The sequence below is a fragment of the Dermacentor albipictus genome, unplaced genomic scaffold (assembly GCF_038994185.2).
Source record: "Dermacentor albipictus isolate Rhodes 1998 colony unplaced genomic scaffold, USDA_Dalb.pri_finalv2 scaffold_13, whole genome shotgun sequence".
In the NCBI taxonomy this organism is placed as follows: domain Eukaryota; kingdom Metazoa; phylum Arthropoda; class Arachnida; order Ixodida; family Ixodidae; genus Dermacentor; species Dermacentor albipictus.
The window spans coordinates 4,966,621-5,085,735 of record NW_027225567.1 but is presented as its reverse complement, the minus strand read 5'-3'; the positions used below and the strand labels follow the sequence as shown (position 1 = coordinate 5,085,735).

The 119,115-nt window shown below is 45.1% G+C and overlaps 1 protein-coding gene across 5 annotated transcripts; it reads right to left on the bottom strand.

Annotated features, from left to right (window-relative positions):
* Window positions 1-36,922: 36,922 nt before the first annotated feature.
* On the bottom strand, window positions 36,923-112,016 carry LOC135912966 (condensin complex subunit 1-like). Of its 5 annotated transcripts, none has more exons than XM_065445587.1 (33): window positions 111,946-112,016; window positions 108,586-108,721; window positions 108,413-108,488; window positions 108,269-108,327; window positions 108,000-108,187; window positions 104,536-104,672; window positions 100,135-100,256; window positions 99,064-99,187; window positions 96,943-97,090; window positions 89,268-89,390; window positions 86,884-87,093; window positions 85,724-85,802; window positions 82,444-82,591; window positions 81,373-81,504; window positions 81,117-81,199; window positions 80,638-80,774; window positions 75,289-75,542; window positions 73,882-73,966; window positions 73,475-73,611; window positions 59,937-60,069; window positions 58,512-58,587; window positions 55,541-55,714; window positions 52,838-53,115; window positions 52,277-52,382; window positions 51,493-51,616; window positions 50,469-50,624; window positions 49,660-49,837; window positions 48,346-48,440; window positions 47,209-47,289; window positions 46,354-46,505; window positions 46,232-46,269; window positions 40,937-41,027; window positions 36,923-37,427 (listed from the first exon to the last, which is right to left on the bottom strand). In XM_065445587.1, exons 2-33 carry the CDS (start codon window positions 108,704-108,706, stop codon window positions 37,240-37,242), a joined length of 4,233 nt encoding a protein of 1,410 aa, XP_065301659.1. In that variant the 5' UTR covers window positions 108,707-108,721; window positions 111,946-112,016; the 3' UTR covers window positions 36,923-37,239. The 5 variants fall into 5 exon arrangements, with proteins under 5 accessions (XP_065301659.1, XP_065301658.1, XP_065301662.1 ...); XM_065445586.1 differs by having other exon boundaries at window positions 108,586-108,718; window positions 111,946-111,974; XM_065445590.1 differs by having other exon boundaries at window positions 82,444-82,588; window positions 108,586-108,718; window positions 111,946-111,974.
* Window positions 112,017-119,115: the final 7,099 nt, after the last annotated feature.

Genomic DNA, 119,115 nt, shown 5'->3' with positions numbered 1-119,115 from the left:
CAAAGACACTTTGTTTTAAGAATCGGTTAGGGACGAGCTCGATTAGGATCGCCTCGATGCGACTGTTTTTTGGTGGGACGTCGTGAACGATGTGCGCGAGCTTTCTACTAACGAGCGTGGCGATGCCTCTCCTGGTGTCCCCTTCTCTTTTTGAGACGGTGCAGTAACCTGAGAGCGTGAGGGTTTCGCATAGGGTTTCCTGTAATAGTATTACGTGCGGTCTTTGGGGTTGAATTTTGAGGTACTGTTGCAGCGAGGATTTGCGTTTCGCGTAGCTAGCGCAATTCCACTGCCAAATTTCTAAAGTATCCCATGTCGTGTTAGCCATGATGGTTTTGTGAGGAATTTATTGGCGCCGAAGGCTGCGTAGTCGTGTCCATTTGTTGTGGCTGGCTAGCTTTGTTTTTAATTTTTATGGCGACTTTGTTTTCGACAACCTCTACACGATTTGCTAGGGTACGAATACTTTGTAGGTTCTCTCGCGTGAGGCGCAGAATTTCATCTAGGGTGTCTTGCGGTACATTACACTCTTCTTCCGTCTCTGGGAGCGGAGGTGGTTTGCGTTTCGCTGTGCTTACTTTTACATTTGTCTCCTGGGGTGGTGCCTGTTTGGGAGATTTAAGGTTTTGAATCTCCTGTTTCGCGTCATTAAGCTGTGCTGTAAGCACTTGTATGGTCGCTCGGAGACCCGCTAGTTCCTGTCGTAGGGCTGTGACTATCTCGCTCTCATGCTCGGGCAATGAAGACCGCGTTACCTGTTTCATAGATGAGGCGTCCTGTTGCTGCTGCTGGTGGTGTTTCCCTCGCACTCGGTCGGCCCACGTCAGTTCGGTGTGGCCGGATGTAGGGCGCCCCCTGGAGCGGGAGCGGCTGTTGCGTCGTCCCCTGGAGCGGGAGCGGCTGCTGCGGAGGGCGCTGCGGCGCTCGGGTGTCGGCGTGACTGAGCGACTCCTTGTGGTCGCTACGGGAATTCCCGAGGTGGCGCTCGAATCGCGGTGACTGGCGCCGCTCGGTCCTCGGGAGCGGTTGCGGCCGCGTTGGTTGCGTCTGCGGCGGCGTCTCTGTCGCACGATGTAAGGAACTTGAAACTTGCGTTTGCAGTCCTTGTCGGCGGTGGGGTGTGGTCCACCACACAGAGTGCAGTGAGGAGTACACTGGTGATCTTCTGGTGGTGTTTTGAGGCCACACTTACGGCACCACGTGGTGCTGGGGTTAGGACAGACATCTGCGCGGTGACCGATGTTGCCACAGTTGTAGCAAATTTCGGTGTGCCTGCGAAAGAGCGTGCATCGAACAATGCTTGCTCCGCAGTAGATGTAACTTGGTACTCGCATTCCTTGGAAAAGGATTGTCACGGCTGTGGTGTTCTTGATTCTCTTCACCTCCAAGGCGTTGGGGTTGCGCTTCGTGACGATCAGTTCTCGGAGTTGGGAGTCGTTGAGCTCGAGGTCAATGCCTCGGACTACGCCTTTGCAGGTATCATCGGGTGGGGCCGGGTATACCGCGACCCGATACGTAGAGTCTTTCATGCGAATCTGTTGCACCGTGGCGTATGCTCTTGCGTTACGTTCGCTGGGGGTGCAGATGATGAAGATATTCTGAGTAACGTTGGGGCATATGGAGTCTTCCGTGAGGTCTTGAGGAGCCAGGGCTGCCGCCATTGCCAGGGCTTGCTCAACCTGCACTGGTGTGGATTTGGCCACGTTGAGACCGTCTCGGGGCCTTACGATGATACGGAACGTGTCCCTCGGTAGCTGAGGGAGTCTCGAGGTGGCGACGAGGCGCTGGTATGCGCTGTTCGGTCCGGCGGTGCGATCGCCGTCCCTTCGTCTGCCACGTGTACATGACGAACTTGCTCCTTGGGGTTGACTGGCCTTGCCCTTGCGCGGTTTGCGGTTATATGCCGCGATCCAGCCCGGGTCATTCGCGTCTTCCGGCGATATCGTCTCACCGGGGACGATTTCCATGTCGGTAGTGAGTGACTTGCGTTGGTCGCCCTAGGCCTACCTGCCTTTGCACGCCGAGGTTGAAAATTCCAACGCAGAAAATGTTGAGAAAGGGTCCACCCACCGAAATAAATCCGGTATCCACGGAATCCGTGTAACTTGCTGCCTTCGTTGGTGCGCAATTCACTTCGATTTGGGCTGAATAACCTCGTGAAATCATTGATGATATCGGGAGCCGATGTTTGCTTGTCCGCACTAGTCGGCGCCCCACTACCTTCCCCCTGTGTAACAATTAATTTTTTTATTTCAGTGGAGGCTAGCACAGTGCACCACTTTCAATAGAGGCCGAGTACCATCCAAAACTGTGCAGCCAGTACTATACAGAGTGCTTCAGCCAATTTCAGGCAGAGTTTAAAAAATGGCCAGGCTTAGCTTGGTTAAGCCAAGAATGCGTTGCATATTGCGCGGTCTTCTTTTTTGAGGGCGAGGTATTGCTTGGCGGCACTCGATTTACGCGTCACGCGCCGGCGCAGCGCCCCTAGCGGGAGGAGCGGGAGTCAGGTGGTGGCTGCGGCCACGCGTGACCGCGCGAGTTAGGGCCCAGCTTTTCCTCCGGCTGTCGTGACGTCACGTCACGTGGTTGCGCTCAAGGTCACTGGTGGCTGCCCGGCCGCGCCCAAGGGCTGAACTGAGTGATTGCAATATGCAACGCATAAAATATGCCGATACACTCTAAGACGACGCGACCTAATGCATGTTGCTCACTTTTGCGTGTAATGTGTCCCGCTATTTTTTGTATATTGCTTAATTAAATAATTAGTCACGATAAATTAACGACCTTCTGAAGCAACGACATTAGGCAAAAAATTCTAATTAGGAAGATGTCGAGCGCTTTGAAAAACATGCGATTAAGCAGTTTCTAATTTTCTATCTATTAGGTATTAGTGTTTTTCAGCTTACTGCGGATGCCCGCAAAATGCAAAACAAAAATACTACGTGACATAGCGGCTTGCACGCCGTTAATGCAGCGCTCCCAAACTGTCCGCGTACAAAGGAACATAGCATCTAGTAGGGTGCGCTGCCGCTTAACAGACGACAGGTCAGTGACGAAGGCGTTGGCTGTGCGATTTACGCCAGCGATGTGCTTCCCTCGCGGTGGTTCGTGATAGCGACAAGCAGACGCAGCGGCCGCACACCCACCTAAATGCTATGTTCGTTTGTGCGCGGAACGCTTGAGTGCAGTGCAATCACGACGAGCAAGCGGGCATGTCACGTGGTGCTTCTTTTTGTATTTCGCGGCAATCCGCACTGTAGGCTGGAAAACACTAAGGGCCAAAGAATTAAATGCTCCTTTCCTTCGAGCGCTTCCTAACCTTACGTGAGGCCTCCTTACGAGGGACCGATGGAGGAAGCAAGCGTACTCTGAAAGCTCCCTTCACCCGTCCTCACGTAAGGAGTGCTTCCCGCATGCCTGGAGTCGAGGTTATCTCTTAAAATCTTTACGCGAACACCATTATTCTATTAAAAATGTTGTATCGTCGCACAATCTTTAAATTGAAGAGCTAATGTAGAGAAGCGTGGACGCTTTCTTCTAGTTTTGTTTACTGAAGTTAAAAAAAGTAGCGCATTACAGTGCGAAACTTGATGTGCTCCATCAACTCTGGTACGCCGGTGTCGTGCAACCCCTAGCAACGCTTTGATGCCGCACGCGTGACTGAAACGAACATGCCTGGCAAGACGTACCGTGCTCACGCTTCTCCGAAGGTGGGCGACAGCGCGCATGCGCAAGCAAACGTCACATGGTTAAGCAGTGAGGTGAAGCGCTCGTTCAGGGCCAGGAGCGGCGAAAGGACGCCTGAAGGTAGCTTTGGAGCTACCTTATACTGAGGAAGCACCAAGGAAGCCTTCACCGAGGGCCTCTTAGTAAGGAAGCTTTCAGAGTGACATAAGGTAGCCTCACCGCAATGAAGGTTTCCTTAATGAGGTGAGACTAGCCAGCGGACTCCGAAAGGGACCAGGAAATGCGGCGTTCGTGTTGTCCGCTTCTCACCTCTTGTGTCCGTGTCTGAACGAAATTGCCCCTTAATTTGCATTATGAATCCTAACCAACTAGCTCAGCTTCCTGTCATTCTAAAAATCCTTTCTCTATGCTACAGGCTTCTTGAGCGCTGTAACCGAGCTAGCCCTGGCCCCTGGCTAACCGAGACATGCTCAGCGCTGTCGCGGAGATCAGTTGACGTAGTATCTGCCAGTCGCATAGTTCGGCAGCTCGGAGCGGTCTCTTTTTTTAACCCATAAGGGACCGGTTTCTTTTTTTTTTCTTGCTATCTTGAAATAAATTAAATATATTAGCTTACCTTTATACTAATAATTCACATGCAAGAATTTATTACTCTTGCCTAATTCGTTTTCTAAATATAGCCCCTGACCATATGGTCACGCTGGGCCCTTACGTTACAGCAAAATACGCGAAGGTAAAAAGCATTTATTTCAAGCCATGAAGCATCACAAAAACATACATAGCGAATAGTTTAGCACTTATTTAGTGTGATTTAGTTTAATAATGGAATACACATGCCGACGCCATACTTTGTGCATTGTGTGTGCTCCGCGCTGTTGCAATTATCTCATGCACACCTCCACCTCTTGCCTTTAGGTATTGTTGCAACAAAGTGGGCCGCTTGGTCATACCGTGTACCATTCAGGACATCACCACTCTTTAGGATTCTGCGTTGACCAGGTCCTCTAGGCTTATTGTCCCATCGGATCAGATAGATTTGCGCAATTTGCCTGCGGAATTCCACCTGCGTGACGTTGAACCCTGTGCTACGAATTAGCGCCCAAGTGTTGCTCATAGATACATTACAAAGTCAAGTGAAAATCGGCCACCAACACTTTTTTGCCACGGATTGCAACCCTGTAGGCGCCTACATTTGCATCCATCTGGTCCGTACCTCCTATAAAACTTGTACTGAGCAACAGTGTTTGGACGGGCCACCTTGATTCGCTTCTTCTCAACACGAGAGAACCTGTCTGCAGATGACATTCGCTCTACCCCGTGAATGGTGCTTACGATCATTACTACAGAATTGTCCATCCAGCCGACAGCAATTATCCTATTGTCGCTCAGCACGGCATCTTCGGGCCCGCGAGGTTGGCACTTGACAAATTCTGGTCAAGCGATAGGGCACTATTTGGGAACACTGTTCTGTTTCACTCGGCCCGTGCCTTCGTAGCCCTGTGCCTTGAGATGCCTGAGCAGCTTAATGCTGGTGAAAAAATTTTCAGAATAGACAAAGAAAGTAAGGTCGCGTGTCTCTGCTGCGAGTTCTTCCACCATTTGAAGAAGTGGCGCCGCTGCTCTTCCGAAGTCTTTTTTCATATTTTTCAGATGTTCCGGGATTTCCCCTGCTTGCCTTGATACACTTTGAAGTTTGCAAGGTTGCAAAGTGGCATTTAGGCACCATACTTTATACTCGAAGCGGATAGGCTTTCCGCGCTTCAGCACCGTCTCATAGCTGCCACCTGCTTAGATTGTCACTGACCCCACCTGAGTCTTCATCGGCTGAGTCTTCATCCGAATAGGTGCTAGCCTCTGGCGGCTCGATATAAATCCCTGACACGATGTCATCTTCCTCTACCACTATCTTCGCTATTTTTTCGAACATCAACCTATTCAGACAATTAAAAAATAACCACTGCGAGAACGCACCACCAGACGTGCAAAAGATGAGAATGCAGTTAAAAAAATAAAACGTTAGGTAGCCTAAAAGCCCAGCGTGACCATATGGCAACGCACAAGATAGCACGTTCGTTCAGGGATAAATCAAACTTGAATCTTTCACAAATTCTTATCGAAGGTCACATATTCAAAGAGTAATACTCTCCGTAAGGATATCCGACTATTGCTTAAACAATTAGTAAAAAAAAACACACTTACCCCTTGGAGCGATGCATGGCAACGCTACTCGCAGAGCAACACTTATTCCCGCATTTGCGAGGGGCTCCCACAAAACGACTGACAGCTGCTGCCGCTTGGTATTCATAAAGGGAACTCTAATCTGTCAAACGGCTCATCAAAGGCGATTTTGGTGCCCCTTTGTCAATCTTAATTAATTCAAATCCACTGGGAAGACTAACGTGACCATATGGTCTCGCTGGTCTTTAATGGGTTAACATCGACTTACCGAAAATACTCAGAGAGAACCGCAAGAAATTCTGGGAAGTAATAAACACCCCTCAAGCTCGTGCCAAAACTCTTGCTGACGATTCTGAAGATATCATGACTGATACCGACTGCGCCATTTCATTCAACAATGCCTTCGCCTCAGTTTTTACTAAAGATACCAGTTCTCCCCTACCATTAATGTCTAGTAACATAGTATCTCCGATGCCGGCCATCACGTACTCCGTAGATGGTATCTCCAAAGTAATTGATGACGTCAAACTCTCTTCATCCACCGGTATCGATGGTATTAACTCGAAACTGTTAAAAAATACTAAGTACATCTCAGCTGCATGTTTGCGTCTCTTATTTTCTCAGTCACTTTCAACAGGTTGCATCCCTCCCCACGAAACACAGAACCTCTTAAAAACTTCTCGAAACGGCTATAGACGGCTTGGTCTATGATAAGACTGAAAAGAGAATTTCTTCTAGACATTACCTCAGCACTTGGAATATGCTAGTACCCAGACAACACCAAATGTCCTAAGGACGTCCCAAGCAAGTACTGAAGTCCCAAGTCCAAAAAAGGAAGTAATATGGATGTCCCATGGACTTAAGCAAACGGATGTCCAATAAACGTCCCAGAATAGTACATGAGTGGGATTGGTACATATGTGCATATTTCATGAATATTTTATCTGCCATCCCAGTACACGTACGCGCTCAAATTAAACTTGCGTAACCCCGCACACATAATATGCATTACGGAGGCGAGAACACAAAACACGTTGGCCGTTGGTCCCACATTTATGTATACATTAACCTTGCGCACTAAACCGGTTCAACTCCGATGGCGCATGAATGTAGCTCAACGTACACATTATTGGGGATTGAAACCATCCGTGCGACAGACCTGCCTACTTATTTCCTACTTGATAAATTCTCGGAGAAGCGGCGAGCAGTTTCGGCAGTTTCGGTTTCAGTTATTTTTGAATTTATCTTTTACTCCATAATTAATTTCAAATAGGCACGGAAAACACAATAAAACAAAAGCATTATTATTAGTACTTAAAATACCGAATAGCTTTTTTTTTTACTTTTGCCCTTATTATATGTTGATTATATACGGCAGGGCCGCTATGGCTGCTCTGTTTCCATGGTTTCGCATTTTCTCCCGTGGGCTCCGTGTTCGCATAGGTCCTACATAGTTTCGGGGTTTCGCGCGCTTTCTCAAATAGTTTTTATAGTTGGGCTCGTGGAGCAAGCCTGCGTTTCAATCGAAGGTAAGTGTTGTCATTTGCTAACTGTTTCTGATCAGTCTGGCCTGCGGACATACGTGTGATGGCCTTGTTTTTCACCTCTTTTAGAGCTTACGGTTGGAGGGAAGCGCGCCATGGAAAACGAAGACGAAAGTAAGTTATCGTCGCATCTTTCATTCCTCCATGGGGCTCTTGCATTGCCCAGGGGGCGCTGCGAAAAAGGTGCTAAAAAGCGCCCTCCGCGCTAAAATGGGTCGTACCAAGCTCGGTCGTCTGCTTCGGAAAGCACGTTTACACTATGGACCCGCCACTTTCGGTTGTGTTGTTTCACGGCCTGCAGCGAATATCGGGCGCCGAAGATTTTTTCAGGGGTGGCACGCTGCGTAAAGGCAAGAAATTATGCAGTGCCGAATACGTGTACGCCGTTCAAGAATTGGGCGGCGAAGTTTTAGCACCGTGTCAATCGCAAGTGAAGCGAGTCGCGTACGAAGTGGAACTTCTGGTAAGGTTTCCACGCTAGCTGCTAGATTCAGGCGCACAAACGCGAGGAAATGCTTGCTATAAATGAATCCACAGCGGCGATAGGCAGACATCATGTGTACGGAACTGCTCGAGCACACGACGGTACGCGCCGCGATGTACGAACTGCTCGAATGCGCGATCGTACGCGCCGCGACGGCAGCGGTCTTTCGACATGCCGCGAAACGGCGGGCCTCCTGCAATCTTTGTTGACTGCATGCCGCTAAACAAGTAGTTATGCCTGCGTTGTAGTAGCGGCCATCTCTCCTTTTTAGTAACTGGTAATAACTGATGCAATTCATATGAGCTCGCACGTACGTGTGAATCGCGCTGCAGTGCGAGCTCGTACGCCGCTCGCTTGATGTAGGTTTTAATGACAGCGCTCGAACATCGATGTGCTGCAATCAATACTGCCTTGCTGCGTTGCCTCAACGTGCTGGCTTGAGATCAAGGATGAGCGCATTTAACTCTCTTAACCTGTGCTGCTCGTAGTGGAGTAGTGAAATGTCATGGAATGAGCCCGACCATTTGTGCTCATTTGCACACACCTGGTCACTTCACCACTTCGCATCGGTCGAATTGTTAATTGTCGCTGTGGCCGGGTCTCGAATCGTGAATTACCAGTCATGCCTGCTGCTATGTCGGTCTGCTGTCGGGACTGTAGGTGCAAAAGACCGAACATTAGAACGCAGATAATCAAACAAGCTTCAAGACAGGCGAAGCAGTCAGCATGGCGCGAAGTTTCGCTTACTCAGCGCGACGAACTGCAGCTATGCAGCGCGCCCGACGCTCCACTTCGTGAGGCCTTGAAGGAAAACGGCAGAATATGATGTTTGGATTCAGGCCTTCTTGTTCATGGCAGCCCACGACGCAGACGTAATGACGGTGACGCCTTCTCGAGGCTGGGCTAGGTCTCTCCGGATCGGTGCCACCGATTTCGTCTGCTCCCAGCATTGCGTCCCACGGCACACGGAGAGCCCGTTTTCGTTAATCTATAGGCTGCGGCGAGCTCGCAGCGTGGTCGGCATGGTCTGCAAGAAGTGACGAGCCTTTTCGCACTCGCAACAGGGCAGAAAAAAGTGCGAATCGACGCAAAACTCGGCCTAGAAACGTGCTTCGCCACAGCCAGGGCTCAATACGACCCAAGCTGGTACGACCCAGATGTCGTTTCCCGCGCCGCCACCAGGCGCCGCTACTATACCTCAAACTCCAGCGCAAGACGCCCATGTTCGTAGCGTTAGTCTGCCGCTCTTAAAGTGCAGTCCAGTGCTATACTCTCAATGTCACTCGCGTAAACAACACTCGCACATCAATTTACTGGCGATTGAGAATCTGAACAACGAAGAATACAAGCGAGCAGTAACGTCAGCATGGCTTCCATGTCTAGAGCGACTGCCTACCGTCGCGTCAGCCAAGCTGTGCAGGCCGATGTGCGCGTAATATTGGCAGCTGCTGGCGAACATATTAACGCAAGGAATCTTCCTGCTGGTGTCGCTGCCACCTCCTTTCGGCCAGTGGAAGTTCGCGAATCCCATCCGAACCTTTCGCTCGGCCAAGTTGCGAGGGGCAGCTATTCTGGCGGTGCGCAGGATTTTTGCAATGTGGACTAGTCTGGTGACAGCATACATAGCAATCGCAGTTTTCCCGTGGATTAAAACACGTTGGCGGGCTAGTTGGTTAGAATCCATGGTAGAGTGGTATAAGCGCGACTGTACGACGACGTAGGAAGAAACAGACAGACACAGCGCTTCACTTTCAACTATAGATGTTATTTTCGCAGACATTGATAAATATATACCGCACGAGCGGAAACAAACGTAACAGCAAAAAAAAAGAACATTCAGTGGTGAATTTCGATAAACCGTGCACGTGTGCAAGGCATGTGGAAAATATGTACTGTAGTGGTCACAGAGATAAACCGAGGAATCGTATCTCCTTTTCAGATAGCGATACCGAAGGCTTGCTTACGCACTTTTCCTCTAATTTTACAATCTCGCAGGCCTCCACAATCTCCCTCGTCATCCTGCTATGAGCGCTATACAGAATGGAAGTACTTTCAGACATGGGCTTGCAGGTATAATTTCGGCAGTGAATACCCAAATGACCCGAGATTACCCTAGTGACGTTATATCGATGCTCTTTTAATCTCTCATTGATGCATCTGCCGGTTTGACAACATACCTTCTTCCGCATGAAAGTGGAATGGTATAGACAACGTTATGAGTACAGGTTACAAATTGTTTGCGATGTTGAGTAGAACATGCGTGCCTTTTGTTATTCAGGTCAACACAGAGAATAACAAAAGGCACGCATGCTCTACTGCCAGGATAGTCGTCCACCCAAAATTGTTTTGTCATTTATACTGTGGTAGCAATTAAACCGGTATCATACTCAAAAGTTAATTAAACCATTTTGTACACCTTTGCTTGGGGACCCCTGGTCGCACCATATCGAGTCTTCAGCCAGGCACACCTAAACTTGCTCTTCCTTTTACTTAGCTGTTCTATTTGAGTTCTGATCAACAAACAGTTTGTTGCCTGTGAATTTTATGGCTCTTGAGGATGTGAAACTTTACGACTTGCTTAGTGCACCTTTTTGTAGATCTTTCATACCATGCCTTACTTTGAACGTCGGCTCGACGATCTGAGTCTGCAGGCTCAGGCCTTCACTTTATGCGCACTGTGGAGAATTGTGCTCATCTTCAACTTCACCTACAGCTCCTGACTTAGGAACTAGTTATATTGACCTAACTTTCCATATACACATCCAGCATGAGGATGAAATCCATTTTCTGAACTGGCAGTAATGGCAGTACCTGCTTAAGACTGTCAGATTGCTGGAAGCTTCATCCCCAGGCTCAGCAAATTACAGTACCATATTACATTTCCTTCAATGTTTCCAAACTGGCCTTTTAAGACACCGCTCCAACATAAAAATTTCCCTCTGCAAAGTTGTTATCAAACTGGTGCACAATATTTGTAATGCAACTTTACAGGACTATGTAAAGCTAATTATTCTCCTGCAGCTACTTAATTGTCTCACCAGCCGTGAAATAATGCCTCTGTGTTCGCACATGGCGTTTTCTTTCTTTTTATGTGTATTTTGCGTTGAGGTGAAGCATAACCAGTGGCCTCTTTCTGCTTCAGCTGCACTGTACAGACCACCATCTATGCCATTATAGAGAAGGCAGGTAGAAGCACAAGTGCCTGGTATGTCTTTACATATGTGATTGCAGTTTAATGTTGGTTTGTACCACACTTGTGCACTGGAGTACTGCATATTATGATTAAGATGCAATGTACAGATCTTAGAAGAAAAGGTATGTTCCGTAAGTGTCCACTCTGTGGACACCTACAGAATACCCCCCTGCCTCACCATCCCAGCTTCTGCACCTTTTGTAAAAAATTTAAGATTACTTACAGGCTACTCAGGCTTTTTTGAACGAATATCAGCGTAAGACATAACAAGACATGACAAATGCTTTGTGTGTCATGCATGCAGTTTATTGGCACATTAAATGTTTTCTGGTCTCAGCTAGTATATTTAAATTTTTGTCTGCTTGTGCATTCTGCTATCAAAGAGAGTGTAAGCCATGCTGTCTTTGTTGTTTCAGATGCTTTGCACAGGTCTGTAGCTACTCACGCTGAAGCTCCAAGGTTACACGGACTTGCAAACTCAAGGTTAGTCACATCTGTGATATACATCTTTGTGCAGCTGTGATTCACTGTCCCTAGTATTAGTTTTTGTACATTTATTACGCTATGGTCATGTGGAGCATAACCTATGGTCTGTTCTACATTCAGGTTCAGCCTACAGGCCAGTATCCACATCTCTTGCTGAAGCTACAAGGCCACGAACAAATCCACATGTGCTCGGTGTGTAATTCATATGCAATGTTATGTTCTTTATGCAGGTGGAGTTTAAGCCATGGTGTTTTTGTTTTAGGTGCTTTGCACAGGTCAGAAGCTGCTGGCTCATTCACGGAATTGCAAACTCGGGGTATGTCATTTATGGGATATGCATCATCATGTTGCTGTCTTTCATTTTTTCCACTTTATTATTTTTTGTACATTTATTAGCTACGGTCAAATGCCTGTGGTCTGTTTTGTGTTCAGGCTCATCATACACACCAGTATCCACACCCCTTGCTGGAGCTAAGGCCACACACGGAACCACATGTCCTAGGTGTGTCATTCCGATGTCGCATTGCTATGTTTGTTATGGTGCTGTAGTTCTTAATAGTTCTTTTAATGCATTTAGGATTCTTTGCCTACTTCAGGCATTTTGAGCCTATCTATCTAACTATCCTCTTACGTCTTTGTTTCAGGTGGTTTACGCAGGCCTGCTTCGACACATGCTGAAGTTGCCAGCTTCACAGAGTTGCAACCTCTTGGTATGTCCCGCATGCAATATAAATCTTTATGCTGGCTTTGTTCAGTGATTATAATTTTTTTGACATTTAATGCACTGCAGTCAGGCAGAGCATAACCTGTGGTGTCGTTTATGTTCAGATTCATCGTACAGGCCGGTATCCACATATCCGACTGGAGCTACAAGGTCACACTCAGATCCACAAGTGCTTGGTATGTCATCTACCTTCTATTAATCGTTATAGTTAATAGGGTTCAGTGATGGGTTTTAGTGTTGCTAAGGCGAAATTTTCAGTATTTTATCTGGGAAGACTGATTTGTCTTGCTTTCTCATTTAATATTTACTTGAGACAAGTTATTTTTTGTATTCTATATGTACCATTCGCATTCGTGATAGTCCATTAGTACTAACTGATATTGTTGTTCATTGTAACATATTGGAAACAGAAGGTGATGCCCTTAGCCCTAAATCAGCTTTGTTCTTTAGTTATCTTGCAGCTTCATGACAGAAAAATGGCAGAACCCATCTCATTATGACTGTCGATGTAATGTGATTAGCATTCAAGCAATATAGCAGCACACCACATTGCTGAAGCCACATTCATTTAAAAAATCTATGGTGGCCATTCTGAGACTATCGTTGCTTTGGCTATAGGCGACATATGGTGTCTCCGGTAACAGCTCACTTTCTTATAGCACTCGCTTGGCGAGGTTGCCCGTGAGCATGACGGCATAACGAAGACTGTGTGACGAAGATGTAATGATAAAGTATGACGTCTGTGGAACAACGAAGGTATTATGACGACAACGCCATGGCGACAAGGAGATGGCAATTTTGAAACGATGACTATGGTATAATCATGACAATGTGACGACTGCAGCATGAGGACAATGGGATGATGCAAGTGCATGGCGACGACAATAAGGTGACATGTTAGAAGTGATGACAATGGAAAACAATGCGATGACAATGGTGTGCTGATAACCATGGGATTACGATGGTGTAGTGATGATGGCACAGTGAGAGTCGGATGATGTTAGACTGAAGAAGGTGGAACGACCATTACGGCTTCACGACGGCAGTATGACAATGGAGTGTCCAATCATTCAGTCATGGAGATAGCCAACTTTTTTATCGGTCAAGGCAACTGACCGTGGGCTGACACTAAAAGTTTTAATTCTGGCTTTTTACATGCCTCTAGCAAGATTTGATTATGAGCCAGGCACACCGTAATGGGGGGCTCGAGAATAATTTGGACCACCTGGGATTCTTCAGCATGCACCCAGTGCATGGCACATGAGCATGTTTGCATTCTACCCCCATCAGAATGTGCATGCGACAGCCAGGAATTGAACCTGCGAGCTCAAGCTTATAATAGCACAACACCATAGCCTCTAAGCCACTGCAGCAAGAAGTCAGCTGACACATGAAAGCCCTTTGCAATGCACAGTGATCCATAGTTTCCTTGATCGAAAAAGAAATTGGCTATCTCCGTGACGAAGAGATTAGATGCTTGTTTCGTTTTCATTAAGGACACATGTCTGGTTTCTAGGTGCTTTTTTTAGTACCTTCTTTTTGATTTTCTAAACCGTATATATTGCGGTTGCAGACTAGCAGCCAGTGCTTAGTCCTATTCTCTCTTTCTCGTCCCGTTCGTCACTCTCCTTTTCTATCATGAAGCCATACTAACAAGCACAGGTTCAGAATTTCTCGCAGTATTGCTGGCTGTCCAGTCATTTATGTATCTACATTTTATTTTTAAGCTTGCATTCACATGTTCCCTGTTGACTGCTGTAGTGTAAATGATAAGCAGCAAGTTCTTAGAGCTCCATCTCTTAAGCTTGTGTAATTGAACAGCATGTTTCTTTCCCTTGTGCTATGTACCTGTGTAAATTGAAATGAAAACAGCAAAGTGCATAGCTTCTACACAGTTTGCCTCTCCTAGCTTTCGCTTCACGATAGTGGTGTGAGAATGAGTATTCATTAGCCAACGCTATGGCGCAGCTATGCAGCATGTAAGAAAAGCTTTTGTATGTTGCCGCTGGCACACTACCTTTTCTCAATGTCATCATGATGGAGTGACACTGCCATGAGTCAGCGGTGCAGTTTATCGCTTCTTCCTCCTTTAGGAGCGCGCCCCATCATTCGAGCTATGACGGTTGCTAGCGTGGATGCCGTGACTTATAAAGCACTTGTCCGTGGTGTGGCTGCAGCGTTGCACAAACCGTAAATCCTAACTCACACTGATATCACAAGGCCAGTGCTAGGTGACGAAAACTATAAAGAAGGCATGTGTTCTGCTGTTTATGTTCCAATTATGACTGATAGTACGTTTAGCAGTGCTCATCACTGTTTCTTTTTTCCAATTGTTGCCACATCAACTACCATATGTACACAAAAATAGGTTGACTACTGACATACTTGACCCCTATATAATAAACTCACAGAAAAAATTTAAAAATATGATTTGAATATAGGTAGACCTATATCTTTCTAGAAAAATGAAACACTTTGACCATGACACACCTTTATTTACCGCTCGGCTACTAAATCTCGTTAGTTGATGCCACAAGCTGTAACCTCGTCTGAACTGGCAGAGATGACAACCTCGCTAGATGCTTCGCAGGCATCTTTGGCATCCCAAATGCATTCGTGCACCGTTGAGCGCATTAAATATGCAGCATTCTTTAAAGCCAGTCTTAATAACCTCCAGACTGGCCTTACGGCAGGCGTAATGGTGGAACTCAGCTTGGTAATCTGGCTAGCTGTGTTCACAAATATGGTCGATAGCTAATTTTGGGTAACAGTTTCCAAAAAAAAGGTCTACCTATATTCGAATAAATGCGGTAATATTTCATCTTGCAAATAGCGCTGAAATGAAAATTTATATAATACTAATGCCATTAATTTTTTTTTCTTTTTTTGGTACCCTTCATGGAAAGGGTCTCACAGATACTTAATGGTATTAAGCAGACCCAGCAGGCCCATTCACAATACCTTAATGAGCTGCTCAGCAATGCCAACAGTGCACCTTCACAACCTTGTGACGGCCCTTATTTGCTTTTTCGGATGCGACAGACATGCTCGACTTTGACAAAAAGCTTGAGACAGACAGACAAGCTCTACATCAGATGGTAAGTTCTCTGCTTCGTCTATTCTTGTAATTTTGCCAATTTTATGGCTGTAAGCACGTCTTAATTAGTACTCCACTTCCTAATCATGTTGCTTGATGGCCTAGGCTCAGTGTGAAATTGCCTGTCTTGTAACTACAGTGGGCTGTAGTTGCAAGACAGAAATTGATACTGATGTTACTTATAACACTAAGTCTCATTCATGACATGCTGTAGGATTTTACTATAACTGTCTATGACAATTTTAAAGACTATGAGTAAAAGTAAAAGGCAGTTAGCACTTTTCTATTACCAAGAAATCATTTAGGTTGCAAAACTTTCAGTGTTAACTGAATCCCAATTTATCTTTATAGCTGTATTTTTTCTTGTTTCTTTTTAACTGAAGAAGCACTTGGTTGTCCAAGGAGGGGACTCAACAAAATAGAAAACGACATGCATTCTGCAGTCCCTCCTTAGCAGGAACGCGGCAATAAGCTTCAGTTGGTTTGGAACGAAGGGGAAAAAGAAATTCCCCGAGCTAAATCTGTGCAAGCTAATGTGTGGTGAATTAGGTGTAGCAAGTTTGATATCACTTACTTCTTTTTAAATCTCGTGTCAAGCAGTATACTCACTGTATTGAGGCTGCTTTGACAGACTTGATCCCTTATTTCCTAACTAGATGGATTTTCCATGGCAAGATATATATAATGTACGACATTGTAACAGCTTATGACTTATACACCTATTATTCACGCTTTGCTAAGTTTACTGCTAATATTTAGTTTTGTCTCTTTAGTAGAGTATATACTGGTCCAAGTTTTGTGCGGTGTGCAAAACTTATAGGAAGAATAATTTTGCTCATGCATGCAGGCACATTGACTAATGACATCAGACACCCAGATGCCACCCTAAAGGATCTCGAGAGGGCTGCCATGACTTGGTTCCGCCATGCTGCCGAGCGATTTGCTGCTCAACAAATGTAATTTTTTAAATTTCGCTGTCAAATATGATCATGCGGAAGTCATATTTGTTTCCCTAGTGTTTCATTCTTTTTTGTTTTGTTTTTAATGTTACCGTTTGCCAAATTCAGAGCCATCATTTTTCTTAATGTTTTGTTTTCTGTGCCTACCTGAAATTTTTGTTTCCTGAAACTTAATTTCTTTATTGGTGCATACAGCTTACACTGCCTGCTTAACTCTCTTCTAGCAGTGTAGGATTAAGAGTTAAGAGAGCAGAACAAGACTAATTAAATGCATCATTGGCGTAACTTGGAACACTGTTGTACAATGTTTGAAAAGTGCACCGCAATGTACACAAAAGCACCTTAGCAAGTAAATACAACTTTGAATTCTGCTCTACTAGATGAGAGTTAAGCAGGCTGTGCACACCAGTAACGAAATTAGGTTCCAGGTAATCAAAATTTCTTTTGGGCACAGGAAACAACACAGCAAAAGCTTATTTTAAACTTTCTATTAATAGGTCCGGTGAAGAGAATGTGACTTAATTATATATGTGTTCATCTTATTTATGGGAAGCGTGCAATAAAAATTAACATTTCAGTTCAACTGGCGTGAAATACTGCCTGACTTATAGTGCATTGTCTAACATGAAATTAGCGTCGTGTATTTACAACAAAAATCCAAAAATACTAAATGTTTTAACAATTAATTTTTTTCTGTCAGAGCATTTCTAAACTTCAGCCATCTTCAGTGTACTCCAAGATTCGCTGCCTTATCACATTATTTTTTCTATTATTTAATTCTGTTCTAGAACTGTTAAAGCATGATGGCCTTCAAACGTTTGTCATTTGCTCTTCTACCTTTTTCTCATCCTAAAAAAACATCTTAAAGCTCTTGTTTCAGGCTTGGAATTTAAACACGGAGGGCAATATCCATTGTTGTCCATTTTATGCTGGGAACTTGCACACACCCATTGCTGTGTAGCTGGATACGTGTGCTTCTGCCCCCTCAGCAATGTTTCCAGTGTTCTCACGATTTGGTAAACATAAAACAAAGAGGAAAACAACAGAACCACTCAAAGCCCTAAACCTGCAGACTTGGGAAAAGGCAGGAAAACGAGTGAATTACATCTCGGGAAGAATACATTGAAGGTGACTGAAGTGAAAAAATGTTCGAAAAAAATGTACAACTTTCAAAAAGACAATTCTTTGTATATATAGGTACCTGCCTTTTAAATGTTGCATGCCCTGGTAATTTTTAGGAACAGCGGATTATGTAACATCCAAATGTGATCCCTGAATGTCCCGGAAAGCACATCTAATGGACATCCTGTGGATATTCAAATATGATCCCAGAATGTCCCGGAAAGGACACATAATGGAGGATCCTATGGAAGTCGTTTTTTGTCTCATTTGGGAGGATTTGGGGATTTGTATGGGACATCTCACACCTCCTAAGCAGGACATCCCAGGGATATCCAAAGGACATCAGTGTGTTGTCTGGGTATATATTCTATCTGCGGCAAAACCCACTACTGGTGTCACTAGAGTTTATTTTGGTAAACACATTCAGAATGTCTAACTCAAGAACATTTCTAGATCTTTTCGCCTAAAAGTGCATAAAATGCCAAACGACGTGTTAAAAGTGCGATTACTGTCGGCAGTCGGCGTTAGCGAATAAAAGACGCCACAGACAAATCGAACTCGTTGGAAGCAACATAATAAGTTGGCTCAGGCACGTACCCAGGATTTTTTTTCGGGGGGGGCCCAACCCAAGGTCATCGTTTCTATGCAAACGAAGGGGGGGGGGGTAATTTTACTAGTACAAACGTAAATAATGCCCACCGTTTGCCATAACGGCGCGTAAACTCGCAAAATATAAATGAAATAAGGTGTATGTCACAGGTGCGCCTGTGAGATACACGCCTTCTTTACTTGGCAAACAAGGACTCGGGCAGGAGAGAAGCGCAGGAACCACACTGCCAAGAAGACGTAAAGAAGCGAAAGGGTGAAATAAAGATTTTTAGTAGCGTTTTTTGAATTAGCTTGGAAATTATTATGGAGAAAGGTATATTTGAAGAACGACAACAGTTCTTTTGTATCCCTTGTTTACTGCTCTGCCAAGTGCCAAAACCGACTCGTATTGCTATTTGGGAAGTTGCTTAACGATGCGTGGTCGCCAGTCTCGTACAACCACGTAGAGCGGAGGACGCTGCGGTTCTAGACGTTCTGTGCCCATGTGCCCACCGCGGAGGACTAAAGGGCAAGATATAGTCCGGCGTAACGTGCGCGCGCGGCCACGCGCGTCGCGGTTAAGCGACGTCGGTGAAAAGCGCGCACTCTACAGTCCGGCGTCACGGCGTAGCCGGCGTGCTTAGGCGCGCTTGGCGAGCACAACGCCGCCGGCGCGGACATAGAGCGTGTTCTATTTCACGCGGCTGCCGCTAGACCAGAATGCACTGCGCGCTGCAGCGGCAGCGAGCAGAAGGCAGAATGGCGGCCTGCGGTGCGCGTACTGACAGTGCGGCTGTGGTTTTTTGAACATCCGTGTGGGATGACAGCGCGAGTGAGGACGCCTGCTTGAAGCGATTTGCAACCTTCCATGTGTATACGATGTGAAACGCATGGACCACCGCGACACAGAGCGCAAGAACAACGCGTGGGAAGCTATACGAAAGCAGTGTGGTCTCGCCACAGGTAAGCTGCATTTCGCAGCTCCTGTACTAGCTGGTGGTAGTCGCCAAGTTGAGGGCGCTTGTCGAATAGCTTTCGCATGTACATACATGGTCCGCTTCCGTTTTTGACGTAGCCGAAGTACTAGCAATATGAGTGCGATGTTCTGGCTGTCAGGCACGGCGGCCGCATTTCGATGGGGGCGAAATGCGAAAAACACCCGTGTGCTTAGATTTAGGTACACGTTAAAGAAGCCCAAGTCAGAAAGAAAGTGGTTTTCGCACGTAAAACCTTATGTTGTTTTTTTTCTGGCTGTCAGGACAAGTTAACGCCATCCCGCAAAAGTTTTCATTTTAGCGCACAAACAGCGCGCGGAACGAGAAGCGCGCGCGCTACCCGAACGACGCGCATGCGCCATGTAAACAGCTGTTCGCCGCGGCGAAGTTGCGCTCCCGGACGCACAGATGGCGCCAGCCTCGAGCTCTGCGCGCACGCCGAACTCTAGAGGAAGCAAATTTCTTGCACCCCTGGCGTCGCTAGCGCAGCGTATCCGACTTCGCCTGCCGCTGCCTGGCGCGCCGAGAACGCCGGACTATATCTTGGCCTTAAAAAAACACCCACATGAGCACAGCAGAGAAGTGCCTACGTCGGGCAGCTCGACTGATAACTAGAAGCGTCATTGAAAGCACACGGAATCATTCTCAACTTCCGGCGGCGTTCTCTCTGCTTCCTGTTCAAACAAAAATATTTTGATCCATAAATATTTTCACGAACAACGGTCACATTTTTTATTTCTTGCTTTTGTTTCCTGTTTGGCAGTTGCCTCAGCCCTCTCCCTTAGTAAATCGATTAATCCCTCAACTCCTTGCGATTTTTGTTCCCCGTTGCGAATTTTGCACGAAAAGTGCTGTACAATTAGGGACAAACCAGACGAGGAAACGGATGAAATTTATTTTGCTTATGGGTTTAACTGTTATTGCAGGGCTCGATGATGGACTCAGTTTCGCATCAGTTTATTTTCCAGCTTATCTAACCCATACCACGGTTGTATGATTCCGAGGACATGCCAGCGTCGCGGCGAGCCGTCACTCGTGGAAAAAACAAGCAAAAAGAAAAGTTAAACGCAACTAGCGTTTTCTCCTGCCGCAACTCGTTCGACGAGCATACTGACCAGCTGGCTACGAACTGAATCCCTATCCTGGTCTCTGGATCAGTCTAAACAATTAAGGTTCAAATGACGAAGGAACAGTGGTGCACGTGACCATTGCAATAGACGGTGACAACTGGACGCATGTTAAGCTAATCGTCTGGCCGCCAAACGGACAAGAAAACGCCTTCACACGCCAGTAGATAGAACAGAGCCCGGACCGCCGCTGAAGTCTTGAAGCTTGGGCCGGCAGCCCACCAGCTTCGCTTCTCAGGCCGGCGCTCTTGACGTCTTCAGGTTCGGACCCGCAGCCCGACAGCCTCGCTTCATCCACTCCGCACACCGACCTTCTCCTCAAAAAAATTTTTTGTCTTTTTCTCTTCTCTTCCCTTGTCAAGAACCCGTGCGTCTTCGTGATTTACTGTTGGCCGTCTCACCCCTATTCTTTCTCTTTCTTTAGAGTTACTGGCCCTCCACCGCACCAGACACTCGCACATTAGTCGTTGTAAGTGATATAGGGGTATACTTATAGCCTGTGCAAAATTCCACCAATTTTTTTTTTTTGTGGAACCAACAAGAAAGAACTGCCACAGACGAAGTTTTATACTCGGAAATCGTTTAATGCAATATCGTCGTGTATAGACAGCTGCAAATTAAAAAAGAAGGAAGCACTGAACTAATTACAAAAAACTTTGACTAGGAATAACAAAAGACAGATCTTACTGCCCTACTTCACAGACGATCGTAACAAAATTCTTTAATGGAGCAAACACGAAGTTTCAAAGAGCAATAAACTGAAGATTGCACAGCAGAGAAACAAAATACAGTGATTCAATATTGTGCGACATAGTATTCACCATCTTTACCACATTGACTAGTTACACAGACTAAGGCGGTACGAAGAATACGCACCGGGAGAGCCACACACACATATATAGAGTTAAAACTGCAACAAAATATTACGTATTGCACACACAACAGTAAACATTCCCGTCACTAAAGGGACAATTTACTAATATTGAAAAATCTATACACTGTTATAAATAAGCATTATCAGCACTACACCTTTAGGTTAGTGCAATTTTATAAATCAGAAGAAAAGCGCTATATGCGACAGTAATGTTTTTTTTTTCTGCCTGTCGTATTTTTGGTGGGGGTTAGAGCAATCAAATCCTTTTCAAGCTGTGACAATTCGCCGTGGTTTCTTCATAAACGTAGAAATAATTTCGTCGACGCTAACTGGCGCCGATGAATTGACATGAGGGCTAACCCGTTAAGGCGGTCCTGGGCGGTTCAGTTTCGTAGGTATGTCTTAACCCTCTTTAATGTCGAAAAACTGCGTTCTGCAGCGGCGGTTGTCACAGGCAGCGTAGCCAAAACCTTGAGCAATGTGTGAACGTTGGGAAATAGGCTTTCGTCGCATTTCAGTAACGCGTCAGTGGCATAGCGCGGCGTCTCCTCTACTCGTGTTGCTTCCCACTTCTCTTTCCACATTTCCCACTCTCCCTTTAGCGAAGGGATGTGCGTTGTCTGCATGTCGTGCATGTAAAATTGGAATGCCGGCTGCACGGACTCAAAGCTTCCTTTAGAGGCGTGTTTTGGTAGAACAAACTGCAAACTACCCAAAGTTGCCCTGTGGCTTGCAAACCGGCGCTCGAGGGAAGCGTCCATGTAGGGAATAAACAACGCTCGCCTATAGTATTCCTCGGTTGAAGTTGAAGAGTAGTTAGCCCGATGTTTCTGCGTGCCAACTACATGCGGCATTTCACAGTTTAGGCCAAAATCAGCCGCTGTCTTTTGACATGCGGAAAATATATTGCGAAACTCCACCTCAGAATTGACAGCCATTCCTCCTAGCTTACTCAGCACAAGGTCTACGTAGTCGAGAGCGACGTTCATGTCAACAGAGGTGCTCTGCATGTAAGTACTCAGACAAATGATGTGTTAAGCTTAAGAAGGTGTCACAAACTGTAAGACATATGAGGAAGTTAAAGGAGCATACCCGATAGTGGAGAGCAGACGCGGTGGAAGCGCTTGTTGTGTGGGACGCTTCCATGAGCTCTTCTAGCGCGGCGACTATTTGGGGCAGTGCCTCACTAAACAATGAGACCGCCTCGTGGCGTTCCACCCACCTAGTTTCACAATACCGTTGTAAGCGGCAGAAGGATTTCGATGCGCCTTCAAGGAACCTTTTTAGGACCGCAGTTCTTTTAGGCGATGCCCTAAAGAAAGCGCAAACGTCTTTAATCGTGCCGAAGGCACGTTGAATGTCCTTAACATTCGAGGCGTCGCTCAGACAGAGATTGAGGAAGTGCGATGAGCAGTGCGTGTACAGAGCAGTTGGAAACTCTTTGCAAATAATCGCCTGTACACCACGGAATGCTCCACTCATCACTGCCGCGCCATCGTAACCTTGGCCTCTCATGTGTTTCAGCTCCAGACCTAGTCTAACAAGCTCACTTTTCAGTGTGTGAGCTAAGCTAGATGCACTGACATCTTCCACAGCTACAAAGGACAAGAAATCCTCTCGAATCCAGAAAGTGCTGGAGTCAACGTATCGGACGCACAATGAAAATTGTTCTGTTTGCGATATGTCCGACGTTTCGTCTGCTAGCACGGCAAGACACCCTGCCTTTTTGACTTCTCTGACTATTTTGTCTTGTATTAGCTTCCCGATAATAGAAATTATTTCATTTTGTATGCGAGGACTTGAGTAGAGAGCGTTGTTTCTGGCTGTTTGAATGTGATCAGCCAAGACGGTGTCCCCTCCATTGGCCCTGTAACGTAAAAGCGCCCTAAAGTTACCGTCATTGTTTGCTGGCTCTTCAAGAGTAAGTCGCCCTTCATCTTTGTCGCCCCTGAGAGCGATGTCTTGTCTTCCGCACAGCACGATTGTCTCGACGATTGCGCGCAATTTCGCCTTGCTGTCCTCCAACAAATCCTTCGCTTGCTGGTTGATCTGCATGTGGACGCTATCCACCTTACCTCTCATCACATCAAGGAAACTTTGAGCTTCAATAGTAGCCTTCTTGTGGTAATCTGTCCGCGAATGGCTTTCGAAAACCTCAATGGCATGTTTCCATTTCCTAAATGGGGTGGTCACGAGGCTTTTGCACGTTTGGTGGGCACCTTTACCAGCCTCTGTTTCAGCGCGAAAAAGCACGCACGTTTTACAAAATGCTCCATTTTTAGCGTCAGAAAATGCAAGCCACTTATATCGCTGAAGCCAGTGAGACTGGAACTTGCGTCTCTTGCCGTCCTTAGACACAGACACCTCAAAGTCGTAGCCGGAAGGCGGCGTCCAGACTTCAGAGTATGCTCGATCTTTGATGTCGCCAGGTATGCCTGCGCGATTAACGTAGAGTCCGATATCATATTCACTAATTGGGATGACAGTTTTTGCTGCTTCTTCGGCCTGATGAGATGTCCCGTCATCCCCACCAGTCGCTGCTACGTTTCCGTTTGAAGAAGTGGAAGCTGGCGGCGAGTCAGGGCGTGGCTTCTATAGTAAGAAAAAAAAAACATTTAAAGCTATAGCCCAATATTAATTGTACCTCTTAGTGCAACTAGACATGGCTTAACTACATGACCTGACGTGATAGCGTCAGCGCTGTCTCTGTGTATCTGTTTCTTTTTGCGTCCTCGTTCAGTCGCGCTTACACACTCTATCATGGATTCAACCCAACCAGTCCGCCAACGTGTTTCAACCGAGCGTCAGCGCTTGCCTTTGGCAGTTTGGTAAAGAAGCTTGTTATTTGCAGTAATGCGTCTTGTCGCTTCCTGGTCGTAGGACCGTGGCTGGTCCCGTCTTTGTCCATAGTCCCGGCTCAAGGTTGGGAGACCTCGAGCCTCGCTCGTGCGGAGTTAAATAGCCCTTCCTGGTGGTCTTCCAGGGTGCACCATCAACTTCCTCTAACGGATGTGACGTCGGCGGTGAACACGTAAAATATGATTTCTTGACAGGGAGGGTGCTTCCATCTAGGAGCGGTGAAGCGAAGTGCTGTATCATGACGCCAACAAGCGCCGACAGTGACCGCTTCGGCAGTCTCAGCGCTCTCAGCGCAGCTGAGGCTCCTACGCGGTGTAACTAGATGGTGTTGAGGTGACGGCGCAGTTTCCGCACATGGCTGGTCTTTCGCGTTGGATTAGCCTGTGACGCCTCGTCGCCTACGGAGTGCCGCTTCAGGGGCTCTATTCTGGACACGCATGGCGGCTGCACGGCCGCCATTATCCGCCATGTTTACTCTCTTATTGGCTGTCGAAAGGTCACGTGTTTTGAAATTTGTGCCGGGAAGCGGAAGTATTGCAAAATGCAATTTTGCGTTTTCATCAAGATGACGAAACGTGACGTGGAGCTGCAAATTTTATGAACTAATACAATTTTTTGGTCCTTGGCAGATATATTGTGATGTTAGCGCTTCAAAAAGAATGTGAGCGGTAGCGTGCAGAAGCCAGTGCAATGCATCTGCAATTGCGCGAATATGTGGTGGCGATCCAAGATATGCGCCATGCAAGCTTGCTGATTGGCTGAAGGAATATCTCGTGAGGAGCGTCACAGGAAGGGCTGTTTCGTAATCGTCATTTTGACGATGCGTGACGTTGCGCTGGGCCGCCATTGCTGAGATTTTCCGCCATAATTCTTGCTGCGACGAGCCGCGCGAATTATGCTAATGGGCAGCCATATGCAATGGCAGCCGAGAGGAATGCGTATCGCCACATTTTCCCCGTCGTTTGGCGCCACGAAAATTTTTTGTTCAAAACGCGTGCTCATAGTATTTGCGTCGCTCTCGGGTGGTGTTGGCATTTGTGTTTGGGGCCATCGTTTTTTAAAAGAACGCGTTTATACGAAATAATATTGGTTGAATATAGCAAACTTTCAGCAACGTTGTCTACTTTTCACTGCTGCATTTGTATTGTAATCGAGATTAATGCCTTTTCGCACAATCAGATGTTATGACAACGGCCTCTTTCTAATTTATAAAAAGAAATGTACGCAAGGCGGCGCCTTGAAGTTTCCTCCCGTGGTGCGAGAAACCAGCGAAATGAACAAGAGATGGCAGCGCCGGCGCTTGCGTCGCTCTAGTGGATATCTCTGGCGCGCGCAACGCTATCGGTGATATTCGGCTGTTTCTCAGCCAGCCGAGTCAGGCTGAGTCACTTGCGTTTCTCGAAATAGCGATAACGTGGCCTAGAACGTCCTCGCATCACCACTGGTAGGTCGCGTATGTTGTCTCAAGAAAGAAAACAAGCGCGTTGGCGCCAACATGCGATGACTCATTCCATTTTCCAGGGACACGCATACTAGCTATTGAAGCAGACGATGGCTTGTACGCAGCAGACGACGGAAGCGAGAAGCGTTTTTGACGGAATAATCATACGCTTTGAGATAGCTGCTTTATTTTTACTGCGGAGGAAAACTGTTTTGCTTTACCGATAACGCTACATTCAGTGCCTTCATTTCAGTTTCTTAGGCAAAACGTCAAGTTGGCGTCACGTTACGTATGCAAAACCGGGCCACCAGCGCCATTTTGTTTGCGTCGCACCTACGTCACTCATTGAAGAAAATGGCGGAATGTCCAGAATAGCGCCCCAGCATGCATCAGCCGTGCTTACACGCCACCTAGGACTTCGCTTGCGGTGGTACCAACCAACTAATAAAATTCCTGCGCAATGCGGCGCAGAAAGGCAACGACGTCGACGGATGAATCTCGCGTTGGTCCGACGAAAGACACGCCAACGCGTCTTATAATACTGTAACCGCAACCCATGGCAGTGTTGACCGCCGAATAGCTGTCAAGCCTCAAGAGTGATTTAGCGGCGCTTTAAAGGGACCCTGAAACGATTTTGGCGATTTTCTACAAATGTACTGAGTCGTTAGAGTAGGTTCTTCTGATCATTAATTGATGCATCTAAGTTCTCTGCGTAAAGCGTGTAATTTATTATAAGGTTTTAAAAACACACATCGCTGCCGATCGCAGCGCACTGCTCGGCGGAATTTTAAGCCGCCCCTACCCATATGATGCAAATAACCCATATTACGTCACATGGGCGAGCTATCTGATTGGCTGACCAGGGCGCGTGGTCGATAATTTTTCCAACTTTATGGGGAACAAATGATGCTGGTAATAGTTGGAATGTTAGTTACTTTGTTTTTGTAAAAAGAAAATAACTTAAAGAGAATACAGAAGAATAGTTTTTTAGTACACTTCAGCACTTCCGGCACACAGCAAGTGTCGTCTGCTTGTGTTACAACGTACTCCATTTTGACGAGAGCTCCGCGGTCAGAGTCGGTCTCAGTCTTTTCGCGAGCACTATGATTCGACTTTGTTGCCTTGTGGACTGCAAACCTAGCGACCTGCAAACCGCGAGTCCAGTATTAGGGCAAACGCAAGCGCAAGGGTACAGGGTCTGGCCGCTTGATTGTGCCGGGATGAGCCACGAGATGAGCAGAAGGGCAAATGTGAATGGTCTGCACGGTGCAGCCACCTGGTGGCACAGAGCTCAACCATACACAGTAGCAGCAACGAAGTGTATTCTTTGCTGCTGGTGTGTATTTTTCGCAGGAGTGTAATCATCAACACGTTGATTTATAAATGTTTAAAATGCTTTACAATTGGTTAGAGCAATATTAGCGCTTTGTTTGACTGGTTAAGCGCTGGTTAAGCGTGCAGACCGATCAGGCCGCTCACGTACTACGTCTACGCTAAAGTTCCTTCATCAGCTTGAGTTTATGCCTCCAGTCATTTGCCGAAATGACCAGCTTGCCTGTTTTTAGCGGAGTATCGGACACGTTCGGCACTACGACAGAATGCTCGCAACGCACGCTGCTTCGATAGCTCTCGGTCGACGGCCAAGCGGCTAGCGGAGAGGTCTCGCGCGGGAGGGGGCGTGCTCCTAAACAACCGGAAGTGAACGATGTGACGTTGCATCGTGACGCTGAACCAGTGAAGGCGGAGCTTAGCGCCGCTCGCTCGGCGAGCGAGTTGAGGAGGAAAAGCATAGCTAGGGAGGAGGGTAACTTCTAATCGCTTGCAGCTCCATTAATACGTAACGCTTCACTTAAATTGTGGTGCGAATGTTCTACTTAAGCTGTACCCTACGCGCCTACAAAATTTGTCCGAACCGTTTCAGGGGCCCTTTAAGAATGTGTGTGAGGAGTGGCGGCATGGCCGGCGTGGGGGGGGGGGAGGGGGGGTAGGCGGCTTAATTTCGGGGGGGGGGCCCGGGCCCCCCCGGGCCCCCCCCCTGGGTACGTGCCTGAGTTGGCTTTAATGTTAAATAATTTCACACCAGAACTTCAACAATGAAGGGCGTGTTATTGTTTTCAATACGGGGCGCGCACACGACGCCTGGAATCCATTCTTCTGTGCGCATGCAGCAGGTACTGACAGCAGCAGGAGCGAAACGCCGTTGTTGCGCTGCGATCACTTCGGCGGCACGCTCCAAGTTTGTCGGACATCTCATTCCATGCTGGGTACACTGGGAGGTAGTAAGTTTGAAAATACGGCCACTGCCGCCCGCATTGTTTCGGTCGTGGGTTCGTTATATGGCAGTTGTGCGTCATTCTGAGCCGTTCTGTACATTTATACTGGATATTAACTGGAGTCATTTAGCTTTGCTGAAGCTGTTTGCCGTATGTTTTGCATCAGTATGTCGTGACATCGGCTGTATTGCGTGTTTTCGCTGACGACTTACTACCACAATGACGGGATCTGCGTTCGCCGCCTTCGTGTCTCGGTGCGTCTTTGTACGTCGCACGTTCGGATAACACTTTTTCCGGTAAGTGAAATACATTGCACCTCGTTTTTCGGCAACAATGTGTATATTTTTAGGCGTTACCCGCGACAATTTTTGATGGATGGGCTCTTCTGCCCTGCGGGTCTTCGTCATATTTACTTTTATACGAGGGTTCTGCTTGTGTTCAGCCGTTCAGCACTACCGCGCTCCACGACTTCCGCAACACCAGTCAGAACTTTGCCTACTAGAACACATGTTAGCTGTAATATCTACGTATTTTTGGCACGCAACCTTTGAAGGAATATACAGCGCTGTGTTGGTACCATATATTATTAAAGGTTACGCGATAAAGCTTTAAGAAAAATCTACATTTCAACATGCATCACGCGGCAAAATTTTGCCCGGGCGTATGCTTTGCGCCGAGTTTCCGGAAAGCGGTGTTTCTCCCATAAGTGCTCAGAAGCATGCGGCGAATTCCTCGTTGGCGTCTATTCTCCTTGCATAGGCGGACACACCGGACACAATTTCTCGCGCCTAGAGCGCTCGTGCCCTATCATTCATGCCGGATTACATCATTCTCGCGCCTTCGGGCGCTCTAGCTTCAAAATAGCCACACTGATTTTCCCGCCGGAGCAGTAGGGGCAGTTGTAGAGACAGGGCCTGCTCTCCTGGAACAGCATCATTGCTCGTGCCGATCTTTTCGTTTTGTGCTTTCCGTCACTTTTCAAATGCATTTTTTAATGGTCCCCTTTGAGATAAAATGTTTTGAAAGCATGCAATTGCCGAGCATCACCTGCGCTACTCGCTCGTGCTTTTTTACTGGGTTGCTAGTTCTTCTATTCACCGGTGGCGCCGCTTGGCGTTCTTCGTTGCGGATGGAAATCGGTGCAAGCTGCAAACACCGCACCAGTACGATTCCCTACGTGTGTTGTGCTCTTTGCAAACAGCGTTAAGCAACCTGCTCCTTTAGCGCTGGTTGTTTTGGCATCCAAACACGACGCAATGCCGCCCAGATGCCTTCTTGTACTTTGTATCCGCGTGAACGGGCACATTTCCGCACTTTGGAGTCCTAGAGCTGGCGCTTGCCAAGTCTTCAGGTCGCCGACGAACACGCTTTGACAGCCCAGTACAAAATGGCGCTGGCCGACCGGGCAACCCGGGTGCGAGAGTATGCGTTCGGTTAGTGTGGGTGCGAGGCTATCGTGTTCTGGTCTATAAGTAAGTAAGGTATGTACAATCCAAAATGAAAAAGGAAGCACGTAAGAGCATTAATGAACTGATGATACATCCATAATACTTTACTGCACTATCACTAATGTTTCAATGACAATGTTTCAATGGCGGTTCTTCACACGAGAAGAAATAGATTTAAAAAATTAGGGGCCTGTGGAGTGAAGTGACTACCAATGTCGTCGACAGTTACTGGAGCCACAACAAAAGGAAAAAGAATTGCATAGCATAACAGATTAGGCGGACGTAGAGGACCTGCAGTCTGGTTTCAAGACTATAACCGCCTGATAAAAGCATTTTTCTTTAGATCTGACTAGGCAGCAGTATATTTCTGTTCACATTCTTGACAAATCAGAAAAATGGACAAAGCGAACACGGGTAATCTGTGAGGATTTGGACCTGCAACCTTTGCACGTTGGATGTCATAACGTCTATCCCAGTCTTTCTTACCTTGACCATGGTAGCAAACACAGATCATAGTGAGAAATTTTTCGGCTACTCTGTCTCATCCCGTAATGCGCTGAGTACGACTGGGTAGCATAATTATTAACAACAGGTGACAACAGACAACACACTGTCGTTTTTGTTTGGTGTTCCCTATTGTGGATATTAGTTGTATACAGCGCATTGTAAGATAACGGAGAAAATTTGTCTTATTTCTCAAACCACAGGCAGGGGCCTGCCTCTTGGTGTGGTATTTTTTGTTCACATTTCTTTCTTTTTGTTATGAACATAAACTAAAACATAAAACCATGCCCTTTCCTTGGCTAAAATGACAGCTGTGTCTTCTTGCAATTCAATGGCGGCATTTGACTTCATTTCACGTTAACAAAGCCTAGCTCTAAGACAACCAATTTTATAGCTGAGAACAAAGTTATAAAGATTGTAAAAGCAAGGTTTAAGTTCTTTTGCGGGGAAAATATGGATAAGACAACCGATAGGAAATTTGAAATCGGGTCTTCTCATACACATAATACAATTTCAGAATTTAAAAAAAAAATACAATTGCAGTAAGAGGACAGAAGTAACTCCAACCTAAATGCACTGAAGCAGTAGTGTAGGATAAATAGTCAAAATAACAATAAAATGAATAATAAAATTAAAAACACAGACAATGTGTAGACAAAGTACAGTGTCCTATGCCTGTACAAACAGTCAGTACTGATGCTAACAAAAAACAGTTGTAAAATATTTCCGAAACTAACAATCACTAAGTTTCAACTTGTAAAGGGACTTACTTTTGATTGCCTGCATGCATGTTAGGGAATAGAAACAGGCTTTGTAAAGTAGCATTGGAGAGATTGATAAAAAAATAATTAAACTGCTTCATTTCCCAATGGCCAAGACAGCATTTTTCCTTTTTTTTTGGGTAAGGAATGTGGCTATCTCAACTTAAGGCATGCTGCCTGCTAAATGCAGCCATCCGTTATTGCATTAAAAAAAAAGGAAAAGAAAGAAAGACGAGAACCAACACTTACATAGCTTACAGTCAAATCATGGAGTATCCCAAAGCAAAAGTAGAAAAATACTGCGGCAGTGTTTTTTCTTTACATACTGACACATGTACTTATCTTCATCGGGCGACAACGTTTCGCCGCCTAACAAATGTTATCGCACAGCGCGGGACGCGCCTGCATGTATCCGAAGTTTCTGGAAAGTTATCGATGCTTCTATCCGCTGTCTGTTGTTGCCAAACCTTGTGTTATCTGACTTCATCGCCGACACGCGAATGGTGTAGAACTTTGTGGAAGGCACATGGGTCCCAAAGATTAGTCTGGAACATTTGACGACTGCTGTATAAAATCCGACGCGCTTGACCCGCTGATCAGATTTTCCACGACCGCAGAGTGTGTTCGCCGCTACCGTTGTTCTTTGAGTGTAGCCTGTTTTTGAGGGCACAGGTTCGCCCAATAAAATGCTCGTTTCGTTAGTCAGAGTTTTGCTGCTTTCTTAACCGTCACTACCACGTGACATCTGGTGGAGGTGCTAGTGCGTTCATGTACCGAACGCTTCTGCGAAGCCGCGATCCAAGCCCGAAGCCCGAGGACAAAACCAACATTGCCCAAGACCAGCGTGCTAGCCGCAGACTGCAAGGACTGCCCCCAGAGCACGGACTTCTACCTGAGTCGACAAAGAAGATCGTGGTCAAAACAACCCCAATGGCTGCCCCAGCATCCCCCGTTATCCTACAACAACCTTGGGACCCACCGACCTTCCATGGAGCAGCGACTGAAGACCCGGAATCCTGGCTGGAGACCTACGAACAAATCGCTACATTTAACTGGGACTCCGACGACAAGCTGCGGCATGTATACTTTGCCTTAGAAGATGTTGCCAGAACGTGGTTTGAGAACCGAGAGTCGACCTTGACAACATGGAACCTCTTCCGTAGCGGCTTCTTGCACACCTTTACGAGTGTCGTGTGCAAGGAAAGGGCCGAAGCCATGCTGGACACCCGAGTGCAGCTACCTAACGAGAACGTTGCCATCTTCACGGAAGAAATGAACCATCTGTTCCGCCACGCCGACCCGGATATGCCCGAGGAGAAGAAAGTCCGCTTTCTCGTGTGGTGTGAAGGAAGAACTTTTCGGCGGAATGATACGGAGCCCACCGAAGACCATAGAAGAGTTCCTTCGCGAGGCCACCAGCATCGAGAAGACACTCGAAATGCGGAACCGGCTATTCAACCACCGTATGAACTACCCACTACGCAGAAATTCAATCACTGGTCACGGACGATCTGCACAAGACCATCAGGGCCATTGTGCGCGAAGAACTGTGCAGGGTGTTGTCTTCGTCGCAGCCTCAAGTGGCTTCGATCGCCGACATTGTGAAAGATGTGCACCGATCACTTGGAGTTCCTGAGGTACAACCAGAATCAGCGCAGCCCCAGCCGGAAGCGATAACCTACGCCGCCGTCGCCCGCCGTCAAGGCCCCCCTGCACGACCGCACCAGGGCACTTAACGCCACAATTACCTCGTCCACCGCCGCGGCCGTCAGCCAGCCCGCCCGTTGCCCAGTGCCGCTACACGAGGAAGACGGACATTTGAGGTGCTCCTGACCACCGCCCGCTCTGCTACCACTGCGGAGAAGCCGGCCATGTGTACCGCCGATGCCCATACCGGGAAATGGGACTGCGAGGGTTCGCCGTTAATACGCCACGACCACAGCTTGGTGAACGACCTCGCGATATCGCCGACTACCTTGCCGCCACTCAGTGGAGCGCTTGACGACCGTCCCGTTCGCCGTCACCAGGCCGCTACCTGTCGCCGCAGCGCCGACCATACACTGGCCCAGCCCGGGGCTGGTGAGCGAGCCCGTATCTGGAAAACTCAAAGCAGCAACCGATGGAGTTGCGGTTGCTGTTCGTCGAACTGACGAATATCCTCCGCCACCGCCGAAGATGCCGAAGAAACTACCTCGACGACATAACGACACGCTGCTGTCCCGACGAAGTATGGAAGCAAAGAATACGACGATGAAAGACAGCCTGATGACGTCACATACCAGCCACAGGTCAACGCGACGCAGCCGTGATTCCACGCCAAGACCGAACTGTAATGCAAGGCAAAGAACCACCGACCTCAACATGCTTCTCGACGGCCATGCAGTCCCCGCCTTAGTCGACACAGGGGCTGATTACTCTGTCATGAGTGGACACATCGCCGCCCAGTTGAAGAAAGTAAAAACTGCATGGGAAGGCCCTCAAATTCGGACCGCTGGAGGACACCTCATCACGCCGACTGGAATCTGCACGGCAAGAATTTCCGTTCATGACCGGACTTACCCTGCCACCTTCGTTATCCTCCAACAGTGTTCACGAGACGTCATTCTCGGCATGGACTTCCTGAACCAATATGGCGCAATGATTGACCTGAAATCGAAGTCGATAACACTATAGGGAGATGGGGAGCGATACTGCCGGAGAGCTCTCATAGTCACCATGCCTTAAACGTGTTCGAAAGTCAAGTCAGCATCCCACCTCGCTCCAGCATTGTCGTTTCCGTCGGCACCAAAACACCTGCCGACGTAGAAGGCATCATCAAGGGTGACCAACGTCTACTGCTCGACTGTGAAATTTGCGTTGCCAGAGGGATCGTTTGACTGCACGGAGGGAAAACTGAAGTGTTGCTGACAAACTTCAGCCAGCAGTTCAAGCACATCAACAAGGGCACGACGATCGCATACATCGAGGAAATTCTGGAAACTAGTGATGCGTTTGTTCTCTCGGATTCCGCCGCATCTACCCCGACGACCATGGTTCTCGAGCCAGACTACAACATTAATCTAAGTCTCCCCATGATTAAGCAAGAACAGCTCAGAAGTCTGCTCTGACAATACAAAGGCTGCTTCTCGATGTCATCAATGATTCGACAGACACCAGTCGCAAAGCATCGCATAATCACCGAGGAGTGCGCTCGGCCGCTCCGCCAGAGCCCTTACCAAGTTGTGCTGCAAGAACGTGAAGCTATAAGAGAACAAGTCGACAAAATGCTGCGCGGTGATATCATCCAGCCGTCGAAAAGCCTGTGGGCATCCCCTGTTGTCTTGGTGAAGAAAAAGGACGCAACCTTACGTTTCTGCGTCGATTATCGTCGACTGAACAAGATCACAAAGGATGTACAACCCCTAGCACGGATAAACGACACATTAGATAGGCTCGACAATGCAAAATACTTGTCAATGGATCTCCAGTCTGGCTATTGGCAAATAGAAGTCGAAGAGAAAGATCGCGAAAAGACCACCGTCATCACCCCAGACGGCCTGTACGAGTTTAAGGTCATGCCATTCGGATTGTGCTCGGCACCTGCAACATTCCAGCGCGTCATGAACATGGTGTTAGCAGGATTGAAGTGGCAGACCTGTCTTGTTTACTTGGATGACGTAGTCGTCTTTGCCAGAAATTTCGACGATCACCTTAGGCGGCTTGCGACAGTACTAGAGGTCATCAGGGCTCATTCTGAAGCCAGAAAAGTGCCGCTTCGCTTACGATAAACTTCTGTTCCTAGGCCACGTCATCAGCAAGTCTGGAGTCCGCCCCGACCCACAGAAGACAGCTGCCATCGCAAAGTTCCCGCAGCCCATCGATAAGAAGGCAGTGCGTAGATTCCTTGGCATGTGTGCCTACTATAGGCTCTTTGTCAAGGACTTTTCGCGCATTGCTGAGCCGCTGACACAGCTAACTAAATGTGACGTCGAGTTCAAGTGGGAAATGCCACAGGCCGACGCATTTCAAGAACTGAAACGATGCATGCAGTCGCCTCCCATACTTGCGCACTTCGACGAGGATGCCGATACCGAAATCCACACTGACGCCAGTAGCCTAGGCCTCGGTGCCGTCTTATGTTGAATTCCAATGGCGGAGTCGGAGCAGCTGACGGACTCCGCGAGCGAGCACTCGACTCTGGTGCAGAGCAGCGCCTCCAGATCCGCGAGTGGAACACAACCTGCGCCAACGGAGCAAGGCGGAAGCGGAAGTTCTATCACCGAGTTACCCAGGATACCTTGCGTGTTGTCATTTCCTTCCGCTGTTTGCTCCCAGCACCGCCGCACTGGTCACTTGTCTCTTCAGCGCCGTTCACTTGTTTTTTTTTAAAGTGCGGAATGGATATCTTGCCAAGCGTGCAACAGCTTTTGCTTCCTCGCGTGTCGTGACTGGTGGCGCCTCCCAGCAGACAAACGTGGTAAAGGAAATACGTCACGCAGAGTTCCGGTCCACTCCGCCGATTTTGGCGGAGCATCTTTTTCTGCTCCATGGAGCGACTCCCGCTCTGAATCCCCTCCGACTCTCTCATTGGAACACCTTACTCCCGCCTTCACTCTGCCATTGGAACAAACTTGCTCGGACTCCGCCATTGGAATTCAACATTAGTCCAGAAAAGATGGACATGAACACGTGGCAGCATATGCTAGCTGGTCGTTGTCGTTGTAGCTGGTCGTAGCGGAAGGCAATTATTTCACAACCGAAAAGGAATGCCTCGCCATCGTATGGGCTACAGCGAAATTTTGCCCTTACCTATATGGCAGGCCATTCAAAGCCGTCAGCTACCATCACGCCTTGTGTTGGCTAGCGAATTTAAAGGATCCTTCAGGACAGCTGGTGCAGTGGAGCCTAAGACTGCAAGAATATATCACTGTAACCTATAAGTCCAAACGAAAACACTCTGATACCGATTGCCTATCACGCGCCCCCATTGACTTGCCGCCGCAAGATGACGACGCCTTCCTTGGCATTTTAAGCGCGGAAGACTTCGCTGAACAGCAGCGAGCAGACCCGGAGTTGAAAAACCTCGTCGAGTATTTGGAAGGGCACACCGACGTTGTCCCTAGGGCATTTAAATTTAAGCGAGGATTGTCTTCGTTCTCGCTTCAAAACAACCTACTCGTAAAGCACTTCCCACCAGTGCGCGCCAACTACCTTCTTGTTGTGCCGTCAGGGCTGTGTCCAGAAGTATTGCACGCCCTGCATGACGATCTGACCGCTGGACACTTCGGATTTCCCCGGACACTATCGAGGATACAGGAAAGGTATTAGGCCGCGCCTGACCGCTGACGTTGCCCGTTATGTCGGAACATGCCGAGACTGTCAGCGACACAAAACACCACCGACAAGGCCAGCAGGATTACTACAGCCAATTGAGCCTCCTTGCCGACCATTCCAGCAGATCGGGATGGACTTGTACGGACCTTTTCCGACGTCAACAACCGGAAATAAGTGGATTGTCGTGGCGACAGACTACCTCACCCGCTTCGCTGAAACTAAAGCACTGCCGAAAGGTAGCACAGCTGAAGTGGCGAAATTTGTCGAAAACATCCTGCTGTGACATGGCGCCCCAGAAGTCCTCATTACCGACAGAGGAACGGCCTTTACAGCGGAGCTCACCCAAGTCATTCTGCGATACAGTCAGACAAGGCACAGGAGGACAACTGCCTACCACTCACAGACGAATGGTCTTACGGAGAGCCTGAACAAAACCCTCGCCGACATGCTAGCAATATACGTCAATGTCGAACACGAGACCACCTGGGATGCCGTCCTGTCGTACGTCCTGTCAACATGGCGGTGCAAGAAACTACACAGATCACGCCATTTAAGCTGGTTTACAGCAGGAACCTGACGACGACGTTCGACGCCATGCTGCCGCACGTCACTGACGAGGAGAATCTTGACGTCGCTACCTATCTCCAGCACGCCGAAGAAGCCCAACAGCTCGCCCGCCTGTGGATCAAGAACCAGCAGAGGACGGACAGTCGACACTACAACCTCCGACGACACTTCGTCGAGTGCCAGCCCGGTGACCGTGTTTGGGTATGGACCCCGATACGCCAACAAGGACTCGGTGAGAAACTACTGCGACGCTATTTCAGACCCTATAAGGTCATCCGACGTATTGGCGCACTGGACTATGAGGTCGCGCCAGACGGCATTCGCATTCACAGTGGCGCCGCGCACGATCTGAAGTGGTCCACGTGGTGTGCCTTAAACTCTTTTATGGATGCTGACGGATTTCCCTATTTTGTTGTTTTCTTTGCTACAAGTGCTTTTCTTTATTACTTTTGTTTGTTCGCAGCATCGGGTCGTCCATCGGGTTGCAAAATAGCCGCATACATCTGTTTATTTATTTATTTCTTTATTTATTATAACTTCCAGTTTCCATCGTTTTTGAAATCACCTCTGGGTCAACAATATGACTAGACAGCGGTATATGCTAAAGCGCACCGTTTCACAACATACCGTGCCATTCACACACCTCTACTAATATTCTTCCAAAAACGCTTTTTTTTTATTTTGTGGTAATAGTTTGATGATTTGAAGAGAAATGAAAGGTCAGAGATCTACTTTTTAATTTGGTGTTGAAACCTCAGTACAGGCATGTCACTCTGACATTATGGATTTCAAGAAATATCTTCATATTTCAGTCACTGTGGCTCAGCGAAAATTCTTTATGCTTGCATCGAGTATTGACACTCAACTCCTGAGGAAGACGACCATGCGTTAATGTAATGGTGCACCCGCTGGTGAGCAACGATGTCATGCGAGTGACAGCATCTACATCTTTTTTTCGATCTTGAGCACAGCTGCTCAGGCTATGCCTACTCAAGCCCCAGGAACTCACTCATCATCACCCATCTAGGTTTCGCTGCTGTCGCTGCACTGTGTTCGCACCTAACTCTGCCCCCGTGGCAGCACCTTTCGCGTTGGCGGCAGACGCAAGGCCTTCTCCTCTTTCCTCCTCACTGCTCTCGGAGAGGCGCGACATTTTCTGGCATTTTCTGTTGGCTTGTGCTGCTGTCTTCCGATTTCTTGGTTCTGTGTGTAAAAGGACAAAATTAAAGGAATGAGAGAGGACAACAAATATGTTTCATACACTGACAAACTGTTATTTGCCGGCAGCCATTGTGAACAAGGCACCATCCTGCCAGTGTGGTTGCAAAATAGCTGCATACATCTGTTGATTTATTTATTTATTTATTTGTTTATTTATTTATTATAACTTCCGGTTACCATCGTTTTTGAAATCACCTCTAGGTCAACAATATAACACTAGACAACGGTATATGCTAAAGCGCACCGTTTCACAATATACCGTGCCATTCACACACCTCTACTAATATTCTTCCAAAAACGCTTTTCTTTAAATTTTGTGGTAATAGTTTGATGATTTGAAGAGAAATGAAAGGTCAGAGATCTACTTTTGAATTTGGTGTTGAAACCTCAGCGCAGGCATGTCACTCTGACATTATGGATTTCAAGAAATATCTTCATATTTCAGTCACTGTGGCTCAGCGAAAATTCTTTAAGCTGCTAAATTCAGCGCTGGTTCATTTGGAATACAATGCAGTCCCTATTGACTGATAGAAAGTCAACAAGGCCTAAGACGCCGTCAATATCTGTGGTATCACGGCAAGCTGGCTTACGAAAGCCTATTCACATGGTACAAATGCACCTTTAAGGTAGTACAGATTGGCAATTTATTGATACAGCAGAAATTAGTATTTTTTTTTTCTCAAGTGTCTCTCTAACTCTCCAAAGTACAATGGTTGGAGCAGCCAACCACTGTTCTACAGTCAAGCCTTGTAAAGAAGCCACATACAACACAAAAATACAGTAAAACCTCATTCATACATTTTAGAAAAAAAACTGCGAGAGAAAACATACTAACCAGGCAAATGTACGAGTCGAAATTACTAAAAACATTTGAAAGACTCAACTATTGTTGACTTGGCGTGGTGACTCAGTGGGTGTGGTGTTAGGCTGCTGAGCACGAGGTCGCGGGATCGAATCCCGGCCACGGCGGCCGCATTTCGATGGGGGCGAAATGCAATAACACCCGTGTACTTAGATTTAGGTGCACGTTAAAGAACCCCAGGTGGTCGAAATTTCCGGAGCTCTCCATTACGGCGTGCCTCATAATCAGAAAGTAATTTTGGCACGTAAAACCCCATAATTTTTTTTAACTATTGTTGATATCTATGTAGCGCGAAGCGTCGCGCGGATCGTTGTAGCACGAGACGGCTCGGCGTGCGTCGAGCTGGAGGTGCTCCAGCAGCACGAGACGCGTTTTGTTGTTTTCCTATTGGGCGCTGTTTTAAAATAATGATGGAAAACCGAAACGAAATCGAGCTGGTGGGCAACCCCGAAACTACTGAAACACTTTTCCGTATCAGTAGTTTTGTTATCGTGTAGTGCTGCGCTGATTTTGCTCGCTAGCGAAACTCGCACAAACTACAGGTAGCAGAGACTTCAACTTCCATGTGATGTTGTGGGATGCCCGAATGGTCTACGCCACTTGACCAAAAAGCAGCTGCAGCGGTGAATACACCGCTCTGTCTTCGCTCGGTACTGTCATCTGTCAGGTGCCATTTTACTCATCGAAGGCAGCAAAAGGTGGTGATGACGTCTGCAACGTCGCCACTCCTCCGACTGGTTGGCGGGAGATTTGAATTTCAAAAAATATGTTCGGACCCTTCAGATGCAATTTTATCGTAAACTAAGTCTTTTCTTGGCAAGAAAGAAGTGTTGTGAGGTTTTTGGAATGGTATTTAAACAGCCCACGTTGACTTAGTAATTGCCTTTAGTGTCCCTCTAATGTGAACTTATCAACGAGGTTCTGCTGTACTTCCGTCATATCTATTATTCATGCGCCAATAATGTCGACAAAAACAATTTCATGATTTCGTGCATATGTGAAAGAAATGGAAGTGGAAATGGAAGACTTTGATGGGCCATCAAGAACCCTTGTGTAAATTTTGGAGGCTCGTTTATGGCTTGATGACACTACATGAACAATGCTACATTACAGACATGTTTTGTAGCAACATTATTATGCAACCATGTGATCAGTGTGATCACACGTGTTCAACAAGGCATGCCCCAGCCGCAGACCAGTTAATTAAACCTTTGGCCAAAATGCTCATGCACATCCAAATTAACTAGCTTTTGTCGCATATTTTGCTACCAGAATAACATATTTTGAGTTTTTTCGCTTTGCTGTAATCAATATTGTTTTGGATAGCAGTAGAATACACATGAAAATAAAGCATGGCCAACCAAATATACAGTCTTCCATAATTCCACCCTGATGGGATGAAATTGATCGAATTATCTGGCGGGTCGAATTAAACAAGTGCAGCAAAAACATCAAAACACACCACTGTTTTATTTGGCAGTGTTTGCCAGATTCTAACATGTGCCCGCTTTCTAAGAGTAACGTAGAAAGTTAACATGCAAATTAAATTAAGATTTTCATATAAAGGAGAACTCTAAAGCACGCCCCATTTTCTAGGAATAAAAATGGGGAAGAGTGCAATATGTGTTGCATAATAGTGGCTGGTTTCCTAAAGTCAGTTTCGCCGCAACACAGTTTTGTAATGCAACAAAGCATATAAATGCGGCTTTCAACCTAATTATCTAGGGGGGGGGAGAAGAAAAAGAAGAGGCGCGTGTTAGAACCGGGTGCATACCACAATCAGACATTGTGAGCTACCGTTACTGGTGGAAAATATTCCTAGGGCAGGCCGTAAGTATGTGTTTTCGATGGGAGATGACGTACATTTAATGCATGCACTGTCGCTTAAACTCTGCCGAGACAGACGTTGCCCTAAAGGGTTCGTCATTGGGGTCACCACAGGGGTCAGGGGCGTGCATGCTGACTGGTCAAGTTCGAATTATCTGGCAAACGCCAATTTTGGGATTGAAATTACGAAAATTTGGGCCCATAAATATATACATGGGCGCTAGCCGGCACCTTTGGTCGGGATCGAATTAATCAACAAACCAAATAAACTTAATGGAAGTCTACTGTACTTACTTTGTTAAATCTGATATTTCATTACATTGGAATTCAAATCTATACTCTAAATTTTCTTTTTTTTTAATTTTAGCCAGTTCTAGTCTTGACCCTTTGTCATCAATGTATACTATTTTTAAACCTGTCTATTATAAATGTACTATCCTGATGACAGCCCAGCACCTTATGTGCACCTAAAGGTCAAAATGCTATGGCAGAAAATAATGATCAAGAAATGTTTGACCATGCAGAAGGTAAAGGTGCATACCTGCTATTTTTTTTACAATTCCATCGTGTGAACTGCTTAATTTTAGAGATTATGAACAACTGTCGTCTTAACCCGAGTAATTGTACGATTTTTCATTTGTGTCTAACTAAAGAGAATCGCCTGCTGGGAACGGGTGCCTGTGTCACTGCCTTTTGCTATATCCTGCAAGCTCTGAATTTAGTTGCTTTTTTTCGAATCTGATTGGAAATTAGTTGCCGCAAATTGAAGGGTGCAGCCGCTTTCTTGCACAAGACTGCTTACTTTGCCGCTTGGTCCTCTGCACCAGCTCGCTCTCGGTGAGGCCCTTGTTCCGAAGTTTTTCGACCAGGCCTTCCAATTCCTCGAGAATCACCTGCAAAGGAAAACGGGAACCTTGTTCGCCACACTTTCATCATTTTGTATGGATAGAAGGCAACGAGAAATGGAAACCCTCTAAATTGGCCTAACGTGCTGGTTTGTGCACAAAACACATCAGAGCTGCACCCCTGTCTTTACAATTACTTGATATGTCATGAAAGTTACAGCCGAGCAGTATGCTTGAGTGCACAGCCCAATGGCAGCTCAAGCCATAGCAAGGCAAGTCCTATAAACATTCTCACAGAACACTGTCAAATTCTGCCATGCTGCCACGTCAGTGATGGTAAAGAATCAAACATTACTAATACTGTAAATCAAGAATTTAATTCTTTATTCAGTGAACTAGTGCCCAGAAAAACAAGCAAAACTCAAATCGTGATGACAGCAGTGAACAAAGGCGTCTGTCATTGAATCAGAACTTGCAATTCAAGTCCATCCTCTTTTTATAGTATATCTATCACGCGGATGCATTTGCTGTGTGTTGGAGAACACGCAACAAGGTTCGTGTAGCATGTGCAATCTCTTTAGACAATACTCTTTTGCTATCAAACTGGCAACAGTGCTCAAGAAATTTGGGATACCGTAAGCTTGTCTTCTGCCAAGCAATAACTTGTTAACAGTTATAAAAAGGGGAAAAACAGTTGCTAGCAAAAAGCAAAACAATGTACTAGTGTGTATGCATGATATTAATTGACCACTTGCAGAAGTCGGAGTGCCACCTAGCGCGAAAAACAGGAAGCTTGCGCCTCGCCGCTTGGTTGGAAAACATCTCGGCTCCAGCCTTGCTTTGGCACGGCGGCATCGAGTGGCGACGTTGTGTTTGCAGAGCTTCTTTCACGTTTTGTGAAAGCGTCTACGTTCTTTGGTAGTTGCCATATATGACCTGCCTTAAATATGATTGAAGAGGACTTCATTTTCTTGCCGTTTTTGCAAATGGGACGGACAACTGACTTCTCAGAGTGCTGGATAACGAGCGACAATGCGTGTGGTTATCTTCATGCCAGCACTTCGTCCGTTTGTCAGGCACACCGCCGATGAGCTTTAAAAAAGAGGGTTAAGTTAAGCACATAAAACTTAACGTAAACACCGTGGACCCTCCACTTGGCCTCGTAGGAGCTACGTACACGCCATCCATGAAGTCGGGCATCTACGTGGTTACAGCATAGTTCACAAAAGCCATTGGCGACATTGCCGGAGAGCACTGTGAATGTGTGGCCGGATGAGTGCGTTATGCCTGTCACATTCCCCGAACTCTAAGTTGTTGCATGGAACAATAGATGTACACGTTCTAGCTTGCAAATTTGATATTCATATCGTGCTGTTTCGCCAAACTGCGGTGTTGCATGCTTGTGGTTTACGAAGCCGTATACCAAATTTCGCATGCGCGATATGTACGCGGTAAGTTATTCAGTGTGTTTTTGCAAGCGCTAAGGCCTCAAAGCTTACGCCAACCTATTTTATTATACGTTCTATTAGCTTAAATATGGGCAGCACGTGCGTCCGCAGGCCAGTACGCTCCCGCTCACTCGCGAATACTCATCAAGGCAGATAGTTTGACGCATTGGTTCGAAGTCATGGTGGAAGAGGGCGCAACACAACTGACATGTGCGGAAAAAAAGAAGACGAGTGCAGACTCACAAATGACATGAAGTACATAGACTGGCCGCATCTGTTTGCGCCGTTTTTCACAAATCGCTTAATCGTACTCGCATATCACTCAGTGACGAGCGCGAAGGAAAACTGCATTCTTTATATTTTACAGCCTCAGCGAGCCCTGCCAGCACGTCACTGGCCTTCTGTTCAGCATTTCAGAACTGGCAGGAGATGACAAGGGAATAGAAGTCGTCTGCATAAGCCACAGATCCTAGAATGCACTGTTAGCTGCCACGGCTTGCCGTCCGGGTTCGACCACTTCACCGCTGCCGTCCACAAACTCCTCCACATTAACCTTCGCGGGCGGCAATCTGAAGAAATTACTATTTCCATTTCCATAATAATAGCTTGTGCACCCGAAAGCGACTGAGTTGGCCGGCATGTCACGCCCGAGCTGCGCAGTTTGCTTTCCAACCACGGAGACGGCGCTCATGAAGCGCCGCCCCACGACCGGTTTTGGTGCATGTGCAGTCGTACTTCTGCAAGGGGTCAATTCTGGCATATCAAATTCTGCCCTATGAGCCAATCGGAGCTGACAGAATTTCAAATTCGGTCACATGCCTTTCCAAATTCACCATCCTTTCGGTTCTGATCAGCTCACAGGATAGCTATGCCTAATCTGATTGGGTGAAAACACCAATGTGGTGGAGTTACACAATACGGCAGAATTTGACAATGTTCAAAACAGCATCGCAGGTACTTTTCAATCTTCTGTTTTGGCTGTGGTCACTTGTCTGTTCCTCGTCTCTCGATGTCTCCCTCCTTTCTTATCTTTCTACCCACCCCACTCCCCGAGCGTAGGGTAGCAAACTTGATTTAAAAAATTAAGCTAAATTCAGGGGCATTATATGCCAAAACGACAATGTGATTGTGAGGCATGCCGTATTGGGGGACTTCGTGTTAGCCTTGACCGCTTGCGGGTTCTTGAATGTGTACCCAAATCTTGGCACACAAGCATTTTGTGCATTCCATCCCCCTTCGAAATGCGCCCGCTGCAGCCGTGATTGAACCTGCAACCTCGAGCTCGGTAGCACAATGCTATTACCGGCGAGAATTTGGAGTGGCGCCCTCTCGCAAGTGACGTCACAGCCACGACGCCGCTCGCTGCGGCTGCTCAACTGCCACGCGCTCGTTCCCTTCGTGTATGCTTGAGGTACGGGTGGCTCAATCCGTACTTATTGAAGCGTATGACGGCTTATTGCTGCTTCCATGCCTGAACCACAGTTAAATCTTCAAAAGCGCGTGAGTAGATAAAATTTGCTGCTCGGATATCGCAAGCTATGTACCGTTGACGGGGTCTACTGGTTTTACAATGCATATATGCGCCATGTCTGTCCACAAATTTTGCGCAAAAAGAATGTCTGCAAATTCAACACGCGAAGTTGTGTGTGATGCTTCGCTAAACACTTAACATTCCTTTAGTATTTAGCTATGAGAGACATTGTATTTTACATGGAAGAAAAGTCTTGTTAATTGCCCTGGCGTAAACATGTTATCCGTGTTAGACACTGCCCAGCGAAGCTGTCGTCATGATTCTTATTACTCTGGTGAGTTCTTCTAGTCAAATATGGCCATTTATTAATGCGTAGAAGAAAGAGTTAGGCGCGCATTTCTTATGAAACGTTTGCTGCTACTTTCACCCCTCTCTGAAACAGGCCTCCAAAAAACGAATTGCTCATGACTGCTAACACGACGGCGCGCCATGTAGACTATTTGTATAGTTAATTCAGAAATACATAGTAGCAATCACGTGAGGAAAAAGTTTTGTGGTTAAGATCGAAAGCAAATCAATTGCAAGCGATGAAATGTTTCATGGTGGCCCTCAGTAGCCTTTATCGACAATATGGCACACCCTCACGCAAAGGTAGCAACCGACTATCGCTATAACGAGGCACGCATTGTTCGCGAAACCCATCAGATCACTACAACTTCGAATTGAAACCATAAAACATTTTTGCGACGCCAATTGGAATGCCTAAAGTATTTTCGAATTAGTACAGCGCAGCTTAGATTGCCTAGGAGAGGAAAATTCAAGCACCTTCTGTCTCACCAGGTCTCTAACCAGCGTTTAATTATACAAACAGGGAACTATTCGCGACGTCGGTACATAAAAGAGAACTTCGCAAACCTTCATAAAGAAAACACTGCAAGCCTTACATATCTCACTTGATTTTTGGCCCTCCACCGGAGAATTATGATATCTTAAGTATGTCCCATACTACTAATGATTGATGCTTCTTCTTTTTGGCTGCAGCCATACGCTCCAAAAGGCATATTTCACTAAAAAATTTGGGCCGAGCAGCCTGTGTCAGTTCACCAAACAGATTTGTCATGTACATTCCTCTAGCAATAAGCACCAGTAAATTTCTCAAGATAGTCTAACGTGTAGCACGGAAAAGGGAATATATATTAGTACATTCGCTTTTGTATTCTACAAATAGTTCTAAGCCTTCATTAGCTTTACGTCAAGTTACGGGCACCTAAAATAAGCAAGAATCGCCTAATTTTGAGAAACAGTTAAAGAAGCAAGTGGTGCTTGCAGAATCTAAACTGCAGTGTTAGTCAAGTGCTCGTGTTACTGCCGAGCGTTTCTGTGAAGAAATGTAAAAATTCGATATTGTACCATGAACCACTCGTCGTAAGCAAACCTTTTATAGCGGATTAAAATCGAGGTAACTGTTGTAGAAGTCATATCTAGCCAGCGTTTCTGGCATATTTGTTGCACCGCGGCAGGTATGGTATCATAACTGGATTCTTATGTGCTACGTTTTTGCGGTTGTCGATCCGCGCATGAAAAACCCGCAGTGGGCTGGTCTGCGCTCCTTCGGCTGGCACTGTAGCGTTGCCTTTGAGAGCTGCATTGTCGTATAACAAATGAGCTCTTTAAATAAATTTTCGCGAATGAAGACATCGTAAAAATATATTTGAGAGACCCGCCATAAGTATACAAGCAGAGAGAACGAGCGCGAACAAACGAAAACACATCAGAAAGCGCCCAGATACCGCTTGAACTGTAGCAGACGACAGGCGCGAGTCCGTGCCCTGACGTCACCCGAGCGGCACTCGCAGCGCCCCTGTAGTTCGTTCTCGGGGCTAATAGCCACTAAGCTGTCATGATGGGGCAAACGGGTTCTTTTTTTTTTTCGTTCTTGTCAACTTCTCTTTCTCCTTTCACTTCCCTCTCCCTCTCTTTGTTTATGGTTTGTTCCAAGTGTTGTTTGGGCAAACCTACAAATCTACAAAGTTGAAAACTTTGCCATGAGTGGGCAAATAGATTTTCATGAAGCAATATGCCTGGCTCAAAAGCAACAGTAAAGGCGATACATATCCTTGAACTGTAAAATTAAAATGAGAAAAACCGTAAGGGGACCAGTGCAATACGTCCTTAGAGGGAAGCCTTTCATAAGAGATGTCGCTGTGTTGGCTATGAATGCCCAATTCGGAACACTGCTCTTGCAAGGAAGAAAACTATGTACGTGCATGTCACAAGATGGCTGCTGTGATTATGAAGATATACTGACAACTTATTTTTTTAGAAACACTCACCTTAACGTCTGCTTTCATTACCTGCGCTTTTTTCGCATCTGAAATTAAGAACATATATTGTGTGAGGAACTTTGGGTTAAAGCTACAACTGCAGAATGATAAAAAAAAAAAAGACATCTCACTTGATATAATGCCTGTGATGCTTTTGTAGACCGCATCCACGTGCATCTTGTCCGCAAAGCAGACCATGTTTTCATGTAGCTTCTTGATGCCCCGTTCTCCAAAAGGAATGAGCGACAAGCAGTATGCAAGGTTACGCCAGTGGCGCTCCGTCCTGCAACAATACGCACAAGCAATTGCACATATCAGATTGCTGCACAAGGGTCTTCAAAACACCTATACTATGTTGGCACGTCTATAAAACAAACATGCTCTTCATGACACAGAAAGTTAACATCTAATGTCAACATTATAAACGCGAACTAATGATGTGTAATGAAAACCTAGCCGCAAGCATCATAGCAAAGCACCACACAAACATAGCCACGAGCATGAGACATAATGTTTACGCTTACTGTGGTATGTGACATGATCAAGAGATGTGCATCCACATAGGACAACTTGCGTACGTGCCAGACAGTGTTGGCAACATTTTTCGGGGCAAAATCACTGGATCGTAACTCAGCACTATTTGGCCAAATACTACTAAGTGACAACGATGATGATGTTGAGTTGCTTGGAATATTGCTTTTAATGTTTAAATTGTATATAGACATTTTTCTTAATTATATTTTAAAACTACCATATATTTTTAAATTACCTTCCACTGGTAAAAATGTAAAAAAGAAAACAGCCTCTCAGTTTAAGATTTCACTTTGCAAGATTGTGCTTTGCAATAAAAAGCAGCACCCAGATACCTCAAACGTAAGTTCTAGAAGTAGTAGAAGTAGTAGTATAGTGGTAGTAGTATCAGCAGTAGCAGTAGTAGTAGTAGTACTATCAGTAGCAGCAACAATATCAATAAAAAATATATTTACGTCATAAGCATGAATCTGAAGCACAGCTTCTCCGCAAAGCTTTCAAGTTGTTTGTCTTTGCTGATGCATGAGAAGAGCAGCCTGGAAGAGAGAGAGGGAAAAAAAGTTTTAGAGTAGTGACCCACATTCTTGGGTCGGTAGGGGAGTTGTATATGATATCACGTTACAAACACAGCACAACTCTACTACAGTAACCCAATGAACTGTAAAAAATATGCTTGTAACTAACAAAAGTAGCAGTCCCATTTGAATTCCTGTGCTGTGGTGAAAACAAAAGCAAATGACCCACAATATGGTGAGACCTAACAATGCTTTTAAACATTTCATAACTGTATTCCCTATAGCAACCATTGGTCTAAAAGCTGAACCTTGTGTGTTGATCCTTACAAGCTGAATGCTGCATAATTGGGTAAGGCATGTATGAAACATTGGCTCGCATGTGCTGAAACTTCACGTAAAGGCCACATTTCAGGATTATGAAATTTAATGCAGTGTATTGCTGCATTACTTGGTTTGCTTCGTCCAGAATAACTTTAAGTACACATCACCTGGAGCAATGCCGCCTTAAAGAAAAAGAAAAAAGAGGGAAGGCGGATCATTTTTACAGGCACAAAATGGTGGCGACGCCTGTCATTATTACGGCAAAACACTGCACATTTTGCTGTTACCATTTCGAGATGGTTCCATTTTTAGGAAGAGGGTGCCACATCGGTATCTTTTGCTGCACGGTAATGTCTTGCAGTAAACCAACTGAACACAACAAGAGCTTCCAAGCTTTGGTCGTGACCAATAAACAATACATCAGGTGCCTTAAATGATGGACACAAGCAGAAGCAGCTATAAAACGGGGGGGGTCGACCTCCCAATATTTCCTCCTGACCTCGCCCCCGCCCCCTCCCCCCCCCCCCCCCCCATAGAGTTCTAAGTGACAGAGTGTCTTCCTGCAAACCCAACAAACATGAAGAGTCTTGCTCTGCCCTACCAACAAAAAAAAATCCTCGTTCTGTCTCAAAATGCAAGCCATTCTCAAAAGTTTGCAAGGATTTGTTTTACGGTAAGCAGTGGGACTTGTCTATAAGACAAAGTGCTGTACTACATGATTCTCAAGAATTCATACTACTATAAAAATATGCTTACTTCATGACAACATGGAAATTGTTTTCGTCTATGCCATGTTCTTCATCCGATAAATGGCTGATGATGTCGGGCAGCAGGTTGTACAAGGCATTTCCCTGCAGTATTTAAAAAACACATGGGACATGTTTTCAGCTGCAAGAGCAGGGCAGATTTAAATTGACAGTAAACAGGGTCGACACTCGAGTTGATGACGTGAACAATAAAAAGCAGGAGTGCACTGTTTCACTACATTTTGTTTTGTATCCTTTTTTTAAGCTGCTCTTTACAATGTAAGGATAGCAAGTCTGCTTTCCTTGTATTGCCTTTGCATTTGTCTGTATTCATTAGCTTTATGAACATTTAATTGAGGTTTTACTTTATGCACATCTGAAATTCCATGTTTGGAAGCCACAGCGCACATTAACAAAGTGCGGTAAAAACATCCACTGTCTGATGTGCACGTACTGATTTAGTCAACTCCTGTAGTTCTGTTGGCAAGTTTGTCACACCAAGTGGACCAATGATGTACATCCTTCAGCAAAAATACATGGGCTACTCCCTGCTCTCAACGCATATGTTGTTTGGCTAGGTGGTTTGGTTCCAGTGGCACTCCTGATGATCCAGACCTCTGGATAGCGAGTACTATAACTTTTTTTCATGCTTCAGAGTGTTAGAACTTATGACATATGAAAGAAACTCCCCTGAACAGCCTATGGTAAGTCTGGCGGTCGCAGGCAAAGTAGCCTGTATACTTCTGACAAAGACTGTACACGCTACACAATGCATTAAACAGGCAGCGGGGCACGAGTGTTACGAAACGACACACACCCCAGTTATGGTGTCAGTGAGGGGTCACTGACCCCTTACAAGGGATCTTGAGGACTTCAGCTAGTTATGAGTGATCCTCACTTTTTGGTTTGGCAAATCAGTTCAGCAAATCCTGCAGAACTACATTTGTAGTTTCGTGCTACACTCACATGGATGACAATTTTTCCCCTTCACTTTCTGGTTTTATGACGAACCCTCCTTGTCATGGGTATTTTACCATCGCCACTTTTCAAATAGCTTCTTGCATGCGCAAAACGTCAAGCATTTTTCTTATTTCACAACAAAGATAGCAATACAGTCTGTCATCATTACATTTATTAATGAATTATATTTTCCGCACAATCAGTAATAGTTCTATGTTTTAACCATGTTACTGAAGAATATTACGTGAAAGAGTTTCGCCATTATGCAATTTCTTTCAAGAAAATGAGCTTAAAGTGTTAAATAGCAGAACAAGAGGTTAGTTTCTTCATGAGACTAGTAAAACAGATCACAAATACAACAAACCTTGCTCCCAATTTCAAAGAAGAAGTTCCGACACATCTCTGCAAGTTCAGCATCCTTATCCATAACCATGGCAGCAATGTCCGAGATCTGACCTTTGACCTTGATCATGTCGTTGAGAATGAGGAAGCTGACTGTTTTCAACGTGCCCATCTTGACGTCTCGTGACGGGTCCTGCAACCTGTTTTTGTTCAAAAAGACAACACACACTGACACTCTGCTTGAGCACGAGCTTACGCAGAAATGCGATTCTTGCTTACTAAAGAGGTCAAAGTGCGAGCTTTAACAATTCGAAATGGCACAGTTGGTTATAAGGGGCACTGTAGTGGAAGTGCTCAAGAATAATTCTGACCATTTGGGACTCTTTAATGGGCAGCAAAAGCACGTGTAGGAGGGTTTTTTCACTCTGCCCCCACCTGAATGCGGCTGGGTTTTGGAGCCAGGACCAAGTGTCCAGCAGCAGAATGTTATAGCCACCGAGCCTCTGTGGCAGATGATCCTTGCTTACAGCAGCAGCTCAGAAATGCTTTCTAACGAATACTCTTCATGGGGTTAACGCCGCGACAATGGACTGAGAAATGCAGCAGTGAAAAATTTGTGGTTAATAATTTGAACTGCCTTGGGCTCTTTAATTTGCCAGTCAAAGTATAGTGCATGAGCATTTGAACATTCCACCTCCACTGGCTTTTTATTAAGATGTAAAAAAAAAGAATAGAGAGAGAGAGAGACTCAAGTCTCTCTCTATAAGCAAGAGCACAGTGGGGATGATTAAACGTGGGAAAAGTTGTACAGCTGGTCGGCAGTCAACATACCGGGCGTAGATCTTCTCTGTCCAGGTATGCAGCAGATTAGGAAAGCGGATGGTGAGGTCACCCACTGCCACAACCAGGTTTGTGCAGATCGTGGGATCTGGCGAGTTCTCCATGATGTCAAACAGCAGGGCCAAGTGCTGCTTACAGAACTCAGCACTGCACAAAAAAGGCGGCAATAGAGGGCGGCATGTAGTGCACCTAGAGCTGCATACAGTTATCAAGCCAGAATAAACACAAACCTGTGTGTGGTGTGGTGCTGTGTTGTGTGTGTCAGGGATAGAGTATACTCAGTGCTCACTAATGCCGCGACAAGAAATGGGGGGGGCGAGGGGGTTACATGCCAAAACCATGTTCTGATTATGAGGCACACCGTAGTGAAGGACTCCAGAAATTTCGACTACCTGCAGTTCTTTAACATGCACCTAAATCTAAGTACACAGGTGTTTTCGCATTTCATCCCAATGCCACGACGACAAATGATGATTTGATACAAAAAGTGTCCTGCCTCGTTTGTAACTATTCACTCTCCCTTTTGGAATGATGCACCCATAGTTGGTGTCAACCTAAGATTGTACATTCAAATGTCTAACTAATTTGTCTAGAAGCACCAGTCAATTATGGTTCACTAATTTCTGTAACACCACAATGGTGGCAAACTTTTCAATATCAGCATCTTTCGGGAACTACGTTTTGCAGCATGGACACACAGAGAGCAGGTGCATTAAGATATTTGTGGCCAGAGCTTGTGTTCTGTTCACACACAAGCCATTTGACAAGCCATGTTGAATACATGGCTTGTCACTGAAAACAGTCCTGACTTCGACGGAGTACTACTGCTGAGCCCTTCACAAAGATACAGGTAAGCAAAATCGCACCATAGCTGTTCTGACAATTTCGACCGGATGATCAAGAGCTCTTGCTCATAGCTGCGGCACCCAGCAGCAGGATCTGCCACAAGCATTTGCTGAAGATGACGACCACGCCTGTTTGTAATCGTGCAAAAAAAGGGGCCATCAATACTAACTTGATCAACATCAGTTTGGCCAGTGCAAGGGATGCGACAGTGCGCACACCTTCGTCCGTGTATGTGCTCTGTTCGGTGACGACGTGCACCACAAGTTTGCTCCAAGTGCCTAGAGGATTTTCCTCTGCAAATGAGGAAAGAAACCATCAAAATCATTTCGTTCCTAAGCACAGCAAACAAACAGTGAGAGCTGCCCACATGGCACTTACAGAAATTGTACAGATGCATTAGAAAGGGGGCGAGTTTTTTTTTTTCAGTGTGGCATCAGAAAATGAAATTGTAGTATAATCTCATTACAATTCAGCGGGTCACAAGAGATAATAGAAGTGACAGTAATAACAGTGACAACTACATTAATGATTACATGCATTAGTACAATTGTATACCAAATTGTAAATCATGCTGTTTTTATAGCGAACCCCTGTGTACAACCCAAAATCTGTTCTAACGGCAGGCACATTGATTTGATACACAGCGGACTCTCTTTAAACGGAACCTCAAGGGGCCCGTAAAATTGGTTCTGTTTATCAGGAGTTCCATTTACTGAGAGACAAAGCTGAATACAACTGCATCAATACAAAACTAACCAATCACGAGGATGGTGTTCCGTTCAAGAGGCAGCTCCATCTAAGCGATTTCCGTTTGAGATTCCACTGTACCTCTATTACAGCTAACTGGAATCCAGATAGTTATCACGGTCTGGTGTAATGAGCTTACACTACATGGCCAGATCGTTAAACAACAGTGTCAGGCCAATCTGCACACAGAGGGAGATTGCGCTCACCGCTCAACACCACTTTGTCCAACAGGTCAACAATATGCTGTGCATTCATGTCATCTGCCATTTGACCCAACATCTCGTTGTCAGCCTTCTGGCTGTCAGGCCCTTCCTACAGAAAGAATGCAGCCCAACAGTGAATGAGAGTGGTTTATGCAACATTCTTCTGAAACAAAGACACAGCCTGGTGAATCACACACTTTGTAAACACGATGTTACAAAAAAGCAGTTCTGGGAAACGAAGTCACAGTGCCAAGCAGCAAGCCACACAGTGCAATTAGCCACCAAACAAAGCACACCTAACTCATGTTTACTTTTGACTATTTTTGCAATGAAGCATCAGGGAAAAAAAAATGCTGCAACATCTTGTGGTGCAAGAAATGATAGAGCCCATTTAATTTTACCCCGAAAGGCCATTTTCAATGAACTGGTTTTGTTATAAAACATGGTGACAGCGCATTGCTCAAGTGAATAAACATGACCCTACAGCTCATGCAATAAATACGGCATGGCCTAGCCATGATATGCAACTTGGTAAAGCTTGACACAGCGGCTAACGTGTCTCACCTGGCTCAGGGTAAGGAAGTGTCTGGTTGCAGAGAACGACTGCCACTTTTGCTTCACAACCTGTTCTTTCTGGTCCTTGACGGCCTCCCGCTTCCATTTCAGCTGAGCAAACACATCCACGTCGAGGTAGATGAGCTGTCGAAGTGCCACCTGACCGACGCAAGCCAGGGTACGCGACAGCAGCAGGCTTGAACACTCAAACAAAGGTGTCTGGGGCGATTCCTCCACTGCCATTTCTCCGTTCTCTTCTTGCAAGTTTTGAGAATCTTGTGGCTTTGCTGTGTTACAGAAAGATGGGCATGATGCTTGGTGAGGCTAAAACGATGTAGCAAGGTTAGTAAAAGAGAGACAGGGACAAAGAGACATCAACATTATTTACAACCAGCTCTTTGTTCGAACTGTTGGCATGGTTACAGCTGAACCCAGATTATATCGAATGACAGTGTATACACCGAACACATGAATTCTCCACTTGGAAATCCTGTGTAATAGTACGGAAAGCTGTACGCTAGTAATGAACTCCTGTTAGCCGCTACATTCCACGTATTAAAGGCTGTGCTGCACCCACGCAAGCGTGCTGTTCCTAAAGGGATCGTAATCACTTTTCGCACCCTCGAAAATATTTTATGCTGACAAATGCGAAATGGCACTGTTTGGCATACTGTGCTGTCAACCAAGACATTGACCCTGAAGAGCAGTACGTACCATGGAGACACAATGAGCAATGTGCAAACTGCGGCCATTCGTTATCGGCAAAAGCAGATCCCCAAGCTGCTTCAAGAATGTGAAAAGCTTCCCGGTCCAATACGCATTCCACGAAAAAGTGTGGATGACATCCGATATTTTGACTGAATGGCTCCAGGCATGGCATCCCAAACTGGGGATGCCTGCTCTGCTGGGTTTCGTCTTGTGGACAATGGCATTTCGCAAACATTTTAGGTTTCCATGAAGAGCTAAAGCAAATTCAATCCCAATCCTCACTTGGATGGATTTTAAAACTGCAGTTTCGATTTAACGAAACCACCGCACACCATATCCGCACTTCACGGAAATAGCATCATGGAAGCAGCGTACCAGACTCATCGCTGTGGGATGAATGCACCAAATGAACATGTTTCATTCATGCTTGCAGGGTTAACTTGAATAGGAATGCACTCGGGTGTTCTGCAAGCTGAAAGCCACTTTTTAATCCAACAGCATCTGCAAGTGTCAGTAGGCGCCGACACAGCGCAGCCATAAAGGAAGGGTTGAGAACGAAGGGACAGCAAGGCGTCGAGTGTGGACTGCAAAAGAAGTGATGACGACCAGTTCCAAAAGAAAGCCGTTTCATAAATCGATACTGAACACAAATGCCTGATTAAATAGTGGCCGATGTACGATGATCGGCCAGGATAGCATTTAAACAGCGTATTGTACAGACGTGCAGCCAGGGGCATCCACGCAAATTCCGCGGTACAAGTGCGCTGATGGCAACAAGGCACATATCCATACTGACTGGTCTGCTTCCGCATTGTGTCCATTTCAACTTAATCCTGAATAAAATTGCACGAGCACTCTAACACACATGAGGCATACCGTAGTCTTACATTTGAGTGACATTTAGTGTTTTTAGGGTTAGCGCTGTGGTTATTACCTCAAAGACCACTCCGTAGTGCGAGCGACTTGGAGCATTCTTGTGCAAAAATTAGATAGACTTCTGTGCGCTCGGTAGATTCTCACTTTTCATGATCTCGAAAAACTGCGAGTCATACGGAGGTTTCAATTAAGCTTTATGTTCTGAATTATCAATATATATCTATTTCACGTTACCCTTCGAGTTCAATATGCTATTCGCATTCGCACAAAGTGCAAAAGAGTGCATACAGTGATTTTAATGAAGCTTGGCACAAAGCCTGCGGTTGGTATGAAGAAAGGAATCGTTATGGCAACCTATTGAGGTTCTCAGGGATGATGAAGAGGCAGTTGCGAATGTATCAATGCAGTAAAAGTTTGGATTCAACTGAATCTCGCATGATGCTACAAATAAAATCTGATCCACGTTCCTCACAAGCGAAGAAAACATCATCGTGGTCCAGGCATCAAACTTGTGACTACTGTTTGAATGTGGCTATTACTCTAAACCAATTAAACACGGTACACTGCATTTGTATTATCTGCATCCTCAGTGGTGGCAATCAAACAACATCTTTAGACAGTTGTCTTTGAGCGTTCTAAAGTGCTCCCAGAAGGCTGACCTTGTTCGGACAGCTAAAGAAAGATATTCCGGCTAAATTCAAATGGTCCTTTTTGATCACCCGACTCCAGATCAGGGTGCCGGGAGGCGCTCCGAGTATTGCCATTGGAGCCGCTGATAAAGCTGGTTTGTTTCTGGTCACAGGGCCCTGCTAGTTTTCGTGTTTGCATTGGCAAGGAGGGTACTTGCTTTGTTCACCCAAACGGCGATTTTCATTCACGTGCACTGCTATCGCTGCCGCGTTTCACATTTAAACGCAGCCAGTGGTGGCAGCACTGGCTGCACTACAGGAAGTTCTCTCTGCTTTTGCTTTCGCTTCTTTCACTGCTAGAAAAAGCAGCCGGCTGTTTGACTGGCATAAATCATCTCCTGCATGGACACAGAGTATCTCTGCAACCTGTTCGCTTGGATTTGGAGGATTACAGTGAGTGTCTGAAGTTGACAAAAACTCTAGCAGGTTGTTCACTTGCCTTCTGCCACACCATTGACTGCCGCATGCTGCTGGCACTGGGGCAGCAACCTCTCAGCCAAACCGTGCAGAATAGTGCTGGCAATTTCGGCTGGCTGCGTGGCATACTTGTAGATCACGTCAAGTGCCCTCTCCATGGTGGGGATCCAAGCAGTCAGGCTGGTGTCGGTAAATGCTGCAAGAGTTATGCGCGAGTTATGCACTGCAGTCACAAGAACAGGTGAAACAATGAAAAAATGCCTGAAGGACTTGGTTGCTTTTCCTTGCACACATCTTGTCCAAATAGTTTTACCTGCATCACACATTTAGAAGTTGGTAAGAACAAACTTTGGTTGCAAGCTATACGTGAATTTAAACTGGCTCCATGGCAGTCATAATAGCTGTGGTGGCTTTCCTCAGAGATATCCCATTAGCCCTACCTTGCATCAGCCCACTCACCGCTAGTCTAAATCAGAATACTCCAATAGGAGGCAGCACTGAAAGTGGTGTTGACTGAAGATGCAGGAAGAAACTGTTTCCAGAAATTTTCCTTGCCAGTATAACTGTGCAGATGTGCTTGTACAAAGATCCCAGTGCTGTTTTATGCAATCATTAGGTGTTCACATGAGTCTTGTCAAAGGGATCAGGGAAGGAATTATGTGTGATGTTTGCAAATTTTCACTCCATTCCCCACCGTCTCTCACATGCATTAAAGTTGTAGAAACATACAAATGTGAGCTAACTGATAAGTGAGTGTAATGAAAAATGCTTCAGTGACTGTGGAAACACTGAAAGGAAAATATATTGCATAAGTGTAAAGTTACAAAGAAAACCCTGTCTGCATTCCTCGCAAAGACAACTTTGCAGCTGTAGCTTCAGAGCAAAGCTTTACCGAATACCAGTAGAGCGTTTTGTGCCTTTTCCAGTAAGCCATTGTCATGCCCTTTTTCGTTATACATACTTAGTTACGCTGAACTACCACTAAAAAGTTTTCCCCATGAAAGGTTTTGCAGCAACCAGCCTCTACTCAGCTGTAGGGGACCTCTAGTGGCTTTCAAACAAACAGTTGCCCTTCATTGCAGGATGTTTCGAGTACTTGAGCCACCTGGTGATGTGACATTGCTGTCCCTATGCGGCAAGGAAGGAAACATTTATATTGTGTGAATAAGCCTTCGTACAAGTGAATACACAAAATGCATGCATTTCCTTTTCTGAGGTATGCATAAAAGGAGACACGGTTTATATGTAAGGACATGTTACACATGCAAATATGTTAAAACAATCGCAAGAACAACATTCTAGTAGTGGTGTGTGAACATTAGAAACTTCGAATATTCAGTTCGAATTGGTTAGTATTTGATTAGACTTGGAAAGACGCTTTTACTATTTGAAATATACAAACCTCAAAAATGACTGTTCTGTTCTTTAAGTCAGCTTCGCTGCACTACAACTTCCCAATGCAGCGAAGCATACAAGCTGTACTGCGGAGAAGCATACTTGCCGTGCAGTGAAGCACATCAAACATAAGAAGGAGGCAGTGGCCCAGTGCCCCTGCTGGTGCTTATGGCTACTTGACACTATCAGCTCAAGTACCCACACTGTTGCCTCTTCACGCATCTGGACAACACCAGCCGTCATGTGGAAATCTCTGTCTACTACTAATCTGGCTAAGCACCTAAAAGCATGGTTTCTAAACTACAATTTGACCAAGTAGCAAGCAAGCTTGGCAATGCATTTGGACTCTCATGCTAAAGTAGTTGAGTACCACCACGATGCTTCAATGGCAACCTGGTTTTACAAGCCGGCTTTAGAAGAAGCAAGCAAAGTTTCAACACCAAGGAACTCAGAAACGTCCTCAACAACAAAAGCTTCAGAAGAGGCTCCTTTCACTTTAGCACTATGGAAAGATTTTGACGAGCTCATCAACCAGCAACAATTTCCACTTGCTAGTGGCAGCAATATTCAATGCCGCAAGCACAGTTTGAGAGGTATATGCATGATCAAATTTTGCACCAAAAAGAAGATCCATGTGAGTGGTGGTATAAGCTTGGTGCCAGCTGTTGGCTTTGCTTGTGCAGAGATGCCTGCTGATACCAGACACTAGTGTGTCCAGTGAGCAACTCTTTTCAATGTCTGAAAGAATTGTGACAAGTAGGATGATGTTGCTGCTTCCCGAACATGTTGAGCTGCTATCCTTCATGACAAAATTAAGTAACTGCAGTTATGATACTGTCCAGCAAAAGTCTCATACTAGAGAATTTTGTTGATCACAAAGCATAATTTTTCTGTACATCGTTTGCTATGCAATAAACTTGGTTTTTTTTTTCGTACCTCTGGTTGGTGCATTGCATTTTTGCAGCACCAACAGTATATTCGTATTTGAAAAATATTCTATTCGATTCTCACTTGGTTTTCATTATTTGAATTTGCGATGAAATTTAAAATTTCATATTCATATCGCACACCCCTAACCTCTAGTGTATCCAATCAGGTGATCAGTATTTTTCTTTTTCTCTTACTTTTTTTTTCTTTAGAAACATTTGACACATGCCACTGTTTGGAAAATTTTCACATTCAATCGATCATTTTCATGTGGATACTGGTCAGCCACGAGATGCCAAAGTAACTGAATATGGCTCAGCAAAGCACCGTGTATTTCGCCTCGTAGTGTGACCACTGAAATTGAATTAAAGGCTGTGCCTAGGAGCTTGACAAAATCCCCGCAATTGTGCTCCAAAATGAATTCACAGAATGACGAAAGCGCAGTCACAAACCACAACCGCTTTAGTTTTGCACTGAAGTAGTTTTGTGCAGGCAGAAGCTTAAACAGTGAGAGCTAGTTGTCGTTTGAGGAGGTCATCACACTGTTTGAAGCAAGAACAGTTGGTTTGTGCAGGCTACTGCAACAAGCGATTATGAAAGCACAAAGCACATTTACTTCAGACAGATTTGCGTGCCTGCGTGAAATGCTGAAGACTGTAATGAACACTTACTTTCCAGGAGAATGTCTTGGAGCTGAACGAACATGCTGTGAGAATTTTCAAAGCGTTGCAGTGGGGCCTTCCCAGCCTAAAACAGACACAAAATGCAGAGGAAGGGGTTAATATCATAATAAGCACGTGTTAATATTTGTCCAAATTACTCCTTGTAAGCACAAGCATGGTTCATTTGTGTTGCTGCCCACTTACTGCAACCAAAGCAAGAAGCTCCTGTCTAGCTGGCTGACAAGAGCCTTTGCTAATCGTAAGGTACACTGAAATGTGTTATACAAGGTTCTTTCTCAAAGTTCTCTTAAATATGTAAACCTTAGAGATGCTATGTACAATAGGACCTCATTGATACGATCCCATTTCATACGATTTCCCCGTGCCGGTGTCCGACCATACAGGCAAGCTTGTTTTACACTGGTTAATACTTTCCTGGAAAACACGATAGTTCGGCATTAGCGTTAAGCATATCGGCAAATTGCAATCGTATGATATGTTTTCCGGCTGCTAGATCCTATGTAAATGAGCAAAGGTGTGAGGCACATGCAATTGAGAGTAGTAGGCGCCTGAAGTGGCAATTGCGCATTAGTTTCAGGTACCAGAAAATCTCGTCACAAGTCCGTCACATGCCACCATTCACAGCTATTGCCGCCAACACGCTGCAACGAGCATCTTCGCTAAATATGTTTCCGAGCTCATCTGGCGTAGTGTAGTTGGAAGCATGCTGCACGGTTTTGATAGGCGATAAACCAAACATGCGGCAGTTCCCTGCTGCAGGTGGCGTGAAGTGACCATCATGTTTTGCTCTGGTGGTATCGTGGCACCGTATTACGGCCCTGCCCACCAGCCTCATTTAATTTTGGTTTCCCATAGTATTCTTGAAACGATACCATGCGTCTCGGGTCGCTTGGGACATTCGAGTTCGATGCATGTCGGCATCTCGTGCTGCTAAGATTCTTGTCGAGTGGGCATGTCAAAAACTTCCCACCAAAATACTCTGCCCAAGAAAGCTGCTGATCCAAGCCGGATTCGAGGAGCGCGAATGTAAGGTTGCTGAAGCTGCAAGAATGACAATGCGCATCTCGGGCCACTTGGGACCCACCAGATCGATGCACTTTGACATCTCGTGCTGCAGTGATCCATATAATGCTTTGAATTACATAGGTGTCAACTACAGTTGAGCCTGCTTAATTTTTTAGTGATTTCAGATCAAACGTTTTCCCAGTTAGTGCGTTTTTCTTCCAAAACGTATCAATGAGGCTCTGCTGTATCTAGCATATGTCTGCAAAGTAAGTCACATTTTCTTTGTACTAAAATCTATACCGTTTTGTCTAGCTACCGGTGAACACAGTGGTTCGATGATAAGTTAGTGGTACTTCAGGCAAATCGATGCATGCTGAACATAAGATGCTGATGTGTATTCGAAATTACCAAGTGAGTGCCGCCCATCTTCTGAATAATGCTGCACGTGTGCCTGCAGAAGTCAAGGTCAGCTTTCCCACGCTCGCCCAATCCGACGGAGATGAGGAGCTCCAGGTTCTTTGTGACCATGTTGCTATCAGCACTGCATGGTAAAAAAAGAAAAAACGAATGTGGTGGCAAAAAAACCTTTACGTGTAATGGCGTTCACAAAAGCAGGAGAAAACAGAATTGTTGGCACAGCAAGACAAAGCCCACAAGGGGGGGGTCACATGATGCCTGAGTGAATGTGGTGACATCACCCAGAAAGTGCAACAACTCTTTCACCTTTGTGGGAATGGCTCAGACAAGCAAAGTTTTGTGAAATCATTTTTACTGTGCAAGCTAAGACATACACAGACATATTTCATTAGTGTGAACAAATGAACCACATTATGACAAAGTTGCACTAGACACAAAATTACCTTTGTTATATTTGATATTCATTATGGAGTCAAACCTTTTGTAATGAACTCAATGCAGTTGAACCTCGTAATAACGAAATCAGCGGAGAATGCGAGAAGATTCGCTTTAGCAAGAATTTCGTTGGTGTGAAAAGAGGCAGCACAGATAGATAACGTGTCGCAGAATGAAACTTTACCGTCAAAATTTCGATAGGCTACTTTGGCAAGCTTTGCTCGAGGATACAGAACCACACTGCCGACAGTACAAAGTGCATCGCATCTGTCGATCAGGAGTGGCAGCATTGCCATGGAGCAGTATTCTCAGTTGATCACTTTCGGAGGTACGATCACTTTTCCCTGCAGGGGCGTCTGTGTCAACAGACGTTTGGTGTGTTGAGACACCACGTACCCGAGCACACGAGGGTTGAGCCGATGCTGAGTGTTTGGACCTTTAAGGCCCCCCCCCCCCCCCCCCCCCCCCCCCCCCCCGGCGGAGGCAAGACACCTCTTCGGCTTCGGCTCCACATAGACGGCACCTCCAGACTGACCCACCTGGAGGAAATCGGCAGTCGCCTTTTCCTGTTCTCCTCTCCAATCTTCGTCTTTCTCTCCCATCTTTCCTGTCTTCTCTTCACTTCTTATTAGTTCCGTATTTCCTGGCGGCAAGGGTTAACCGTGTGTGATATATTCAACCTTGGGTATATACATTAGGTTATAGTGGCACTGTATAGCTGGCGTCTGCAGGTTTCTTGGAACCTGCAGCGTCCGCTTGTTGGGCTCCGTGGTGGGTGGCTACCACCGCCACCGAATTTTGAAACCATCCAAGGGCAGAAGCGTTCCCGCGACTTTCAGATCGGCCCCTGAAAAGAGGTCGCACCGAAGCAACTTTCCAGTCCTCTTTAAAACCAAGTGAAGACACATTTCCGAAATACCATGTTCTTCATAGTGAAGGCAACACCACCATTAGAAAACTGTCACCATTCATAGTATCGAAATGCCTAGCAAACACAATTGGATCAGGTTACAAGGCCTCAAAGATGGCTAGCGCAGACCTCCTCCTTGAACTGACCAAGAAAGGTCAACTAGAAAAGCTCGCCGAACTCACCAATATCGGTGACATCAGAGTAACAATCTCTCCATACCGCTCACTCAACACTAGCAGGGGAGTTATATCTTAAGAAGACTTCTTGAACCTTAGCGACGAAGAGCTCCTCGAAGGACTTCAGGAGCAAAACGTAATTAAGGTTCAGAGAATCACACTACGACGAAATGACCAACAGATCCCAACGAAACATGTTATTTTGACATTTGGTAGTAGCACTGTCCCTAGTTCACTCGACGCATGATATCTGAAAATCAACGTCAGACCATACATACCCAACCCAAGGCGGTGTTTCAAGTGCCAGAGGTTTGGGCATGCATCTCAATCATGCAGAGGAAAGGAAACATGCACGAAGTGTAGTGCCAACGACCATCCACCTGGCAACTGCAGTGCTCCCGCACAATGTGTCAATTGCAAGGGCAATCATCCTACTTACTCGAGGAGCTGCCCTTGCTGGAAAAAAGAAAAAGAAATAATTGCAATCACAGTAAAGGAAAAGATTTCATTCTACGAAGCAAGGAAAAGGCTAGGGCACTTACCTCAAGCAAGCTATGCCAGTGTGACGCGGCAGGTGGCAGCGTCACACCGGCCTCAGGAATCTACAGGGTCCATTTCTGGTACCCCTGTAAAAACCCCAAACGCCCCCTTGGTGGCTGCAGCCAGTGCTGCTCCATCAGCAACAAAGACGGCCCAGCAGACCACAGTGCCGCAGGGCCCGAAGTTGAACCGTACCCCACGGCCCGAGACGCGCGTCTCGGCACCTGGCTCTCGATCGTCCAGCGCCTCGGAAAAGGCGATGGAGGTCGATCAGAAAACCCCAGCGTCATTGACGCCAAAAGACCCGCATTCCTTGGAGCGCTTACAGAAGGATAAGCATATTATAACTTCGCTGAGAAAAGGAAAGGTAACCTGAATGGTTAGCGCCTTTCATAACAGTAATGAGCTTTTAAATACATGTCACCTACAACGCGTAAGCTCACACACACAAGTAACTTTTTTTCCAATCCCAATAACATGGCTTTCATCATTCATTGGAATTGCAGAAGCCTAATTCACAATCTAGGTGACATCAAAGACATTATAAATAAGTTATCACCAGTGGCATTCTGCCTTCAAGAAACGAACCTAGGACCAAAGCATACAAATTTTCTTAAAGGCTTTACAGTCATAAAAAAGGACTGCGAAGTCGTCTATCAGGAAGTGTCGCTATTGTCGTTCAAGGTGGCATCCCTACACAGAACGTTTCACTAAATACTGCATTTGAGGCAGTAGCTGTCGCCGTTTTAACATTTAAGACTGTCACCATCTGTTCGTTTTACATCCCTCCCCGTACCCATTTCACAACTCGAGACATGGAAAATTTAATTAGCCAGCTGCCTAAGCCTTTTGTTTAAGTTGGAGATTTTAATGCTCATTGCACTCTTTGGGGCAGCGATAAGAATGACCAAAGAGGACAACTTATCGAAGATTTTATTTTAACAAACAGCATCTGTCTTTTAAATTCAGGTGCGCCAACTCATTTTTCACCGAATTCACATACTTTTAGCTGCATTGATTTAGGATTTTGCTCTCCGGATATATTTAGCGATTTTAAATGGGACGTGCTGGAGAATCCATATGGCAGTGATCATTTACCTGCTTTAATCCACCTTGCATCAACACTACCCATTATATCCCACAAACCACGCCACTGGAAGTTACAAATGGCCGACTGGGCTGTTTTTACGGAAAGTGCCAGGCTGGAGGAACTTACTTTAACAGACCTAAGTATTGAGGAAATTCATGAAAAGTTTACCAATTGCATAATTTTTGCAGCTGAAAAGGCCATTCCGCAATCTTCTGGCGTGGTTCGAAAAAACCTGAATCCTTGGTGGACATGTGAATGCATCGTAGCAAAAAAGCAGCAAAACATGGCTTGGAGGAATTTGACGCAGATACCCAACACAAAACAATTTTCTCAATTTCAAACAAGCCAAAGCGAAAGCTCGATTTATTCGGAGACAGGCGGAAAAATTGTCTTGGCAAAAATATGTATCTACAATTAATAGCACCGTCACATCCAAAAGGATGTGGGACCAGGTCAGGAAGTTTAAGGGGGACTACTCACCATACACGATACCCACACTCACACCTTCAGGCACTCGGACAACACTACAAGAACAAGCGAATATACTTGGTGAACGTTTCTATAACGTCTCTAGCTCAACTAATTATACAAACAAGTTCTTAAAATACAAACTGTCGGCAGAAAAAGAGAAACTACCAACTACTTGTATGTCAAGGGACGAAAACAACGCTCCATTTACGTTACAAGAGCTTAACAGGGTTCTCTGTGCTGGCAAGAAAACTGCAGTAGGTCCTGACCGGGTCCATTATTCCATGCTTGCACACCTGTCCCCAGCATCTGTAGATACTCTCCTTAAATTTTTCAACAAAGTATTTGAATCGGGAATCATGCCAAAAGGGTGGAAAAACGCAATAGTTGTGCCTTTTTTAAAAACAGGTCAATCCCTCACATCCCCAAGCAGCTTTCGACCCATTGCCCTGACAAGCTGTTTGGCGAAAACATATGAAAGTATCGTAAATGCCAGATTAACTTTCACGCTTCATATATGGAACTCCATTGATTCTCATCAGTGTGGCTATAAAAAAGGGTGTTCAACGACAGACCACTTCGTCCGACTTGAACACGAAATACGTGAGGCATTCGTACACAAACAGCACTGCCTGGGAGTGTTCTTCGATTTAGAAAAAGCGTATGACACCACGTGGAGGTTTGGAATCTTACGTGACCTCGCCGCGTTAGGAATCCGTGGCAATATGCTAAACTGTATCGCAGATTTTATGTCCAACAGAACATTCCAAATCCGTCTAGGCACTGCGCTTTCGCGCATGTTTATCCAAGAAAATGGCGTGCCACAAGGTTGCAACTTAGCACAACACTCTTTATAGTAAAAATAAACTCTATCAACAAAGTCATTCCCACCTCTGTTATGCACTCCATATACGTCGATGACCTGCAAATAGCGTGCCGCGCCTCAAACTTACAAACATGTGAACGACAGCTCAGATAACAATAAATAAACTAATGGAGTGGGCTGAGAAAACTGGCTTCTGCTTCTCTACTCAGAAAACTGTTACAGTGCTATTTTCACAAAAACGAGGGTTGTACTTAGACCTGGATTTAAAATTGAATGATGTTGTGCTGCCGGTAAAACGAGTATAAATTCTTGGGAGTAATCTTTGACAAAAAACTAAACTTCCTTGCCCACATTAAAGCACTAAACATTAAGGCAAATAAAGCATTGAATATCCCGAAAGTTTATCTCATAAGCACTGGAGTTCCGACCGAACGTGTCTTTTACATATTTACCGCTCTCTTGTTCGCAGCCTTTTAGACTACGGCTCCATTGTTTACGGCTCAGCCAGACAGTCCTACATCCAATGACTTGATCCAGTACATAACCTTGCACTGTGACTGGCAAGTGGTGCCTACAGAACTTCACCTATTCAAAGTTTATACATCGAGTGTAATGAACCCTTCTTACAGCAGGGCAGAGCATTACTCGCATTTTCCTACGTACTAAGAATTCAGTCATCACCACAACACATATGCTACAACATCCTCACACAATGCAACTCACGCCTACACTATACAAATAAATCGAACATGATCAAGCCGCTTGTCCTGTGATATGAGGAATATGTCCGGGATTATGACATTCCTTGCGAAGTCCTCGAGGTTGCCAGAAAGCCACAGCGTTTGCCCCCATGGTATGATTTTGAACCGGTATGTGACTGGACATTGACACATTTAAAGAAGAAACACACACCACGCGAACACATTACATAAGAATTCCGTGAACTTCAGGACAAATATCAAAATAATGTGCAATATTACACTGGTGACTCCAAAACGAAAGAACACGTGGGTATGGGGGTCGTAACAAAAAAATGGGAAAAAAGTATTAGATTGCCACAACACACCTCTGTTTTCACGGCCGAAGTTTTCGCTACATGGGTTGTTAAAAAAATTATCGCTGATAAACACACAAATGCAGTCATATACACAGATTCTTTAAGCACACTGAAGGTACTACATCTGAAATCTGAGTGTGAACCCCTGATTGGAGACATTTTAAACATGGTGGCCTTTAATGAATACGGGAGGTCAATTCGTTTCTGCTGGGTCCCAAGCCATGTTGGGATATCGGGTAACGAAGCAGCTGATAGATATGCATTGATGGCAGCACACAAAGACATTACAAACACAACACTCCCATATAAAGATAGCATACATGCAATTAGAAAAGCCTTAACGGTAAAGTGGCAGCGCGAATAAGACCGTTGTGCTGACAACAAGCTACATCTCACAAAACCCATAGTTGGCGAGTGGAAGTCATGCGATCATCAGGAGTAATTCATCAAAGTAGTTTTATGCCGACTACGCATTGGGCACACACACCCCACACAATTACTTACGAAAGAAGACACACCAATATGCGAGAAATGTCAACAGCCACTAACAGTTATGCACATATTACTCACATGTACGCAGATTGAAACGCACAGACGAAAACTTTTGCACAAATTATATCAACTACACATATCGATACACCCTGCTCTAATTTTAGGTGATGATCCGCTAGTCCCATTATGTGACGTCCGCAAATTTCTAGACAACACTGGATTTTTACATAAAATATAGATTATTAACATAGCTCATGTACCTGAAGGCAATCAATCAAGGTTATGGCCCCTTCGCGTAAATCTACGTCCCGCGCTGAATCCACATGTGATGCCTGTTGGATGGTGCTGAAACCAGTGTTCTTGAAGCGAGGTATGTGCATGCCTGGACAATCGCTCAATCACATCCCGATGCATGGCACTCCATGCTGCGACCGCCATCTCAAGCACCGTAAGCGATTCTGTGTCGGTGGGACGTGGTTTTCCTTATTTTTGCTGCATTTTGTTTTGCTGTTTTGTTTTGAAAAATCGTCACCAGTCGGTAGCAACATGCTGTCACTTCAAAGTGGCAATTAACAAACAAGATGGCAGCCATGACGTGTTTCTGGCGCGATCACTTCCGGTGCTTGGTTGTTTTTGTAAACAAAAATGGCGGTGACCGTGCAAGTGTAATGTGGTGGTATTTTACGCAATTTTTTACCCATTTTGGAACCTGCTAGCCATGCGCGAGTACATAATATGTGGGGTTACATTCCGGCAAATTTCGTTAATGCGGGATTGTATTATAGCGACATCTCATTGTTGAGAGGTACGAAATGCATTGAATTCTATGGGCGTTCACGGGGATATAATATTTCGTTATTTCAGGATTTCGTTATCGTGAATTTCGACTGTAGTTTTGCAATAAGTAGTCATTATATCAGCAGTTCGTTATGTGGACTTGCCCTTCAAAATGTGCAAAATAGTTGGCGACACATTCATTTTTCTGAAGCAGTCTTATTCAAAGCGTTATTCCCTCTGCTGTAAAGTCAAGCCTTTTCGCTTTGTGAAACTACATCTGCTGCATGCTCACGAGTGAATTGAGTTACCTTACTAATGAGTCGAATGAGTCGTTATCGGTAAAACTTGTGCACAATGCCCGTGAAGTAATTCCCCACGGCATTTTGAAGTTCAGTACAAACAGCAAATAGCAGTTGTGAAACAAAGCATTGTTTAACTTTTTGTAAATAGAGTGCAGCCACCGCCTTTTGTTTGCTCATGCAACATGAATGCAGCATTAAGGTCAAGCTGATATTTGCTGAACTTTGCACCCAGAGGCATGAGTAAAACACATTTTCACAGAGCTTGTAAAGTGTGAACATTTAAAATGGCAGCAATAACAGAAATAACAAGTTCAATTGAACTCAGCCACACGAGGCTGAGCTTGCTGAAAGCTGTAAAGATGCCGTATTTACTTGCATCGTGAATGGCACAGCGATACAAGCTCCCCCTGGCTCGGCGCACTTTCGTCAACGGACTGCGGTCTATCAACACCGTTTTTTGCCACTTCACCTCTGCTGGATGCTCCGCCACTTCTGGACGCCGCAGATTTTTCCGTCTGGCAACGTGGGACTGAGTCAGCTGAGCGGGCAGTACAAAAGTGCGCGCATTCCAACGCCGCCCTGGGCCACGGCACTGGCACTGCGATCCTGCGCTCACCGCTGATGTTTGTACAGGTTAGCTACTATGACGCTTATTCCTATCGTGACGATGATGTATGTCTTTTAGCAGTGTCGTGGCCACCCCATGTTTTGAAAAGTGTTCGCGCTTGTGCATCGTATCTGTTGTGCCTGCTTGTTCTGGATGGTGATGTCGAGCCAAACCCTGGACCCATGACCAAGGCTCAAGAGGAAAAGCTAGACCTTGTGGCTGGCTCAATCTTGCGTGTTGAAGCTAGTAATTCTACGCTGCAAGAATCTGTTAACAAGGTGCTTCATATGCACGTTGAGTTAAAAAATGATTTAGAAAAACTGACAAAGCGTGTCCTTGATCTAGAGCAGAGCGAAAGTTGCAGCGGCCCCATGTGCTCAGTCCATCACGAGCAGTGACAACGGTCTCGTAGGCGTACAGGAAAAAATTGACGACCTCGAAAATCGCTCTAGGCGGTCTAACGTTCTCTTTTATGGATTAACAGATTCGGCGAGGTCTGAAACTTGGGAAGAGTCAGAACGACTCGTAAGTAATTTCTGTACCGAAAAACTTGGGCTTACCGTGACGTCGATTTCGAGAGCACATCGTGTGGGCCGCTTTTCGTCTGAGAAGAAGCGGCCTATCATAGCCAAATTTTTCAATGAAAAGGAAGTTTAATTGGTTCTGAGCTGCGGCCATAAGTTGAAGAACACTAACTTCAGCATCTCGCGAGACTACTCGGAAGCAGTTCGCGAAAAGCGACAGAAACTTCTCCAGTTCTCGAGAACTATGAAGAAAGACGGAGACCGAGTGCGTCTGGTTTTCAACAAACTGCACTTAAACAACGAAGTTTACGAGTGGAACACCAATGAAGGCCAGGCTGTTCTTGTTTCTCGGCGCAGGGATCAATGATGTTCCTCCTCCTTTGTTTTATTAAGCTCAGTTTCATCTACTGGATCACCCGTAAAATTGCACTCTAGCACTGATAACAAATTTCTCTTTTTATACACCAACGCTAGAAGTGTTATCGCTAATGGTATTGCACTCTCATCGCTCATCGATTCATTCCAGGCTTCTTTAGTGTTACTTACCGAGACCTGGCTTAACAACACCATACACGATAACAGCATCTTTACGAGTGAATCCACTTTCAAGTTTTTTCGATGTGATAGGCAACAGCGTAGAGGGGGCGGTGTGCTCATCGCGATAAAGGAAGAATTCATCGCGATAAAGGAAGAATTCATCGCCGCACCCATCATTATCGATTCTTTTCTGGAATGTATGTGGATTTCCCTGAAGGGTGCTGCATTTGGTGTGATAATTGGCGTTTTTTATCGCCCACCCGACATGTCTGGCGCGTTTTCCGAAGAGTATCATCGAGTGTTGAGCGAGGTGTGCGCGCATTTTCCGAGGTTGGTGATTATCATATTTGGCGATTTCAATTTTCCTAATATAGATTGGTTGACGCTCTCCGTATCGGCCACAGATGCGGCCGCGCATGCCTTTCTCAGCACTTGTCTTGACTTTTCATTAACCCAACTTATTAGTCAACCAACACGATCCACTGAAACGTCTGCCAATATACTAGACTTAATCTTAACTAATAATCCGGATATATTATCCGACATAACTCATGAAGCAGTTATCGCTGACCATGATGTCATAACTGGATGCATTAAATTTTGTGTGAGCAAAAGAATAATTACCAAAAAGAAAATAAGGTGTTACGGTAAAGCCAATTTCGACGCAATTAACAATGAATTAACCACATTTTCAGGTCAATTTCTGCATGATTTTCATTCCCGTTCCATTGAACAGAACTGGGTCCTGTTTAAGGCCACCCTCAGTTCACTCATTGACACCTACATTCCTGTGTTATCCATTTCCTACAAAAGCAGTTCTCCATGGTTTACTAACAAGCTTCGGCGGCTTAATAACAAAAAGAAAAGACTTTACAGGCAGGCTAAGCTGACTGGTGTAGCGAGTGCTCATGATAAACACAAAGCATGTGAAAAGGCTTATAAGGCATTACTAAAATCCACTCGCAAAAACGTTTTTTCTCATGATTTACCATCCATGCTGAAAACTAATACTCGTCACTTTTGGCGTGTGGTGAACCCTGCAATTCGCACTGACATCATTCTTACTGATTCTTTTGGTGTTCCCATCAGCGATTCAGATTGCGCTCAACTTCTTAATGATACGTTTGTAACAATTTTCACTCATGAAAACATTAACTCATTGCCAACTTTAAAGACATTAGTGGGAATCACAATGCATGAGGTAGACATCAGTGAGGCTGGTGTTTTATCTCTACTAACCAATCTTAAAATGTCATCTAATGCCGACCATCTAGGTTTCAACAATAAAATTTTAAAGAATACATCGCATAGTATTTGTCCTCTGTTAACAGCTCTATTTTCCCAGTCACTATCAACTGGTGGTATTCATAATGACTGGCGCATTGCTAAAATAATACCCATTTTCAAATCAGGTGATCGCGCTTCTCCCCTTAATTATCGTCCCATCTCCTTAACCAGCACTATTTGTAAATTACTCGAACATATCATACACAGTCAAGTAATCAACTTCCTTGAAGACCATAACATTATTTTTAAGCATCAGCACGGTTTTCGCAAGGGCTACTCATGTGACACACAACTTGCCGGATTTATTAACGACATACATGCACTAATAGACGCCGGGTTCCAAGTTGATGCAATATTTTTAGATTTTTCTAAGGCATTTGACCGTGTTCCACACCATAGATTGGTACTTAAACTTTCACAGCTTAGCATTCACCCTACTATAATTGCATGGATCACCAATTTTCTCTCATCTAGAATTCAGTTTACATCAGTTAACAATTCTAACTCATGTTATGCTGATGTTACGTCTGGAGTTCCACAAGGCAGCGTACTTGGTCCTTTACTCTTTCTAATTTATATTAATGATTTACCCAGTTGCGTTTCATCTAAAATCAGACTATTTGCAGACGATTGTGTAGTTTACCGATGTATAACAAGTAACACCGATAGCCACTTACTACAAACTGACCTGGACGCAATAAGTGCATGGTGTTCTAATTGGTTAATGCCATTAAATATTTCCAAAACTAAACTCATGTCTTTCACCAGTAGGCCACGAATTCTAACCACCTACTCCCTTGATAACAACCCTGTGGAACTCGCAACTACTTACAAGTACCTTGGCATCAATCTTCAATCAAACTTATCATGGAATAATCATATTAACCTTACCCTTGCTTCTTCAAATCGTACTCTCGGACTTATTAAACATAACTTAAAAGAAGCCCCAATGCATGTTAAAAAACTAGCATACACAACATTAATCCGTCCTAAACTAGAATACGCGTCTGCCATCTGGGATCCCGAACAAACGTATATCATAAGTAACATCGAAGCCTTGCAGAACCGTGCTGCGCGATTTATATTTTCAGATTATTCACGTTACACCAGCGTCACCGCGTTAAAGAATAAAGCTGACTTGGACAACTTAGCACTTCGCCGTAAAATTTCTCGCCTAACACTTTTCCATAAGCTTTATCACCATCCATCGCTTCACGATGATTTCTTTCAGTCACCAACAGTTATTTTTCCACGCCGTGACCATCCATACAAAGTCAAACACATTAACTGCCAGTCATCCCATTATGCATCTTCGTTCTTACCACGCACAATAACTGAATGGAATGCCTTACCATCAGTCATTGCCACGGAACCAGACTTGACTAAGTTTCAACATTTAATTCGCTCACGACTTGTCGACTAATCGTATTATTATTCTTTTTTGGGACTTTTACAGTGTTTTTCTATATTTGTTGGTGTTTTTTAGTGCAGTTGCCTTATGTTCTCCTAATATGTACTAATGTTTTCTCTGTAATAATTGTGACCTAATTATCTTGTATGTTAACTATGTTTCACTGTATTATTACTTCTGTTAACCTCTCTTGTTTTTAGTATGTACAAACTACAACCAGTGCTTGTGATTGACACACCCCCCCCCCCATGTAATACCCTTGTAATGAGGGCCTTTGGGGGTATTTTGAATAAATAAATAAATAAATAATGCTCACACTCGCATTATGATTGCGCCCCTTAATTTTGTCGTCAAAATTAGATATCTTTTCTTTCCCGTGTAATGATCGCACCCCAAACTTGCTGCAGCGATGTGTTGTGTACCGAGTCTAACTAATGGTGAATGCGCTTACCATCTGTCGAATGCTACGCAAACGACTCTTCAAGACATACCAAGTGATCTGCACGCACCAAACATTCTTAAGCAGATGCCCCATTTTATTCCTTTTATCACTTTTCACACTTCCAAGAAAAAAAAAAAGGCTACAACAAAATTTCCCTTGACTTTATTATTTGTAAGCTTTATAATGGTTGTGGTAAACAACAACACCAACAAAGGCGCCTTTCAGTTCTTTTCGTCTGCACTCGTGGGCACGCAACAAATCGCGAGTGGCAACAATAGTAGCCATGTTTACACTGATATGTTAGAAGTCTACCCTATTCATATGCCGATGCTTGTAGCACAGCTAAGATATTTGCCCACCCTTAGCGGAAACATGCTGTATTAGGATAGCAGTGAAGACAAATGCCGCAGTTTCTGCAGCGTACCCGCCATGTGTTTCCATGTCATGGGCAGCTAAGCACGCCCATCTCTGTTTCTGTCCCTTCACAGTGGACCTGGCCACATTATTGCCGCAGACTTGGCGATATTAACGATATCATTCATTACTGACATGGAAGAAACTATTTCAATGCGCGTAATGAACTCACAAAAAGAACAAAAAGCAAAAAAACGGGTTCAGCGCGTTCGACTTGCTCCGCCAGCCGCCATTTTTGTTTGAGTGTCCTGCGCTGTTACAGCGGCAGCCGCCTGTTTGTTGACCTGTTGTCATGCCGCAGCAAATGCAGAATGAAAAAAGAAGATGTTTCTTTTCGCGGGAAATTTAACCAGTGTAATGATCTCACCCCTGAATTTGTGTCAATCTTTTTGACAAAAAAGTGCAATCATTATGCGAGTAGATACGGTATGTTTTCTTGTGTGGCTCCGGCTGCAAAAGTACGAGGTTCGAACGATTGAGCGTCTTTACGATCGGTTATCAGCAACAACGTAAACTAAGTGCCGACGAATCATGATATTAAGATAAACTATAGTAACTGCCAACCCTTTGCACTTTTGCAGAGCAGTGCGTAGTGCCAGGTTTACACCTACTTCAGCTGCATGAACATTGAGAACAACTATGGAATGCTCACGACTTCATAAATCTATGTGCAAAACTTACTCATCTAGGATGTCGTATCCTGTCATATCAGCTGAAATGACTCTGGGCTCGCGTGCCAAGTGGCCCTCTCATGCTTCAGAAGGCCTGTCCAGACATTTATTTTTATTCGCATACACTGTACTTCGCATACACTGTACTTCGCATACACTGTAAAGGAGACACACAAGCCGACATGCTCCCCTTGCCCCAGCCTCGTGCATGTGTCACGAGTGGCGACACTTCCTTGAGGGGCTCTGCAGCGCACGTGACATGTGGCACTGCACTCGGCGCTACAACCAATATATTGAATTTATTTTTTAAAGCTATTTGATTCGGCAACATGTGAGCATTCGCACACCCCTAGAGTGTGGCATTAAAGTTCACTCTTTGGAGTGAAGCTTGCTCAATGAAATTTTAGATTTACATTGTTACATCCAACATGTTATTTTAACAGTGTTCACTATATATGGAGGTTTGTTTGTAGTGGTAATTAGCGCAGGTAGTTGATTCAGCGAAGGTAAACCAACTAGCACAATGAGACAGTCTAGCCAAACGAAGCTCTTGGGACATGCACCTGGCAACCATGGAAAGCAGCTGGGTGGCTGCAAGGCAGTCCTCCCTGGATGTGTCTGTCGGCTTCATTGTGTATCGCTCCCACAGGAACCGCAGCACCATGGAGGATATGTCGCCAGTCTTCACCAATTCCGTCACCTAAACAGAGGGGTTAGCAATTATACAGACAGCGCCATGACAGTAAAAAAATACAGAAAGTTCTGTGATGAGTTGCGTCCTGCTCGCCACTGCTGCAAAGTAATTTTCAGTAATACGTTGCAACTGTTTAAGTGAGAGCCTTATTATCGCATCTCACTTGTTTGCACTTGCAATAACCCTTTACAAGAACTTTTTCACATTTTGAATCTGAAATTTCATTTTTAAATCTGAAAAGGAATGTGCTGTACTAAACGAACACCGGTGTCTTACCAGCTGTTCAAGGCATATTAGCTCGCTAGTTGTCACAACGTTGACAAGCTTGGACAAGCTGTCTGCAATATTTCGTGCTCTTGTCCTGTAAAAAACAGAAAAAGAAAACAGCAGTGTAAAGTTACACAGGAGCCTAAAATTTAAACAAAACTGAATGAGAGTGTGAATCATAGGGTTTCTAAAGCTTGCCCAGACGGAAAAAGTGGCACTAGTGTCTATGTGGATTTCTTCAGTGGCACTTCAACCACAGGCGCAATTCTGGATGCTGCCAAATTCGGCCATGTCGTCAAATTCAGCCATGTTGACATTTAGAGCCAATCAGACAGTGTATTCCAATTCTAGCCAGCATCGGAGACCCTGTACATTGACAGCTAAGACAGCTTCAGGTCCAAGTAATGGAACGCATCTGGAAGAGTTCTCTGCAACTTAATGCCCCTTCGGGTCAGCAGGAACAAGCTACAAGAAACACAATGTACCTAACAATAACCGCTTAAAAAAAATGACCGTGTTTCCTTGCACAGAGGTGACCTTCCCATCAAGTTTCCAAAGATTCTGCTTGGCCGCCATCTTGTATGGAGAGCAAAGAAGCCTGCATCGTTTTTTACTTCGATGCTGTCTTTATAAAGCTGTCTTATTTTCTGACTACATCAGAATTGGAACGAGACTTAAATGGCCATTGTCTGCTTATCTGTCTATTTAACAATCTGTGACGACTATTTGAACTTAGCCGGAGATGACAAATTGGCAAAATTAGAAAATGCTCAGAATGGGAACCCAGCATGGGAACAGCAATAAATACAAGCAGTTTGGCTGACAGCTTAGCAAACAATGTAGCAAACAATGTAAGCACATTGGTGCATAACTGTTCTTTTTGGGCAACAAAGCCAGCACATTATATTAGAAAAAGAATGTGTAAATTATACTTTGTATACTAAACTCTTGCAAGAGTGCACAGGCTCTAAACTGCTGCTGTTGCATCGTTAGAGGCATTTCCTAGCATACTCCAATGGTTAATTCCCTCAATAAAGCTCACTACCGATAGAAGTGTCACCACAGTTGTATAGATTGTTCCATAAACATACAGACATATGGCACACACATAAAATTATGAGTGACACTGTGGCAATCATGTTAAACTAGCAAGTTATGAGAAAGGTGAGGAAAGAAATAAGGCCTGTAGAGCTTAGTTATAACAAAAAATTAAACTGAAATTGAATGAAAATGAAACCTGTGCAACAGCGCACAAGTCAACAAATGCCAATCCGAAGCCGGTCCTCCCAGTCAATTCCATATTGACTGAACAACTTCAGTGCCACATTTTCCCCTCCTAGTAAGTTTGTACAAAACAGTACAGAACAGCAGCTATGGAGTTACATGTAGAGGTTAAAACAGGTCAGTACTACGCACTTGGCATTAGTGGAGGGCTGGTTGAAGTAGACTTCTCGGTACGAGTTGGCGACAGCCTCCCGAATTGACTGCTCTCCGGACCAAATGAGGGGCAGCATTTTGCGGATGCCAATGGTTGCTCCCCTGATGCCCAGTCGGTGGGCGGACACGAAGAAGGTGATGGCCTCCTGTATGTCGGACTCAGTTCGTGAATAGAGCATCTCGAGGAGCATTGGTATCATGGCTTGAATCTTCTCGGCAGAGTCAGTGCAATCCTGCGAAGGGGAAGGAAGCACAGTGGAGGCTGTTGAAAAGAGAAGACCAGGAAAACTGCAGAGTACGAAAAGATAGCGACACATTCGTATGCTTGTTCCATGTCATATGTGGTCTTGTTTGCCCTGCTTAGTAAGGTAGACCCCTTTAATAAACTCTTTATAGCAGCATGGTGGCTAGCAAGAGACGACAACCACCATTTTTCTCCTTGCGCTGGGGTAGTTTTCCTTCTTTTGCATGAGTACACACTAATGTCAACCTCACTGCCCTTAATCTTTGCGGCTGCTCCAGGTGTGGCACATCAGCTACATACAGGGGACAATGGCCACTGTCACCAACTCTCTGCCACTGAGCCCCACCTTCACTGGCGAGGACAACTCAGGCTAGAGTCGTCATATAAACTTTCTTTTTCTTCTCCATAATTCAACGTGGGAATAATCTTGTTTAGTCAGTGACAACCTAAGAATGCAGTGGCAAATACAGCGCTGTCCAACTTGGAGACAATTAGTATATACAGGATGTCCAGGTTAACTTGGACCAAGATTTTTAAAAAACCCAAGAGCTCTAGAGAAATCGTACCGACTGCATAGTAGCAGCAGTCGTATGTACTTACAGCCAGTATTTTTTAATCATGAAGTATTAATTAGTTAATTGCTTTTAATTTGTGAACTTTTTAAATATTGCTTGAATCGCAAACATATTCATTACAATGTTGTAGGGCACCTAAAATAACCTCTGAATTAAGCATTTATTTCGTGCTGAAGTGGTCCTGGTTGTTTTTTCCTAGAAAAAGCAAAAGGCCTCGAAATATTCGAAATCTGAAATAGATGCGCACTCGCACGCCACTACTCAAGCGCCTACAAGCAACCATTGAAAGATATACGGCTGCATTCTCTTATTGCCGCATCGTACAAGGCTCCACTATGCTTATCAATGCGTCAGCAACGTGTTCTCTTGATGCCGCGACCATCACATAGCGTGATGCCCTGTATCGAGCTGCCGCCGCTAGTAAAGCCGTGTATCTGTGACTATTCACTTGGGACCACTTCAGTAGCAGCGCGCGAGCGCGTATCTATTTCGTATTTTGTATGTTTTATGCGCTTTTCTTTTTCTTGGAAAAACCAACGAGGCAAAGCTGAGCACTAAACAAATGCTTGATTCGGAGGTTATTTGAGGTGACCTACAACGTTAGAACGTTCTAACGTTAACTTTAGAACGCTATTTAGTGAGGCGAGTCTAGCAGTGTTATTGGAGGAATTAGAGGGTAGTAAATGGCATATAATAGGGCTCAGTGAGGTTGGGAGGACAAAAGAAGCATATACAGTGCTAAAAAGCGGGCATGTACTGTGTTACCGGGGCTTAGCGGAGAGACGAGAACTAGGAGTCGGATTCCTGATTAATAAGGAAATAGCTGGTAACATACAGGAATTCTATAGCATTAACGAGAGGGTGGCAGGTCTTGGGGTGAAACTTAATAAGAGGTACAAATTGAAGGTGGTACAAGTCTATGCCCCTACATGCAGTCATAATGACCAGGAAGTCGCAAGCTTTTATGAAGACGTGGAAACGGCGATGGCTAAAGTCAAAACAAAATACACTATACTGATGGGCGACTTCAATGCCAGGGTAGGCAAGAAGCAGGCTGGAGACAAGTCAGTGGGAGAATATGGCATAGGCTCTAGAAATAGCAGAGGAGAGTTATTAGTAGAGTTTGCAGAACAGAATAATATGCGGATAATGAATACCTTTTTCCGCAAGCGGGTTAGTCGAAAGTGGACGTGGAGGAGCCCGAATGGTGAGACTAGAAATGAAATCGACTTCATACGCTGCGCGAACCCTGGCATCATACAAGATGTAGACGTGCTCGGCAAGGTACGCTGCAGTGACCATAGGATGGTAAGAACTCGAATCAACCTAGGCTTGAGGAGGGAACGGAAGAAACTGGTACACAAGAAGCCAATCAATGAGTTAGCGGTAAGAGGGAAACTAGAGGAATTCCGGATCAAGCTACAGAACAGGTATTCGGCTTTAACTCAGGAAGAGGACCTTAGTGTTGAAGCAATGAACGACAATCTCATGGGCATCATTAGGGAGTGCGCAATAGAAATCGGTGGCAACGCCGTCAGACAGGAAACCAGTAAGATGTCGCAGGAGACGAAAGATCTGATCAAGAAACGCCAATGTATGAAAGCCTCTAACCCTACAGCTAGAATAGAACTGGCAGAACTTTCTAAGTTAATCAACAAGCGTAAGACAGCGGACATCAGGAACTATAATATGGATAGAATTGAACAGGCTCTCAGAAACGGAGGAAGCCTAAACACAGTGAAGAAGAAACTAGGAATAGGCAAGAATCAGATGTGTGCGTTAAGAGAGAAAGCCGGCAATATCATTACTAATATAGATGAGATAGTTCAAGTAGCTGAGGAGTTCTATAGAGATTTATACAGTACCAGTGGCACCCACGACGATAGTGGAAGAGAGAATAGCTTACAGGAATTTGAAATCCCACAGGTAACGCCGGAAGAAGTAAAGAAAGCCTTAGGAGCTATGCGAAGGGAGAAGGCAGCTGGGGAGGATCAGGTAACAGCAGATTTGTTGAAGGATGGTGGTGAGATTGTTCTAGAGAAACTGGCCACCCTGTATACGCAATGCCTCATAACGTCGAGCGTACCAAAATCTTGGAAGAACGCTAACATAATCCTAATTCATAAGAAATGGGACGCCAAAGACTTGAAAAATTATAGACCGATCAGCTTACTGTCGGTTGCCTACAAAGTATTTACTAAGGTCATCGCAAATAGAATCAGGAACACCTTAGACTTCTGTCAACCAAAGGACCAGGCAGGATTCCGTAAAGGCTACTCAACAATAGACCATATTCACACTATAAATCAATCGATAGACAAGTGTGCAGAATATAACCATGCCCTATATATAGCTTTCATTGATTACGAGAAAGCGTTTGATTCAGTCGAAACCTCAGCAGTCATGGAGGCATTACGGAATCGGGGTGTAGATGAGCCATATGTAAAAATACTGGAAGATATCTATAGCGGCTCCACAGCCGCCGTAATCCTCCACAAAGAAAGCAACAAAATCCCTATAAAGAAAGGTGTCAGACAGGGAGATACGATCTCTCCAATGCTATTCACAGCATGTTTACAGGAGGTATTCAGAGGCCTGGAGTGTGAAGAATTGGGGATAAAAATTGATGGAGAATACCTTAGCAACTTGCGATTCGCTGATGATATTGCCTTGCTTAGTAACTCAGGAGACCAATTGCAATGCATGCTCACTGACCTGGAGAGGCAAAGCAGAAGGGTGGTTCTGAAAATTAATCTGCAGAAAACTAAAGTAATGTTTAACAGTCTCGGAAGAGAACAGCAGTTTACGATAGGTAGCGAAGCACTGGAAGTGGTAAGGGAACACATCTACTTAGGGCAGGTAGTGACCACGGATCCGGATCATGAGACTGAAATAACCAGAAGAATAAGAATCGGCTGGGGTGCGTTTGGCAGGCATTCTCAAATCATGAACAGCAGCTTGCCACTATCCCTCAAAAGGAAAGTGTATAACAGCTGTGTGTTACCAGTACTCACATATGGGGCAGAAACCTGGAGGCTTACGAAAAGGGTTCTGCTGAAATTGAGGATGACGCAACGAGCTATGGAAAGAAGAATGATGGGTGTAACGTTAAGGGATAAGAAAAGAGAGCACATTGGGTGAGGTAACAAACGCGGGTGAACGACATCTTAGTTGAAATCAAGAAAAAGAAATGGCCATGGGCCGAACATGTAATGAGGAGGGAAGATAGCCGATGGTCACTAAGAGTTACGGACTGGATTCCAAGGGAAGGGAAGCGTAGCAGGGGGCCGCAGAAAGTTAGGTGGGCGGATGACATTAAGACGTTTGCAGGGACAATTAGTACATGACCGGGGTAGTTGAAAAAGTATGAGAGAGGCCTTTGCCCTGCAGTGGGCGTAACTAGGCTGATGATGATGATGATGATGACAACAACTTTGTAATTGATATGTTTGCGATTCAAGCAATAATAAGAAAGTTCACTAATTAAAAGGAATAATTAATACTTTGTGATGAAAAAAATACTGGCCATAAGTACATACGGCTACTGTGCAAATGGTATGATTTCTTTAGAGCTCTTGGGTATTTTTAAAATCTTGGTCCAAGTTGGTAACTGGGACACCCTGTAGATCTGATAGTCAATTATGTTTGCTCACTCCTGTGAAATCGCAGTAGAAGTGAACTTCTTTTAATATCAGCATCCCTAGGGAATTTTGAATGGCATCAAAGATGTTGAAAGAATTATCTTAAAGACGAGCATGAGTGTGCAGTACAACAATGCTTTCTCTTCAAGGAAGCGTGACAACTGTTTTGTACGGTTTCAACGAGAAGTAGAGGAAACCATTCTAGCCCAGTTTGTTAATCTGTTGACCACCCCAAATATTTTAGTTATCATTAAAAAAAATGTTTGTTCTCGTTATTCAGTTGTTTACTTAATTGTCCATTAGCTATTTCGCCCCCAATATAATATTTTCTCCACAATTTCAGTGAAAGTGAAATAAAATGTCTAGAGGACTATTTTTACTAACAAATCTTTCATAAAGTGAAAAAAAAAAACAAATGCAGTTAAGAATGTACTAAAGGACTGATGCTGCCACTGTGAAAATATAATTATACCAGCATTCGGTGGCATAAGCTGTACCTGCCTGCAATTGATAACCGTTGTAGTCATCCATCAATACTGATGTTGCATTTCAACATGAAAGAAAATGGAATTTAGCCACTTATATTGGATGTTGTTTCTACAGAGAAACTAACTGGCACTACTCCTCTGTGCAGGCTTGCAACTTAAAGAAGTAACAAGCAACCCACAGCACAGCATCACCTCCAGAGATTGAAGAAGCAACCATATTGGTTACGTACCCACAAAGCACATGAAAAAAGTCTGGAAAGAACCCTTAGCAGCAATTCACTGTGACACATGCAAAACACCCCATGCATGTTGATACCTAGACAAGAAATAGAGTTCTGCAGCAGAGACAAATAATGTAATTGTATATCAAGCGCACTCACTTTGAGATACAAAACAAGCATCTTCTGCTTGTAGAGCTCCACTTTGGCCTCACCAGACCCAGCATCATTGGGCGGGGGATCCGGTGGAGCTGTTTCTGTCTCAGATGCTGGTGTGTCAGGCACAGCAACCTTGGTTCCTGAAATAACATACTGGGAAGTGAACTAACGGTCATGGAATCCTTAGGATAACAGACGGTGGATGAAGGCGCATGAAGTAGCCAGACAGTGTGGGCATCACCACCAAAGAATCGAGTGCTGAGCAGCTTGCATTCAACTGTAAGACTGGGATTTGCACATTCATACTGCCTACTCTTGCTAAGTGCTTGGTTGGGGTTCAATAACTTCGAGGATGTGGGTGGATAATCCGAACTGACCAGGGAATTTTACTGCAGGTTTTGTCTGTGCAGTTAAATTCCGTAAAATGAGGACAAAATCTTTTGGCCATAGGAAAGGGCGAGAAACGTGCTCATCCTACATACCCTGATAAATTTTTTTCAGGACATTCAAGAGGACTGGATCTGTGTTGTCCTTGACACCATTTTCCTCACTCTTGTTCTCATCTCTGAGGCGGGGCCAAAAGTAGAAAAGCATAAAAAAAAATTTGAGTGAGTCAAAGATGAACAGCATGTTGACAACTGCTCCGGCGTGCAATCAATGCATCCCAGAGCAAAAACAAGGTCAGCTGCAATTGACCACTTTTCGTTCCCGTGTCACAAAATGAATGCCAACACTCACGAGCTCTCCTCGTCAGCAGTCAGATTGCAGAAGAGGTTCACATCTGGATATGTGGCAATGGCCTTCTTGAGCACTGCGACCGCCTCCGCGCAGCTGCCGTCTTTGAGTAGCGCTCTTATCTTATTCAAGATCCTGAAAGAAAATTTGTCAGATGCATTGAGAATGCCAAGCAAAAAAACTTATTCGAGAAGCCTTGCTTTGTGCCATGCAGAGATTTACAACTGGCTAGGTTTCACTTCCCAAAGCAACATGCGTACTGTGACTGATGCACTACACCTACATAGCATGTGATGGTGCCATCAGTACAGTATGACTAGTTCGAGCATCTGGAAAGTCGGCTGGCTGCTGTACGTTAATATTTGACAAGTCCAGTCAGACAATAAAGCCATCATAAGTGAAAAATGAAGCCACTGAAACACGCTACAACTGGCTTTTGTGACATTAAATAGCAATACCTAACAAATCGCATTTACACAAAGAACTTGTTTTTGAGCATGTTGGCATTTAAATTTTTGATACATATTCCGGTTGGCACAACATAAGCACCGTAACCAAGAGAGTCAAGGCAGGCAACCACCGACAAATGTGTAATAGAGAGTTTTACATGCAGGGGACCCAACGCTATGGAAGGCTGTCAGCCAGGCATGCGAAATAATGCAAACAGGGCATGCAAAAGCCTTTGGGCTTTTGTGTTATGCAAAGCTGCTCAAGGGTGGTATTTTTAAAACTCTCTAATGACAGTTCCAGATGCATAGCAAGGAAGTCTTCCGCGCATTGCGTCTGTGGCACATGTAGCCCACTTTATTCTTTAGAAATGAGCTTTTTTGGAAGACTGCTGTCAAGACAAAATCAAAGTACCTAAGTCTTAGCTCAGCTGTTGTGTATGCGTGTCCAGAACCATCATCAAAAAACAGTAGGAAGCTACCGCTAACCTACTGTACTTTTTAAGTTTTACGTTGCTTACAGTGTGAAAAGTACAACATGACAAACATTGCAGTCAGCTAAAGTGCAAAGTGTTGCCTATCCTGTAAAGGAGTAAGACGGAACCATCGTGGAAACAACTTGGCTTACTCATCAAGTGCCACGCTTTCTTCAAACTCGGTCAAGGACATGTCCCTCTCCTTTTCATCACCCTCCTGGAGCACATCTTGCAGTCCTGGAAGGATTCCCATCCACGAAGAATCTGCCTCATTCTCTTCTGTTTCGTCTTCATCATCTGCTGCAGATGGCAAAAATTACTCATCTATGCATGCTACTAATACCCTAGTTACTCGAGCACGCAAAACGTGGTTAAGTCAAAGCTCTGTTATAGCTAACTGCAGTTATGCCCAGTTATGAGGCAAACCTGACAGCATTTTTATATGCTGACGCGGGAAACTTGGTCAGAACATGCGGCAGTGTTTTTATATTATGAAAACACCATTTCCAAGAAACCTATTTTTTCGTGATTTCTTGGATCTCTATGACCCGTGTCCCCCCCCTTAACAGAATGACTGTGGTTAGGTTTCTTGTGTAACTCTTAAAGGCTAACTGGGATGCTTGAGCATGTGCGAAAAGCAGACATCAGGTTTGCAGTAATATATAGTCGAAACCCGCAATAATGACATTCTTGTGACAACGAAATGTCGCTGTACTACAATCCTGCATCAATGAAATTTGTCGGAATGTAACCCCGTATATTACCTACTCGTGCAAGACTAGCAGGCTATAAAATTTGTCCAAATGCGATTGCTTTGCATTAAAATTGCATAAAATACCTCCACATTACACTCGCATGGGTGCCGCCATTTTTGTTTACAAAAATAACCAAGTGCCGCAGGCGATCGTGCCAGAAACACGTCACGGCTGCCATCTTGTTTGTTGATTGCCAGTTTGAAGCGGCAGCATGTTGCTACCGACATTTGACGGTGGTTTTTGCTCACCAAGTTCAGTGCATAATGTGTGCCTCAGCGAGAAAAATGCTGCAAAAACAAGGAAATGCATGTCCTACTGACGAGGAATTGTTTATGCCGCTTGTGATGGCAGTCGCAGCTTGGAATGCCGTGCATCGAGTCGTAATACACATCCTTTGCTTCAAGAACACTTGTTTTGGTGCCACTCGACGGGCGTCATGTGCAGATTTGCTGCCAGACGTAGATTTGTGCGGAGGAGCTGTAATCTCGATCGACTACCTTCGGGTAGTCGATCGATCACTTCCGCACTCGGCACCGGACGTGTCAGCGCCTACGGGCGACAGCGTGCGATGGGGAAATGCTGCTGCATGCGTCGAGCACTGTTGCTCTGTGTCGGGTGCCAAGTTGCACAAAATCTCGCAAAAGTGATCGTATCTCCAAAAGCAATTGACCGAGAATACTGCTCCACGGCAGTGCTGCCATTGCTGATCGATGCATACGGCAGGCTTTGTACTGTAGGCAATGCAGTTCTATATATCCTCGAGCAAAGCTTGCCAAAGTAGGCCAACGGAATTTTGACAGTAATGTTTTATTCTGCAACACATTACCTGTCTATGCTGTCTCATTTCGCAACAACGAAATTCTCGCGAAGCCGAATTTTTTTGCATTCCCCGCCGATTTTGTTATTGCGAAATTCAACTGTACATAATGCCTTTTAACTGCTCAATTTCATTCAATTCTTATCTGCTGCTTCAAGTGACTGAACTTTGTGACAACTGAGATGGGTGATCTTCGCACCAGTGACAAAAGAGCAAAAGAATTGGCTTTTAACTGAACTGCATTATATCACCTAAGAATTTCCAAAGGACAAATTCAGTGAAAGATTCCACTGGTTTGCATTTCCTCCTACCTTTTTAAGCATTTCATTGCAGTTTCTCAGGAACATAAGCTACTCAAGAAATAACCTGTATCCAACCAGGAAAATGTAAAAAAGGTATGCCTTTATGAGGGAAACACTTAAGTCCCTGCTGAATAGCACGTACCATTCCTTCAACTGCTTTACAAAAGTTTGTAGAGGGAACTATGTGCATGTATATTTCAACAGCTATCTGGTTGAACGATACAATAGCTGATCGCTGGTATGAATCTTATTCTTTTTGTTGTTTGTCTGGAGTATTATGCTATTGTTTTTTGTGTGTTCAGCACCAACTGGCAAGTTTTGCTAATGAAACAAACAAACTAAGAAACAAGAAGTCTTCGTTTCCCGTTATCGGTAGACACAGTAGGCCATTTATGAAGTACCATTAAGCATGGTTTTGTGTTGCAACTTTTGTGTTGGGTGACGTACTCTATTTTTTCCAGATTAGTTATTGCTGTGTGCCACGTGCTAATGAAAGTGTGAAACCACACTGAGAGGCAGGGAACGTATTGGTACTACAGTAACAATGACTGACAGAATAAAAAATGACGACTGTGTTACTCGGGGAAGCTTTTACCCAAAGCATAAACTAATTTGTTCTTGCTAACTGGATTAGTGAAGGACAATTGCACATCAAAGATGACCAATAAAAGACGCACCCCCACAGAACAACCTCAAGGGAGGCACTTATATTGCAGTCTTGTCCCCATGAAAATTATTTTGGTGGAAGTAATGTCCCATAATGGCAGTGCAGGCTACAAGAGATGTTGTTGCGACAGGGTGCTGGTTAATTTTGACACCATGGGGTTCCCGAGTGGAGAACATTAGTCTGCCAATATACGTATACTGTCTGGAATATATTTGGTTCGCTACATAGGCGTTATCTATGTGGCGTTATCTTGTGGCCCAAAGTTCAACCAGAGACGAGGACACAGAGCTGTTGTTGCAGTGACCAGTCATGCTCGTCTTAGCTGCAGGTGTGAAGCGTTGGCAGCCACATAATCACTAACTTGCAGTCCTTTCCTCTTTTTCTCAGAGGGAGCACCCATGTATGAAAAACTTTACATCGTGTTGTGGTTCAACAATGCAGAACGCACCCACCATGGTGGCTTAGTTGCTATGGTGTTGCACTACTCAGCACAAGGTCTCAGGTTCGGTTCCTGACCACAATTGTCGCATTCCCGTGGGGTCTGAATGCAAAAACGCTCATGTACTACGCTTTGGGTGCACTTTAAAGAACCCCTCATGGTCAAAATTTATCTGGAGCCCCTCATAAGCTATTGCGCAGTTTTGGGACATCGAGCGCCACAGTTTATTTATTCAGTGCATAGCAAGATGTCACTACCAACGTTGCTACTGCTTTCCACTTCTCCGGCAGCCTGTCATTCCACAAGGATAATGCATAAACGGACAAGCAAAACCCTCTAACGTTCAACTAAGGTTAGGTAGATAAGCATTTTCGCAATCCACTGCAATCACAAAGCGGCCATGCAACCTCGTGTGCATGGTTGCAGAGCGCCACAATAGTGAAACTGCTCACCATCTTTGTGCAATATCCGTAGAGCTTGCAGTTTCTCCTCTTCCTCAGCAAGGTTCTTCCTCAGTTCATCAGGTGACAACTAGACAGTGATGAAAGTAAAGAAGGCATTGTCACACGATGTTTCTGCAGGCATGAACCAGTTCTGTGTTTGAACGACTTGATAATATGCATGACTACGACAAATTTGAGAGCGCAATATGCCCACCTCAATAAGGAAGGAAGTCCGAGACAGCGCGTCAAAGTGCAAGAAAGATTGTGCTAGCTACGTCATCGCTTTCACGTATTTTGTTCCACTGAAGTGGAGAAAACAATACACATGTCAAAAAGAAATATATCTGGCAAATAAGTTCTGTGAAAGCGTGAACACGGAACCTTGAAGAACGAAGAACATGCATGACAGGCTTTTTTCTCAAAAAATTTCCCAGAAAATGACCGTAAAAAAATGTGCATTAGATTCGAGTATGAAACCAAAACTGCAATAGTGATGTGCTATCATTGTTGACAAAAAATTTCTGTATTCCAACCCACACGTCACCTGGGTGGTGCTACAGTGAACACTGTCAATCCAAATTCTACCATGTTGTCGACCTCGTCATTTCTTATTGGCTCAAAAGGCAGTTATGCTTTATCTGGTTAAGTGAAAGGGTAGTTATGTCCTTTCTGATCGGCTCAGAATGTCAACATGGAAGAATTCAACAGCATAGCAAAACTTGACAGGGTCCAGAATAGCACCGCCTTTGTGCCCACAGTGTAAGTTTGTTAGGCTGCGGTATCCGAAAAGCCACAGACAGATCCGAAGTCGAGATGCTCCAATGCTATTGATGTGATAAGGACGTGTCCGAGAGTAACGATGAATCATTCACAGTAGTTCAGATGCAATTACCTTACTTTTTCAGTTTGTGCAAATTGCCATTAGTACTTTCTTTCTTACCACCAAAAAGGGTGAGTGGGATATCTAAGACATTGCCCTTGTCATTTTTTTAAATTATGAATATCGGAGTGAGTGTTACAGTCGAGGGAGTCGCATCTTCCATTTCTAGCCATGAAAAATTGCGCATTACATTCGTGGACACGTTAGAATTAAACAAATATGGCATTTTTTCTTGGCAGCGCATGGCGCTGAAGTTTATGCATATACAATGCTGCTGGCATCATCGCACCTTGGCAAGGAAGGGATTGCTGGCAAGGTAGGCAGAAATGAAGCGGACTGCATGCTTCCGGACGATCTTAGACTTGTCATGCAGCCTGTTGGTGATGTCTGTGAGCACTGCCTGTTGCCTGTCCAGTGGAATGCACTTCTTGTGACACATGTCTTGCCATAGCTGTAAGACCTTGCTTCGCACATAGGCATTCTCATCCAAAATGTGCTCCTAGAGAACGAGATTACGACATGTGTGAGAAGGCAGGGTTCACAAGATGCAGCAAGATAAAGGATACTTGTGCCTTGTGGAGCGCAAGAAGCAAAATTATAGTTGAACCTTGACATAATGAGCAGCAATGAAACTAATTATAAGAGTCTGACATTTTTCCTCAGGTTATTAATGTTATGAAATGTATGCTTATAACAAACGTCATCTCACATTTTGTAGGACCAGCGCTTAGATAAAACACAAGGAAAAGAAAAGACATGTATGCATCCTTCTTTTGCTTGTGTTTCATCTAAGTGGTGGTCCTACGAAATCCGAACTGTGCAACGCCAACTGGCCCAAGTTTTATACCACAAAAAAGACAAATCTAAGAAACATATTTTCGATATCGAAACTTAGTGTCGCAAAAGGCAACAGACGAGGAAGGGGAATGCAACACGCGCACTGGAATTTGGAAGCGTTTGTGTTGTGTGTCCCTTCCTCATATATCGCTTTTTGCTACGCCCAAAGTTTCGATACTGTAATGCAATACCAACTAGCCCACCTATCCATCTTATTGTAAGGTATTCTCGGCTTCTTTAACAGATCTGACTGTACATGTTTAATCCTTTGACAGTCAATGCCATAAATATACAGTGCCGCGAACAAGTACCAAATGGTTGATGCCGTATATTTATGGCGCCATCTGTATCTTTGAAACAAACACATGCCAATTTTTCAACTCTTTGTTGCCCAGCAAGTGCTGCCACCGTGTGTGGATACAAGTGGTTTTTCATTTGCTCCTTAGTCTCTTGGTTTTCATTCCAGGACTTCTTTATGCTGGCATTTCAGCAACCGATAGCGCAATCGCTAGTTTTTATCACCTCTCGTAGGCTGTTTCTGTTCGTTGATCACCTAAAAACTGATGTCTATCTGGTTTCTAAATTCTCAAAGGGTCATCTCTAGATGCTCATGCATCTGTTGCCCACAGGCATGCGATTATATCTATTACAGCGCACGCCTCATTACAAGCGGGCACTGGCATACAATGGAAACCCGATTATACGACTTTCTCGGGACCGCGAAAAAGCATCGTGAAATGCGAGCGTCCTAAAAACTGACCATAAATTATGCCTTAAATAAAGAGAAAATCGGACATCCACCTGTTTGTAGCAACTGCTACAAAGGAAACCCATACGGGTTCCTTGAAAGAAAAGCCTCGCAGTTGAAGAAAAATTCGTCCTGGTCTGGAATTTTTCTTCAACTGCGAAGCACAAAGAGGCAAAGCCATGCATATAGTTATGAAAAGTATATGCTGCATGTAAAAATTCAAAATGGGTGCAATAATTGTGGAAGATAAGCCTTGGCACTAGTTGATGTCACTTATATCTGCCTTGTTTACAAAGAGTCAGACAGTTTCTGCTCTTAGATGTACACTTTAAAAACAGCTAACACGCTCTGGGGTGTGTCTAACTTTTTTTTTTCAAACAATAATCGCCATCTGTCTTGCTTGCATATCTCTCCTTAAAAACTCAACACTTGATACTTTCCTGTCGAGAATGCTATGTCAAGCTGATAACATCCATGTTACTCACGTCCTGGAAGTACTGAGCACACAAGATAGATGGCCATTACTGCTTGAGGACAAGATAAGGTCCAAAAAGTGCAAACATTTGTTAGAGTATACTGTACAACATATAGGTGGCAGGCACAAATACATTTTTTGTTTTTACTGAATATGCTGCTGTCACAAATGAAAAGGTTAGTGAACCAACCACATACTAGCGATCGTAACATTAACATTTGTGATTAACCGCGCGTCAGCCCAGTCTTCAGCAAGAAATAAATAACTACACTAAATTAACACGTGAAGCTGCCTCACACTAAAACTTCCATCTACATTTTGGAAACCGACGATGCCATTAATTGAACTGAAATGATAATCTCTCACTGGTCTGGGAATACATCAGTGATAACCTCAAAAAACTTTAGTAGTTCATAGCAAGATCTGCAAATTATATGTAGTTCCATGCAACTTGTGTTGCCATGGTAGAAGCAGAATGCAGAAATTTAGTTGCCACTACAGGCTTAGCTTGGACTCCGGCCACTCTTTGGACATTTTTGTTGGTCCATATCTAACTGTACACCCTGCCTCAATGCTCTCAAAGTGAATGCTAGTGATATGCTGGAAGAAAAACCTCCAGGTGGTCAAGGAGTGTGTCTCTCAGTTCCTTCTCCTTTTTGTCCAATCCCTCTTTGCTTAGGACATTGAGCACAATCTTGAAGAAAACTGTCAACACTCCATTCCGCATGGTGTAGCTCTGAAAAAAGAATATGAGGACATGAATTTGGGATAGTTAATTGCACCTAAACATATTGAGAAAAAAATATATATATAGTGCCAACTACAGAACCACACAAAGCACCTGTTTGTTTTCGTTTGTATGGTCCTCTAGCTAGCCACATTTCTTCTGAAGAAAATGCTACAGCCGACTTCCATCATTTGACTTTTCATTGATTAGAACATACTGAGCAATTTCCTACAATACAGTCAAGGACTAATTCGGATACTTTCGCAGGAAAGCCACGTACCTACCCCATAGAACCAATGCATAAGAACATCTAAAATTCTTGAGGCCAAAAACCTTCGCCATCCAATTTACCAGACTTTCTGCAGTGTCTGCAGGTTCGATAGACATTAATTGCAGATAGACATTGCAAGTTCGACAGACAAAGAAGCCACCACCACCAACATTTTCATTATCTCGCAGCCTGGCACCGGCGCTTCCACACACCGGTCCACTGGCAGCTGTAACCACCACATCAGCAATCCTAGGCCTAGCTGCTTTGGCGCTCATTACCAAGATTTCTGTTTGGTGCCGTATTTTTCATTGAAAGAATTCGCTGCTGTCAGCAGTGGCGCTGACTCCGCCATTGTAATCCTCGCGGACGGCTTCAAAGCGCGGAATGCTCAACGTGTTACATAACGCCGGTTTCCAAAAGAAAGCTTCGCCACAATATAGTAATGCGGTAAAGCATACGCAATGTACTGCGGTGAAGCATATTAAGAGCGGAAAGGGGCAACTGTCACAGGACACAATATGTATTTTAGGGGTGTGCGAATATTCGAAATTTCGAATACGAATAGAATATTTTCCTTATTCGAAGCGTATTCGATTCGAGAAATGCATATTTGGAAATTTTCGAATATTGAAAGAGGGCCGAATAACGATAGAAACGACGCATATTCTGCCAGACGGAATAATTGAGCAAGTAACAAATTATATGCTTGCTCCGCATTCTCCTCAGAACATGTTTATTCACTGAGAACTTCGCATGACCGGCTCATTATTTGTATGCACTGTTTCAGTCTATCTGCATGACGCACGTGAGACACGATCAGTTTCAGTTTCTTTTTACGAAGCTGTATTCTATGGCTCTTTCATTACAATATATGACGTCCTTTAGGGCTGTGTAAATATACGTAATAAAATATGTATCCCAAAAGTCTTGCTTGGACAATCTTTAGATGTTTGGAAATTAAAAAGAAAAAAATATGTCCAAGGAGAAGTTTGCATCGCCATCGACGATTCCCGTCTAGCATTCCCGCTTTTCTCACATAAGCGCCGGCTCTTTGCTACCTACTATGCTGCTTCTCCGTGAGACAAGCGCAAAACACGCTAACTTCGCCACTGCGCTATTTGCGACTATCTCAGTGCTGATACAGCCCTCGATCAGGTGTGTTCTCCAAGAAAGGCATCAACTGCAGATGAGGAGCCACCGAGCAAGCAAGAAATGAAAGCCGGAAGAAGTCTCCTTTGGCGGCACTACAGAAAGCTCTCGTCGCCGACAGCTCGGTGCAAGTTGTGTGATCATGCTCTTAAAATGCCAACGGGAATGACCACTACTGTTCAAAATCACATGAAACAGCACCCTTTGTTGATGGAAGAGTACAAAAAAGAGGCTCCCGCAAACGCTTCGTTCAAGAATCAACCGACACTGGACGATATACTTCAGCAGAGAGAGCATTCATTGTCTCAGAAGAAAGAAAACACACTTCACCAGAATGTGGCAGCCATTCTTTTCTTCACCATTTCTGCCACATCAGTTCTAAGCACTGGTCGAAGCAGCTGTAAAGTCGTGCTGCAGTCAGCCATCGCCAACAAAATTGTCACGTGTGCTCGTCACGCGCATTACAATGACACAAGGGCAAAGGTACGACACGAGCCGCGAAAAGCACTTGAACACGGAACAAACACTCTCGCTATTATTAGTGATATCTGGACGTCGCGTGCCAACGAGGGTTTTGTAAGCCTCTCGCGTCATTTTCCTGCGGTGAAGTTCGACTTGAAAAGTTCACTTTGAACACGCGACATGTGCCGGAGTCGCCCGGCTGTGAACATAGCTGCGTCATTGGATCATCTATTCACCGACTGGGAGATACCAATCGACTGCGTGAAGTACATCGGGACGAACAGCGGCCGCAATATCCGAGCATCTGCCAGGAGACCGCCTTGGCTCCAGCGAGCCTGCTTTGCGCACACTCTGCACCTAGTGATCAGCAATGAAATGTCGTGTACTCCGGCACTCAACAGACTCCACAAGAAAGCGAAAGCGATCGCAGTGCATTATAAGCATAGCCATAGTGCACAGAAAAGACTGAACGATCTGCAGACGTAGCTTAACAATGACGTGCTCTATGTTGTGCAGGATGTTCACACAAGATGGAACAGTCAAGACCCGATGCTGTCAAGGCTCCTTGAGCTCTTGAAGTCCATCAGACTTGAGCTCACCCTTTCGGACACGAGCTTAGATAACTTTAACTCTGCAAAGTGAAGAGATGCAGTGGAGTTTTTGGAGGCAATGAAGACCTTATTTGACTCAACTGTGATCTTAAGTGCTCGAAAGTACCCCTCATTGTCCTGTCAAATTCCAATTATTTTTGGGACGCTGCAGTGCCTCGGAGATTGTAAAGGCAACTCAGCCTTCGCTAACAATCTCGCAAAATGTGTCAAGACTCGTTTTGCTGTGTACGAATTTGATGAAGTGGCCAATCTGGCCATGTTTCTTGATCCACGCTTTAAGGACATAGTTCATCAGGCGTCTGGCTTGATGATCTAGCTGAAAGACATTGTAACAAGGGAGCTCCACGCAGCTGGCGTAGAGCCCAGTGAGGACACTGCCATGCCAGCGTTGAGTTCGTGTCTGCTGGTGGTATCCACTGTATGGAAAGCTTTCGACGGTCTAATGATGAACAAGGAGAACGCACATTTGGTATCTGCCTCTGAGAGGGAAGTTACAGACTATGCGGAAAAGCATCTTCTCGAAAGGGGCAAGGATCCTTGTGAGTGGTGGCAGTCCATTGGTTGCTTCACGTACCCGCTTTTAAGTACACTCGCCCAGAAGTACTTCGCTATCGCTGCCACTTCAATTCCAAGTGAAAGTATTTTCTACCGTTTGAAATGTTGTCACAGTACATATAGAGCGTTTACCTTATGAACATGTTGAGCAGTTAATTCTCCAGCATGATAACCACTAAAAAGTGCATTACTTAAGTGAGAGCTTTACCTGTCATTACCTGAGCACATTATCTGTAATGAGTGTCTTTTTAACCAGCAGTTAAACCAAGCCTGGTAATGTGCAATATTATTTTTAACAAGGGTTATAAAGCTATTGTTACCACATTTTGCAACTTTTTAATGCTACACACATATTCGATATTCAATTCAATGTTCGATCACAGTTCTTTGCTTTATTCACATTCGATTCGTATTCGAAAATTTAAATATTCGCACACCCCTAGTATTCGTTAATCATACACGCGTGCGTCCACCGTCTCCTGTCAGTGTACGAGCACCGATACTCCTATTAAGTGTACTGGCAGGCCTTCAGAGCTACTTCGGACATGCCTGTGCCGATTTCAGCCCTTGGTGGCAGTAAAAGATGCATTCATTTTTTCGAACTGCCCGATTTTTCAGACGATTTCGCGGCCCCTAGGGAACCCGAAAAATGGGACGTCGACACTACTAAGAGGGAAGCCTTATCTCAGTCTCTAAGAATTAAATACAAAGTGACAGTATTACTGTACTTATTCGAATATAAGGAGAGATTTCTTTTCGCAGAATGCTTAGCCTAGAAGTCACCCCCTGTATATGCGAGGGTGATAATCAAGAGAACATACTGGTGCGCTAGTTGGTACTGCATAACTTGAGGCAAAGCACAACATAGCACGTAGGACAACAGAAGGGAATGAAGACACAGTGCTACTAACTGAATTCTCATTGAGCATGGTTACCCCATATATACCATAGTACAACAGCAACAAAAAAGAATAGAGAGAAAAAAAGGCCACCGTCGCAACATAGATTTCTTTTCAGCAAAATCATCCACTATAGGCAGCTACCGCAATAAGAACAAGATTTCCTTCTTTGAAAGCGAAACGGATGGGAAACTTACATAGCTATAATTTCTAATCATTTTGATTGTCTCGATGATCTCTCTGGTCACTTGATCTTGGTTTCTAGATATCACTTGTGATTTTTCAAAGGTTTACGGCCACAATGCAAGCAGTGTGTGGCTAGATGACCAGTCTTTACCAGATTATTAACATTGTTCGAATGTTCCCATAAGCGATCGAGGCACTTTCCCAGAGTCTAAAGTAATACGGTACACCACTCCTTTCATGCACGAAGCAAATTCTTCTCGGTGCTTTTCATTACAGTCATTGTGCCTCTTTGTAGTATTAACTTTCGCGCACAAACCAGACAGTTTCAAAGAGCCCGAAAAGACGATGTCAACGCCAAAATGATTCCCAATTTCTTCGGATTACAGCTGGCTTGGTGCAAGTACGGCATGACCACCACTTTTCTGCCTCTGCTCTATTGGGCAGTGGAATCTGGGTGATCATCGCATTTTTTTAGCATGATAATCTGTAATAGGGCCATCAAGCCACTGCTGTCAGCATTTGTAAGGGGTAGCCAGCTGCGCTTAGATGTGAAACTTGGTTTTAGAAGTTTCTGTGTACCAGGTGATGGCAGGATTTTAGAAGAGTGTTTCTAAAACAAAGGTTAATGATGTCCCACTTAACTAGTTTGGAATGCGCTGAAATGGTAGAATGGCTTTCTTTCCTTGGGGCTCACCGCTCCAACACACATGACTGTCTGAGAAAACAAGCGCGAGATCTAAAAACCTAATAAAACCATTAGCAGGCTCTTCACATGACGTAATAAGAGGTTTAAGGCACACGCGATAAACTGAACAAACAGCACATGTGGCAGAAGCCAAGAATTCATTGTCACGTTGTAGAAACACTCGATAATCATCGACACACCTAAGAAATTTTGCAACCTCCAATCCTTTCAAGCTAGTGCACAGAATCCTATCGTAATGAGCGAGAACTAGGTCCATTAAGAGAGGCGCAGGGAAGGAACCAATGCATATGCCTTCTCTCTGTGAAAAAGTTGAGTCATTAGCAGAGACTCAAAGAGTTGTTAGTAGCTGTGTGTGTTCGTTCCCTTGTGTTGTCGTACGTGCTATTTTGCGATTTGCCTCAAGTGATATACAGTCGGAACCTGCGATAACGAAATACCGCAACAACGAAACATTTTCGTATCCCCGGCGAACACCCATTGGCTTCAATGCATTTCGCACCTCTCGGCAACGAAATGTAGCTGTAATGCAATCCCGCATCAACGAAATTTGCCGGAACGTAACTCTGCATATTGCGTAAGGCTAGCAGGTTCCGAAATGTGCTCAAATGCGATTGTTCTGCATTAAAATTGCGTTAAATACCACCACATTACACTTGTGCGGGTGCCGCCATTTTTGTTCACAAGAACAACCAAGCTTGACATAAAAACGTTTACAGCGCAAACACATGCAACCACAAAGTAAGGAACAGGACACAAGCGCCGGAAGCAATCAGTGCGCTGGAAACACGTCATGGCCGCCGTCTTGTTTGTTGATCGCCCGTTTGAAGCGGCACCATGAGCGGCACGCACGTTGCAACCGACATGTGACGACGGTGTTTGCACGCCTACCAGGCGAGATCGTAGATCGTTCTTCGAAACGCGCGTTCATTTTGCGTTCCCTGCGGCTGACGACTCGGCGAGGCCTAGGCCAATCGCGTGAGGCGAGACTGAACGCAAACTGGACGCGCGTTTCGAACAATCCCCTATCGCGGCAGTGCACTGCGTAATGTGCGCCTCGGTGAGAAAAATGCAGCAGAAACAAAGAAATCTACGTCCCACCTACGTGGAATTGGTTATGGCGCTTGAGATGGCGGTCGCAGCATATGGAGTGTCACGCATAGGGCCATGATTGACCAATTGTCCGGGAATGCGTATTCCTTGCTTCAAGAACGCTGGTTTTGGTGACACCCGACAGACATCGTGTGCGGATTCTACGCCGGACGTAGATTTGCGCGAAAGGGCCGTTATCCCGATCGTTTGCCTTCGCGTACACAAGATACGATCGCTTTTGCGATCGGCACCGGACGCGTCGGCGCCTACGGGTAACAGCGTGCGCTAGAGAAATGCTGCTGAATGCGCTGTTGCTCCGCGTCCGGTACCGAGTTACGAAAAATCTCGGCAAGTGATCGCATCTCCGAAAGCAGTTGACCGAGAATTCTGCGCTACGGCAGTACTGCCACTGCTGGTCGACGCATGCGGCACACTTTGTACTGTCAACAATGCAGTTCTATATCTTCGTGCAAAGCTTGCAAAGTAGGCTAACGGAATTTGAACAGTAAAGTTTTCTTCTGCAATGCATTACCCATCTGTGCTGTCTCTTTTCGCAACAACGAAATTCTCGCGACAGCGAATTTTTTCGTGTTTCCCGCCGATTTCGTTATAGCGAGGTTCAACTGTATCGCAGCAACAGCGTAAATTGCAGCAACTTATAAACCGTGGCAGGTGAGGCAGCACTCTATACTTTAGCGCATAACCAACATCATGAATTAAAGAAATTGAACAGTAAAGCCGGGATGCAGATTATACATGATTTCGCCTTGAGGTACGACCTTATGGCAGAAAGAATTTTGTCTTATGGTGTGACTTTATGGCAGCACCTGCAGCCCTTCCGTGAAACCACACCACACGGTGAAATTCACAGATTCAACCCACAACGATTATTCCGGGGGTGTTCAATTACAGCTAAACCTTGATATAATAAACTCAGTAAAATTTACAATCTGCTCCGTTATACAGAAATACTGTTACATTGAAATACGACCTTATATGCAAGTAAATACAGTCGCTGATGGATTTTTTTTACAGGGAAGGGTCAGCAAGATTTTTCTAATTATCCGGCAGTTGGAGAGTGAATTTGAATGAGAAAAAAAATAATTTTATTGAATTTGAGAGCTGGCAACAAAAGATACGCTTTTATGCGATGTCGACGATATCTTCACATCAGTGGTATGAAGTGAGCCAGCAAAGCTTTCGCGTTCACTCCACCCCTCGTGGCTGATAGCGTTGCCTGCAGTGGAAGACGCTGTCATAAAAAGTGCTGGCAGTGGGGAACGAAAGCTTTATCTTCCTTTTACTTCAACACGTCTCCAAAACTCGGGGTTTCGCTACCTCCAGTATTGAACACGTGTGAGGACAGTGTACATGATGCCACAGCAGTTCGACATGGCCACTCTTTGAACACACAGCAGATAACATATAAAGCAGGACGTGCGGGCTGAACATGCACTCAGCCGTGCTGACAGCCACACACTGCCACGCAAGGAAAGGAGACGTGCACCACAGCAGGGGCAATTGTCAAAAAAAAAAAAGAAATCATGATAATACTAAAAAACTCAACTTTGGTTTGGAAGCTTGCGTTATTAGTTGTGTTCATCTATCAAACAAACAAAAAACAGATAGAAACCTTGACATTGAGCAAGTCAGCAAGTAAGCCAGCTGACTTTTGGACTAAATCAGGCATCCTGTCTGTCAGCTCCATAAGAAAAGTGGCAAGATTCCGGATGCCGCCGTCGTCTTGGGCATTCTCCAAGGAATCCAGGTAGCACAGCTCTCTGCATGCAAGAAATAGACATGTGAGTAGGAATGGCGACAGAAACAGTCTATGCCAGGCACCCAGCTTCTTGTTTTTATCTCAGTAAGCCCCCATCTGATACCTGCGGCACACAGGCAACGTAATGAGCATTCTGTGTCTGGGACATTATGACCCTTAACACAATTACTATTTGGCACAATGCCTGTGCTACATGCCCTGTAAACTCACAACAGCCTGGATCTGGATCTCCGTAGCGGACAACACCTCTGTTCTGCTGCTGTGGCTAGTGATGCTACTCCGCACCTCCACTAAATATAAAGGGGAAGAATATTTACAGGGGATATATATATACAGGGACAATGTATAGCTTGAAACTGCAGGGTAGAGCATTACCACTGAACAATGTCAGCATCACCTCATCTTCCTCTTCTCCTCACAATGTCTTTCTGTAGCGTCACAAACTACTATGTAACAATATTAACGGGCCCCTGATTATGCGCCATCACAAATTTCGGTTATATATAGGAAGTTGCAGGGCCCCGTCTAGGGACCGTTTTAATGCTAGAGTATGTCAAGTTGACTCATGCTGTCAAGTGTGAGAGTATGTCAAGTTGCCATGCTGCCAAAAGGTGAACTTCAGTGCCAACATAGACGTGCTCTCTCTTTGCCCCGACTAGCGTCCACAAGTGACATTCGCCTTCTACCTTCTCCGATACTGGAGCCAAGAAACCACGTCATGTTTATGTCGCTAGCCCCGCCTCCTCTCTTTTAGCACGCAGCTCTTAGACGCCTGTCCCTGCGCCTGTTACTCGTAACAGAGTTAATGAGCATAGCGAAGGATGAAAGCGAACATGGAGCGCAACGGGAGATGAAAGACAGCAATAGTGAAGAGAATGCGAGGAGGAAAGCAGACAAGAAAATCAGAGGAGAATAGTGGAACCATGAGGCGAAAAGGGGAGGAGGAGGGTATGGAAAAAGTGCGAGAAGAAAAGCGCAGTGCCGCACAAGATGGGCTGTGCGGTGACAATGGGTATGAGATGGCGCCAGATTAGCGTGCATCATCTGTATGGAAACAAAGCGCTTCATTAGCAAAGGTCTGTCTGCAGTGACTGCTCTGAGCCACGATCACATGGCACCCACGCACAGTCTCTCGTGATCTCCCTATTAGCGAGGCAGTAGCGTCACACTTCACTCTGCCTGCAACATGCTGCACGAGACAGATTGTCTGTGCTAGCCAATATATTGCTCAATGAATTTCGCAGTAAGGAGTATCGTAATAGTTGGTGAATTATTTTCTTCACTTTCTTTTATGTTGCACGGTGCCCTTTTAAAAAGTACATGTATTGGGCATTCTGTGTTTAATGATTTACTGAAGTTCTATGCAAGGATTGGTGACATTTCAGGCAGTTCGTCTTATGCAGAGGCATTTTTGTATGTGGTGTCTGTTATCTCACAGGAGTACCAACCACTGCTGGTTCTGGCATCAAGGCTGTTTCACACGCGGCGATGTAAGTGAAAAAAATTGACACTGCCACACATGTCACAGAGCGAATTTCGTTGACAGCTTTCACGTGTCAGCAACATCGTGCTTTACGAACAATGGTACTAAAAGTATTAAGTATGCTTCAAGCTGGTGTGAGCTTTCAGCATCGCTAATGAATGGCAAACAAATAAAGGGTGACCACCAACAAACAAATGAAGAGCGGTTACTACTCTTTTGTGTTCCCTCATTTTCGGCATCCCTGCACGACACAACCGCGATGGTGGATGTCGGTGTCACAGTTACCATATTAATGCTTGAATGGGGCATGCTGCAGTGAAGCCACACTTTTGGGCAAAGCTACAAGGGCCGTTTGTATGTCAGTGCTACTGTGTTGCTGCATTCTTTCTTACCAAAAGCTAACCAACCCTACAACTCACAGCAGAATTTTCCACACAATATCCACCAGGAAACTGAAAATTGAAGAAAATTGATGCAGAACTCTCTCTCACCTGATGCAGTCACCAACAATGCTTTTCAAGCCAAACTTCTTTGTAAAGACCTCTAGGGCTTTGGCAAGAAAGGATGCTACATGCTCGTGAGCTTGCAGCACCTCCATTATTTTCATGATGCATCCTGCAAGCACAAGGCACTTCGCTTAAGCACAATGTTACGAGTACATACTATTGCATACTTGGGCAAGTACTGTAGCAGTTGTTTCCGTAGTTGAACCACGAGCTTTTTCTCTATACCTTTGCAGTTTTATGAACAATGCAAAAAAAAGAATAAGGCACAGCACAGCAAAATGAAATGATGGCCAATGCTGAAGCCAAGAGCAAGGAACATGCTTGGAGTTTTCGGATGTGCTTCAAGCTTGATAACTTTAGGTGCCAGTTTCTTATACTGATAGTGCCACGAATATCCTGCACAACAATTCTCTGCGTCGCTCTCCCTTACCTGACAGTCATTCATAAAGCCTCAGTGACATGTTCCCACAGTACACAATTTTGTGCTTCATACGCTCACAGCAGAGCAAATAAAAAAAAGATATATATTTTTTTCATTATAAAAGTTATGTCTATTTCTTGTGCAATACAAGCTTGCTGCATCACATCATTGTCACATCACAAATGCTGTGGCCCCTTCCAGAAAGACAAGCCCGTCTACCAGATTGCATGCCACACATGCGGTAGTTTTCAGAATTATAACAATGACTACTGGTCGAGCCTGTATGCTTGATGACAATGCATAAACAGGGACCAATTGTCGGACGTGTCGTCCAATCCGATGAATGCCAAGTGCGCTGTCACTATGACCCCTGCGAGTTACACTGCTTCTTCAATAAGTACAAGATCACTCAATAGAGTGCGCAGCTTTCATTGGTTCATCGTCACACCTCTGCCTGCCTGCACCTGTCAAGTCCATGAGACAACATGTCAGAAGGCAGTAACAGCATATCCAGTTGTTGCATTGTTGCAATGCATTTACAATTAGGTGCCGACGCCATCATCATCATCAGTGTCCAACCTGCAACACACGCTCCACGATATCAAACACAAAACAGTACTATAAAATAAACTCACCAATAGCACAGCTGTGCCTTTTGATGTTCAAGGCAATTACAGTGGTGAATGCATCCTCGATGACACTCAACTTTATGTTGCCAGCATCTTCTATCAACTTGAAGAAGCAATCAGCTACAAGGCTGGAAAAAAAGTTTTTAGAGGACATCAAACAAAAAGACTGAATTACTTCAGTAAAGCTTAACATTTTACCAATAGACCTGTTGTTGTTTCACTGTAATGTGGTGACGCTACTGATACATGCTATTCGGAGCAGCCAAAAATGCATTTTGGAGCAGTAAAATCTACTTTCGGAGTTGGCTCATGAACTAAATCACAAACTATATTACACATAGCTTTTAAAGTGGGCAAGCTGTGTGAAAGCAGTAAATGGTTGCTGGTAAACAAGCTCAATTTAAACACTAAAATTGATAACCCCCCACCGCAGTTCTCTTATCATCATCATCATCATCAGCCTGGTTACGCCCACTGCAGGGCAAAGGCCTCTCCCATACTTCTCCAACAACCCTGGTCATGTACTAATTGTGGCCATGCAGTGCCTGCAAACTTCTTAATCTCATCCGCCCACCTAACTTTCTGCCGCCCCCTGCTACGCTTCCCTTCCCTTGGGATCCAGTCCGTAACCCTTAATGAGCATTGGTTATCTTCCCTCCTCATTACATGTCCTGCCCATGCCCATTTCCTTTTCTTGATTTCAACTAAGATGTCATTAACTCGCGTTTGTTCCCTCACCCAATCATCTCTTTTCTTATCCCTTAACGTTATACCCATCATTCTTCTTTCCATAGCTCGTTGCGTCGTCCTCAATTTGAGTAGAACCCTTTTCCTAAGCCTCCAGGTTTCTGCCCCGTAGGTGAGTACTGGTGAGACACAGCTATTATATACTTTTCTCTTGAGGGATAATGGCACCCTGCTGTTCATGATCTGAGAATGCCTGCCAAACGCACCCCAGCCCATTCTTATTCTTCTGATTATTTCCGTCTCATGATCCGGATCCGCCGTCACTTCCTGCCCTTAGTAGATGTATTCCCTTACGACTTCCAGTGCCTCGCTACCTATTGTAAATTGCTGTTCTCTTCCAAGACTGTTAAGCATTACTTTAGTTTTCTGCAGATTAATTTTTAGACCCACTCTTCCGCTTTGCCTCTCCAGGTCAGTGAGCATGCATTGCAATTGGTCCCCTGCGTTACTAAGGTATTCTCCATTAACTTTTATCCCCAATTCTTCCCAATCCAGGTCTCTGAATACCTCCTGTAAACACGCTGTGAATAGCATTGGAGATATCGTATCTCCCTGCCCGACGCCTTTCTTTATTGGGATTTTGTTGCTTGCTTTATGGAGGACAACGGTGGCTGTGGAGCCGCTATAGATATCTTTCAGTATTTTTACATACGGCTCGTCTACACCCTGATTTCGTAATGCGTCCATGACTGCTGACGTTTCGACAGAATCAAACGCTTTCTCGTAATCAATGAAAGCTATATATAAGGGTTGGTTATATTCCGCACATTTCTCTATCACCTGATTGATAGTGTGAATATGATCTATTCATGAGTAGCCTTTTTGGAATCCTGCCTGGTCCTTTGGTTGACAGAAGTCTAAGGTGTTCCTGATTCTTTTTGCGATTACCTTAGTAAATAGTTTGTAGGCAACGGACAGTAAGCTGATCGGTCTATAATTTTTCAAGTCTTTGGCGTCCCCTTTCTTATGGATTAGGATTATGTTAGCGTTCTTCCAAGATTCCGGTACGCTTGAGGACATGAGGCATTGCATATACAGGGTGGCCAGTTTCTCTAGAACAATCTGTCCACCATCCTTCAACAAATCTGCTGTTACCTGATCCTCCCCAGCTGCCTTCCCTCTTTGCATATCTCCCAAGGCTTTCTTTACTTCTTCCGGCGTTACTTTGGGGATTTCGAATTCCTCTAGACTATTTTCTCTTCCATTATCGTCGTGGGTGCCACTGGTACTGTATAAATCTCTATAGATGTCCTCAGCCACTTGAACTATCTCATCCATATTAGTAATGATATTGCCAGCTTTGTCTCTTAACGCATACATCTGATTCTTGCCAATTCCTAGTTTCTTGTTCACTGTTTTTAGGCTTCCTCCGTTCCTGAGAGCATGTTCAATTCTATCCATATTTTACTTCCTTATGTCAGCTGTCTTACGCTTGTTGATTAACTTCGAAAGCTCTGCCAGTTCTATTTTAGCTGTAGGGTTAGAGGCTTTCATACATTGGTGTTTCTTGATCAGATCTTTCGTCTCCTGCGATAGCTTACTGGCATCCTGTCTAATGGAGTTACCGCCGACTTCTATTGCACACTCCTTAATGATGCCCATAAGATTGTCGTTCATATCTTCAACACTAAGGTCCTCTTCCCGAGTTGAAGCCGAATACCTGTTCTGTAGCTTGATCTGGGATTCCTGTATTTTCCCTCTTACCGCTAACTCATTATTCGGCTTCTTATGTACCGTTTCTTCCGTTCCCTCCTCAGGTCTAGGCTAATTCGAGTTCTTACCATCCTGTGGTCACTGCAGCGCACCTTGCCGAGCACGTCGACATATTGTATGATGCCGGGGCTAGCGCAGAGTATGAAGTCTATTTCATTTCTAGTCTCGCCTTTCGGGCTCTTCCACGTCCACTTTTGGCTATCCCGCTTGCGGAAGAAGGTATTCATTATCCTCATCTTATTCCGTTCCGCAAACTCTACTAATAACTCTCCCCTGCTATTCCTAGTGCCTATGCCATATTCCCCCACTGCCTTGTCTCCAGCCTGCTTCTTGCCTACCTTGGCATTAAAGTCGCCCATTAGTATAGTGTATTTGGTTTTCACTCTACCCATCGCCGATTCCACGTCTTCATAGAAGCTTTCGACTTCCTGGTCATCTTGACTGGATGTAGGGGTGTAGACCTGCACAATCTTCATTTTGTACCTCTTAAGTTTCACAACAAGACCTGCCACCCTCTCGTTAATGCTATAGAATTCCTGTATGTTACGAGCTATATTCTTATTAATCAGAAATCCGACTCCTAGTTCTCTTCTCTCCGATAAGCCCCGGTAGCACAGGGCGTGCCTGCTATTTAGCACTGTATATGCTTCTTTTGGCCTTCTAACTTCACTGAGCCCTATTATATCCCATTTACTGCCTTCTAATTCCTCCACTAGCACTGCTAGACTCGCCTCACTAGATAAGGTTCTAGCGTTAAACGTTGCCAGGTTCATATTTCAATGGCGGCCTGTCCGGAGCCAGTGATTCTTAGCACTCTCTGCTGCGTCGCAGGTCTGACCGCCGCCGTGGTCAGTTGCTTCGCAGCTGCTGGGGACTGAGGGCCGGGAACTGAGTTCTCCTATGGACTGGGACAAAGCAGTGGCATCGTAAAATGTGCTTAAAAGACATTTAAATGGCTTAAAAATGCACGGAAGCACTTGCACTAGCCATGTGCAGCCTTCGGAGGCATTTTGATAACCTGCAGCGTGATCTCCCTGGTCGAAATTTATGCTTTAAAAATACAGCACGCTTCTCTCTCTCTCTCTGTGCAGGGGGAGAGAAAAAGAAAGAAAAAAAGAAAGGTGTTTTGGTAATACAGCAGAGCGTAAAATGCTTTCCTCTTTTACCTTGTGGGAATTGTGACGAAGCACAGCCATATAAGGCGAGAGTTGGCCACCAAGCCTAAGCCGTACACACACAAAGTCAGTTGAGAGAACCCCCATCTACAACCTTGTTAAATAGAATTAGCTATTTTTATTTCTTATTTTCACATTGTTGCAACACTGTTATCTCCAGATTATACAAATTCTCAGGTAAGGTATCAGCAATTTTGATAAAACTAATGCTATCTATGCAAATAGTAGTTTGCATAGGCGATTTATGTGCTTTTGGCAGACACAGGTTTTGCAAACAAGTGGAGCCTGCAAATATATATACATATATATATATATATATATATTCTTTTTTGCTATTTCACGATTTATGGTATACAGTCAAACCTCGATACAATGAACCTCGACTTAACGAAATTCGCTATGTAACAATCCATCTTCATTTTCCAACCTCGGTACCATTGAATTGTTTTTTTTTTTATTCCAGGTTTTCAAGGTCGAGGACCTTCATTTAAAGCAAGAAATGAACATTTGAAACTGTCATGTCAGTGCTTCTTCAATGTGCCAAAGCAACGCATTGCTTACAAGAGACACTGTAGGCTCTGGACCGATTTGGATAACCTGCATTTCTTTAAAGTGCACCTAAATTGGAGTACTTAAGCATCTTTTGCACTCCGCCCCATAAGAACGCAGCTGCTGCAGCTGGGAATTGAGCCTGTAACTTTGCACTTAGGAACAGAATGTCGCAGCCACTGAGCCACCAGTGGCGGATGACAAACACCGACGGCTGACTCACTTCACATATTCGTCAACAGGCTGTGGTGACCACAGGCACTGGAGGGGAAGCTCATGTATATTCTTGAGGCACTGGACAGCCTTCAGCTTCTGTGACTCCCACTCAAGAAACTTCATGTTTTTCACTTTCTTGTGACTCTGCAATGGGAAAACAGAACAAATCCCATCAACAAGTTTGACAGAATCTGTAAAAAAAATTATGCTGTTTACTGGTCAATGGCATGGAAGGAATGTTGAGCAAAGCTTGCACTGCTGCTAGCCATCATTCATAGGCAATAGCCATCGCACATTATGCGACCCAGAATCAACAAATACAGAAAAAGTTTATGATCTCATGAAGGCACCAGCGCCACACAAGAACAAATGAGGTCAGTATAAGCATGTTGGTGATTTAATGTATATATAAATAAAGACACCATGCTAATGCAATGTGCTACCTTTTAGCTTACAATAAACATTTATTTCAATGCTCCAAATTTTGCTGTTATAAATCTAAAGCCTTAGTGCTTTGAGTAAAGCTGGTTGAGTCGTGTGACTCAGATGTTCTAACCACTGCAGTTCCTGATGCCTGATCTTTTGGTTAATGGTTTATTATTATATTACAGTTTATAATAATAAATAATAATATATCATCATCATCATTATTTAATGCACCCAGGAGTTCTGATGCACAGAGAAACGAAAACAATAAAGGTACAAATGCAAAACAACTACAACCAAAAGCTATGACAAATTTTTTTTACGAATTTATAATAACACAAGAACTGGATAAACAGTTGCCTAATGAGCGAAAAATCAGCAATAACACAATTAAGACATCGAGTACACATACACATACATTGCACATGAGCAAAAAGCTTTGGGCAATGCGTAATGTCATGGACCCCTTTATAGAGCAACAAAAGGTCTGATTTAATACGCTTGGTTTTATTTGTGTGAATTGTGGTATAATTGCGAGGGCTGGGCTATGGTAGCCGGAACAGCAAAAGTGGTGCTTGAAAATATATATCAATTTATTCTGGAAGCCACAATTATGGAGGCCACCATTAGATTTGCACATCCACCCCAAACTACAGCGGCATACTCCAGTAGCAGAAGGCACACAGTAGAATACAATTTCAGAAAGGCAACAGGGGAGTTGAAACCGTGGGACATAGGACAAACATTTCCAAGAGCACGAAGGGCATATTCTTTTGCATATTTAGCATGTGAAGAGAAGCTTAGCATTTTGTCCAAGTACACACCAAGATCTTTCATTTCATCAACCCTGGGCAGTGGAGCTATTGTTAATTACCTGAACTGAGCTACTTAATTATGTCACACTTCTGTTTCTGCAGAAGGTCACGGGGGTGCACTGATTATTCTAGGTTCCTGCTTGTCCCAGCAAACATTCTTCTGTGTATAGAATTCAAAATCTGTATAATACCTATTTCCCTGATCTTTATATTTTTCACCAGTCGTTTTGGTCGTCCTGTCCTCAGCTTTGTATTGTCGCGTGCTAGTTTTTGTCATATACGTGCGCTCTTTCACCATGCAATTAAGTACATTTTCACCTTTCCTGGTGATATGTCTAATGTACCAGTGGCTTTTTTTTCTCTTTCTTTTCCGTACAAATAATGTTCTTGGTGTATTGCATTTACATATATATTACATGAATCGTTTCCCCTTTCTTTACCACTTTCCCTTATATTTGTACCTTTAGCTGTACAGTTCTTTTTCTCGTTGTACTTGCTCACTAATCCTCTGTTGATGATCAGTTTACCTTTCCTTCGTCAACGGATAAGAGCTTTTGTCAACCTTCCTTGTTCTTTTTTTTCTGTGTCAATATTATGCCAAAATGACTTTTCTGTGCATGCATTATTTCCTTTTCTTCTGGGCACATAATCTAAAGGCTGGATTGATTCATTTATTTTTATTGACTATCATGCATTGTTTGCGTTTTTCTTCCTCTTTCTGCAGCAAACTCACCATGGCTTTTGTAGATTGTAAACTGTTTCTTTTCATAATGGTCATTTTTTATTTTATGTTTCTTTCCCTGTATTTGTTTTTATTTTTCTTGCCAGTGTGCCAGCACTCATATCTTGGGGTTGTTTGTAGGCATGTTAAATAAACAATTGATTGATTATTATATTCTCTATGGTACACTGACAGTCAACCACAAAAGTTTACGAACCATGGAATCTGGCAAAAGGCTGAATATATCTGCTGCCTGACAACACAGCCTAGTATTTGCATTTACAACCTTTGCTAGTATATGGGAACAACATTGTGATGTACAGTTTTATTGGCTGCTGGTGCAGGCTGCTCAGAAATTTAAAATTTTTTTAGATCACCTGGTCGATGAGCATTTGTGGCTGACTGTACTGTACAGCTTAGGCTATACTTCAGGTAGTTTGGAATTTCTACACAAGTCTTCATTCACAGAAATTTAACTGAAATAAAGCAGAATGACATACACACATAGGCTAGAGCTCTGCCTCAGCAATATCCTCAAGATTACTGCCTGGGAAAAACAAAGAGGAAAGATTACAGAATGTAGTACAAGTAGCGTGGAAGAAGTTTGGGCGTGTTGGTGGGATACATACAGACTGGGATACATAGCGCAAAAAATGACACAGGGACAATCGGGAACACAGGACGAGCGCTCGTCCTGTGTTCCTGATTGTCCCTGTGTCATTTTTTGGCTATGTATCCCAGTCTGTATGTAGTACAAGTACTCTACAAACTAGCTTATTCACCACGTCATCATGAAATGATACCATTTCAACATTGTCAGCTTTCTCTGCATGGTAAAGACATGCAGTCTTACCCAAACTAACTGTTTATTATATCCTCTAATGCATAACGAAAGAAGTTGCATAAATAACATTAAGAAGTTTGCACAAAACAATCTCCTTCAGAAAACAGATCTGGATGCTTCAATCCAGCAACCATACTAGCATCCACATACAAGAATATTATAAAAATAAGAGAAAGGCATTAAAAATTAACAATAACTTTTGTTCGCTAATGATAAAACTCTAAGTCCATTTGCAAAACCTCCAAGTCAACTTCCCTGCCAAACAGAAATTCCTTCTATTTCCATGCCACCATGGTGAAGGAACAGAGCTCAAATTCAATGGAACACTTTGCCGACCCTATAACGATGCCAGTGCATGTGTGCTCATCATAGGCATCTGTCACACAGTGGCTTGCCATCATCACGCCTAATTATCCTCGACTTGTAGGGTGCCAGAAGTACCTTGCACCTTGTGTGTAGTAGCATAGAAGCATGCAGACCACCTTAATGAAGGAGGTTTTGTTGTGCAGGGAAGATACCTCGTGGGTTTGTAAAAGGCGGAAACATAAAGCTGTGTTTACCACGAGTAACAAACACATGTACCATTAAAAAGTCAACATCACAGCGCGAAATCAGTTAACGACGTGCCTGTTTAGGATAACAAAATGTGTACAACTTGTACATACCTTTGATGCGCTCACGGCCACATCTGACGACGGCTTGCTGGCTTCAGCTTCAACGAGATTGATGAGGTGACAAAGCACGTAGCAAGACATCTTGAGGTGATTCTGCGCCTGCTTTTTGGTGTCGAAATCTAAAGCTGCGTCAGAATCTTGCAGCAGTATTGTCAAGTCTGACTCCACCTTTGAAACACCTGCGAAAACATGTGAGCTTTGCAGTACAGATATGAAATTGCCAATGAACAAAGCGGCAAGCTACCGACGCAAGTACTTACCCAAGAGTGCCAGGTCAAATGCATTTAGTATCACCTTCTCGTCAACGGAGCGAAAGTTTCTGCAAATTGACACGACCAGTGCAGCGTCACAAGAGCTAGTTTCCGAAGCGCTCAAAAACAAGAGAAGAGTAATGTCTGACTTACTTGATGACGCTGTAAAGCAGATCAAAGGAATCAACAAGGAATTTGGTATTGAAGAGTCCTTTCTTGGAGAGCCATTCTAAGCACAAAGACAAAAGTACAGGCAAGATGACTCAAGGAACAGTGCACGGATTACACTGCGCTGAAGGGGCAAATTAAAACAGCTCGCTACATACCCTCAACTTTTGCTCCGATCTCACAAGCCGGCACCACGTCCTTGACATAATACTGCCCGTCACTCTCGGATCTCAAGAGTTGGTCCATGGTCAATGGAAGGTTAAACTCGAAGTTTGCCATGCTTTACTTGGCCTGCTGAACCAATCACAATCACAGCAGTCATTTTAAATTTGCGCCATTGCAGGAAAGCGACACATCCAGTGTAGCACACAACTGTCTCAGCTGATTGCTTATGTCGTTAACAGCTCGCGAGAAAAGATAGCGTTGGATATGAACTTGTTTGTGCTCAGTTTGGGCATTCAAAGGCACAACAAGCTCATTATTTTAGGCATGTCGTAATTTGTGTACTCACCACTCTGCTCCGAAATACCTGGGAAAAGAGCCAGTGCACCGACAAAATACTGCCAAATGTCGTCAATCTGTAAATCGTATGCGTGCGTCTAAATGTTGAACAAAAATACATCACGTGACCTGATCCTAGGTGCCTAGGAACAAGATCGTTTAGGGATTTTTGAGAAGGTGCGATGGTGGCGCCGAGCGACGCCGTGGCGTGTTCGTTCTCTGGACCGCGCATTGTTCAACATTGCTCATGTGATTGTGCTTGCGTTGCTTGTAGGTTCTGTATTACTTGGCAGAAAGCTGTGAGTAGTGGTAGTGCGGCAGTGCGGCTTTGGCCTACGTGAGTTCTGGCGCTACAGAATATGCGTTGTGTGGCCCGTGCTTCCTTGAGAACCCTGCGGAGGTGACAACTGAAATGTCGAAGTGGCCTATCGCATCGGCAACGCAGTTCAGCGAACAGCGATGTGGCGTCGCCGTGTCCACCTTTGCTTAACGGACATCGAGAGATGTGCTGCTAGCGACAAGTCATGCAAATGCGACTGCGTCGACCGCCCAATGTTCAGTGCTGAATGTGTGGTTGCTGTCACTGAGCACATGCTGGTGGGCGAGTTGGTGTGCTGTGCTTGTAACGAGGGGTGCAGTCGTGCGAAGGAGGCTCCATTTGCGCATTCACAGACATGTGCTCCTGTTTTGGTCTCATTAGCAGCTGCCGCGGGATTGTGGTGTGCTCCTTGCCTAGTATGAAGTTTACGATGCTAATACACAGCATGTTCACGTTTTTCCATGCTATATGTCATTTGCATGACAACCGAGTTGAAAACGTGGCATATGTCTTTGTTCTTTGCGTTTGTGTGTTGTAAATTACTTTCTGTTGTGGAAGTTCTGGCAGTCTTATTACGCAAGGAGTGCGAATGTAAACATATAAACATATTTCTCTGTGTCTGAAATTTTGAATTGCACATAATACTCTTTATGACTGATAAGTGGGCTACACAGCCTGTGCGAATCGGCTACCTTTTGTTGCAACGGTCTTCCGTGTGGTAGACTGATGCATGGTGCGCGTTTATTTCTGTACTGTTGTAAAAACCATTTGTTTATTCACTCAATACAAATGTACTGCTTCTTCGCCGCAGTGCATTTTAGTTACTCGGTGAAGCATATTAAAAGTGGGAGGGGGCCGCCATCATTCAGCCAACACCTGCCCGACCTTTGCGGCTCCGAAATTGAAAACTTTCTGGACGCTGTCCAGCAACACCCTTGTGTCTACGGCACCAAAAGAATGGACTACTGGGATGCGGAGCGGGAAAATGACGTGTGGGAGCATGTACGCTTGTACTCCGGCCTCTCAACAGGAGCATCAATGCTACGCCCGTGTGTGCATACGTCTCCGGACATGCTATGCACTCAGCGCCTGTTTGTTTGTATTGTTTTCCCTGTTTCAGTGGAAGAATGCCTGAAACTATAGAAACGGCTGAGGGACCGCTATACTCGTGAACTGAAAGCTATTGAAGCGACGAAAAGGAGTGGCAGCGGACACGTGTCTGTGTTTTGTAGAGAGACCTGTTCCTCTTGCGACGCGGACGACGCAACAACGCGAGAATCGTCTTGCGGAATGTGTCTGCATCCGTGCCATCGCCGAGCAACAATCCGGTCCGCGGTGGCAATCGCTACCGACAGAGAAAGCGCGCGAAAAGGTTGGTTTCGATGTTCCACGACAGGCGGCACGGAGCGGCGCGGTGTTCTGCGCATGCGCTACTCCAGCTGCGTCAGGTGCGCGGCGTAGCTATGGTGGCTAGAAGGGCTAGCTACCATAGCGTAGCCATAGAGAAAAAAATATTTCTTTATAGCGTAGCCGACCTGGCGTGACGTAGCGCAACCACCGAGCGCGCCGGGTCACGTCGAAGTGTATTGGCGCCTGTACAAGTCGTACCCCATGCGAGCGACGACTCCCCAGTGTTGCCGGTATGAGGGCAGCAATATAGGCGCCCAAACTAGCGTGACGCGTGCTTTAATAACTTAAGTTGATGTGTTTTACTGTAAAAAGCAGCATAAAATGCTTGTGAAAGTCTTGCAGTAGGTTCTTATCCTTGCACGTATAAAAATTCAATCGTTTGCTCGTTCCGTGCGACAATCAGAAGTACTTGAGTTATGTACATCCAGTTCCGGCTTCCCGCTATTGGCTAGTCGCTCATAGCACTTCCGGGCGACGAATTCTAGATTTGCAGAACCGAGCGATCGTGCGACAAGACCGAGCGATCTGTTCACGCGACGGCCCGATCCGTCGCTCGAGCCCGTCGCTCATCGCTGTCGCGCACAAAATCGCGCTCATGGTGTTTAGCCTTAACCGCTGATGCCGTATGCTTGGACCATGCGGTATATAGAACAAAAAATATATGTAATCCAGCACTTACTACTGCTTAGGATGCTCACGCAGTTCGTTAACAGTCCCTTTGCTGGACAAGCTTAATTCATACTGTAAGGTATGCTGCTATTACTAGCCGAAACTTTATTCAGCGGCGGAAACCTCATCCATCGAACCAAGAAGTCACGCAATGTAACATGCAGCGAACAGTTTGAACGCTTGTCAAAGTATGACATCACAGCTCCTATCGTAGCAGAACGGTACTCACGCTGTTACTATCGTCGCGTATGGTTCATGGCTCCTAAACCGCAGCTTAGAAATAAAGGATAATACTGCAATAAGGTCACATTAGTGAATGGAACATTCAGAAATACAGAATTGATCTTTGAGGCAGATTGTAGGCTCAAATATGCGTGCACACATCGCGCTGCGTGTTCCGTCCACCCCAACCCCAGCAGAAACTCCGGCCATGACGCCTTAAAACCACTTCAGCATGTCTCACAGAACCGTTTACCACGTACAAGACGCACGTCATACTAAACAGACCGCACGACCGCGAAAACAAACGGCAGAGCTTACCGCCGAGAGTATAACTGCCATGCAAAACACTGCTTTCACCATAGAATAAAGAAACAACTTTAGTGAAGGGAAACTGTACCTTTTCTGCACGTTCCAGAATGGCTGGCGCTGGGTGCACGCGCGTAGTATTCCAATATATGCTCCCGCAGGGAGCAGTTGCGCATACCTTTTCCGGCGCCGCTCGCACCGCTATTGGCCGAGCGCGAAAAATGACGTCAAATGATCCGCACCGCTGCGAAGCCAACTTTACGGGCGCATCGCCGACTCATGCGAATTTGTCGTTTCCGTAAGTGCCATCGCCATTGCAATCAGCGGTCCAATCATCGCTACTAGTCAGTTGTAAAACTCCGCCTGGGAGCAGCGCCCCCAGGCGGACTGACCCTATGCCGTCTCCTCTCGCGAGGAGACGGCAGAGCTTCCGTTGCTTTGGCTGCGGAAGCTTCCCAAAGCAGCAGCGCGCCGCCGACTCAATGCCGCAATTTTTTTTGTTTGCTGCACTTCGTGGCGCTAAATATTCAAAGAATAGCCTTTTATGCGAAGCATATTACAAGAGCTCAACCCAGCTCCTCAGGCGCGGCGGTGTCGCCTTTAATGACCTTTGACCCCCATGCCATACCACGTGACACCGTGACGTCACGACAGAGGAGAAACGGGGCTCCAACTCGCGCCGTCGCTCGCGGCGGTATATAAGCAGCTGCGCTTGTTTCTAGGTGGCTTTGGCTCAACTCTTGCAAGGTGGGCATCGAACCAGGGTCTCCGGCGTGTGAGACGGAGGCGCTACCACTGAGCCACGAGTACGATGCTTCAAAGCTGGACAAAAGCGCTTCTAGTGAATGCTGTGTTGCCTTAGAAACGAGCTGTTTCTAAGGCTCAGACGTGCGTCGCTTGCTCAGGCGCACATTTCGTTGCCGCGCCGAAGGCTGCGTTGCTCGACGCTCACCGCGTCCAATGCGGGGCGCGTAGTCGCTGCGCCGTAGCCCATTGTCTTACACCCCTTGGCGGGTCGACGGGAACGCTGTCGCGTTCCACTCTTGAAGGCGAAGCAGAGTAACGCATGAGTTGTTTCTTCGTCTAGCCGAACCAAATATAGCCAAGCAACAGCAGTTCACCAGGCTAAACAGTGGTTCAACAACTAAAATAAAGGCTAGTATGCTTCGCATCCTGGGCTTAACCTTAGCTAAGCCACAGCCATTTTTACATTGTACACTCTGTAAAAAGCAGCTAATAGGCGAATGAAGAGGACAGTGAGGCTTTACGTTAGTGGCATGTTTTATGTACACACGAAAAAAAGAATAGGACCAGTACAACGCCAGATTGATGAATCTAAGCATTATGCATCGATATTCACAACAGACACGCTTTCTTGGTTGCTACAGCTACCTTGCGACTGCTTTCTAGTTGACAATTTGTATCCCTGGAGTAAAACTGCATCCGCATAACAATGAAGAAATTCAGTACTTCGCACGTGAACGCGAACATATGCGCTGCACAACCAAGAAGAGGGAGGCAGCACCCCTCTAGATAATCTAAAACCTTCCAAAATATCTCTCCGCAAAGGCCTGCCTCATTCAGGGAAGCCGACACACTTTTGTTAGCAGTCTTCATAAAGCCCAGCATTTTTGGCGTCGGGTGCTTTAAGGAACCTTGCTTGAGACTTCTGCACTCAGGTAACTGTCGCAGCCAACTGCTGGGACTTCAAAGCCCATGTCCGTTATGCATGGATCACATGGGGCGCCCTTTGTGACTTTACGAATAACATATCCACACAGATAATAAACATTTTCCCCTATGTTCATTGCTCATTGCTATGCTCATTGCAAACACATTCTGGTGAGCTGCTTCACTCCAGGCAACTTATCAACGTCGCCTCAATGGAATTGCGAAGACTACTTTTTTTACTTGCAGGGTTCTCTCATCTGCTTGAATGTGTCGTTGATGCCGACGAGCACAGGTCCCGGCACACCGTCCACACTACCACGTAGCGCTGTTTCAACAGGTGTATACAGGCTTAGAAGGCGGAATATCTGCGTGAAGTTGGTTATAGTAGGATGGGACTCATCTCAACCGAAGGAACGCACTAGTCTAATGTATTGCTGAAAAAAACATGAGAGGGAATTTCCTAGCAAATAGTGCAATGTGTGTGCAGTCGCAGCAAATGTGAATAGTGTGCCTTACCTCCAGTGGATCTTGATTTAACTTGGCTGTCGAAACATAGAGCGCACCTGGACGCGGCAGATCATCGACAATGTCTAAAGTCCACATCAGAGTTACTCGCAGCGACTTTGTCGTTTGTTGTGATGCAAAAAGATTCAGGTTCTTTTGAATTGCATTCTGTTCTGTCAAGTTCAGCAGTTCCAAAAAATCTTTGATGACCTGACATGATTACTGTAACAATTTTATATCCCTTAGGAAATGCGCACGAAGTTCAAAGGTGGTGGTCTGGTACACTATTTTGACGTAGAATGCTCGCAAATATTTAATAACACAAAAAAACAGGAGTGAGAACAGACTAAGTGATAGGAAGAGCGCTGCACCCTCCCTAGCTATCACTTCGTCTCTTTCTCGTGTTTTAGAGCGCAGCTCTTTGGCGTCCGTTCCTGGGTTTCGCGTCGTCGTCGTCGTCGGCGTTGTCGTCGTCGTCGGCGTTGTCGTCGGCCTCGTAACCAGCTCGCCGACGAATCTGCTGCTCCGCCGCCGCGCATGCGCGCTGTCGGCTCTCCGGGCGAGGGAGGATGATGGAAGGGAGGAGGAGAGACTGTGGAAGAGGGCTGGCTACACAAATGGCTCTTTGGCGTCCGTTCCTGGGTTTCGCGTCGTCGGCGTTGTCGTCGGCCTCTTAACCAGCTCGCCGACGAATCTGCTCCGCCGCCGCGCATGCGCGCTGTCGGCTCTCCGGGCGAGGGAGGATGATGGAAGGGAGGAGGAGAGACTGTGGAGGAGGGCTGGCTACACAAATGGTTCTTTGGCGTCCGTTCCTGGGTTTCGCGTCGTCGTCGGCGTTATCGTCGGCCTCGTAACCAGCTCTGCCCCCCTTTCATCCCCCCAGCACTAGCAGCGACCGACTGATACCGCTTTCGTGAGTCCGCTACCGCACTCACGAAAGACGTCGTGCACTTCCTGCAACTCGCATTAACCGTCCATCGATCCACACCGATGTTAGTAGTGGGGGACTTTAATGTTGACATAAAGACAAACAGCAATTTCCTAACACTTATGCGGGAGAACATCCCGTTCCTCTCGCTCGTAACGCGTCCCACGGCTGTGACAACCTCGCGAGGCACTTGTATAGATCTCGTCTTTGAGAATCAAGCATTGGTGTACCAAGTCGAACATATATCAGTCTATTTCTCCGACCACAAAGCTTCCTTCATGACTGTCAAGAACTGTTAGTGGAGTCTTTGTTAAAGGAATACGTGTGAAAAAAAAATTCTGTGATAGCGCATACATGTGTTGCTCGATTTCTTTACCTCAATCTATCGAAAAGGTGAAACAGCTTATTTGCTGCGCTCAAATTTCGCATTAGGAAGTAACGTAATCGTCGGTAATTTTTTTTTCTTGTTTCATTGCCGTTTCATTGTTCCATTGCAGGTATGTTTGCTCAGAAGGCGAGCAGCATTTTCCTGGCACACAAATAAGAAACACGAGCAAAACGTGGCACGCTTCTGCACGCATCGGCGTCTCTGTCCACCCGCACAAACGTTGTTCGCACCACGACCTACTGAACTACAGACCTGCACAGATCTCCCTCCTCCAGCACGCCTGGTCTAGTTCGCCCCTTTTGCCGCTAGGGAAAGAACGTACGAGCAGAGTGGCGCTAGTCATAACCTGTTCGCTGTCGTCTGCTTCTGCGATCTGTTCAGCGCTTGTCTTGCCATTTCGGCAGGCACAAAGCGCTTGTTTTGGCGGTAAATGAATAAATTCACAAATATACAAAAGAAGACATATTTGCAAATGCTTTGCGTTTGAATAATGAAACTAGAAGACGATGAGCGGTGCAAGAAATGTAAACAACGAGCTTAGGTGGCCGCTGCAATGCTAGGTCAACGGCATAAATTTCCCTTTCCTAGCCTCCTTAAGAGACTGGAAAAATTGTCTTAAGAAGATTCATAGGATAATCTAGCTTTCTTTAGTTGATTACAGACAGCCTAATGTCGTAGATGACATTAGGATTTACTACTGTGTGCCGTATTGAAAGGAAGATGATCTGGTAAAAGTATAGTAAAAGTATTCACTAGTAAGTCCTCCAACCGATATGTGCAATAGTCTGATCGATTCTGTTTCAAGGGAACGTGAGCATATCTTGTTTTTAATATCGTTGGATGTCTAGCTCAGTAGAAAGCTTGCAAAAAATTAAGCGATCCCAGTGCTTTAAAACGTGCTGCAGTGCAGGCCTAAAAATCGTGTCACGGAACTCTTTTAAAACTATAAAGCTAGCTTTTCCACGTAGTACGGCGGCAGCATAACGGTGGTGCTGAAGATACGTACGCAGTGAAGCTGTGTGCGTAATTCACTTTTTGAACTCGTGACGCATTCACGGACAACTTTTAAGAGTTAAAATGAGTGGTAATAGTTCTGTCGTCGAACATTACGGTGGCTTCAAGTTTCTAAAGAGCGCAGACGCGAATTTTACAACGTGTACAATGAAACTGTTGGGTACGTTGCGAACTCTATACACAATGCGATTTATAATAATCTCCTTGGAAAAGGCAGTGGGAGCGGCTATTTAACGCTGTTTTAGAGAGCAGCGGACTACACGCTCCGACATTTTTTAGGTTCGGGGAGTCAACTTTTGGAGCCAAGTGACCGACCAAAGCCTTGTGACATCTCTGTCACTGTGTTAGCAAAAATCGTCAACTAGAGAAGCAGTTCGTCGCAACACAACAGCTTCCGTACTACTTACAACGCCGCACAACCGCCCACCGCGTAGCAGACAAACAGGTTATAAAAGCGCCACCTACGGCAGTCGGTTGAACGAAAGTGGGCGCAAGCTGCATATATCTGTGCAGGTCTGGAGTTCCAGTAGGTCGTGGTTCGCACCACCCGCCTTCGGGCCGACATAGGGTGCCTCGATGTCCTCCTCGCCCGCCGCTCCGTTCAGGGTGGAGACAAGTGCGTCGTCTGCTACGGCGTCCGCCATGTTCTTGCCCGCTGCGAGCGGCGCGTTGTTGGCGCGCGTGTGGATGAGCGGTTTGACGGAAGCAATGCGCTTTTTTTATAACTTCAATGACGAATTTCTCTACTATTAAGAAATATTTTTGCACCGGAAAATTTGTGCGCATTCCCTAAGGCCCCTCTTTTATGCCAGCTCAACTTCGTGTTTCTATTTAGTGTCGTTTTAATGCAATCGTTTGGAAGTACCCTCGTAAAACGCGTTGCAACCAGTGATCAGTGGCCTGGCGTGTTTTGTTTGCGAACTGTAAATACAGAAATTAAGTTTCGCGGCAGTCATTTTGTTTCACAGTGAGAAATGATGCGTTTAACACAAGCGTTCATAGAGGAATGCAAAAATTGCTACGCTGCCAGCATTTCTGTTCTTCGCGAAGAGTTACGCCGTGAACCTGTGTTGCTTGTGAGCGTGTTGGTATGCAGCGCTGGAAATTCCTATTGCATAAGAAGATGCCGGTGGTAAAGGAAAGAGGTCAATAAGTGACGAGTAGATACGTGATTTCAGTCACGACGTTTGTGTCGCCATGCAGGTTTTTATTATATCAGCTGTCAGGAGGTGTCAATTGCCGCAGGTCTTTCGTAGATCTCAGACCAACGACCAGAAACTAGAAAGAAGCCTTGAGTTAACTTGAACAAAATACATTAGAATGTCAGCTTGCAGCTCAGCTCGATAATTTGGAAACAAAAGCGGAAAACTTGTACAGACACAAGGTGAAAAATCAGCACGCACAGAAAATTAAGAATAAACACATGAATGAAAACTATATTAAAATACTAACACAAATGAAACGAAAGTTTTTGAATTCTGGCGATATGCATTAAAATATAATTTCAGTGTTCACTGTAGGCTCACTCCTGCACACGTCTTGCTTGCATGCCCGTGAAATCCCGTTGCCGCGGCTTGACGCAGGTGCAAACGCAGCCCCAGTCTCGCGTAGTTTGACACAAAGAGCTTTTCCACTGTTTCTTTGTGTTCCTGACAGGCGCCCGTTACGCCGCACCGCAACATATTTGTCAAGTATGCGGTTACAGCTTTCAAAGATGATTTCATGGTGAAAACGCTTTCCGTCCAGGTGGTGATACCATTAAAATGTTCCTCGCAAGGTTTGAGAACTAGCATGACTGCATCGCTTGGGTAATGAAGGTTGCTGCTTTCAGAGACGTATTCCTTGAGCGACGTCAAGTACGCATGCTCACTGCTACTCACTGCTATCAATGCAGGCTTTCACTGCTCGCAGTGGTCAATAGATTTGAGGATCCCTTTTATAAGAAACCCACCGATATGAAACAAAGTCTCGCACTCAGCTTGTGTTAGCTATTCAACAAACGGGATCTTCGCGTCGTCGATAGCTTCAATATTGGCTGCCGCTTCTTTTTGCATACCTGCCGACAGCAGGTACTGTGCGTCATCGGCATCGTAGCTAGTCGTTGACGGTTTGTGGATGAATTGGCTGACACAAACACCTTGAGTGATTACTGCACAACGGCACGCAGCAGCCGGGCATTTTGTGCCGACGACACCCAGTGAACTCGTCGCAGCAACGTCCTACCACCTGCACCGTCCAGCGCACGCGGCGGGCATGAACATGGCGGCGGTGGCTAGAACGAACCGGTTCTGGCGGCACCGGCGCCGTCAAAGAATAGAGAGTTTTAGAATAGGGGCCCCAAACGTTTTGGGGCCCCAAAGAAATAGCGTCGAAGCCACTGCGCATGCGCAAGACGCAAACTGCCTTTGGGTTTTGCGTTGGGAACGCTATTTCACCGATTTAGCGTGAGCCCAAATAGCGGCCCCAAAAACTTTGCGTCGGCAAACATGGCGGCACCCATCGAAGCGACGGCTCTAACCTAGCACAAAACTGGGTTCGATTCGTGGTAAGGCGTGAAGTTCGCAAGCTAGGAGAAGTGACTGCGGTTATCGCTTTCTCTCAGCTAGCGTGTGTTGTGAAGATTGACTCATTAGGCGCCGCTGATTTTGAATTCGATTGTGGATTTTATGGCTCGTAGGCCTAACGCGGCTAAGCTTGGCTGGTGAAGGCTAGTAAAGTTGGTTTGCTCAAAACTAAGCGCAACTAATTGTTTGCTG

Coding starts and splice junctions, on each gene's coding strand:
- LOC135912966 (XM_065445587.1), bottom strand. CDS start 108,706: ATGGCAAACTTCGAGTTTAACCTTCCATTGACCATGGACCAACTCTTG. Junction 81,200..81,372: donor ACTGCTGACGAGGAGAGCTC/GTGAGTGTTGGC, acceptor GCCCCGCCTCAG/AGATGAGAACAAGAGTGAGG. Junction 50,625..51,492: donor GCCAAACTGATGTTGATCAA/GTTAGTATTGAT, acceptor TTTTTTGTGCAG/TGCTGAGTTCTGTAAGCAGC.